This window comes from Crinia signifera, chromosome 4 (assembly GCF_055691185.1).
Source record: "Crinia signifera chromosome 4, ASM5569118v1, whole genome shotgun sequence".
In the NCBI taxonomy this organism is placed as follows: Eukaryota; Metazoa; Chordata; class Amphibia; order Anura; family Myobatrachidae; genus Crinia; species Crinia signifera.
Genome location: NC_139220.1, coordinates 97,673,279 through 97,786,052, shown reverse-complemented (window position 1 = coordinate 97,786,052; position 112,774 = coordinate 97,673,279). Strand labels below are relative to the sequence as shown.

At 42.7% G+C, this 112,774-nt stretch overlaps 1 protein-coding gene and 1 long non-coding RNA gene across 9 annotated transcripts; one reads left to right on the top strand and one right to left on the bottom strand.

Moving 5' to 3' along the window:
- Nucleotides 1–10,126: 10,126 nt before the first annotated feature.
- On the top strand, nucleotides 10,127–66,063 carry FBXO38 (F-box protein 38). 8 transcript variants are annotated; one of them, XM_083182040.1, is made up of 22 exons: nucleotides 10,127–10,147; nucleotides 12,514–12,673; nucleotides 20,006–20,139; nucleotides 21,779–21,942; nucleotides 22,444–22,609; nucleotides 22,693–22,830; nucleotides 27,104–27,241; nucleotides 29,358–29,451; nucleotides 30,838–30,968; nucleotides 32,665–32,835; nucleotides 33,890–34,032; nucleotides 34,212–34,452; nucleotides 38,088–38,204; nucleotides 40,087–40,263; nucleotides 44,525–45,190; nucleotides 45,318–45,415; nucleotides 46,416–46,518; nucleotides 47,989–48,155; nucleotides 50,856–51,001; nucleotides 63,299–63,402; nucleotides 64,511–64,624; nucleotides 64,779–66,063. In XM_083182040.1, exons 2-22 carry the CDS (start codon nucleotides 12,546–12,548, stop codon nucleotides 64,955–64,957), a joined length of 3,519 nt encoding a protein of 1,172 aa, XP_083038166.1. In that variant the 5' UTR covers nucleotides 10,127–10,147; nucleotides 12,514–12,545; the 3' UTR covers nucleotides 64,958–66,063. The 8 variants fall into 8 exon arrangements, with proteins under 8 accessions (XP_083038166.1, XP_083038163.1, XP_083038167.1 ...); XM_083182037.1 differs by lacking the exon at nucleotides 10,127–10,147 and adding an exon at nucleotides 10,158–10,263; XM_083182041.1 differs by lacking the exon at nucleotides 10,127–10,147 and adding an exon at nucleotides 10,205–10,328 and having other exon boundaries at nucleotides 40,087–40,254.
- On the bottom strand, nucleotides 44,501–52,703 carry LOC146074196 (uncharacterized). The gene is made up of 5 exons (XR_014473378.1): nucleotides 52,594–52,703; nucleotides 50,434–50,506; nucleotides 49,385–49,458; nucleotides 49,077–49,267; nucleotides 44,501–45,267 (listed from the first exon to the last, which is right to left on the bottom strand). It is a non-coding gene; the product is annotated as an uncharacterized LOC146074196 (long non-coding RNA).
- Nucleotides 66,064–112,774: the final 46,711 nt, after the last annotated feature.

The following is a 112,774-nucleotide window of genomic DNA, read 5'->3' as shown; positions in this document are numbered from 1 at the left end:
GGGACAGTGACCAGGACTATGAGGCATAGTAAAAGGTGCCCACACACTGGAACGCTTTTTTGGCCGATTTCCGATAAATCGGCCAATATATCGTCTGATGTTTACCGATAATCGGTCAAAAATCTGCCGATATCGGTCCGATGCGCCCTCCCATGCATCTTTTGCTAAATCTTCTGATCTTACATGCTGCACGAAAGATCAGAAGATTTAACAAAAGATCCATAGGAACGCACATGGGATCTTACGAAAAATTTTTGGTAAAGATGTGCCCTTGCCTGAAATCTTTGGTCCAGGACAGACAAAAGATTTGAAGGCTAATTTATGCACACATCTTAGGATCACAGATCTTTCTAGTGTGTGGGCACCCTCCTGATTTCTGCAGGAGACTCCCTGAAATAGCAGCAATCTCCCTCTCTCCCTGATTAGTCTAGCAATCTTATTTCACCTAGCCCACATTAGGTAACGGTTACATTGTTTGGGAAAAAAGGAATGAGAGATAGGACATTTATATTGCATCATCAGTACCATTTCCCAGCATTGGTGATACAACACAGTGATCCCACAACGAAGGCTACATGCATTTATTGCGGAAAAATCCCTAACATGTATCAGTGATATTTTTTAGCAAGTATAGTAGCTGTTAATAACTACTTTGGGGCTCATCTACGTTTGGATAGAAATCATTTTATAAGATTCTCAGATGTAGCAGTGCACACTCATGATTCTCTGGGGTAGCCAACCCTAGTCCTCGAGAGCTACCAACAGTGCATGTTTTGCAGGTCTCCTCACAGAAACACAAGTGAGCTAATTAGCTCCATCTGTGTATCTTTTAAAATGTGTCAGTGATTAATGAGTGCAGCTGTGCAGCAGCTAGGTTGTCTGGAAAATGTGAACTGTTGGTAGCTCTCGAGGGCTAGGGTTGGCTACCACTGTTCTAGGTGCCACGTTTACAATCTCTTTTCACAATCTCTACATATATGGAACTAGACACGCCCTTTGGGTGGAGCATGTCATGCGGGTGGAGCATGTCACACCCCCTCAATGGGACGCTGTGTAAAATTACTACCAACTTTATCAGATTTATTAAGCCTGATAAAGCACCAGCCAATCAGCCCCTGACAAGTTACAGTCTGTTGTTGAAAAATCAGTTAGGGGCTGACTGGCTGGCGAGTTATCACCAGCCACTTTTTCACTTCACCAGGCTTAAGAAATCTGCACCGGGTTGCTCTGATAATTATCTTGCTGCCACTTTAGACTAGTGTTAAGCAAACTTCTATTGCTTAACATCTTTATTTTTAGATACCCTAGAACCCAACATCGAGAAAGATTTCAAAATATTACAAAATGTTACCGATATTTTGACTCCAGTGCAAGAAAATGGTTGGCTTTCATTTGTGATTTTTAAAATGTTTTTTTTTTTTTTTTTCTGTAAAACTTTAAATAAAAACAAGTCACCATTTTAATAATATGGACATTATTATTTATAAAACCTTAAAAATGCATTTGGGCATCTACTAAATAACTGAATTGTCCTCATGGTGTCCAGTTCTGGTAAGCATGTGAAACAGCTTTAGGGGGGTATTCGGTATGGCATTCATATTGTTCAAGAAATTGATTACACCTGCGCTGCTGAGCCTATGAGCTTTTTGCTGAACAAAAGGACAACCGGAGACACTCAATAGTAATGTAACAAATTTTATATAAAAAGAATATAAATAAAGATATATAAATTCATACAGATATATTTAAAAACAGATACAATAAAGCATGCTCAATAGAGAAATGTATAGCAGAAAACACTCTCCACTTGGATCATAAAATAAATGCCTGATAGCAGAATTAAAGCCAGTCTTGTTAATTTAGCAGAGTTCAGCTGATAAATAGCAAGGGGAGAAGGGGGGAAGGTTGCGGGGGACACAAGCCAGTAACGATGGAAGCAGGCAGATAGAATATGCACAGATGACAATAGCGCAGTACCCTTTTTAGCGCGTGTAACGCAGATGGATGGTATTCGGGGAACGCACTAATGTCCAGGACCATATGCTCACCCTCCTTAGAATGGATAGCTGGAGGGGCCGGGGAGCACGATGTTGTAGGTTGCTCGACCCGGTGTCCGTGATGTTACTGTGTCTGCAGCTCTGACGGGGAACCCGATGGTGGCAGGGGCTCTACCCGGAGCGATGGCTTGGTGACGTCCGCCGGAGGGGAGAGACGGAGGCTCCAATCTGCTGCCGGCTGAGATGGAGAGCCGTGGGCAGTAGTGGTTGATGGGAAATGTAGTCGGCTGGCTTGTAGTTTGAGCTCAAGTGAGCAGCGTGAGTCGGCTCCAAGATAGCGTGTGGCTGTGATCACAAACAGTGGGAGGTTTCTGCTGTAAAGCGGAAGTAGGCGTCAACGCGTTTCGTACCCTTGGAAATGGGAACTTTCTCAAGACAAAATCCATACATCCACTGCTATGGTATTTATTGTGTCCATGTAATTGGTACCAATTAGCAAAATATAACAATAAAACAATTATGAGTGTCCGGTGTCAAAATAATATAACATCAATTCAAATACATTCAATATAGGCAATCCCAGATACAATAATATATAGAAATAGATAGATTTATTCAGTTCATTTATAGGAAACAGAGAGATTGTTAACAATTATGATCCAATTAAGTAATCAGGAGTCCTTGGTTCAGAGGATAAGTTGAAGCATTGTAAACCACAGATTTCATTTAGAAGGAAAGAGAGGATAGAGGAAGGAACGGAAGTATTCAAATTTAATTTTATGGCAAAAAGGCAGATTAGTATATATATACATAAATATGAAATTAATATAGATATTAATAGATGAAGAATATATGTACAAATAATAAAAAATAATAGTGATAATAAAAATAATAATAAATATAACTAAAAAATAATAAAATAAATAAATCAAAGTAAATAAAATAATAAAAATATAAATATAAAAGTGAAAATAAAAATAATAATAATAATATACCAATACCTCATTTTTATTATTTGGAAAGGGGGACACGATTCGGCACTTGATTTTGTTAATTTTCTTAATTTAAATAAATTTAATCTCACTTTCACTCACCATTTCAGTTTCACCTCTGTAACCTTCCTGGATATTGCCTTCTCAGTACACAATCAAAAACTTATTTCTAATAATTATGTTAAACCTGTCGGTACTAATAATTACTTACATTTTGAGAGTGGCCATCACAGACCATGGGTCTCGAATATCCCAAAAAATCAATTACTAAGGATTAGAAGGAACTGCACACAGGACAGCGACTTCAAGGTACAATCCGAATCCATGCTTGGTCACTTTAGAAGGAGAGGTTATCCTGAACCCCTCTTACAAGAAGCTGCCCAATTGGCAGAAACAACTAATAGAAACAGCTTACTGAAATCTAAAGACAAAAATAACTTGGTTTTGAACTCCAATTCTAATCCCCCTCTGTTTATTTCTAAATTTAATGATAAGTCAATGGCCATCAAAAAAACTATTTTGAAAAATTCTGAGATTCTTAAATTTGACAAAATCCTTCCAACAGCTTGTAGCAAACCAAGAGTGATCTTCAAAAAAAGTAAGAACATCAAAGATATTATCTGCCCAAGTCTTCTGCCGTCCCTTTCCACCTCCCAACAATCTTGGCTCCCTGAAAAACCTATAGGCAATTATCGCTGTAATAAAAACATCTGCCTCACATGCAAACACATGTGTAACAAAGCAAATATAATAACTTCATTTACAAATAAAAAAACATTTGATATTAAATCGTTTATAAATTGTGACACAGAATACTGTGTATATGTCCTTGAATGTTCATGCCGACTTCAATATGTCGGCAGGACCACCCGGAGCTTGAAAACTAGATTTAGGGAACATCGCACCAATATACTGAGAAGAATTGCAAATCATAGCATTCCTCGCCACTTTTTACACCATCATAATGCTGATCCCAGTGAACTTAAGGTTATGGGGGTCGAACACATTACAAATACTAAAAGAGGTGGTGACCGCTTTAGAAAGCTATGTATAGCAGAATCCTCATGGATTTTCAAACTTGAAACCTTAAACCCATTGGGCCTAAATGAAGCTTTAGATCTTACATGTATTGACTAATCCTTTTTTCCTTATAAATCTGTTTTCTCTCCCCTACATTCTATTTATTTATACCTTATAGTTTTTTATAGTGATTTTTAGCTCCTAACAATTTCAAACCAGTTGGGTCACTGGGTGGGCTGTGGAGATCGGAGTCTACCCGGGACACTTAGTTTTACTATGATGCCCCGGGTTTGCAGACTCTGCTTCCCACACTCCACACCAGTATACCTTGTTGAAAAATAACAGAAAAATAACAGAAAAATAATAATTAAATAACTTTATATTTTTATATGAACTTAAAAGTTTCTATTCAGAATTAATGCTTCCTTTTATAGCTAAAAATTCTCTCATGTCTCTTGAACCCACCCGTCTATATAAATCTATAAATAAATCTGAGTATATATGCCTTGGACAATTAAAATATATATGTAGAAATATGTACGGACTTTGTACATGAAAACTCTAGTATTTCAATATATATATTTTGTGATATATATATATATATATATATATAATTTCAAATGTTATTGATAAGGATCTATCGTCAGTTTGAACTGAACTCTAGCCATTATTATTCGAATCGGAACACTGGTATACTACTGATAGCCCCATGCAAATTAATGTTACCTCTAGAAATTAGAATAAAAATGAGGTATTGGTATATTATTATTATTATTATTTTTATTTTCACTTTTATATTTATATTTTTATTATTTTATTTACTTTGATTTATTTATTTTATTATTTTTTAGTTATATTTATTATTATTTTTATTATCACTATTATTTTTTATTATTTGTACATATATTCTTCATCTATTAATATCTATATTAATTTCATATTTATGTATATATATACTAATCTGCCTTTTTGCCATAAAATTAAATTTGAATACTTCCGTTCCTTCCTCTATCCTCTCTTTCCTTCTAAATGAAATCTGTGGTTTACAATGCTTCAACTTATCCTCTGAACCAAGGACTCCTGATTACTTAATTGGATCATAATTGTTAACAATCTCTCTGTTTCCTATAAATGAACTGAATAAATCTATCTATTTCTATATATTATTGTATCTGGGATTGCCTATATTGAATGTATTTGAATTGATGTTATATTATTTTGACACCGGACACTCATAATTGTTTTATTGTTATATTTTGCTAATTGGTACCAATTACATGGACACAATAAATACCATAGCAGTGGATGTATGGATTTTGTCTTGAGAAAGTTCCCATTTCCAAGGGTACGAAACGCGTTGACGCCTACTTCCGCTTTACAGCAGAAACCTCCCACTGTTTGTGATCACAGCCACACGCTATCTTGGAGCCGACTCACGCTGCTCACTTGAGCTCAAACTACAAGCCAGCCGACTACATTTCCCATCAACCACTACTGCCCACGGCTCTCCATCTCAGCCGGCAGCAGATTGGAGCCTCCGTCTCTCCCCTCCGGCGGACGTCACCAAGCCATCGCTCCGGGTAGAGCCCCTGCCACCATCGGGTTCCCCGTCAGAGCTGCAGACACAGTAACATCACGGACACCGGGTCGAACAACCTACAACATCGTGCTCCCCGGCCCCTCCAGCTATCCATTCTAAGGAGGGTGAGCATATGGTCCTGGACATTAGTGCGTTCCCCGAATACCATCCATCTGCGTTACACGCGCTAAAAAGGGTACTGCGCTATTGTCATCTGTGCATATTCTATCTGCCTGCTTCCATCGTTACTGGCTTGTGTCCCCCGCAACCTTCCCCCCTTCTCCCCTTGCTATTTATCAGCTGAACTCTGCTAAATTAACAAGACTGGCTTTAATTCTGCTATCAGGCATTTATTTTATGATCCAAGTGGAGAGTGTTTTCTGCTATACATTTCTCTATTGAGCATGCTTTATTGTATCTGTTTTTAAATATATCTGTATGAATTTATATATCTTTATTTATATTCTTTTTATATAAAATTTGTTACATTACTATTGAGTGTCTCCGGTTGTCCTTTTGTTCAGCAAAAAGCTCATAGGCTCAGCAGCGCAGGTGTAATCAATTTCTTGTCCTATTAACCCTTAGTGAGATTTAGCACTCTCACTTACACCTTGCAGCAGCCATCCTTATATACGGTTTTGATTATATCATCTTTTTTGGTTAAGCCCTTTTGCTTATCTAAAACAGCGCCAGGATCTGTGAACTTGAGGGGCTCTTCTTGGGTCCCCTTACGCTCACAAAAATCCCATTCATATTGTTCAGTCAGAATGTCCCAACAACCGGAATCCTGGGCCGATTTCACCCAGCTCGACAGCCGGAATCCAATGTTCCAGCTGTTGAGTGTCGGAAAGTGGATCTGATAACGCCTAGTTATATAGAATTACTTTATAACCCTTAAATATAACGGAAAATGCTGAAATACTTGCACGCCAACACAGACTTGTAAAAAAATTTATGATAATGCTTTACTTGCAAGATAGCTTAATTACAGGGATTTGCTGGAAAAACCTCTCCCCACTTTTAACGAAAACAGCTGTGAATTCCACAATCTGTGGCTGTCTCCGACAAAACAGATATGGCTTGTTTTAAAATCATATCTGTTTTGTTGGAATCCACCTTCAATGGTGTCCCCCGGCAGAAATAGTGGATGACCTTGAATACCCACCAAAACGGTAGCCATGTCCCACTCCCCCCCCAGTTTACATTAAGAAGGAGCTGTCAGCACCTGGGATTGCTGTGTTCCCAGCTATGACTGTGGTGGACCAGTGGAGGGCACTGGGAACCAGAATGATGGAGGTTTGATGCATGATGAGGTCATGCACTGGGAGACCATGGAACAGCTGGACCAGAGTGTTGGCAGAGACCAGGAACAGGGGCGTGGAGTCTAACTCGCCAGTGGTTTTCATCAGGGAACCCCCCAAGGGGCTTTGGGCTTAGCTGCGCCCGATGAGCAGGTCGCGGTCCCCTGCCCTGGCACAAGTTGGCTGGTACAGAGGGAACAGGAGTGGATGTACTGGAGTCTTGAAATGGCCTGAGCTGGCAGCCTGGAAGCTGAAGGTAAGTATGGATACTCAAGTAGCTGGGAATGATGATTGGCGACCTTGAAGCTGTTAGTACTTGGAGACGACTTGGAAGTCGGTAGAAGTGTAGAAGGCCAGGAAGCCAAAGATACTTGGAGACGACCTGGGAGTTGGTAGTAGTGTCGACGGCCTGGGAGCCGGTAGCAGTGTCCATGGCCTTGGAGACAGAGATACTTGGAGCTTGTAGTAGTGTCAGCGGCTTGGAGATGTCGGCATCCAGGACAGGAATGGTAAAAGTCTCTGGTGTACACAATAGTTAGTAATCGACGTTGGGTGTCGACAGTCAGGATAAAGATGATAACGATCACTGAAGATTGTAGTAGTGAGCCGTCGAGTCAGACGGAACTGTCGACAGTCAGGACTGGAGATGGTAATAGTCTCTTAGGGTTGTAGCAATGAGTGGACAACTCAGATGCAAATGACATTGTCGACGGTCAGGACTTAAGATGGTAACAGTCTCTGAGGTAAAGTAACAGGTTAGCCTGGGAGCCAATATAGTTCTAGCCTGAGAGCTAGCAAGGTAACAGGTTGGCCTGGGAGTCAATTTATAGTTCTAGCCTGGGTGATAGTAAAGGACATGCTGGGGATAGCTGGGAACTCTCAACCGCAGGGATGTACTAAGCAGGAAAACTGGTAGATGAACCAAGTAACAGCAGCAGGGCACTGAAGGTGGAATTGCTGGGAGCACTGGACAGCCTGAAGCCATGGAACTCTCCATCTCTGGGGCAACCACACAGGAGGCAGAATGAACATTTGTTCAAGGCAAGGAGGCTGGGCTAGAACCCAGGCTTATATCCCCCTTGCCTGTTTCAAATTGGCTGCAAGCCACAGCAGCAATCAGGACCAGGAAGTAGCTGGAATTACCTGGATTCTGACACAGGTAATCAGGTCAAGGTTCAGGGCAGCAGACAGCGTGATTGGCCCATACTGCCAGCTGACCACAGGTGTCATGGTAACACCCATGCAGCATGGACCTGGCCAGGGACGCCACGCAAGGACACGGGGGACACAAGGGACATCATGCCACCTGCCACAGTCAGAGATGACACAGGCAATGGGCCTGCACCGCAGCATGATGGCAAGGGGCGTGGCCACAAAGGGGTCTGTGCACCGTGATTTGGCATCCCAGGTCAAGACAGAGTTTTTAGAAGTACTGTAAATGTCTATTTTTAAAAGGCAAGGAAACAAGGAAGATGTATTTGTTATAGTCTGCTGTCCTTCAGTGGGGAGAAAAAAAATGTATAACATCAAGAACAGAAAAGTTCAGAACAAATATAGGGACTAATTTATAGATATATGCATACTTTAGGTACATCTTTAATGGTATAAGATCCGTTCATGTACCCCCCCCCCTAAGCAGCAGCAGCAGCATTGTTGACATGCTGTGGCCATTTGGGGGCGTGGATGGGTCGGTTCTTGAAAATGGGGGTGTTTTGGCTTTGTTTTAGAGGTGTGCCGAATCCAGTTAAGCTATAACTTCAAATGCAGCTTCACTGGCCCAGGCATCATTAAAAAAAGCAGCCATCATTAGTAACCAAAGTTATTTAGATAAGTGGTCTTCAAGGCACACCAACAGTCCAGGTGTTATGATCAAGCTGACTCAGGTACAAATTAAGTCACCTGTGCCTAAGCCTGGATAGACCTAATACCTGGACTGCTGGTGTGCCTTGAGGACCACTGACTTACTGTAGATGACGAATGTTCAGAGCTGTCTAAAAAAATGAAATAAATAGGCAGTGGGCTGCTTTCTCTTTAAATTGCCTCCTGCTTTTACATATTTTATCACAGCAAAATATACCACACTACCATGTTGCATTAGTTTTGGGACTGCAAGTTCAATAGGCTGGAGGTAGGTTCTGGACTGTACAGGACATCACCCATCCAACATTGTGTCTCTGCTGTGGAGGATAGAGCAACACCACCTGCAGCTGTCAAAATCACTAGCTGCAGGTGTCAGACAGTTCATACATTGCCTTCTATACTCCTGATGCTAGCTTTTTAAAAAATGCCCATACACCTATACGATTTGGGCCCTTTACACCTGCGTCTGACCGATCGGGATGAGAAATTGGGTTTAAAGTGCCCAAAATGTATGTGTCTAGCCTCCGATTCTGATGCAGTGTCCCCTGCGCATCAGATCCGGAGATCGCAAGTGCTGCAAGTAATTTTTATGGACAGTTGGAGACCCAGAAACCCAGTACAAAGCCCTTTTAGACCGGCACTGTACAGGCCAAAAAGGTACAGTCCAAGGGTATACTCAGCACTTATATAGATAGGGGCGAGCAGTGCACATAACATTCTCCCTCACGGGACTATGTAAAAACCGGACCCGGACTAAACTCCGGACCGCCGGACAGGACATCAAAATCTGCAGTTCGGAGCTTGTAGGGTCCGGTCCGGGGGTGTCCTGTCCGGGGGGTGTCTTGTCCGGGGGTCCCTGTTATAGCTATCACCAGGAACATGGTGGAGGGGAGATTACAGCCTACCCGTGTGGTCCGGACCGTCCGGTTTTTGCTACATGCCCGGACCATACAGGGAGGCTTTATTCTACCCCCTCCTCCTCTACTTGGTGACCGGTGTCACAGGCAGCCCCCCGTCAGGACACCCCCCGGACCGGAGGCTACAAGCTCTAAAATGCAGAGTTTGATGTCTGGTCCGGCGGTCTTCTCCTGGTCCGGTTTTCACCCATACCCCTCCCTCACTCCCTGTGCTGTAGAAACAAATAACCATTAGTTATAGAAAACCCATGTAAATATTCTCCCACCTACAGCAAAGTAATTCAAAAGCGAAAAGCACAGGCCCCTGTGGAACACCCGCACACCTACAACACACGTCCTACTCCTCCTCCCGGCAGCGCACACCTGACACTGTCACTGACAGACTGCTGCTGCTGTAGTACCAACGGAGGTGCAGCTTAGCCCAACCAACACCGCCCGCCCCAACCGCTCTCCTTGCCATCCAACCACAGCTCTCCTCCCAGTGAGTTTGACCTGAATTAGCTTCTCTGCTATTGGCTGTCCCCTCGGAGGCCGCGGATTGGCTGTACGCCGTTAGTCAGGAAGTGTTTGCCTGGGATGCCCTGCGCTTCGCTTCCGGTACGTCCGGTGCTACAGCTGCTGACCGGCCCGGGGCCAGCTCGTACCGTACAGGTAGCGCGGAGGTAATGGCAGGTAGACCGTGAGAAAATGCGTCTCCCAGCTATTGGAATAAAGTGTCCAGCGCTGTCCTCACTGACATATAGGTGATAGAGGCATCTGCCTTCATCCTGCTCCAGGAAGCACCCACTCCTATGTGCATCACCGGGTCTTCTTTAGCTCCCTACATCTTGGGCTGCATGTCATATGCTGCACGCCTTATACTAAAGCAGTGTTCATTTTTTTTTCTTTTATGCAGAGCATAAACCATAACCATGTCAGTGTGTATGCATGTAAATGTGTGTATGTGTGTGTGTATATATATATAGCAGCAGTCAATCCTAAGCAGGAAAGAGTTACCAGTCTGACTGCTGACAGACTGGTAACTACTATGATCTGTTGAAATACATCATCTTTATTTTCACCAAAATCGTGAGTGCCGGTTTTTCTTTCCTGCTTAGGATTGTGTGCTGCTGTAACTTATGTCTGGACCCTGCACCACACCATTGTTCAAAATTTCTATTGAGTGCCACCTTGCCTAAACTAATTATGTGTGTGTGTTCTAAATAACAGTTCTAAATAACAGTATGATGATCTCCAGTGGTGTCTGCCAGCACCTGCTGACTAGGGTTACCACCTAGTCCCTTTAATTCCGGACACATGTTAATTACACAGGTTCTGTGGCAGTTTAAAATCAGGTGAAGTGGAGTCTTGAAGTCAGCCAGCCACAGAACCTGTGTAATTAATATGTGTCCGGAATTAAAGGGACTAGGTGGTAACCCTACTGCTGACACAGTTGGAGAAACTCATGTCTACATTTAATCATTTGGTACTTGTTTAGTTTCATGGCGGCAGCATGGCCGTGCATCTGAGTCCCCTTGCGGGGATCGCTGCCCACGCTACGTGCTCGGTGGCTTGACACACTATCTAAAATCAACTCCATGCCAACGTGGATAGTGGGGGTATGAACTAGGGCTGGGGTAGCCAACCCTAGTCCTCGAGAGTTACCAACAGTGCATGTTTTGCAGGTCTCATCACTGAATCACAAGTGAGCTAATTAGCTCCATCTGTGTATCTTTTAAAATGTGTCAGTGATTGAGTGCAGCTGTGCAGCAGCTAGGTTTTGTGGAAAATGTGAACTGTTGGTAGCTCTCGAGGGCTAGGGTTGGCTACCACTGAACTAGGGTGACCAACTCATCACCTGTGTAATTAATACGTGTCCCGGATTAAAGGGGTGAGTTGGTCACCCTAGTATGAACTATCCACATTGCCATGGAGTTTATTTTAGAAAGTTTTGCGAGCACCGAACCCGGAAGTAGCCGGGGCGACCATGCTGCCGCCGTGAAACTAGACAAGCACCAATCATTTTTATTTTAACAACAGTAGGCTTGATTCCTGTTTGTAAGTACGCACGCAACTTCAATGCTGCACTACAGCATACCTCCCAACATGACCCATGCCAGGAGGGATAAACTACTCTGCTCTTGGACTTTCCTCTTAATTTATGATTAATGTAAAATGGGCTAACTTAATAAAAAAGGTGTTTCACCGCAAGGTCATGTTGAAAAGTATGCTACAGGTGGTGCTGAGGTAACAAGTATAGAGAGATTTAGATTTGGGTTGGCTGCATTGTAGTGTTAAAAAAAAAAAAAGGAAGCTGTCTAGTGTTGGCTACATGCAAAAGCAGCTAATATTTACACTGCACAGAAAAAAATTAAATGGATTTGCCACCCCTTGCAGTGCAATATTGCTTGTTTCAGACAAACTTATTAAAATTTTTGGGCTTTTCTTAAAAACGTGAATCCGGCCCATAATACCTAAAGCCTGTTAATACAATACAATACAGTATTCACTAGGGCAGGCCTGGCCAACCTGTGGCTCTCCAGATGTTGTCAAACGACAAATCCCATCATGCCTTGCCACAGTTTTGCTATAAGGGAGTGTTAAAACTGTGGCTAGGGATTTGTAGTTTCACAACATCTGGAGAGCCACAGGTTGGCCTGTCCTGCACTAGGGGAACTGGTGCAGACCATAAACTTCAGAGCAGGCCCATCTTATCTCTTTGTCTGTCTGTTATTACCGATTCTGGTTTTAGTCCTGGTTTGTTCCCATTTATGAAGTGCAACAGGATATGCTGGTGTTTTGTAAGTAAATGTTGTTAATCTGGCATTCAATTTGGCTGTACTGTTTTTTTTTTTTTCACACTTTCAGTTCTAAGAAGATTACCGATTTAGAGTTTCAATATGGGGCCCCGACGGAAATCTGTGAAACCGTGTAGATCGAGTGTTGATGGTGTAGAAAACAGTAAATCCAGCGATCCTAAGGATTATATGAATCAGCTGTCTCATGAAGTACTTTGTCATATATTTAAGTGAGTATGCTTATTGGTATTTCGTTTTAATAATTGGACAAGACACTTTTTAATTTAGTAATGTTTTGCTACTAATGGATTTGTCAGGGGCTATTTTATAAGCCCCGATAGCACTGAACCCCAGTGCTGGCACTCATAAGGGATTGGTTTAATCAGCTAACGACAGGCCAAACCAAATCTGGAGTAAGCGCCCATTTTATCTGCCAAAAATGAAGAGAAAATAAGTGTTTTTTTTTTTTTCAAGCTAATAAAAAAAAAAGGGGGGGGGGGTGTTCTCCATTTGTTTTTAAGCACTCCTATCCGCTCACTATCACAGTTATTGGATAAATGTGTTCCCTAAATATTAATAGAAATAAAATCAGGGAATAATATGACTTAATCAATTAAATGTTCTAAAGTTTTCTGTTATTCTTGGACTTTATTTGCTGGAAGCAACAAAGCCTAAAAGCTGGCCATAGACTTGTATGACTTCTCCCCTTGGAGACGTCACACGCGACCCCCCTCCCCCCCATGGACCTTCCCGGGCGGCAGGATCGCATGCGGTCCTTTTGCATATGATATATTGCCTGCAATCCCAGCCAACCCTACTTGGTTTGGTTGCAATCTGACAGATCTCTCCTGCAGCCAGTTTGATTCGAAGGCTCCAATGTGATGCACACAGGTTGACAGTGTCAAAAGGTCAGCATGACGATGGCTCAATACAATTTTTTATTTTTTTTTGTCAAATCTTGTATGTTTGATTAATAAGTAACCTCCTTTACTAGAAACATCTACCCTTGCAGGCTCACCATGCTTCCGTTATTGTGTGTTGCTCCAATGTTTTCTTGCTTGCCTCACATGGCTAATCCCAGTCGTAGTCCACGTGGATAGTGACTCAATCAAATGTTGGTAAAACACGAAAAAATAAAAAAAAGAATGTCGTCCATTGTCATGTAGGCCTCTTGTCCAGTACCTGTTGAAGTAATGCATGTTGAACATTTATTTCTATATATATATATCTATATCTATATATATATATATATATATATATATATATCTGGAAAAGGGATGGAAGGAAGCGCTATATAGTGCAGAATTACTTTGATACAAAATGAATTTATTTCAAGAGAATAAAACAGAGCTGGTGATACAATGCTCGTACCATTAATTTCCACTCTGTGGGCTAAAAATACCACATGGTTTTTAGATAATAAACCCGGTCTCCCGGTCACCGTCTATCCACGTAGCTGCCTCCTGGCAGGGTTCGCTTTGTCTCGCTCGCGTGCTCAGCGCTCCACGATACAAGCGGTTCCCCTCTTCTTCTCTGCAGCGGGACTACGACTTGGTGTGATAGTTTGGCGTCAGGTAAGACACACCCAGACGCGTTTCGCCTGTGGCTTCGTCAGTGGGCTGTCCTACCTGACGCTACCTCAGTCTTTTTCTACCCTCACAATCAATTACAGCTGTTACATTAACCCCGCTCACTCAGGACACGGCTTAATCACTCTCTGGTGGCTACGGCATAAAATTAAAATGTCTTTTGACTCTAAAAAGTTTTCACACAAAATCACTTACAACATATAGACAAACAATTCAGACGCGGTGAAAATTTTGTTAATGCTACAGAGATGAATTACCTAGCATTTCAATTTTTTAAGTACCAGATTATATATACTTCGCTCCAGGCAACCCCTTATCGGCTGCATATGACTTTCCAGATTAATGTCATCGGTACTTATGTATTATCTGGGCTCCCATGTTAAATGCACCCCATTTTTTCATACCCCTACTATCCAAATACGCATGGAGTTGATTTTATATAGTGTGGCGAGCGCAGCGAGCCACCGTGCCCGAAGCGTGGCGAGCGCAGCGAGCCCCGCGAGGGGACACGGTCTCATAAGAAAAATGGGAGCCCAGATATTACATAAGTACCATGTCATCTCCTTTTTAATATTCATATATTGGGATGGATTAGACAAGGTTGTCAGTATTTTATTAGTGAATTATAATAGCTCATTGGTGATTTCACCGTGTCCTAGGTCAGCGGGACTTTACAATTTATTCATTAGTCATACACACCTGGCAATTTTGGGATTTTGCCCTCAATTTCATAATATCTATCAAAAGATGTCGAAAAATACCAAAAGATACCAAAAAATACACAAAAAAAACCACAAAAAATACACAAAAAATACAGAAATATACCATTAAGCCTGATATCTATAATTGTGTCGTTGACTTATACTTATATGCACAATACAAACTAACAATCCACCTGCACCAGGCAGGGGTGGTTATTATCATAGGCATAATTTTGCAGGTCACAGATAGCACATTATGACAAGGACGTGGAACCTGATAATCAGTTCTTATTGCTCCAACTCCCTATCAAAAATCGATTTAATTTACACAGGCATAATGTTTTCTTATTCTGACAGCTCTCTTATGTATTAGCAATGAAAGGGGTTATCTCGCAGTTTTCATTTAATCCATTCGGAATGATGGTATCTAGAGTCAATATCCAATGGGTTTCTCTTCGCAATAGTTGCTTATCAGGATCACCTCCTCTTTTATCAGGTAAGACTAGCTCAATGCCTTTAAACTTGAGACCACTTGCATCCCCTCCATGGCATTGCAGGAAGTGCCGCGGTACACTATGGTTTGTGACTCTATTTTTGATGTTCCTCGTGTGTTCTAATATTCTTATTTTAAGAACCCGTTTTGTCTTACCGATATATATTTGTCCGCATGGACAGGTGAGAGCATATATAACTCCTTTACAGTTACAATTAATGAAATTTTTTATTAGATGTTTTTTACCATTCTTATCCTCAATGTGCTTGGCAGCCCTCTCCCCCAATGGGCAAACTTTACATCCCCCACAGGGGTAAAAACCAATAAGACCACCCAAAGGGCGTGCCACATTTGTTTTAATCGGCTCCAGGCAACTCCTGGATATTACAGATTTAATATTTTTAGCCCTTCTAAAAATTAGATCGGGTTTTTCGGGTAATTCATTTTTCAATATGGGATCCAGCAAGAGGACATGCCAATTTTTCTTAATTATATTTCTAATATGCTTTTCTGCATTATTGTAACCAGTAATAAAGGGACACATCATTTTTTTATCATTTTTCTTTGTTTTATAAACCAATAGATCAGTTCTTTGGGTCTGTTGGGCCCTGTCTCTTGATGATTCTATCAAAGAGAGTGGGTATCCTCTCTCAAGGAATCTATCTTTATAAACACCGGCTTGTTCTTCAAATTTCTGGAGCTCACTACAGTTTCTCCGAAGTCGGGAAAACTGAGAGAATGGTATATTATTTTTCCATGCAGGCAGGTGACAGCTACTGTATTCCAAGTAGCTATTTGAATCGACCGCTTTAAAATGTGTGCATGTTTCAATCTTATTGTTATTGCTACTTATGCTCAGATCTAAAAACTCTAGTTTACACTCATTGGCCACATATGTAAATTTTAAATTATAGGTATTCACATTTATTTTCGCAACAAACTCCTCAAACTCAGGTATGGTGCCATCCCAGATGACTATCACGTCATCTATATAGCGACGAAAGATGATTATACGTGGGTCGGCATGTGTCGACAGCATTTCCGATTCCCACTGTCCCATGTACAGGTTTGCGAGACTTGGCGCGCAGATGCTACCCATCGCCGTCCCGCAAACCTGTACATACCATTCCTCCAGGAACATAAAATAATTGCATCTCAAAACAAAGTTCAAACATTTACAAATAAATTCTGTTTTTGTTTGTTCAACCGTCTCATCCGCCTCCAACACCCTTCTAATTGCTTCAATTCCATTCATATGGGGTATCGCGGTATATAACGATTGTACATCAATCGAACACCATTTATATCGAATGGTGTTCGATTGATGTACAATCGTTATATACCGCGATACCCCATATGAATGGAATTGAAGCAATTAGAAGGGTGTTGGAGGCGGATGAGACGGTTGAACAAACAAAAACAGAATTTATTTGTAAATGTTTGAACTTTGTTTTGAGATGCAATTATTTTATGTTCCTGGAGGAATGGTATGTACAGGTTTGCGGGACGGCGATGGGTAGCATCTGCGCGCCAAGTCTTGCAAACCTGTACATGGGACAGTGGGAATCGGAAATGCTGTCAACACATGCCGACCCACGTATAATCATCTTTCGTCGCTATATAGATGACGTGATAGTCATCTGGGATGGCACCATACCTGAGTTTGAGGAGTTTGTTGCGAAAATAAATGTGAATACCTATAATTTAAAATTTACATATGTGACCAATGAGTGTAAACTAGAGTTTTTAGATCTGAGCATAAGTAGCAATAACAATAAGATTGAAACATGCACACATTTTAAAGCGGTCGATTCAAATAGCTACTTGGAATACAGTAGCTGTCACCTGCCTGCATGGAAAAATAATATACCATTCTCTCAGTTTTCCCGACTTCGGAGAAACTGTAGTGAGCTCCAGAAATTTGAAGAACAAGCCGGTGTTTATAAAGATAGATTCCTTGAGAGAGGATACCCACTCTCTTTGATAGAATCATCAAAAGACAGGGCCCAACAGACCCAAAGAACTGATCTATTGGTTTATAAAACAAAGAAAAATGATAAAAAAAATGATGTGTCCCTTTATTACTGGTTACAATAATGCAGAAAAGCATATTAGAAATATAATTAAGAAAAATTGGCATGTCCTCTTGCTGGATCCCATATTGAAAAATGAATTACCCGAAAAACCCGATCTAATTTTTAGAAGGGCTAAAAATATTAAATCTGTAATATCCAGGAGTTGCCTGGAGCCGATTAAAACAAATGTGGCACGCCCTTTGGGTGGTCTTATTGGTTTTTACCCCTGTGGGGGATGTAAAGTTTGCCCATTGGGGGAGAGGGCTGCCAAGCACATTGAGGATAAGAATGGTAAAAAACATCTAATAAAAAATTTCATTAATTGTAACTGTAAAGGAGTTATATATGCTCTCACCTGTCCATGCGGACAAATATATATCGGTAAGACAAAACGGGTTCTTAAAATAAGAATATTAGAACACACGAGGAACATCAAAAATAGTCACAAACCATAGTGTACCGCGGCACTTCCTGCAATGCCATGGAGGGGATGCAAGTGGTCTCAAGTTTAAAGGCATTGAGCTAGTCTTACCTGATAAAAGAGGAGGTGATCCTGATAAGCAACTATTGCGAAGAGAAACCCATTGGATATTGACTCTAGATACCATCATTCCGAATGGATTAAATGAAAACTGCGAGATAACCCCTTTCATTGCTAATACATAAGAGAGCTGTCAGAATAAGAAAACATTATGCCTGTGTAAATTAAATCGATTTTTGATAGGGAGTTGGAGCAATAAGAACTGATTATCAGGTTCCACGTCCTTGTCATAATGTGCTATCTGTGACCTGCAAAATTATGCCTATGATAATAACCACCCCTGCCTGGTGCAGGTGGATTGTTAGTTTGTATTGTGCATATAAGTATAAGTCAACGACACAATTATAGATATCAGGCTTAATGGTATATTTGTGTATTTTTTGTGTATTTTTTGTGGTTTTTTTTGTGTATTTTTTGGTATCTTTTGGTATTTTTCGACATCTTTTGATAGATATTATGAAATTGAGGGCAAAATCCCAAAATTGCCAGGTGTGTATGACTAATGAATAAATTGTAAAGTCCCGCTGACCTAGGACACGGTGAAATCACCAATGAGCTATTATAATTCACTAATAAAATACTGACAACCTTGTCTAATCCATCCCAATATATGAATATTAAAAAGGAGATGACATTAATCTGGAAAGTCATATGCAGCCGATAAGGGGTTGCCTGGAGCGAAGTATATATAATCTGGTACTTAAAAAATTGAAATGCTAGGTAATTCATCTCTGTAGCATTAACAAAATTTTCACCGCGTCTGAATTGTTTGTCTATATGTTGTAAGTGATTTTGTGTGAAAACTTTTTAGAGTCAAAAGACATTTTAATTTTATGCCGTAGCCACCAGAGAGTGATTAAGCCGTGTCCTGAGTGAGCGGGGTTAATGTAACAGCTGTAATTGATTGTGAGGGTAGAAAAAGACTGAGGTAGCGTCAGGTAGGACAGCCCACTGACGAAGCCACAGGCGAAACGCGTCTGGGTGTGTCTTACCTGACGCCAAACTATCACACCAAGTCGTAGTCCCGCTGCAGAGAAGAAGAGGGGAACCGCTTGTATCGTGGAGCGCTGAGCACACGAGCGAGACAAAGCGAACCCTGCCAGGAGGCAGCTACGTGGATAGACGGTGACCGGGAGACCGGGTTTATTATCTAAAAACCATGTGGTATTTTTAGCCCACAGAGTGGAAATTAATGGTACGAGCATTGTATCACCAGCTCTGTTTTATTCTCTTGAAATAAATTCATTTTGTATCAAAGTAATTCTGCACTATATAGCGCTTCCTTCCATCCCTTTTCCAGATACAAATTGGTTCTGTTTGGATCCCAGGACCCCATCTCGGTTGGAAGCTGCGGTCAATCACACTAATGACCTAGTGCCTGCTACATAATTGGGACAATCTGGTCTGGAGAACTGATTGTGCATAAAAGTACTGGTTACTTTGGACTTGTTTTAAGGAAACCCAGGCTGACAAGTTAGCGCTCCCCCAAATACCTTTTGCAAAATATATATATATATATATATATATATATATATATATCTCTATCTATCTATCTATCTATCTATATCTATATATATATATATATCTATATATATATATATATATATATATATATATATATATATATATATATATATATATATATATATATATATATATATATACACACCGGCACTCCCCTGTGGCTTTTTAGTATCCTTGCTTAGGTGCCTTCTTTGGATCTGGTTTTAAACGGCCATCCCCCAATATGAGCATGTATAAGGAGGCACTCTGAGTCGTTTCAAAAAGTGAAAAACCTCTAGTGTTTAATAGGTGGGCAACGTTTTGGGGCTGCGCCCCTTTCTCAAGCCTAAACAAGTTGAGGCTTGTTTAGGCTTGAGAAAGGGGCGCAGCCCCGAAACGTTGCTCACCTATTAAACACTAGAGGTTTTTCACTTTTTGAAACGACTGAGTGCCTCCTTATACATACATTCATTCATATATATATATATATATATATATATATATATATATATATATATATATATATATATATATATATATATATATATATATATATATATATATATATTGAAGCTTTATATTCTAGTTTCTGAATGCGTTGCATTTTTTTTTTTTTTAACATGCCTTTAACTTCCTATAACGTATATGTAATTTGTGCAGATACCTGCCGCTGCAGGACATCATGTGCATGGAATGCTTGTCCCGGAAGCTAAAGGAAGCAGTGACTTTGTACCTGCGCGTCGTCAAAATGGTTGATCTTTGTGCTGGGCGTTGGTGGGAGTATATGCCCACGGGTGAGTGCTCCAAAACACTTACATTACTAAGAAAATAATAATAATCTTTGAACGTTGTTGGTTGCACCCGTTTATCACTCACTTTTTCTATACTTGGGTACATTTAATAGAGAAATAACTTTTTTGTGTGTTTTTTGTTTTTGTATTCTCCTGTGTTTTGAGATTTGTATACGTTTTTCATCTTCTGCCATGTCTGAATAACATTTCTCCAATGGATTTAATTTCTGTACTAGTGATTTGAATCCAGGCAAAGTTATAACATGACGAGGGCTGGCTAACACACATGACTACCTAGCTGATTGATGCACTCTTCATCCAGGCAAGGCTGCCATTAAACGTGTCTAAAAGGCTTCTAGAATTTCAGTGTGCATAATTACATGTGCTATGTTTTAAAAATAGGACATGGAGGGGTCTGAAAAAAGGAAAGTACTGTAGTAAGGATCGGAAAAAATAAATTCATTGAAAAAGGATCTATAAGGACTGTTTTTAAATAAACAGACTATGGCACCTTCCTTACTGCTGTCGGGCATTAGGGATGGTGTAATGGTTAGCATTACTGCCTCACAGCACTGAGGTCATGGGTTCGATTCCAACCATGGCCCTAACTGTACGGAATTTGTATATTCTCCCGGTACTTGCGTGGGTTTACACCAGGTACTCCGGTTTCCTCCCACAATCCAAAAATATACTGTTAGGCTAATTGGTTCCCAACAAATTAACCCTAGAGTGTGTGTGCGTGCGTGTGTGTGCGCGTGTACATGTGGTAAGGTGCCCATACACTTACAATTATTGTATACAATATCGCATCTCATCGCATATCGGTTTTGCGATGAGATCAGATGAGATCTAGTACAAAAAGTATGTGCTGCACATACTTTTTGTACTAGATCTTATCTCATCTCATCTTATCGCAAAACCGATATGCGATGAGATGTGATATTGTATACAATAATTGTAACGTGTATGGGCACCTATAGTGAATATAGATTGTAAGCTCCACTGGGGCAGGGACTGATGTGAATGTTGAAATATTCTTTGTAAAGCGCTGCGAAATATGTGTGCGCTATATAAGAAACTGTAAATAAATAAACAAAAAGATTTGAAAAGGAAAGACACAACATTAACATCAAAGGAAAGAAGAAGTTGGTTAAAAATATTAAAAGAAAGAAAAAAAGGAAATGACTGAATGTAAAACAACTTGGCTGCTTACAAATACTAACTTGGCTGATTCATCAAGGCAAAATATGTGTCTGGACTGAGGAAATAAATGTTATGGATGGAGCGATAATAGAGAAATTAAACATACCCATAAAATAGCGATAAAATCAATCAGGTGATAACTTGAATGTGTGACTGGTCACATTATGGATGCGTGGCAGATGGTCTGTGTAACGCATAGTAGCTGGATAGGTGTGTTTGAATCTACAGTGGTATTCAATAATGGAAAGAAAACAATATGTATGGTATAGAACATGTATTTAAAATAGTGTAAGATTCGATTAGCTGCGAGGATAGATTTATTGGGGATTTTTTTCGCTGTATATTTTTAGGTAAAAAATATATATATATTTCTCTTGTACTGTATGTCCTAATGCAAACTTTGTAGCTAATGACTACCTTATTGTCTCTAATTCTGTAGGATTCACTGATTCCAGTTTCCTGAAATTGCTGAAGAAGATGCCAGATATTGAGCAGCTTTATGGCCTGCACCCTAGGTATTTGGAGAGGCGCAGAGTTCGGGGCCATGAGGCCTTCAGCATTCCTGGTGTGTTAGAAGCGTTGCAGTCCTGCCCAAATCTACTGGTGAGTGCCTTTTTAAGGGTGCTGGATGACTGCCCGACAGTCGTGATTCCTACGGTCAGTACTCCGACTTCGGAATTCCGACTGTGTAAATGCCCGACAGTCGGGATCCCGACTCAGACTGGCTATTCTCCCTTGTAGGGGTCCACAAGGGGCTTTGTTGCGCTCACCCCCCTCTTAGAGCATCGGCAGTCGGGATACTGACCGTCGGTATCCCGATTGTTGGATCACCATACCACACCCCGTTTTTAAGCCTATACAAGAGCATTGGAGTAGACATGGTGTCACATTTTTTTTCATGCTATGTCATCTGTCATTGTAGTCCTGTTCTGTTCATAAGTATTCTTTCCAAAGAATATGATGAAGACGTGCAGGTTTTTTGTGACAGTTTTTATTTAGAATGACAATAGTCTATTACAGAGCTTGTTTGTATTGTCGAATGGACTGTATACTGTATATTTGTCGAAGATTTTGGATTTCATCATTCATCTATGTCATCACCAGGGTGTGGAAACCTCACATCTGGAACTTGTAGAAGCTATTTGGACATACATGCCACAGGTTCATATTTTAGGGAAATTTCGTAATCGCAATGGAGCTTTTCCGATACCACCAGAGAATAAGCTAAAAATACCAATTGCTGCCAAAATCCAGACGTTGCATTTAGTGGGTAAGCATTTGACGGTAGCAGAAATGATTGTTACAAATGCTTTTTTAGTTTAATGACTCCTAGTTTCTTCCATCTGTGTAAAGGAGTGAATGTTCCTGAAATCCCCTGCATTCCATTGCTGCGACATCTGTATTTAAAATGGGTGCGCCTTACCAAACCTCAGCCTTTTAAGGACTTCCTGTGCATCAGTCTGCGTACCTTTGTGATGCGAAATTGTGCAGGTAAATATAATATTGTCTGTTCTGGAATAATATGAACAGGCTAGGTCCAGTATAAACCCATCAGTCATAACATTAAACACTGACAGGTAAGGTTAATACCATTGGTTATCTAATTTCATTGGCACCTGTCAAGGGAGGGTATATTAGGCAGCATGTGAAAAGTCAGTTCTCGAAGTTGAAAGTAAGTCTTTATATGCATTGCCCATTTTTCTATCTTTCCAACCATACAACTTGTTGGTTGCTTGGAAAGAAAATCTGATAATGTACATAATGGTAGCAATCAACAATCCACAATTTTTGGCCCTTTATGTCCAAAACCCATCATTCAGATGAGATGGTTAAATCCATTTAATATACTCAATTTTCTGATCAACCATTTTCTGTTTTTAAGCATTTGGGAGCAAATTGTCGATTGTTTGCTGAAATACATTTCCAATAGCTCTACAACTCTGCACTAATTGACTCAGAGGAGGAGGCTGGTGTGGAAACAATCCAGGACATCATTTTATTTTCATTTTATGCGTATATATCTGTATGTGTTAACCCCCTTCCTGTCTGTATACCGATATTCTGAAAATTTTACATAAAGACAAGGGTATTTGACCCTTTAATAGATTTTCTATTCGTTCATCATTTTGTTATTGATACATTGGGCGGTATTCAATGAGGCTGATTCGCAAGGTTTTTATGGCGATTTTGTGCTGTAAGGCGAATTTCTGACTAAAACGGTGAGTCACCCTATTCAATGACCAGAAGGCGAATACATTTCAAGGTTTTTTTCGCCATGATTCACCGAGTAGCAATCGCTATCTTTTTATGGTGAAGTGGAAGGTGAACTTTTAAAATAAAGTGTTTTGATTTTTACAATTGGTGTCAAAAAATCTGGAATTTTATTCTGAGGAGGGGCATGCTATTTTTATTCATGTGCTGTAAGCACATGAATATATATTTAATTTAATTTAAATTTTTTTTTTTACACAGACCAGCCAGCAGGGGGCCGGAGCCGAGCCACTCATTAGATATTCATATATTCACTTCACCCGATCATTACATATTCATGATCGGGTGGAGTGAATATACCCGGTTCCCTGCTGGCACCCCCGGGGGGCAGCCTGTGCTGCCTGGCACCCGGGGAGCCCACCTCCCCCCCACAAACGTTCTGGGGCAGGCAGGGAGACTTCCATCTCCCTGCCTGCCACCGTCCTCAGGCTCCCTGCGGCGTTCGCCGCAGGAGCTCAAATTCGCCAGTCAGGGGCAGCGAGCCCTTGACTCGTTGAATACCGGAGCCGGCGAGGCTCCGGAACGCGGCGACCAGTGGCGAATGTGCAGCGAATCCTAAACAGGATTCGCTGCACATCGCCAAAATCCACATTGAATACCGTCCTATATGAATTACTTCATAATAAAATTCTATGATATATTTACTTCTTGCACAGCTCATTTATTTGACCTATACACAGGGGGATTGAGCAGTTTCCCTTTTTTATTTAATCCAGGACTTAAATTGGATTTTTGGAAATAAAATCTTTTGGTGTTTGGCAAGCATAAGGATCTGAGCAATTTGATAAGTGGTAAATTATGGTGTGAGGTGATTGGATAGAAACTAAAATTGTCAGATCTTTTTGGGTGGGTGATCCCAGTACGCATTGGTTGATAGCTACCAAAAGTGGTCAGAGGAAGAACAACTGGTGAACCAGGACAGGGTTATGGGCACCCAAGACTCATTGAGCACACGAGAAGGCTGATCAGTCTGGTCTGATCTCACAGGAGAGCTACTGTAGCACAAATTGCTGGTTATGATAGAAGAGTGTCAGAACACACAGGGGCAGATTTATTAAGCTCGGTGAAGTGATAGTGTCTGTTTTGTATCACCAGCCAAACATCTCTTAACTGTGAAGTTACAGGCTTGGTTTGAAAAATGACAGGTAAGAGCGGATTGGCCAGTGAAAAAATTTGCCCCTCTGCTTCGAAGCTTCATGCATATGGTGTTTTGTAACCATTGACCACTCAGAGTGACAAGCTAAACCCTTTCTACTGCAAAAAGCGCCTACACTGTACATGAGAGCTTTAGGACTGGACCATGGAGCAATGGAAGAAGGTGATCAGTTACATTTTCTGACATGTTGTGTGGATGCCCGTTTGTGTGCTCGTCGTTTCCCTAGGGAAGAAATCCCGGCAGGAAGCACTATGGGAAGAAAGCATGCTGGGCGATGCAGCATAATGATCTGGGCACTGTTCTGCTGGGCCATGGCATTCATGTGGGTATTATTTTGACTTGTGCCACTTGCCTAAACATTGTTGCAGCTTATTTACACCTCCTTATAGCAAAAGATATCTCTAAAGGGCAATGGCATCTTTCAGCATGATAGTGCACCATATGACGCTGCAAACATTGGGGCTGATTCAGAATTGTTCACATAGGTTCAAATTCGACCCCATCCCCAATGGTGTGGGTCTGCACATGCATGACTATGGGGTTGTGAAAACCTCTGCAGCGAGCGTCTTTGGAAAATGTTTTATTTGCCTTATTGGCACTCAGCGTTTCTTGGACGTGCCCACAAAAAGGGTGGGCCCGTTCATAGAAATGCTGTGCGGGCCTGTCAGAAGGCAGGCGTGGCTCTGCCTGCTTGGGACTGATGGATGATGTCACAGAAAGTCAGCACCGGCCCCAAATTAGTCGGGAAGCATCCATCAGAATAGTAATTATCGGCTTACTTTTCTTACTTGATGGTGAGTAACCATTGAATGATTTCTCCTCTGTGCGTCGTAGCGTCGGGATTCTGGTGGCAGGGTGGGAGTGCGTTCGGAGGAGCGGCTTTGACCTGCTCGCTGGGCAGCGAATATACGCAGCCCAGTGAGGAGGTCTGAATTACCCCCATTGTTCATGAATGCTTTGAGGATCATGACAAAGAGTTCAAGGTGTTGGCCTTCACATTCCCCAGATCTCAGTCCTATGGAGCATCTGTGGCATGTGCTAGAATGACAAGTCCATGTCTTGAAGGCCCCATATAGCAACTTACAGGGTCTGCTGCTAAAGTCTTTGTGCCACAATGCCACGGAACAATTTCAGAGGTCTTGTGGACACCGTGACTCGATTGGTCAGAGCTGTTTTGGCAGCATGAAGGGGACATTCACATTATTAGGCAGTTTTAATGTTATGGCGGATGGGTATATAAACCTAGTTAATTTATACATAACTTGTGAATATTGCTACTGTTAATAAAATGATATAGAAGTGTTTTAGCACTTTCTCATTGCCTGGATGTTCTATTTAGTTTTATAGTGTAAAAGAAGCTGGAAAATGACATACAATATTTTTATGAGTGGTCAGTGTCTTCTTTTTTCTTCCTGCTTCTGTCTCTGGTGACCCTTACAGCACATCTGGCATCTGCATTGCAGGATATCAATGTAGCTTTGCTTCCCAATTTTGAAAGCTTTATGTATGGAACATGTGTTGTTCAATCTTACCAAATCTGTCATATGCCTAGCGTTCATTCTATCACCCGCCAACTTTGAAAACCCATGCAGTTCCTCTTCCCTGCCTGGGGTGTCGCTGTCTGCTGTAGTGCTTCTAGCACAGTGTGGTCTGTATAGCAGCACTGATATGCAAACCAGACCTGTGCTAGGATCACCACAGCAGACAGCGACACCCCAGGAAGGGAAGAGGAACTGCATGGGTTTTCAAAATTGCCGGGTGCTAGAATGAACACTATATGCCGTTATGTTGGTACATTAAAGGCATGCTTTATTTTATGATATTTCTCTTTAGCAGTGGTTTTACTTTTAAACGGAATAAGGAAATTAAAGTAATATTTGTCATAGGAGTGCTTGCTCCTGTGTTAAATGCATTCATTACAGTTTTGGTATATTAAATCTGGTCTCAGTTCTATCTATATTCTATCTATATGTTCAGGGTAATTTAGCTAATTTTATATTGCTTTTATACTGCATTTGTGTCATCTCATTCTAGTAGGCCTTGTTTTCTTTTTCTAAATATTTTTATGCTTTCATTTACCATACCTGAAAGCATTTCCTAAATATTCTTCATTTTTTTTCTTATTGTGTTTTTAAATATTTGATTGTGACGCAAACTTTCAAATATAGAACACTAGTGAATGAATAAGACATTTTTATCTAAACTTTTTGGTTATCTTGTCCATTAGATCTCAACAGTTGAGCAATAGTAGAAATTATTATGATTCGTATTTTTTGTCATCCTTTTCCATATGATTTAACTTTTATTGATTTTTCTTATTTATTCCTTTTGGTGAAGGTCCCACAAATTCCTTAAAGTATGTACCACTGGTGACGGGCTTGGCTTCTGCTCGCAACCTGGAGCATTTAGAGCTTGTTCGAGTTCCTTTTCTAGGAGGACTTATCCAACACGTGGTGGAGGACAGCTGGCGGTCTGGTATGTTTATACTATACCACTTTAATTGGCCAGTCCTTCATGTATTGCCGATTTAGCATTCAATTTAAATTCATTAGTTATCACTAATAGTTTTAAGTTCATAGATTGAATTCATGAAGCAAATACAGTACTATATTTGCCATGTCTTTATTTTTTTCTCCAGTTCTTTTGCACTTTTTTCCTCTGTTAAAAAAAAGCTTAATTACAATAAAGTTCCTAGGCAGTGACTGGGGGTAGTCAGGGACTGCTCGACCAATACTCTGACTACGATGATGCATAGAACGCTTGATATCGGAGGGTGCTGGGCTGCTAGGAGCACATGCTACTTGCTATCAGTCGAGCACTAGACTCAAAGTCTGATTTCAAATAAAATTCACATATACCGAGTAACAAGGATGAGATCATAGAGTATAAATGGTCTAGGGGTTATCCTGCTGATCGTGTGAGATTAACAGTTCTGTCCTATAGAGCAGTCTCCTATCTTGTTCATACGAAATTTGTAAGACTCAGCAGTATAATAGACCATTTATGCTGTATGGTCTCATCCGTGTTACTCGGTATATGTGAATTTTATTTGAAATCAGACATCCAGACCCTTTCCAACCATTTTCCGCTCATCAGACTTGCCCCTGAAGAAGTCGTAAGGCGAAACGCATTGGGTTTGTCTAGTCAGCTGTATCCAATTTGAAACTATCTCGTATTTACTTGTGGTTATGGAAAAAACTGCTGGACATGTTTGAAGAGTAATCTTGTCTTTTTTTTTTTTTATTGTGTAAACCATGAATAAATTGTACTTTTTGCTGAGATACATAATTCTGAACCCAATTAATATGTTGGGTGGCTCCCCACATACCATTGCACCCTTTGATACCTCTTTTACATGTTTTCCTTTACCCCTCACTAACAGGAGGGGTTTTATCTGGGGTGCTGGAGAAACCCCCCCATTTTTTTTCTAGATCAATTTAGTGGCCTATTTCAATAAATGTTTGTAATATATATGGGTACTTGTGTAGTATCACGGCTCCAATCGCATGCCAAATGTTGTGGCATGAGATGGCATGCGATGCGATTTTTCCCGTTTTTGATGCATTTTTTTAAAAAATTGCATGCGATCGCATGCGATTTTGATCACAAATGCATCCAAATGCATTTAAATTGGTAGGAAACATGTGAAAAGCACCCCAAATGCCATTTTTAACACTGTACCAGCCCCACTATCAACGCCAACCCGAAGCGTGGCGAGCGCAGCGAGCCCATGAGGGGCGGCGGTACGCGTCCTACGACCTTTTCATACCCCCACTATCGACGTCGGCGTGGAGTTGAGAATAGAAAGTGTGGCGAGCGCAGTGAGTCACCGAGCCCGAAGCGTGGCGAGCGCACGCGGATACCTTCCCAGGTATACGAGTCACCTCGCGTGCTTCACAGGTGTCCGCGGGGCTCGCTGCGCTCGCCACACTTCGGGCTCGCTGCACTCGCCACGCTTTCTGTTCTCAACTCGACGCCGACGTGGATAGTGGGGGTATGAAAAGGGCGTAGAACGCGTACCGCCGCCCCTCGCCACGCTTCGGGTTGGCGTTGATAGTGGGGGTGGTACAGTGTGTGAAATGGCATTTGGGGTGCATTTAACATGTTTCCTACTAATTTAAATGCATTTGGATACATTTGTGATCAAAATCGCATGCGATGCGATTTTTTACTATACAATGCCCATCGTGGGAGCCGTGATTCTACACCAAGATGGTTGGAACAACATTCCTGCCTAATTCCTTCAGAAACAGTGTGCTAGTGTACCTAGAAGAATTGATTCTGATTTGAAGGCAGAGGGTGGTCACACCATATATTAATTTGATTTAGATTACTCTTCATTCACTTTGCATTTTGTTAATTGATAAAAATAAATGATAGCATTCTTACTTTACGGCATCTTTTGTGCAGTATTGTGTGTGTTTAAAATATACAGTAGTTAAAGGTCCAGGGGGAGTGCCAAGATGTAGGTGTGCTTGCCAAAAAAAGTAGGCTTTGGCCTGCCCTGGTTTAGCCTTTGTCAGGGGTATGCCGTTGGGAGTGGCTTAAAAAATATTTGTATACAGTATTACATGTCTTGATCTTTTTGCAGGAGGATTTCGAAATTTGCACACAATTGTTTTGGGAGCATGCAAGAATGCTCTGGAAGTAGATCTTGGCTACCTCATAATAACAGCTGCTAGAAGGTAAGTTTTCCATGCTTTTGAAGTAAAGTTAGGATAGATTTATTTTCTTCAAACTTGCTGAGGAACTCTAGGTAATAAAGGTACCCGGCGTTGCCTGGGTGTGGTTGTTAATTCAAGCATTACTTGAATTTTAAGCTGTTTTAAGCTTAACCATTCACCATGCCCATAGTGTGACTGGCATACACATGTCTGTGGTGGGCCCATGAACTCTACCCCCCATATGATATGCATCTTTGCCATACCTTGCAGAATTCCTGACCCACGTTGTGGCTGGACCCCAGGGGAGTCGGGATTGCGGGTGATAGTGGCTGTGAACCTAATCAATGTCCTCTTCCCCCTTTATTTTATGCAACTTTGCCATATCTTGCTTCCTTTGGTATAAATTGCTCCAGGCATTGCAGAGTTATGCTTCATATCTTGCTTCCCATCCCCACTTTGTGTAGTGGTTGGACCCCTTTTTGGACCCCCATGGGGGTGCTAGGGGTGTTTTTACCCCCACAGTATATATTCTGATTGTAAGTCATATCTGTACCAGAAAAATTGTGGTAAAAATTGCTGCAGTAATTCCGGAGTTATGCTGAAACACACACACAGGGAAAACAGCATTGAATAGGGCCCCGCAACCATCTCCCCCATCGGGAATGGCTGCGGGAGGATTGAATACCCCCCCCCCCTTAAGCTTGATGTATACATTATATTTTCAACTGCCAATAACCATGTTTTCCTAAAGTTGAATATATTTGTGCCCCCTAATGTTAAAGTATTTCATCACATTATAAACCACAAAAGTAAAATATTTGCAAACTACATTCAGTTAATTCTTTTTTTTTTTTCTTTCAAATTGTTTACCTTTCTGTCAGTTGCAGCCTACAGTGTGTATGTTGGGAACATAAAATTCACAATAAAATACCTGCCGGCACTGTACGTCCCTGTTTATATACTGTACCCAAATGCACAACTTTTATGCTCTGTGAGTTGTTTCCTAGTGTCCCCAGGCTCATTGACAAATGTGAAAATGCAGATACAGGGAGTCTTTCTGCTTGTAAAGAGTGCAGGTATACGCTGGCAGTTACAGAATCATCTATAAATCCACAGTCTCACCATACCAGGAATTTCTCATATTTATGCGCTGACTTTACATATGTAAAGTCAACGCAAAACTAACTTCATTTTGGAGAGATTGCAATAGAGTTTGTAAAAAGTTCAGTATATCAATGAAGCAGATTTGCAAGTTCTTCTTCAACAACTGTATCAGTTGTAGGTTGGCGTTCATGTGCCGTGATATTTACACTTCTTTTTGCTGTTAAGCAATGATAAGCTTTGGTAGATTGTTCTGATTGCATAGCCTAAAAGAGCTTTAGTCATGTTTCCTATACTTAAATCAAGGTTACATGAAGTGCGTATCCAACCTTCCCTGACCAAAGATGGCGTGTTTTCGGCACTGAAGATGGCTGAGCTTGAGTTTCCGCAGTTTGAAACCTTACATCTGGGATATGTGGATGAGTTTTTATTACAGTGTAAGTGAATGTTCTAGTTTTGCTACTTTATTAAGACTTTTGGTGCTTGTCACCTTTTTTGTTCTCTACTATACCAGAAGTTCTCTTACAGCCACAACTTTGTGAATTGTGTACATTGCGGTGCATTTATTTTATGATTGTCTACAGCATTATTTATTATTCATTTCTTTTGAAATACATTTAACTATTCATAATAAAAACCAAAAAGCGTGAAGAAAGTCATTTCACACATTTGCTTGTTAAGAATGCTGTTAAGAATCAGTTTTTGACAAATTAGTCAGTATTTCCTGTTTATGGTAATGTTTCTCTCCTGCGAGATTTGTTTGTTAGATTGCAAACCTAGGTTCTATCAACAATGGAAATAATTTACAGAAATAGATGAGAGGGAGTGATCGGAGTTGTTCGTAAGAATTCTCTGTCCCCAGACAAATCTCTTTAATGGACCCTCCAGCATTATTCTTACCCCCACACACTGTGCCCATGGCTTCCCATTGTACCATTACACCCTCCCCCAAACACACGCAGGCTCCCTCAGAGGTAATAGATACTTCAGTGGCCTTTCCTTCTAAAGCTGGGTAAGCACTGGACAAATTTATAGACAATTTGTCATTCAGAGACGATTCGTAACGATAAATAGACCACATCATCCAGTATGTATGCCCTATCGTGCGCTCCTGTTAGGCGATTGTCCCATCTTTTGCTCTGCCCCACTTGCAATTCAGTCTAGGTATGTTGTTAATGATGTTTAGCACATTAATACATATTTTGAAGTGTGTACACGCTACCTACATTTATTTATTACTGATATATCGTTATTGACCAAACCCTCTATTATTTGGGCTTTTGCAGGATTCTGCAGTGTACATTGTAAGACTGCCCCCCATTCCTAGTGTACATATGTCCCCATTGTAGCATTATTCCACCCTGATTGATTGCTTTTGACAACGTCTCCACATTACGATCTCTGTAAAGCTTGGTACATCTTCCCTTGGATATTGTTTCACTCTATTTTAAGTTGAATGATCTAAAGGCCTATACAAACTAGACAATGTGTTCAGTGAGCGATATTGTTGAACAGTTTCCCTTGAACCCGTGTCCTAGGCAAATGATAAAGTGCATACATACTAAATGTCTAGTAATATGCAGGTTTTGCGAACGACATAGCCAAAATTGAGCGCCATGTACAGATGACAAACCGTACTTAACGAACCACAGGAGTGTGCATCACTCATCGTTTGCTGTGTACACACTAGCCGATATTTTGAACAATATCGCTCAAAAGGGTTCAAAATCGCACCTTAACTCTTTTTGCTAGATCAGTGTTTTTCAACCACTGTGCCCGTGGCACACTAGTGTGCCTTGAGCTGTTCTCAAGTGTGCCCCCAGATCTAGAGATGCCCAAACCAGTTTACAGCCACCACCAGTTTAACTGTTATTTACAGGTATCTTATTTTCATGTAAAGGGCCAATGTATTTTATTTTTGTTACCTGTGGGGACCAGTGTGATTGTTTTTTATATGGAGGCCAATAGATTTCTTTTTTTTTCCGGGAGGGGCCGATGTGTTTTGCCCTGTGGGGATCTCATGGTGTGCCTTGGCAATTTTAAAATCTTATTTAGTGCGAGGTAAAAAGGTTAAAAATCACTGTGTTAGATGTTTGCTGCATACGTTAATGTTTAATGCTTTTTCTTGCTCAGGTAAGATGACAAATGCAGATCTAATGAAATATGGATTGGCAGATGTCGCTGAGAATCCTGGCATTATCACTGATATTGGAATGAAAGCTGTAAATGAGGTCTTTTCCTGCATCAAGTATTTGGTGATCTATAACTGCCCTCACCTTCATAATCCTAAAAATTGGATCACAGGTATTAGTCATGAACTGTTCTCCCACTATTCTAAGCAGAGATTAGGAGCTTGTAGGTCACAATACAATTCTGGATTACTTCACAAGGATATGCACAGTAGGCAGTAGGTAATAACGTTGTTGAAGATGTGCAGTGGAGTTATATAAAATCTGCTACCCTCTAGTCTTAATTTTGATTTAAATTGATGTTTGTTTGATATGGCCTAATCTTGTATTCATAATATGCTTATCATTCATTTCTGAATTAATGGCGGCATAATCGGTGCCGCTGCCCTTACATGTTAGGTTTAGGACTAAGGGCAATTTTTGATGATAAATCAAACATCCATTTTGATTTGGACTGTTTATAATTGTAGTCCCCATAGTCTCAAGTGCTCCTGTTTAATTTCCTCTTTATGTGTAGGCTCATTTTTTTAACTAAAAAAGGTGCGTTAACCCTTTGTGTGCCAATGTTGCTGTGAGAGATGTGCAAAATATCCGCTAAAAATGCCAGTGTCGAAGTCCAGGAATACGAATGACTTAAGTTACTACCGTCAAATGATGTTAAGTCAAATTAAAGTTTTGTTAAATAATGCGCTAAAAAGAAGTCGCTGTGAGCGGCTCCGGCATTTTTAGTGTATATTTTGCGCATCTCTCACAGCAATGTTGGCACACAAAGGGTTAAGCCACGTTAGCTATGGGATTTATTTATTTCAAAAGTGAAAATTCAGATATTATTCAGTTTAGTTTTTAAACTTATCCATAAGTGTTCATTGTTTTGGTTTAATTTTGTCAATTTTTAATTATGTCATTAATTAAACACAGATGTATAAAATGTTAAACCATATGGCATCTGTTACATCAGGTGTCATAACTTTAAAAAGGCTGAGAAGCCTGCATTCAACACCCACTATTTAAGTTCCCTGGTATTATGTGACTTTTCACTTTACGGAGCAATTAGTTAGACAGATAAATAATGTGTTTATATTATTTCATTAAGGGAAATCTAAAGACGTCCTGGAAATTGTATTTCCAATTGTACATTCTCATTTAATACTTTATCTGCTTCCTTAAAGATCACTCTCGTTGGAACCGGTTGGTTGATCTCAGCTTGGTGCGTTGCCATGCCATAAAGCTGGAGTCCTTCAGTCAGTTTGTTGAATTGCTCCCCAGCTTAGAATTTATCTCGCTGGATCAGATGTTTCGGGAACCTCCTAAGGTGAAATCTTGGAAAAGATGCTAAACAAACTTTACCTGTTTGAAGATCAAATAATGTGTATGATTACTGTGATAGGCTTGCCTTGTTGGTGAAAGATTTTCTTACCAATTTCATTTGATCCAGAAGACTTGTATACGAGTTACATCTTTGTAATGATTATTTCTTTTGCTTATTTCAAGGGTTGCGCCCGAGTAGGACTTAGTGCAGGGACAGGGATTGGGGTGTCTTCAGCCCTTGTAAGTAATCAAAACTCCAACAATGAGAATGAAAATAACAACAATCACCAAAACAACAACAATCTCCAGCACAATAATAACCAGCAACCGCACAATATTCCACCTCCACAACAAGAGGAGGGGAACGAGGAGCCAGATCTAAGGCCAGAGAACCATGTAGAGGAGCCACATATTGCAGCTGAAGGTGAGCCTTACAAGAATGCTTATCTATACATAAATCAGAACTGTAGATAATCGATGGCGTAGATGAAAATGTGCATTTTTTTTTTTTTGCTGACTGCTCATCTGGTGGTCGCCAGGCCTGCAAGCAGTCGATGTAGATGTAACTTTTTTCTTCCAGCAGCAAGGTAACGCACAGCAGCTCTATCTTATGCTTTGAGACCAGTGGAAACTATTTTCTTATCGGCATTATCAGTTGCCAAGTTTCAAACTCCATAGATCCTGAAAGTCTAACTTGTCCTGGCTGATTAACTTCTGGTCTTCAGTAAGTTAAACTCTTAAGACTGTCATACGCTACGGTGACTTCAAGGGGAGAAGTTGCAGCCGATCCCCCTTGTGTCCCCTGTGACCTGATCGGGTGGCAGGATTGCATGCGATATATACCAATCGGTCCTTATGCATGAACTGTATCTCATGCAATCCCATTCCCTGCTGCCGGGAGGCTGTCCGAGTTGGAGGTCGAATGTCCAAGCAGGTCAGATCTCTGATTCGATGCACACTGGACCGCGCATCGGATCTAATGTCAAACACATGCGGTTTGGCCACTTTTCACCCGATTTTTAAGGAATAGTGGTAATGAGATTAAGTGTTAAATAGAACATTTTACTTTTCTTAACACATTTATTGCTTTTCTATTCAACACTTATATTTTACTAATAATCTCGCTAACATTATTTCTTTAATATTTTAATTCCATTCATCACTTTTGTATCCCGTTCTGTACACTTTAGTTATTTCACTGGTGTGCTGCTTCGGGGTTCTGGCTTATGCTGATTTTTGGGGTGCTACACCCTACACTTAGATGTAGCAATAAGGACCCCAATACTCAGAAAAACCTTGATGACTGGCTTGGGGGCTTTCCATATATTTGCAAATTTGCATATGGTTTGCATATATTTGCCAACCAAGATCTCTTAATTATATTACCGTGTAGGGCAGTGAATTAGAATAGTTGCTATTGTATATAGGTCAAAAGAATTCACCAGGTATAGGCAACACTCATGGAACTGAGCAGGATTTGCTGGAGGGTAGTGTTTATCTTTCAATAGAACTCTTCACATCACTGACCCATCTGTATATGGTATCTGGACTCAATATAGCTTGACTCTAGGCCGACAGTCATAAGGTCGACCACTACAGGGTCAAAAGGTCAACATGATTTATTTTTTTACAAAATTATGAGCCGGCATGTGCCGACAGGCAGTATTTCATACCCTACTATCCACTATGGCATGGAGGGTGAATATAATAGTGTGCAGAGCACAGTGAGGCACCAAGCCCGAAGAATAGCGAGCCATGCAAGGGGATGGGGTACACTTACACGTGTTCATGCCGACCTATGTCGACATATACACCCCCAAAAAAGGAAAACTCATGTCCACCTTTCCATTTTGACCATGTTGACCTTTTGACCATGTTGACCTTTTGACCATGTTGACCTTTTGACCATGTTGACCTTTTGACCCTTTGGACCCGGTCGACCTTTGGACTGTCGGCCATATGACTCTATACCTAGACATTGTAGATCTAAAATACCATAACCCTATATATAACACATACATGTTATATACAGATGGGATACACCCTTTACAAGGGTTTTATTGTACATTTTATCTAGTTTTTAGAGCTCGCTGGGGAGACTGCAGCCTCCAATGACATTGGAATGAGGACCTCTATTGATCTTAGCCCAGTTTGCCCTTCAGTACTTGCCTTGGGTTATGATGGGGGTTTGGGGGGAGTGACGTAACGTCACACGAGCGCTGATTTCATTATTGGTGATGGATCTCTTCGTCTGAGCCAAGCTGCTGCCCCCTATGGAAAGAGGTTTGTGCGCCTGTAATGAAACACTGTAAGGTTGGACTGGTAACTATAAGGAATCCATTGCCTCAAACATCGAGAGACCTTATAATAAGCCAGAAGCCTCTATTAGGGTTATATTGAAAAATGCAATCTCAATGTTATGTTATATGTTGTTAGTCTTGTATGTCTATTATAGAGGTCCTCAAACTATTTTGCTCTTGAGACCCCATCAGACAATAAAAAGAATGACACGACCCCAGAAAGTAACTGTAAAAGGTCATCACATCACATGCAGTGGCGTAACAATAAATTTAGCTCCCCCCTGCCAAAAGGTTTGTGGCGCCCCCGGCTCCTCTCCAGCGTGTTTCCCCAGTGTGTGACGTGTTGACATCACACACATAACGGAGAAGCTGAAGCAGGAGAGCGGAAGAGAGACCAGCATACACTACTGCTTGCCTTGGCTCCGACGCATCCCAGGCCGCCCTAGCATGCCCATCCGCCCACCCAACCTGTAGCCAATAGCTGGCTCTGTGTTCAGTCAAATGAATCAGTGGGGGGATTTTTCATCTCTGCCATGGCCCCACCCGCGCTGTGGCTGACTTGCCTCCAGTGCTCAGTCAGTGGGCAGCGGCAGGCAGCAGCATGTCAGTGCGTCGTGTGGGTGCCGGCGCCCACACAGACTCCGCTGCTGCTTGCTCCCCCAAGCGGCTGCTGGGGCTGCCTTACAGTACTTACGCCACTGATCACATGTATAGTCAGGAGACAGCACATACATAGCAGCATTGTGGAGGCACAACATGATGTGAGGAGTCCTAAATAACATACAATTCAACAGATGTTTCAGACTCCTTAAATCACTGACTGAGATTAGAAAAGTCATCAGCCTGATGGTCAGCAACATGGAGTCGCGACCCCACAATGAGAACGTTGGACCCACTTTTGGGTCAGGACACAGTTTGAGAACCGCTGGTCTTTTATATTACAGATGGAGCGCCTCTCATTTTTGCTGGCGCTGCGCCAGCGCCAGAATCTGGCGGAGAGGCGCCCCATCTGACTGAGACACGCATGCGTCTCACACGCACGAGTGTCTCAGTTTCCCGTCGGCGGGGGGATGGGAACCCTGTCCGTCTCCGCTTCAGGGAGACGGACAGGGTTAGGGGGGCGGCAAGGCGGCGGGGACCCGGGGGGAGCCCCGTTGTAAGGCGACGCGCGCGCATCCCCTTACGGCGGCTGGCGGATGGCGAATCTTCCACCATCCCCTGCAAAGAAGAGACCCGATCCATCTGTATGTTAGAAGTGCACTTCGAAAAACTGATTGTTCTCATGATCCTATATTGATTATGGGTGTTTTAATAAAAATATTATGATTATATAAAGTTGTGTTTATTATACTGAGCATAGCTGCGCCTCTGTATAACGGGAGCCAGTGAATCTTTCACTGACTCCATCCTTACAGTATTGCATTATGATGGACAGGACAATGAATGTGCAACCTCATTAGTGTCACATATCTGATCATTCTGGGTGGTTAGAAACCTAGGCCTGATTAAAACCTGATTGCTAGGCTGTGTATACTCGACAGGCGGAACATTGAATTCCGTCTGTTGAGAAACTGTCGAGCTGAGCAAAAAACGGGCCAGGAACATTCCGACAGTTGGAATCCAAGATGGAATACCCCCCTTAGTCATATAAACATGGCAAATTTTAAGGCGACCCTCTGTCACCTGCTTTGTTTGGTAGAACTTGAGATTGTTCCTGGCATACATCTGTGATGTGTACTTGTGTTTTCCTTGTATGCAGCTCTGAACGATATGGAGGATGTGTCACAAGATGACATTAGACCAGCTGAACTGGAGAATGAAGTTGCAGCCCCCGATCTGGCCGTTTTACCAATGGATGTGGATGAAGAACGGGCAGGTGTGGTGTTTACAATAAATGGAGTCTTCTTACTAATCTTTGAATGGAGGTTAAGTGAAGGGAGATAAAGTATCAGCCAATCAGGACCTAACTGTCATTTTTCAAGCACATTATGTGACATGGCAGTTAGGAACTGACTGGCAGGTACTTTTTTTCTGTCCACTCCATCCAAGGCTTAGTAAATAGACCCTTATATATGCAAAGATTATTTAGCCTCTTAGAGTATAAAGATGGCCCTGTCCACTTAATTCATAAATTAGGAAAATAACAATTGTCATTTTAATGTGTTGAGCATCTGAAGTCCTTGTAGAGTAAAGCCTTATATGAATGGAGTTATTATTGCTGATGAGCCGTGTACATGGGGCCACTGCTGAACAGCAGCCCCATGAGTCTATAGTTAGTGTTCATACTAGCACCCTGCACCCTTCCAAACCAATGCTGTTCCTCTTACCTGCCTGCGGTGTCGCTCTGCTCTGGTGCTTCTAGTGTGGTCTGTATTTCATCACTGATATGCAGACCAGATCTGTGCTAGGAGCAACACAGCAGAGAGCAACACCCCATGCAGGGAAGAGGAAACTGCGAGGATTTGGAAAGATGCAGGATGCTAAAATTAACATTACTATAACTATTAAGCAGTCATTGGTGACCGGCCTCTCAATACAGACAAAAGGGGGGTTTTGAACCAAAAGGTTCTCTGCAGCACTAATCGATTGCTATCCAATCAGTATTTATTATGAAAATACCAGTTTGATAAATGAATTGGATGATCTTTACAATACGAATATACAATCTTTATTAAAATAAGTAATAAAATAAATTAAGAATGTATTATTGGCCATTTGCAATGAATTAATAAACATTTGATACAAAAAGAAATAGTAGCTTGTGTAATACTGCACAAATTAATATATTGTGTATATAAACAATATGTGGTGGATCTGTTCCTAAAATGCCCTTAAGGATATACAATCCCGTCTTAGTAGTACAAGATGATGGTATATTTATCACTGTTTAGTCCACTCCAGTATGGATGGTATGAGTCATGGCTGATTGAACAGTATTGATTGTAAGTCCCGGGGTGCAGTTGTGTGTCTCCTTACAGACACTGGGGGAGGAGGTGTATTTACTAAAGTGAGGGTTTTGGAAGTTGAGTTGTTGGTATGCGGTCACTAGGTCTACAAGCATTAGGTAGACCACTATAGGTCGTCAGGCTCTAACTATTTTCATGAAGGTGCTAGGTAAATTATAAGTAGAATCTGGTTGCCATTGGCAACATCGTCATTTCTAAAAAGTGCATTTTAGTAAATATACTCCTGGGCATGTAGTACAGCGGAAGGGGGAGGCATGAAGATGAAGTAACCACAGCAATAATCCCACAACTGTAAGTTGCTGGCTGCCCTCATTGTCTTTCGTCATTTAATCATAAAGCGCATCCATCCCCCCTATGAAAGCAAGATTTTGCTTCTGTACTGAACAGGGGGTCATGAGATGATCTGTAAATTGGTAGTTCAGTTCTAAAGTTACATCGCTTACAATTGTTACAAAAATTATATTTTGTTGCATTATATGAAATATAATGGTTACACATAGGGTCCATACACATTGCTCAGTGTGTATGGCCAGCGATGATGTGAAAATGACTGGCCGTTAAAAAAAAAAATCACCCAGTGCATACACACTGAGCTATTTTCACATGGGCCAGCAATTTTCACTGACCGTGAACCACTTTCCACAGTAGAAGACTGTACATATATGTAGGAGAATACATATTTCAAGAAAAATCTATAGAACAGCACATAGTTTAAAGAATATATTCTCTTCAAGTTTGAAATAATACTGAAGTGACGTGTAAGGGAAGTAATGATATTGGTCTATTCTGCAGGACCCAGTGGTTTACAACCTGTTGTAAAAGCTGCACCAATCACAGTCCACGATTCTGATAGCGAAGATGAGGATGAGGTCAGTGGCCCAAGTGTTGGTAGCACATCTGTCAGCTATCCCCATGATGAAGATAAAAGTGACCAGTTGGCAGAATCCCAGGACAACTCAAGTGAGAATGGTAGATTATTATTATTATTATTTTTTTTTATAAATGTTTTTTATTCAAATAAAGCAGAATGATTATACAGCAAATAATAGACAATGATAAATTTAGGCATGAACAGCATATCATTGTACATACATAGTAATCCACTGAGTCCAAAACAATGAGTATCCAATAATTTGTAATAACAATGGTGTTCTATACAATAAGGATGTATATCCCAATAAGCAAGTCATGGACTATAGAGGTGTCGGCGTTTAAAGAGGAGTTTGCATGGTAGATTTTTTTTAATTGGAAATGTTACTTACAAGTTCTGTTTTTCTTCTTCTTTTTCCCTGAAAGTAACAACTTTTTTGTAAGTGCTACAAAACAGGGATACCGTTGATGCTCTGTATCAATTCATTTTGCAATGTTTGGCACTGATGGATGGAGACGGTGCTGCTGCAGACAATAGATGCAATCAATTCTAAATACATTTCAGGTTTTGCATTTATTTCCCACCTGAAAAACTGGCGCATTTGAATCCACTTTATGTGCAGCTCCGAATTGGGCCTCTTTTCATCTGATTCCAACAGATCTGGCTGAGAAATGGAATGAAAAGTGTCCAAATCCCAGGTGTTTGACATTTAATTGGATCTGATGCACACTGCAGTGCACATTGGATCTGAGCGGAGGTCGGACCTGCAGAACATAAGATGAGTCTGTATCTGACCCATCAGCGATACATTGCATGTGCTTTTTTAGCACCCGTGGTGTTTCGCATCCAATCTGGTCTATAGATGTGAGCCATCTAGTCCATAGTAGTCTGCAGAGAGGGGACACTTCAGGCAGGAGTGGTGCTCTCCCTGAACTGAATCCTCCATGGTGTTCTGCAGTGCCAGGCAGTAGATATCAAAACTCCCATTTAAACAAATGGTTGACTGCTAAGAGAGAGCTCCTTCAGCCAATCCGTGTCCTCCCACTCATTTGAATGAGAGTTTTGAAATCTGCCCACCCCCACTAACAACAGTCCCATTTAAACCAATGGGCGACCACTGATTGGCTGAGAGAACTCTGCGGCCACCTATTCATTTGAACTTTCAACTTCCCCGCAGTTCTTTCCCAGCAGCTCCCCTGTGGGGCACTTTTTACATGTGATAAAGCGCAAGTGAATTATCGCATGTAAAATATGCCATGGGCCAGATTCTCTAAGCTTCAAAAGTGATAAAATGGAGAGTGATAAACAGCCAGCCAATCAGCTCCTGTCTGACATTTTTCAAACACAATCTGTGACATGACAGGTAGGAGCTGATTGGCTGGCTGTTTATAACTCTCCATTTTATCACATTTGAAGCTTAGTGCATCTGGCCCCATGTCAGGTGCCAAATCGTATGCGAGCCCTCACTGGGAACTGCCAGGAAAATTAAAAGGAAACCGGTCCAACTTCTCTTTAGGACATGTCAGCCTATGGGGACCTTGACCCTTCCCTGCTGCTTCCTATCCCTTTTCTCTTGCTGCCTAACCTTGTCGACTTTCTGAGTGTATCAGCAATTTAACTGTTGACATTTTGATTATCAACATGGTACATGTCCACACGATCGCTGCATCCCATCCTATATAATAAAAGTTTGCAGTGCTGCAACATTCAGGTGAGTATTTCCTCTACCTCTAAACTGCTGATTCTCACCTCGCCACTAGGTGGCGCTTGACAGTTTAATTCCCCTGTTGCTCCATTCGGGGACACACAGCTGCCAGCGCTGATGTTTTTGTTATGCTTTTTCGTCGTTTTCAATCAGGTAACTAGTATCTTAACATACAGTTAAGTTGCAAGTTCATTAACTCAAGCAAAATATTTAAAATAAAGCCTTTAAGTAAATGATTAATATATTTATATAGAACATAAGGTTTCCACAAAGGTGATGCGAATAAGACACATTAACAGTGGACAAAACAAGCACTTAAGATGATTGCGTCAGTAAACATTCTCACGACTAGAAGGGCTGTTTAACATGAGTGCGGAAACTATGATGGAGGACAAATCTGTAGGTACACACTATACAAGTGGTGATGATGATCAGTTCTCATGCTAAAAATATAGTGTCTCTCAGTCCTCAAGGCACAGTCCTTGTATTAATCATAGACACACAGGTGTCTTAATCATTACTGGTCCGCAGTAATTTTGATTTAGCCTTGCTCAAGCATTTACATCTTTAAAACCTGTACTATTGAGCTGGGTACACACTGAACCATATGCTGATCAGACTGGCATATCGCCTACATCGCTCAGTGTGTATGCGCATGGTCACTTGCGCCAAGGCTAGGTTTGATGTGCTGCACATGTGTACGCTAAATTAGGTTGGTTCTGAGATTGAGGGAAATTGTCAATAAAGTCGGAATGACCCCAATTCTATGTGTCTTTGGCAGTCTTATATTTAAGACTCTCAATAGGGGAAGTTCTGTCTAGCAATATTTGCTGGCAATCTGGGAAAGGGACTGATGTAAATGGGCAAATATTATTATCTGTAAAGCACTGCTGAATTATTTGTGCACTATGGTAAATAAAATAATCTCTAATGTCCAAGCTTCTGTTAAGTCTTTTTTTGAAAGATTCAAATCTTTATATTTATATACAAATGAATTGGCATGCTATTGCTGAAATGTGCCCCTATATATGAAAGATGAGCTCAGCCTGCCACAATGGTTTTTCAACCATTTTCTTAGAGGAGTTTGTTTGATTCTTTGGTACTTGTGGAGTATCACGGCTCCCACGATGGCCATCGTATGCGAAAAAATCGCATCGCTTGCGATCGCATACGATTTTGCACTGAAAAGCATCCAAATGCATTGGAATTACTATTAAACATGTTCAATGGCCCCCAACTGACATTTTTGAGGCTGTACCACCCCCACTATCAACGCGAACCCGAAGCGTGGCGAGCGCAGCGAGCCTGCGTCCTACGACCTTTTCATACCCCCACTATCCACGTCGGTGTAGAGTTGAGAATAGAAAGTGTGGCGAGCCCGAAGCGTGGCGAGCGCAGCGAGGGGACGCGGATACCTTCACAGGTATCCGCGTCCCCTCACAGGCTTCACAGGTGTCCGCGTCCCCTCACGGAGCTCGCTGCGCTCGCCACGCTTCGGGCTCGCTGCGCTCGCCACACTTTCTATTCTCAACTCCACGCCGACGTGGATAGTGTGGGTATGAAAAGGTCGTAGGACGCGTACCGCCGCCCCTCGCGGGCTCGCAGCGCTCGCCACGCTTCGGGTTCGCGTTGATAGTGGGGGTGGTACAGCCTCAAAAATGCCATTTGGCGGCCATTGAACATGTTTAATACTAATTCCAATGCATTTGGATGCTTTTCAGTGCAAAATCGTATGCGATCGCATGCGATGCGATTGCATACGATTTTGACAAAAAAATCGGTAAAAATCGCATCGCATGCCACTATATATGGCATGCGATGGGAGCCGTGATACTCCACAAGTACCGATTCTTTTGCTTTCTGTCAATGTAGCAGGGTTTAAGTGAAGCGCACATTCACTGTAAAAGGTGCCATAATAGTCTACAGGACTGCTTTTTAACTCTTGTCCTGTATACTTCTCAAGTCGACATTATGAGCGATGACATGGTTACTATTGATTATTCGACCGCATACCTAGTGCAGCGCTTCTCACCTTACATCTGATCTGTGGTTTGCACATGTAACTCTACAGTAAAATGATTGTGCAGTGATGTCCCCGAGGTTGTCTCTTTGCCATTCTTTTTGGCCATTCTTTTTGGCCAATGGGTTTCGTTCCCGCTTTCTCTCTTTTGTACTTAAACTATGTTGTCCAGTGCCTGTAGGGGAACGCACACCAGCCCACACAAGAATGTCTATCTTTTCACTAGCTACTTTCTATATTTGTGTTTGCTTTCCTTCCATGGCTACAGGTAAATTACCTAAAAGCAGGGCGTTTGTGGTTGGAGGCGTTTGTAGTGGTCATTCTAGCACCCGATGTCTTTGAAAATCCATGCAGTTCCTCCTTCCTGGCTGGGATGTTGCTGTCTGCTGTGGTGTTTCTATCTCAGGTCTTGTTTGCATATCAGTCCTAGAAGCACTTCAGCAGACAGCGACACCCCAGGCAGGGAAGAGAAACTAAATGGATTTTCAAAGATAGCGGGTGCTAGAATGAACAATAGTTTGTATGCAAGAATTGAGTAATTGCAAGAAAAAATATGCACTGTTTGGAAGACTACAATAATTGACAGTACCAATAAGTTTTTTTATGCATTTTAATCCACTCATATTTTTTCCAGTTATAAGTGGTAAAGGCAAAGCCCCCTTACGTAAGAAGTGTAATGTTGCCACCAAGAGTCCTACGGAGCAGACCGTGCCAAGTGAAGAAAGTAGCTGCGAGAAAGGGTGTCAAGTAACCAGTGAACAGATTAAAGCTGACATGAAAGCGGCCAGTGATCCGTCTGAGAGGAATAAAGGTAAAGATTGCTCCACTGAGGTGAGCGCAGCAAGCGGAGTTATAAATGCCAGTGACGCTGACCCCCAAAGTCTGGACAGTTATCAGTCTTTGAATGAGAGTCATGGTGCTGCTGCTGCTGATGAAGCAGATTTATGTACATGCAGTAGAACAGAGGACTGCGAGCTCAGTGCTGCTTCAGGACAAGAACCTGGAACATTGTGTCCACATTGTTCCAAAAATATGAGTCAGGAACAGGAGTCACAAAGACGAAACAGTGGCGATTCTGAAGGACAGCAGCCCTCCACTAGTTGCTCCCCTCCAGGAAATGGCTGTGAATACACACTCAGGACTCCACAAAGTGGGGTGCATAGGACTAATTCAGGTATAGGGCTGGATTCTAGTGCATCGCCTGCATGCTGCCGGACAGAGCAGGGCATCCAGAATCAACAGAGGCCTCTCACAAGGGCACGAACAAGGCTTTCTCAGGTGTCACTGATGTCAGATGGAGGTGAGTTTCTTACTAGTTATTTAACATTGTGATAGATTGCTTCTGGCAGAGTCTCTGATGTTTCTCTTAGCAAAAGTCTGTAATGCAAAAAACAGCTCATTTATCACAACTTTTTTTCCCACCAAAGAGTCAACACCAAAAAGTAGGAAAGCCGTAAAGAGGAAACGTACTGCAGATAAATCCACAAGTACCAGTGACCCAGTCATTGAGGATGACCATGTGCAGGTACGTTTTACATTCAATTCAGTTAATAATAATAATGATATCTATATAGCACTTTTCTCCCAATAGGACTCAAAGTGCTTTAACATTTTCTTTACAGCTCAAAATACAAAAAAAAAAAAGCTTAACAGTAGATGTCAGTAAAATGCTTGAGTAAATAAGTACGTTTTTAGTCTATTTTTAAAAGATTCTACAGTGGGGGGCTTCTCGCACTGTACGAGAAAGAGAGTTCCACAGAGTTGGAGCAACAAATTTGAAAGCTCAATCACCAGATGTATTCAGGGAAATTCTGGGTACTGTTAGTAGTCCTTCAATGGATAGTAGTAATCGAGTAGGAGAGTAAGGAATCAGCAGCTGCTGCAGGTACCTTGGGCCCTGGTCATTAGGGCCTTGAAAGTGAGTAAGCCAATCTTGAAAACGATTCGCCATTTTGCAGGTAGCCAGTGAAGGGAGTAGAGAATGGGAGTTATGTGGCAGGAGCAGGGCTGGTCAGTTAATAGTCTGACGGCTGCATTTTGTACCAGCTGCAGTACAGACGCCATTGAACTGCACCCAATTTACTCTTTGTGGTAGAATACAGCACACTTAAACACTGGGTATTTTTTCCTAGCACGCATGAGGAACGTTGATATTAAAATTTCTGGCCGGTAAATCGCCCAGTGATATTCACAGGAGGTGAACCATTTTAAATAATAAGATTGTGGAAAGTGGTTCACTCAACTGGTAAAACAGCTCAACAGACGGCGGTGGTCGGCGATGATGCGGGAGCACATCAGTTATTTTGGGTTCTCTAAGCAATTTTGGCATTTGTTCTTTAATTCCATCACTATCTTATTGCTCTTGTACTACAATAGGTCATTGGTAACTGTGTCCACTAGGTGGCTCTGTCCTTTTGTTCTTATGCTATTGCTCTGCTCTGAGGTCTGTAGTATAAAATGCAGTGAGCACAGTACTGTATGTAGCAAATTATAAAGACTCATTTTGCTGCCTTTTCTTTCTGTAGGTGTTGAACCTTAAATCTAAAAACCTTGTGGGCATTACACTGACTAACTGTGGCATCACTGACCTGGTTCTTAAGGATTGCCCCAAAATGATGTTTATCCATGGTGAGTGTATTAATGCATTGGCCTGTAATTTATCCAGATTACCCTGCCGTCTCTAAATTGATATCATGGTTTTTTTTTTACTTTGTGTCCTGGAACGCCACTTCTCCCTGACATCAGTGGCAAATATTCTCCATATCGGAGTTTTCCAAACTCAACCATTACAGTCCAGGTTTTAAGGATATACATGTTTGAGCACAGGTGACTTAATTAGTGCATGGGTCAATCTGATACAACTATCTGGATTTAAGCATGGATATCCTTAAAACATGGACTCTAATGGTAGAATTTGGGAAACTGCTTTTAAATGCAAAATATTGCACAGAAATAATGTCTCCTCTTGATATGTTCAATTTTTAAATTGGCTACAGCAGGGCATTGCATGTAGGGAAGCCAATCCCGGGGCATTTATTCAATCCCGGAATTCGTGATTGAAAAATGGCCAATCCCGGGATTTGCTTTCCTACTATTAAAAACCCGCCTCGGCCGCCCCGCATATTTACTTACAGATGCGTGGTGCGGCCGGGTGGGTGAGCCGGGGTGATGGAGCCCGGGCTGGTCCGCTGGTGGGCAGGTGTGCCCGCAGGTCCACTGCTGGGCAGGCGGGCTGGACCGGGGACAGGACGGAGGCAGACAGCCTGTACGGCCTGCGCAGTGTAACCTCTGATGTCGTCACGCTGCGCATGTGCGGCCTGCACAGCGTGACCTCTGACGTCGTCACGCTGCGCATGTGCGGCCTGCACAGCGTGACCTCTGACGTCGTCACTCCTGCCCGGGACAGGAGAAGCGGGGCAGCTGCTGAGCACCCGCTCAGCAGCTGCCTGGCATTAGACTGCGCATGCGCAGTCTAATCCCGGGATTGGTAACTCCAATCCCGGGATTGAAATCCCGGCGTTTTGGGGGCCAAATCTAATTGCTCGACCCCCAGATGAATTCAGGGAAATTCTGAAAGATGCTCAAAAAGGATTTCTGGGTGTAGATTAAAGGGTTGTCAAGGTCTAGGTAAAAATACAGCAGTTCGGCATTGACAAAAGGACCAACACAAGCAAAAGATCACTCTGAGCAAAAAAATGTTGGTGGCAATGTCAACATCTGAGCACGCAGACCCCAATAGGAGTACAGGTGGAATGTAAAGCATGAAAAAGCACTAGAAAAAAAAATCTGTGAATGTCTTGACCATTGCCATGTCAGTCTTATGCTTGTGTTGACCTAGACAGGGTTGACCTATCATGCGGTACCATCTTTTCCAAATCGCCAGGCCCTAATGTTATTGTGTGTGGGAAAGTGATCGTACAGATGATGCACAAGCTTCATGTAAATGTGCATATGTCCTGTTTGAATTCTCACTTGGGTTAAGTAACTAATAGAAGTACATAAATCATTCCTCATCACTGGTTTCATTTTTTCAGAAATCTTTTGCAGACAATAAACAATTTTTATTTTTTTAATCTGCACATTTGCATTCCTTTACAGCAACACGATGCCGTGTCCTGAAGCACTTAAAAGTAGAAAACGCTCCTATTGTCAACCGCTTTGACTATGCACAGTGTAAGAAGCTTAATATGGAGCAAGTACTGGACCAGATCCTTAGAATGCCGCCTGAGAGAAACCGCATCATCTACTTGCGTCCCATGCAGCAAGTAAGTGTCTTACATTTTAAAAACTGATTTTATAGAGCTTTTCTTGTAAGATAAATAAAAATAAATGTCCTTATATAACTGGTGCTTCAGGCTGATATATAAGGGTTTGCGGTACTTATGTAATATCTGGGCTCCCGTTTTTCTTATGAGACCGCGTCCCCTCGCGGGGCTCGCTACGCTCACCACGCTTCGGGCACGGTGGCTCGCTGCGCTCACCACACTATATAAATTCAACTCCATGCGTAGTTGGATAGTAGGGGTATAAAAAAATGGGGAGCTGGGAGCCCAGATAATACATAAGTACCGGGTTTGCTATTTATTAATTTTGGTCCATTCCTGTGAATATATTTCTTTTTATACAGTGGGTTGCTGCAGTTGATTGGCACTCACTAAGGGTTGCTGCAGATGTATGGGACAGTGTTGCACATGAACATTCCAGCTAACATGCCTACCGTTACCAACTTTAAATCTGTGGAGCCCCCAACTTTAACAGTACAAAATGTTTAGCCAGCGTTCAAAATACTGCACTCCGGGCATCGTTGCTGATGCTTACAGTGGAGATTTATTCACAAACTGATGTACAGTACATTGAGCATTTGGGGATGGTAGCAAGTAGAGGTCCCAAAAAATGCAGGCGAGTTGCAACGGTTTGTGGCCCATCTAAGCAAAACTTGCGCAGAACAAATTTGTTTTAGTCTTTTATATACTTGTTACTACTGCACATTTGGGGTAAAAAAAACAACTATGCTTATATATATATATATATATATATATATATATATATATATATATATATATATATATATATATATATATATATATATATATATATATATATATATATATATATACAAATGTTATCTACCAAATGGAAAAATCATGAAATACAGAACTATAGTTGTGACTAGTGTGTGTACGTACCATATATATCCAGGTTTGCTCAAATACGGCAGGCAGGATGGCAACAGTAGGAATAGAAATTTAGAAGCATTGGTTTGTAACAATGTGGGTCTTTAAATGTGAAACGTTGTTTTTTCAGTAGAGGTGAACCTCTGACAGGTTGCTAAATCTGACCCTTTTTTTGGTCTTCTTTGGTTTTTCAGGTTTGTAAACTGCATGATTTAAAGTAGAAGCATTTAGTAACTGGAAATCAGCAGCCCTCACATGTTTAGTGCTTACTTATATATTTTTTTTTTAATAATTAAGTAGCTTTTATATCTAATTATTACCTGGCTCATCAATCAACACCTCCTCAAGTTGATATCCAGAGTATTTCTCCTCCTTCTTTTGCAGTTTTCTGATACTGTAAAAGAAAAAGGTGAATTATAGATCATAGCGGCATAGCAAGGAATAAATGCTTTCAGAGAACAATATTGCATTACTCAAGCCGCTACAGTGCAAGATATTATATTACAGTACAGCCCCGTGCTGGGCGATGTAGGTTAGCACAGATCTCTGGCATATAAGTGATGTGTGCTGAGCGATCTGTGCGGACCAGGTGACAATACAGGCGAGCTGACTAGATCTATACTGCATGACGTATAAATCTAGTCTGGCGATGAAGGTCACTTGGATTCAGACCTGCTCGCTAGGCCGTGTATAGTCTCTGGCTATCAAGCAGATAAGTGCGGCCCCGTTGAACGCGCCCTAAATCTAGTAATTGCTGGTATCAGGGCCAGTGTTCTCACTGGAGAACACTGGCCCTGACAGATCGCTCATCTCACAGCGCTGACACATCGATGTGTGCTGAACGATCTTGCTTTCTAAGCAATCTAGCATCACTCAGAACGTTTAGCAAATCCCTGTGTGTGTAGATCCCTTTGGAAAGTGAGCTCCTGTGGGGCAGATACTAATGTGAATTGACCCACAGTCTATAACAGTGATGGCTAACCTTGACACTTCAGCTTTTGTTGAACTACACATCCCAGCATGCCCTGCATCATTTTCAGCATGGCCAAATAGTAAAACTGATGCAGGGCATGCTAGGTTCTGTAGTTCAACAACAGCTGGAGTGTCAAGGTTAGCCATCACTGGTCCATACTCTGCTGTGAAAAATCATGGTATTATATAAATAACCAATAGTAATAATATATAGGTGGTGGTAGGTGTCGTCCAATCGGACTGGGAGAGGTCCTATGGGCATAGTTCTAGGATACCTAATTATAGGTATACGCAGAGAGCAGCCAACTGGAATTCTTTTGTTACTATTGGGTAATAATAATATAATATCCAGGTAAATAAACTGTAACAGGATTCTTAGATGATCTTAGTAACTTACTAGATGCACAGGTAGATGATTATTGTTATTGCCACAGCGAGTGAGACGCCGAGACTTGTTATTATAATGTTTTCTGTACAAGATAGAAACACATTGTGGTTAATACATTTATTACATTTACACCAATGCTACAAACAGCAATTTCTTTATTATGACATTTGTAGAAAGAACAGACAGCTGCTCCCCTACCATGGGCAGCATGGGACCTTTTATGGGTGTGGTATAGCTCGTAAACCATGTCTATGTGACCGCAAATATGAGATTTATAAAGTTTTACTTTTGCAGTATGGTCTTTACGGAGTACAGCTGTGGTGAAATAGAAGTTCTCTGTAACTGGTGTGTGAGAGCCAGTAAAGAGGGAGAATCTTTGTTCTTGTTTTGTTATTGTTCATTTATTTAGCATGATCTTTCTTTCCAAATAGGTGGACACACTAACTTTAGAAAGAAAGATATTCAGTGGACCCTACCCGTATCACATGTGCATCATACATGAATTTAGCAACCCGCCTAATGTTAGAAATAAAGTGCGCGTCCGGAGCTGGATGGACACCATAGCAAACGTCAACCAGTGAGTATCGCCATCCATGGCCTGCTGTCATTTTGCTGTGGAAGATTAGGACTGCCAATTGCTTTACAGTGTTGACAGACAATTCTGTGGTTTGATTTCCTCTTCCGCTGCGCCAAGTGGATGAGTGCGTTGGTCCTCTCCTAAAGCGGGAATACAGATGTAGCTGCTCTCATTTATCCCCGATCGCCACAGCTCGCTTCCATTTGCCGCTCCAAATTTGCACTCGTGGCACGGAATCGCCATGCTGTGATATTGACACTCAATGCATTTACATGAGCCGAGGAAGCTAATAAGATGCATGCGCATGGCAACGAGAGCGTGCCAATCGGCATGGAAGTCACGCATGGCCATTGGTGCGGGATAGGTGAGTTTTGGCTTAATCTGTACATGCATTCTCTGCAACCTGTTGCTAGGGGCTGTTCCAGAAGAAAATGTCCGACGGGCATCACATAGGGGAAGGGTAGAGTGTAGTGGTACTAGGTACATTTGCACATGACTAAGGTTCTCAATCTCCCAGAAAAGGGGCATGTTCTCAGTGTTAAGCAGTTGGGTGTGGTATAGCCCACAAACCATGTCTCTGTCGACAGCCAATAGGAAGAGCCCAAAAGGTTGACACGCACAACCAGGTTGACATGAGTTTTTCACATTTGTGTGTGTGTGTCAGTGTCGACACCTGAGCACGTGGACCCCCAATGAATGTAACTCATTCACTTGCCATGCTTTAGGACAGGTGCCTCGTTCCACTACTGATGCTCTTGCCACACTTTCTTTACCAATTGTAATCCACGTTGATGGTAAAGTATGTAAAAGGTCCAAATAATGAAAACAAATTTTGAAAAACTCACGTCAACTATTTGCCATGACGACCTATTACTCGTGTTGACCTTTTGACCATGTGGACCTGGACATTCTGTCAGCCATCTGGATACCCACCATATACATGTATATTGTGTGTACACAGTCCGTGGGATAGAATGCCTTGGCCATCTGTCATGATTTATGAGAGTAACGTGGGCTACTACCTGCTTATGGAAACCAGAACCAGCTCCCTGTACTAAGCGCAAACAGCCAAGTGTATAGGTGACAATTGCCACTAATTCTCAGGAACATTCCTAGGATTTATCTCTGTGTATTCCCATCCCAATTGCTGACTTCTGACCACGGCACACTGGCAATCCTTGTTTTCAGGATGGCAGGTTTGATTCCTTTTATTATTGCTGGTGATAGAATTTAGGCTTTAGGTAGAGTTTAGTCAAATACTACAAGTTGCAAAAGCTGCAATATGTTTTCTTCAATTCATGTGGTGGCGGGGAGGCTGGCTTTTGGGGGACATGTGGACACCAGAGGCCAAATTCTCTAGTACAGTCAGAGAAAACCATAGGGTTGCTCCGATGGCCAATGGTGTGACCTTTTGGGCACTACAGCAGATTAGAGCCACAACTGATGGAGTCTCCATAGACAACCGCCAGTCAGCTGCTACGTATTCATCCACTTCTGAGTCAGGCCCTCGGGGAAAACAACACAAATGATAAAGCAATATGTAACGTAAGTACTAAAGGTAAACTGCTTATTAAAAAAAACTACCCACTTACCTAGTTTCATTTTGTTCTCTCCTCCTTATATGTGTTTTTTCTCCAAGAGCTTCCTATCAAAAGGCTCAGAGTACTGAAGCCTCTTGAGATCCCCCTCAGCCAGAGCTGTGATGTCATAATGACAGCTAGCACCTGGCTGGGACGGTTGAGATCAGTTTGGCTAGCAAGAAAATCATGAAATAATATTATGTGAATTGTGGAAGCGATAGTTCAAATGAATCAATGATCAAATGGGTATTAAATGACATGCATATTGTACAACTTCTTTACTTTATTTAAAAATTTCCTGTCGGATTCCTTAATGAGACATTATCTGTCACACAATATTGGTGAAGTTGCCTAATGATCCCTTGTTACATGCTGGTTATAACAGATTGGGCAAATGGCAGTTCACAACTCCAACGATTATTTTCATTAGACTACACAGTGTCCTTAGAATCAGAATCAGCTTTATTGGACAGGTATACTAGAAAGCAAGTAAACCGTATAAACAATAAACAAGGCATGATGGGACATGTAGTGTCACAACAGCTGGAGGGATGGTTTGGGCATGAATGCTACAGTGGATGATGCTGTCCTCCATCCCACTTTCAATTCATTAAAAATTGACGTGAAATTAGATGCCGTAGTTTGGACATGCCTGCACTATAGGAACCAAAAAGCAGTGTTTTTACTAAAATAAGGAATTAATACTATGACAGCATGACATACAGTAGGTGTGTGTATTGGGTCATCATTACCAAACTGGTATATTAGTAATGTCATCGTGTACTTTCTAATGAAGGTACCAGGAACATACCTGGTGACTTTTCCTTCCATAAATTAAAATGATACGGAGCAAATATGAGGTTTATAAAGGTCTGAGTTTATCAAGTATAAAGTTGAGGCATATTCCCCCCCTTGTGTGCCTGTTGCTCATATAACAGTCTGAAAAATGTGGTCATCTATTATAATATATTTGTCCAAGCATTTTGCGCTGCTGTAGAGGCAGATATGGGGCCTACACACTGTTGTGCTGGGTGCCATTTGAGCCATACAATGCGTGCTATGCAATTTGGAGTACACCAAATTTTGACTACAATACAATAGTAATACATTTAAATAGTGATCTGGTTTACAGCGCTGAGTGATTTAGTCCAAAAATACCTGCATGCACATACTGGAATGGGATCATTCGTCAGACTACATTTAGGTCTACAGTCATTAGGTCGACCCCACTAGGTCGACTGGCAGGAAGGTCGACCTGACTTAAGGTCGACATGGGCCAAGGTCGACATGACTTAAGGTCGAATTTGCATAAAGGTCGACATGAGGAAGGTCGACTGGTCATAAGGTCGACATGGGTTTTTCACTGTTTTTTTATCCGAATGTCGACACAGTCGACATGGACACAGTTGGCAATGAGAATCGGACCCTCGCATCGCTCGTTTCGCTCGCAATGCTTCGGGCACGGTGCCTCGCTGCGCTCGGCACACTATTTTATTCTCCCGCCACGCCCTAGTGGATGGTAGGGCATGAAATACCGCCTGTCGGCACATGTCGGCTCAAAAAACAGTGAAAAACCCATGTCGACCTTATGACCAGTCGACCTTCCTCATGTCGACCTTTATGCAAATTCGACCTTAAGTCATGTCGACCTTGGCCCATGTCGACCTTAAGTCAGGTCGACCTTCCTGCCAGTCGACCTAGTGGGGTCGACCTAATGACTGTAGACCTAAGTTCATTCTAATAGATGACCGCATCCCCACATACTATTGTGCCTTGCGATATTTACTGCACTGAACGTGCATTAGCATCGCAAGTTAAATACACACGGTGCGATTTGAACTAGACACAATGGGCGGTATTCAATGAGGCTGATTCGCCAGGTTTTTGTGGCGATTTTGTGCTGTAAGGCAAATTTCTGACTAAAACGGTGAATCACCCTATTCAATGACCAGATGGTGAATACATTTCAAGGTTTTTTTCACCATGATTCACCGAGTAGCAATCGCTATCTTTTTATGGTGAAGTGGAAGGTGAACTTTTAAAATAAGGTGTTTTGTTTTTTACAATTGGTGTCAAAAAATCTGGAATTTTATTCTGAGGAGGGGCATGCTATTTTTATTCATGTGCTGTAAGCACATGAATATATTTTTAATTTAAAAAAAAATATTATAATTTTTTTTTTTTACACAGACCAGCCAGCAGGGGGCTGGAGCCGAGCCGCTCATTACATATTCATATATTCACTTCACCCGATCATTACATATGCATGATCGGGTGTAGTGAATATACCCGGTCCCTTGCTGGCACCCCCGGGGGGCAGCCTGTGCTGCCTGGCTCCTGGGGAGCCCACCTCCCCCCCACAAACGTTCTGGGGCAGGCAGGGAGACTTCCATCTCCCTGCCTGCCACCATCCTCAGGCTCCCTGCGGCGTCCGCCGCAGGAGCTCAAATTCGCCGGTCAGGGGCAGCGAGCCCCTGACTCATTGAATACCGGAGCCAGCGAGGCTCCGGAACGCAGCGAGCAGTGGCGAATGTGCAGCGAATCCTAAACAGGATTCGCTGCACGTCACCAGTATTCACATTGAATACTGCCCAATGTGAATTAATCTAAAAAGATAATCGATGTGTCTAGGACCAATTAATTACATGCGGATGTGTGCACTGCTGCATTAACAGGGGGGGGACGACTGGAAAATAAATGTTGCTTTATCGATTTTGTTGTTAAAAGCACATTTTCACGAATCTGGAGCACAAAAAAATTATGGATAATTTAATACCTGAAAAAATTTGCGTTAAAATGTGAAAACTGAAATAATTGGGGCTATTGTTATTCCTCTATAAGTTTCTTGAACTTTTTTTTGGCAACTTCTTTTTATCAACTTGATATTTACTAGATACAAACTACTGGAGTGTATTTACCACTTACTAACCACAAACCCAGTGTAATCAGGTATTTTTCTTGGTGTAAAATGGTCTCGGTATGTTTGTCGATTGGTAAAATGTCAATGTTCATTATTTCAGCATGAGAATGTTGACACTGTTGTAACATGCTGACCGGTGTTCCATTTGCTGGGGAGGTACAGTAAGTGACTTAAACATATCTAGACAGATTAAGCACGGATCAGTGTGTATGCCCTATAGCAGTGGTTCTCAAACTCTGTCCTCGGAACCCCACACAGTTCATGTTTTCCAGGTCACCCAGCAGGTGCACAGGTGTGCTCATTACTCACTGACACATTTGAAAAGAGCCACAGGTGGAGTTAATTATTTCACTTGTGATTCTGTGAGGAGACTTGCAAAACATGCACTGTGTGAGATCCTGAGGACCGAGTTTGAGAACCTGTGCCCTATAGTGATGATGCCGCATCGCTATTGCCTGTTCAGATCTTTAGCACATTCATTCAAGATCTAGATCTGCATGTTCTAAAGAAAGCAACAGCTGGTTTGCACAGCTCGCTCAGCACACATGGCTATGTGCGTGTGTGGGCAGTATAGTCAGTGATATGTGCTAAGTGATCTATGCTAACTAGGCTTAACAGGGCTTAAGTCTAATGCTGGCAGCAGTTGCAAGATGTAACATGTGCAGAGAGAATTAGATTTGGGTGGGGTTTTACTACAAAGTGAAATCTGTATTGCAGTGTAAAAATGGTACTTGTTTCCTAGAAGGGCACCCACGATTTTGATCTTAGGCATCGCAAGGAAAAAAATTGCGTCGGTCGCATCTCATGCTGACAAAAATCGCATGCGATGCGACCGACGCGATTACCGCGATTTTACATAGGGAACAATGTTAAATGGCCCACAGACCCCAAATACCCACCCTGAAGTGTGAAATGCGCCCCCCCCCCAATTGTTAACGCCACCCCACGATCAACGTCAACCCGAAGCGTGCCCACGAGGGGCGGCGGTACGCGTCCTCCAACCTTTTCATACCCCCACTATCCATGTCGGCATGGAGTTGAGAATAGAAAGTGTGGCGAGCGCAGCGAGCCCCGCGAGGGGACACGGATTACTTAACATGTATTCCGCGTCTGCTCGCCACGCTTCGGGTTGACGTTGATCGTGGGGTGGCGTTAACAATTGGGGGGGGGCATTTAACATTGTTCACTATGTGAAATCGGGTCAATTGGGACATTTAACATTGTTCCCTATGTGAAATCGGGTCAATTGGGACATTTAACATTGTTCCCTATGTAAAATCGCGGTAATCGCGTCGGTCGCATCGCATGTCATTATAATGGCATGCGATGCCCGCGATGGGCGCCCTTCTAGGAAACAAGTACCGTAAAAATAAAGCAGCCAGTATTTTCCCTGCACAGAAACAAAATAACTCACCCAAATCTAACTCTCTTTCTGCACATGTTCTATATGCCCCACCTGCAGTGCACATGGTTTTGTCCATTTAAGAAGGAATTTGCCTTTGCAAATGAACCACGATTAAGGCCCTGATGTAATATGCCATTGACACAATGTGCAGTGTACTTGTTATGAAATATTTTTAAGTGAAACTGTTGTTTCTCTTTAATCCACTAGATGTCACTGGACCATAGGAAACAGAGCCTCCTTTAAGGCAGTAACACTTTACTGAATATTTTCTGCTGTTCCTATATTACCTTCTTGTCCTGCAGAGGATTCACTTTTTTAGGGTATCCTCAAGACAACAAGGGAACTGTATAAAACTTCTAAACAATGGACATGTTGTCCATAGCAACCCTTTCAGCTCCTACCTATCATTTAATAGAATATTATATGATATAATATATTCTAGTTGGCTCATTGGGCAACTGCTCCATTTCTCCTCCTTTTTGCCAGCATCTTTTTTTTTTTTTCTTTCTTGGATCACTGCGGCGCTGGTCACGTGAGTCAGTCAGCCTCCTTTGGTTGTCTTCCATTTGTATTAGGCTGAGGCAGTACCATGTCAGGAACACCACCCATAACCCCTTTCTGTCATTTTTATTTTGGTTTCCGGGGAGCCCCCTTCACTGCAGACACAAGTAGTGGCCACAGGCCCAGCATTTTCCCTGTGACATTGGACAAGTGTAATACTGCCAGGCAGAGCACTGAGGGAGAAGCAAGGCAAGTGCTGCATGCTTACTTAATGGTTAAAAGGGTTAGCTGTGGTCGCCTAATTCCATTGTAGTTGCTGCTGACATGCTGCACCCTTCACCCTGACTGACTTCATATGTGTACTAAAAATAATCTAAAGCAATCATTGTGCCAGTAGCCCTGTTCCCCTTTGTGCTTCCAGATGCAGGGCGCTACACATCCAGGACAGCTAGTAAGTGAAGTTTGAAAATAGGAGAAACAATAATAGAAACAAAAAGCAGGTGCTGTCCTCACCCTCTTCTGAGCAGCTAAAAGAATTGTTCTGTGATGCGTTACAGCTATATGAATGCTTCTGTTGATATATATTTAACTATTCTGGAAGGGTTATACTCGGCAAAGATGGGATGGGGTGGATGACTAGTGTGGGCCAGTCAGCAGGAAATACACATCCAGTGGTGTGTAGTTTGCAAATACGCCTTGGCCCATTGTGAAATTCACTTCTAATACTATCTGAATGCTGTAGTGAATGAGGATGGTATGGATAAAAACTACTTATGATGATTATGTAGCAGCGGGTTCTTCTTGAGATACAGTTTGTCCTGTGCCTACGACAGTAGGGCAGTGTAATAGTGGTCAGAACATCCCTTAGAAGGTTTGCAGGTGGATGGAATTGAAGAGAAATGGCTTGGACATGTGACTGGTTGTAATAATCCCAGTGCCAGAAGAATTCTGACACTGTCCTATTCTCCCCTAGGAGACGTCGCAGGTGATCGTGATCCCCCCTCCCCCCTTGAGCCACCCAGGAAGGTCCAAGATCACATGCAGTATATCGTCTGTGGTCCTTTTGAATACGAAATATCGCACGCAATCCCTTCCTGGCTTTGCAGCAATCTTTCAGATTGTCTCTGCAGCTGCTTCAACTCGAAGACTTTGGTGCGATCTGCACGGTACCATCCATCATATCGGTCCTGCTGTCAAATACATAGTTTGGCCGTTTTTTTTTTTTTTATTGATCACCACAATCGCATAAAAAGTGATTTATTTGCATGTATATCGCCTAGTGTATGGGCAGTAGGATTTCTGGTTCGGTACCCGTACTTTTAGGATATTTTGCCTTTTGCTCTGGTGACCGCTCCACATGTGGTTACAAATATATAATGGTCATATCTTTAACTTCCTGGGTATCAGAAGTGGAAGGTTAATATTATCCCTTATCCAGGCAGATTCTTGGTCAAAGTAGAGCTTGGTCTCTGGAAATATTCTCCAACTATCTGTTGTGTGAAATTATAAGCATTCAGTCAGACAGCTAAGCTGGGTTGGCGAGATCCCTGGTCCGGCGCTTTCACCACCCGTGGCGACCGTTATATAAAGGGCAACCCAGGTTTAACCCTTCTTATAACCTGGGTAGACACACCAGAAATCCTGCAATTACCCAAGTCCTATCTGATTTTTCATGAGGTTAGTAAAAAGACATTGGCCCTTATTCAGATCTGATCACAGTACAAATTTGTTCTCAAAATGGGCAAAACCATGTGCACTGCAGGTGGGGCAGATGTAACATGTGCAGAGAGAGTTAGATTTGGGTGGGGTGTGTTGAAACTGAAGTCTAAATTGCAGTGTAAAAATAATGCAGCCAGTATTTACCCTGCACAAAATAACTCACACAAATTTAACTCCCTCTATACATGTTACATCTGCCCCACCTGCAGTGCACATGGTTTTGTCCATTTTGACAACAAATTTGTACTGCGATCAGATCGGAATAAGGGCCATTGTTTCCCCCAGCTCACTAAGTGATATTAGTAACCAGTCTTGAACACTACATGATAATAGAAATCAAAGATATTGGTTACATATATTTGTGCAAATGTATGTTCAGCTCCCAAGCCAATGTCAAAACTTCTCTGTATATTGGGGTCCCTAGCGCTATATCTAAGTGCAGGGTGCGGCACCCCAAAAAAAAACTGCATAAGCCAGAAGGCTCAGCAGCACACCAGTGAAGAAACTATATGTGTGTGTGTGTGTGTGTGTGTGTGTGTGTGTGTGTGTGTGTGTGTGTGTGTGGGTGTGTGTAAAGGATAATCAAATGTAATGAAAATATTACAGGGATAGTGTTAGTGGAAAGAAATAATAATAATAATAATAGTAAGTGCTAAGTGTTAATAGAATGTAAAGGTGTGCCACACTACAGACATATATATAGAGTGGTAGATGCTCAATTAGTTTAGTAATACCACTCAGGTGCATGCAAGGGAGGGGTTAATACTGAGTAAATAAAAAATACATGGTTTCCCTCTGCTCAATGAATGGTATTAGTAAACAGTCGTGAACACTACATGATAATAGAATTCAGAGATATTGTAGTGTTTCTTCTAGGAACCAAATGAGGCAGGGCGCTGGAGGGGCAGACCGGGCACGCCGACGTCACTAGAGGGGGCGTGCCTGGTCCGCCGACGTCACTAGAGGGGGCGTGCCTGGTCCGCCGACGTCACTAGAGGGGGCGTGCCCGGTCCACCGACGTCACTACAGGAGGCGTGCCCGGGCCGCCGACGTCACTACAGGAGGCGTGCCCGGGCCGCCGACGTCACTACAGGAGGCGTGCCCGGGCCGCCGCGTCACTACAGGAGGCGTGCCCGGGCCGCCGCGTCACTACAGGAGGCGTGCCCGGGCCGCCGCGTCACTACAGGAGGCGTGCCCGGGCCGCCGCGTCACTACAGGAGGCGTGCCCGGGCCGCCGCGTCACCGAAGGAGGCGCGCCCGGGCCGCCGCGTCACCGAAGGGGGCTTGCCCGGCCATGACTACGTCACTGAGCTGCCGGGACGTAGCCATGGCCGGGCAAGCCCCCTTCAGCGTGCGATGGCCCGGGCATTCCGGCGGGACAGACTGCAGGCTGATTTAGTGGGGCGATGCTAGAGGGGCAGGGTGCATTTTGCCCTTTAAAAATCGGGCAGGGCGCAGCACCCCGCTAAAACAGCCTAGCGGGAACACTATATTGGTTACATATATTTGGCAGAAAAAAGAAGAATTGGAGTTGCGTAGATCGATGCACACCTAGATATGTATTGGTATATTGTTTGAATTTTTATAAAAATGACCCTTGCGTTTTTCTTTTATTTCATGAAACTCGGGATCATATAACCTTTAGACAAGGTGAAATGAAGAGGTTAAAAAGACATACAATCACTGACAACATACATTTGTGTAAGGGGTTAAGTAGGAAATTTAGTGCAAACATAGTTTTAAAATGTAGAGCCCTGTTCTGCCTTATGTAAGATTGGTTGAGACATGTGGGCTCTAAGTGGGTTCTGCACTTCTAATCATATGGCTATCATTTTAGCTTAATTTATTTGCACTTGGCCCAAGCTACTCTCTACAGGGGGAGTAAATTGTTGTTTCAATATTGTGACACTCAGTGGTGATACAATGCTGACAATTTTTAACTAGACAGTCTGTCTTAGTGCTTAAGGTGCGTACCCACGGTACGGTTTATGTTGCATAAGATATCATATACAATTCCTCAGAAAAGTCCTGGTGGTTAAAAAGCATAATATTTGTGCTTAAAATAAGGTACGATGTGCATAAGATATAGCAAACGATCTGACGTCACAGCTATACTACACTATACTATCTTATGCTTTCTAGACAGAATTGGGTTGCATGTTCACCCGATCAGCTCCCTCCCATACGACCTGCGGGAGCGCGCATCGTACGTCGGATAGTGCATACACACGGTAAGATATAGTGCACTATCTAGCATGCTATTCGAAACTGGCTAGATAGTGTGCTAGATTGTGCACTATATCTTACCGTGGGTACGCAGCTTAAGACTCTAAGTCCTATGAACACCTCCCCCTTTACAATCATTTAGGAAGCATACATTTCACAATCATTTTTGTATATTACAATAGAAATAAGGCAGTTGTCAGTGCTCTACAGAGTCCGACACGTGTTTTCCCCTGTCTAAGCAGGCTTTTTCAAGGCAGACCATTAAAAAAACCCTCCCCGCCCCCCCTCCCTCCTTTACATATATTTGGCCAAATGTATGATAAGCCCCCCATATAAGATGCTTTCTATTTTGCACTAGACTATTAATGTCAGTGGATGACCAAATTTCTGTGGAGACCACTGCAAAATGAAGTTACAAAATGTACCTCAATTTTGCAGTGGTCTCCCCAGGAATTTGGTCATCCACTGACATTAAGAAATAGTTGGTTTTGGGCAGTGCAATCTGGATGGACACATCTACTTTTCAAAGCCTTTTACAGACATTGTTCACTTGCTGGCTAGATACATACATAATGGTGTCCAGCAAAGCCCGCTGAGACACAGTGCACATCTACCCTCTCTGCAATATCACGGGTGTGGTATGGGGCTCGGACAGTCAGTATCCAGACATCGGGATCCTGACTGCCAGTGCTTCGACGGGAGGGCGAGCACAAAGAAGCCCCTGCGGGCTTGCTGCGCTCGCCACGCTGTGGGCTTGGTGGCTCGCTACGCTCGTCACAGGTTCTCCCTCTATGGGGGTCGTGGACCCCCACAAGGGACAATAGCCCCTGTGAGTCTGGATCCCCCCTGTCGGAGCACCGGCAGTCGGTATCCTGGCGTCGTAAAACTGACTTTCGGGATCCCCACTGTCAGAGCGTTATCCGACACCCCAATGTCACCACCCTCCAAACTTGATATTAAAGACGGTAAAAGTCTGTAACTGTGCCTTTCCCAGCAACGTAAATTCAATGCAACTCTGATTTTGGCCATCAGACCAATGAAACATGCCACATGGCATGTAAAAAGGATTGCTGGCTTTGTGCATAAGGTGCTGCAGACTGCCGCTCTTTAAGAATACTCACACACTGGTGATGCTTGAGAATTTCTCATACCAGCATCTCCCTCTTGATGCAGGATGTGATTTTTATACAAAAATCTTGCTTTCCTGCTACCTTACTTAATGAGGCTCTACACAAGCCCTGGTCCAGCGTCCTGCAGTGTAATCGTAAAATTATTACAGCATATTTAAGTTTAAAAGGTGCGTTTTTATGCTTAGCTGTCCTGCAGTAATTTGTGTTAGTTCTGTGCCACCAACCATGTACATTTAAAGTTGTGGTGCGATGGCACTAGAGCAACCCCATGTGTTTATTTGTATGTAAGCCACTGAACTTTTCAGTGGCTTAGAGTGAGGTGCCTGTTATCCTGGATCCACCTGTTTATGGCTTAGAAAGTTGAAGCAACAGTTTTCCAAGTCAGACTGAAATTGTGGGGACATCCACTTCCACCCTCATCATTACTTTTCTCCATTTTGCGCCCCATTGCTGATTGAAATAATCCACTATTGGACTGACATTTATACTTTGTTTGGTGAACAGAAGCACCCTTCTTCATCTTGACTCCTTACATAATCAGTCACAGAGCATGAGAGCCGTCCGGTAATTTTTTTCCACGAAAATGATATAAGACGCACATGCAGACTTTGCTGAGTAAAATGATATGCAGCCTTGACTGTATGTGTACGATTGCAGCTGTGTCTGCATATGAAATGCTACATTACAGAGTTTCCACTGATGTGGAGGACACATTTGTACACACTGTACAATCTGAACAGCGGCAGCTTGTCATCTGTTTGCTTTTCACTAATAATGTTTTCTCTTTATTCTCTTTTCTTGTTCTTTTCTCTGTAGAGAGCTCATTAAATATGAATTCTTTCCTGAAGCCACTAGGACAGAAGAAGATGCAAAAAAATATACTAAATATCCTTGGGGTCGTGACATTTACACTCTGGAAGGTAGAATGCTTGTGCATTGTTAACCAATGAATTGACTATTTGCTTTTTATTTTGTAACTCAAAAAATGTCGTTTTTTTTTTTTTTTAAATTATTATTTACAGACGGAGCCCCTCTCATTTATCCTCCGCGCTCGCACGAATGTCCCCATTGGCAAACACTGGCGGAGAGGGACTCCATTAGACTGGGACGTTGCGAGCGTCTCGCACGCGCTTCCCAGTCACTCGGCGGCTGAGTGGCAGAGACCTGCCCATCTCCACTTCAGGGAGACAGGCAGGATTAGGGGGGATGCGGTGGATGACAGTGGGGAGCTCCGTCGGAACAGGTGGCACGAGCATCTCGTGCGCGTGCATCCCTTCACAACTAGATCCATCTGTAATTAAGCTGCCAATAGACACCACAGTGACAATTGATCTCTATTAGAACATGCCCACCCTCAGCTTTTTATGTCCCTGTTTTTTGTTGCTAAGATGCTCTTTCTTACTTGCTACCACGTCAATAGCCCATGTCTAGCTTATTGTTTTGCACATTACTTATTATTGCTGACTAATTAACAGCACCGTGGTAAATGTGATTTTAAGTATCCATATGTATGCAGTCCTATTCCAACAACAGTCATCAAGATAAACTGGGAATGATCTGTCTTCCATTCCTGGTACTAAATGGCATGACCTAATAGTCTGTGATCCTTTTACTCTTTGTGGCCAGCTGGATCCGGATGATAGATCAACATGCACAATGTCGATATCGATAAAATGTTGACATGGCAATGGTCTACACAAAAAAATGTCGACATGCCTTTTCCCCGCAATTTCTTTGAATATTTTAACTTTTTAATACTTGTGGACTTCGATTGTGAATAGGAAAGTGTTCTGTGGATTGAAGCATGGCGAACGAGGCAATGCACTGATTGTTGGCCCTGGTGTCGGCCTTTGCATGTGTCAACCTTTTCCATGACAATCTTTTGTCAATGTCGACCTTGTATACATTCACCTTTTGTCAATGTTGACCTCTTGACTGTCGACCGTATGAATTATACCAGTGACCTGCATTCAACTTATAAGTTTTGCCTTCAAATGTTAACTATTGGTGCATTCATTGTTCTCCCAGGGGTTGTGGATGGTGCGCCGTACTCCATGATCACAGACTTTCCATGGCTGCGCTCACTCAGAACTGCTGAACCAAATAGCTATGCAAGATATGACTTTGAAGATGATGAGAAAAGTAAGTTAATACATACATTTTTAAAATAGCTAAGACTAAGCTACAATAGTTGTGGAGATACTTCTGTATCCCTCCAAATATGATTGTTGTGACTGCTATTGATATGCACTAGAGACCATATTATTAAACACAACATACTCTGTTTTTTTATCAGCTACAATATATGCGCCAAGGAGAAAAGGCCAGCTCTCAGCTGACATCTGCATGGAGACCATTGGTGAGGAGATCTCAGAACTGCGGCAGATGAAAAAGGGAGTGTTTCAGCGAGTTGTAGCCATATTTATCCATTATTGTGATGTTAATGGAGAACCTGTGGAAGATGACTACATATAGGAAGAAAATGACCACAATCATTGCGTGCATTTTATCTCCTCTAGCTGCTCGGGCTGGAGGCACAGCGAGAAAGGGCATGATCTATTAATTATTAACAACGTTTGATATTGGATGCCTTTGTCGCAGACTACTCACCCGGTTAGAGGTCAGGCGGTCATCGTTTGGAAGACCCGCAAAGACGAGAGTACTCAAAGGCAGCTCAACAACCTCTGGTCTTTCATTTTCCCACTGACATTACGTCTTCCTCTAAGCTTGGTTACGATGTTAGTGATGTTTTCAAAAAGACAGTGATGCAGTTTACAACACATCTGAAATTTGGTTTGCTTCCATAGTTTAAAAATGATAGTACCCATAGTCTCCATACATTGGCAATTCCCTTATCCACCTATCTACCTACATTTTCATAATGAAATTTCTATTGTATGAAATCTATATTCTATAGCATTCTAGCTATGACCTAACAAGACAGAGATTCTTCATTACAGTCTAGCCGGCAATAATAAATAGGCTTTCAGTAGATAATCACGGTAAAATAGAGCTCTTCGGGCAATGCCAAGTTAGCCGATATATTGACTAAGATCAGGAAGACAGTGTAAGTATCTTGGTGGCTTAGCTGAGTAGATTCAGTGAGCCACGTGGTGAGTAACTGAGGCCTTAAAGATAATGTCCAGTTTGTAAATATTATTGGTCTTATGTAATACACATACTAGTGGCCATTTTGTTTAAGTCACCTGCTGTGACCCCAGCAAAGGAGGATGTGCATAAAAAAGTCACTATTTGGGGGGGCTGCAGGGGCAGCATGCCAGGTATGCAGTATTGGTAGCCCCATGGGTCATAGGTTTATTTGTTAAATGCAAAACAGAATATTTAATTTTTTTTTTTTTTTTAGTTATAAACAATTCTTTGCACTGAACTGAAGTAGCCATCTGCAAGGCAAATCAGATTTAAAGGGGGACTGAAAAAGTTTGTATTTTTTTGTATTTTTTTCTAATTGCAGAGCAGATTGTAAATTGTGTGGCAGGTGCTTTCTCTGGATTTTTAACGTTACCTTCTACATGCTCCCTGTAATAAGAAAGCATTGAGTAAAATCTCATTGAACTGTTAAATGTGGTGTTGTGTTTTGATCCTTCATCTTTTATAAAAAAAAATCTTTAGTCTAAGGGGGTTTTAGGATTGATTTTCTGAGGCTAGTTGTACACAAAAGCACACACACACACACAGTGTATATCGCCATGTGTCAGATAAGACTGGTAACATTTCCCATATTAATGGGTATTGTGTGCTATTAAACAACTTATTTGTGTAGCCTTTTAATGATCTTAAATGTTGCAAATTAAATGAACACATCATTAAGTATATTGAATTAGCAACTTGTCGCTGAAAATATATAACCAATACATTACAACAAAACTTGTTGTAAAATGACATTAAAACAAAACAAGCTAATTCTTCAGAATAAAATAAAAATATAATTACCCTGGATGTTCATATTAATAAGCTTAAAAGATACATTAGACTATATAGTCATTATGGACAAATGCATTTCAGGACTGCTAAACAGTTCATGGTTTTCCAAACCACCTGTGAATCTTTTACAACTTTTTAATAAATACACCTGTGCCCCAACTAGTGAATCAGGATAATGTGAAGGGTTAGGGGTGACTAATAACTGAGTTTGGTTACCATTGATGTACATAGATCAGTGGGTCTTCAAGGCAAACTAACAGTCCAGGTTTTAAGGATAGCCATGCTCAATCACAAGTGACTTAGTACCTCATTCATTTTGATTACACCATTTGTGCTATGTCATGGAAAGCCTTTAAGGCCTGAACTGTTAGGGTACTGTCAGGACTGAGAGATTTTGTGTACTCGGATGTGACTGCAGTGGACTATTGGTGGATTTTGGATGGTCACCTGGAGGAGTCAGTAGATATGTACTCACATTCCTATAACGGTACTTCAGATTATGAATGAAAACTATAGAAGCGAAGCAACTGGAGTTGGCTAAAACCAGCAAGACTTGAGCGGGGCTGGAACCAGAGGGACTTGAGCTAGGCTGGGACCAGCTGCAGTGTAGAAAATTAATATGCTAGCTTGTAGGCACAATGAGGTATTCTGCAAAAGGAGTCCAGTACAGGATCCAGTGAATGAAGCTTGGTGAGTGGTGTTGCTCAAGGCAATTACAGCTTTCCTGAGCAGAGATTTTATCCCCTTGCCCTGCCCTAATTAGAGAATTGGGTCTGGAGATAACTGCAATGCCAGAGATGGGTGGGTACAGATTCAGCACAAAGTACCTGGAATGGTGGGAACTCTGTATGGTACACTCGATGCATTACATGACTGCTCACAGGAGAGCTTGCATTACCTCTGCAGACAGATACACAAGTAGTTAGAAGCTAGTCTGTAATCACTGCAGCAATTTAGAGTTTCCACAGGTGCACAATCAGTAAAGCAAAAGTCTCACAATGAAGATATGGCAGCTTGAAACATGCAGTCTGTATGGAGCAAAGAAACTCTGAAAAGACTGTGGAACAAAAGGTAAGATACAAAGCAGGGTATCCGTATATATACATCAATTAGCCAGGTTCGTGACCGGTACCTTGAGGACAGAATTTGGGAACCCCTGGCATAGGGTAACCGGGTCACCTTTGGATATTATATCTGTGGTGTGCTACTTGGAACAGTAATTGTTGTATTGGGATGGCTATGTTCACAATACCAAGGTCGGCATCCCAATTACCGACAGGAGACGTGCTGCAATTCCAACATCACTAAGAATACCGGCACCAGGATGCCAAAAGTAAGTATGCTGGGGCAGGTTAGGGTTAAGCACTGGAAGGGGGCCTTATGTTTTAGAACTAGGGGGGACTTAGGGTTAGCCTGTAGGGTGATGGGAATCTTAGAGTTAGGCTGCAGGGGAAGGGTAAGTATACTTATGTGATCACTGTCAGGAGTTCCTCTAACAGGATGCGGGTGAAGATATTCTGGAGGCCAGCATCCCAACTGCTGGTCATCTGTCTGTATCCCATTGTATGCAGATAACTAAACTGATATTTTATGCAAATACACCTAAATCCGTTATTGCTCAAGGTCTTCTGAAGTTGTTGCATATTTGCTCAAATCATCTTGCTGAAATTTAAATATTAATCTAAACCTTTATTATAAACAACAAAGGTGTTAAAGGAATCTCCACTAAAGAAATTCCAGTTTTACTATGGATAAAATAAAAAGGATATTAATGACCTGAGGCATGTGTTATGTATGATAGCAAGGCAGAGAAGCAAATTAAACACCACCTGTAGATAATCATTGATTTGCACAGGTCCATAAATATTGGGACATTGACACAATTCTCATATTTTGGGCTCTATACACCAACATAATGTATTTGAAATGAACCAAAAAAAGATGTGCTTTAACTGCTTTATTTTGAGGGTATTTACATCCAAATCAGGTGAATGGTGTAATAATTACAATGGTTTCTATATGTGCCTCCTACATCTAAGGGACCAAAAGTAATGGAACAAACAAAACCGTCCTAAATCAAACTTTACTTTTTAATAGTTTGTTGCAAATCCTATGCAGCCAATTACAGGCTGAAGTTTGTAATGCATAGACAACACCAGACGCTGGGTTTCATCCCTGGTTAGATTAGATTCAACTTTATTGTCATCATCCTAAACATTAGGGCAACAAAATTCAAGTTTTGCGTAGGAAAATCGCATCGCATGGGCCATTGTAAGGGCCTTGCGATCCGATTTTCCTATGTAATGTATTCAGCGCTCGTTTATTTATATTGTATAGGGTGTACAATGCCATTAGGTATACAATAATGACATACAATGAGGTTTTAGGCAACCCCCACCACCACCCCGAAGCGCGGCGCCGGAAAGCGTTCTCCGACCTTTTCATACCCCTACTATCCGCGTCGGCGTGGAGTTGATTTTATATAGTGTGGTGAGCGCAGTGAGCCACTGAAGCGTGGCGAGCGGACGCGGAATACATGTAAAGTAATCCGCGTCCCCTAGCGGGGCTCGCTGCGCTCACCACACTATATCCACGCCGACGTGGATAGTAGGGGTATGAAAAGGTCGGAGGACGCGTTCTGCCACCCCTCGCGGGGCTCACTGCGCTCGCCATGCTACGGGGTGGAGTGGATAGTGGGGGGGGTGCCTAAAACCTCATTGTATGTCATGCAATGATATAATTGTATAGGTGGGAGGTGCGATGCGATGCAATACTATCTCCTGGGGCTAAGTGAATAAATTACATCGGAAAATCGGATCGCATCGCACGGCCGTTAAAATGGCCCATGCAATGTGATTTTCCTATGATGCCGTACATAAGAAACTTGGGCGCTGTGATAATACACAAGTACCTCTGATATCTTTAAAGACACATTATGATTATTGTTGTACCCCTGGATGTTTTTAACCAAAAGATGTTTGTCCAACCTTATTTGAAACATTTTTTGTGTCTACCGACACCACCTCTCCAGGAAGAGAGTTCCATAGTTTGGCTGTTTCCTTCTTAGGGAACAAAAATAAAGGTGTTGATGAGCCTTCTTTACAAGACACTTAATATTTATGGGCTCTCAGAAATATGGGAACATTTTAAGACTAGGAATTTGAAACTAGCGACACGATCAACATTTGTCCCATCTGATCTGTACCGGCATCACCTGATTAAGGGCCTTATTCTAGTTCACTCTTTCTGACAAAATCCTTCTTCGCTGGACAAAACCATGTGCACTGCAGGTGGGGCAGATGTTACTTGTGCAGAGAGAATTAGATTTGGGTGGGGTTTTACTTCAAAGTGAGATCTATATTGCAGTGTAAAAATAAAGCAGCCAGTATTTACCCTGCACAGAAACAAAATAACTCACCCAAATCTAATTCTCTCTGCACATTTTACATCTGCCCCCCCTGCAGTGCACATGGTTTTGTCCATCTAAGAAGGATTTTGTCAGAGTGAAATAGAATAAGGCCCTAAGTTTCCTTTTCTGGAAATCCACAACAATCTCCTTCGTCTTGCTAGCATTAAGAAAGAGATTGTTGGCACGGCACCACTCAGCCAAGTATTGTATCTCCTCCCTATATGCAGTATCATCTGCAAACTTAATAATATTAGAATTGTCAACTGGTTTTCAATCAAATGTAAAAATAGAATAAAGAACAGGCTAAACACACATCCCTTCGGTACCCCTGTATTCAATGTAACCAAGCCAGAACTGTCAGTTCCTGCTTTAACTACTTGTGGCCTGTTACTTAAAAAGTCACTATGTTATTTTTATCCAGATATTGCCCAAAAAACTTCATAATTTATCCTGCTGCTTTTGTCAGCAATCACATTATCATTTTCAATAAATACAAGGAAACCAGGTCCGTTGGCAGCCATATACATGCCCACGCCATGACACTACCACCACCATGCTTCACTTATGAGGTGGTATGTCTTGGATCATGAGCAGTTCCTTTCCCTCTCCATACTCTTCTCTACCCATCACTCTGGTACAAGTTGATCTTTGTCTCATCAGTCCATATGATGTTTTTCCAGAACTGTAAAGGCTTTTTTAGATGTTGTTTGGCAAACTCTAATCTGGTCTGCCTGGTTTTGAGGCTCACCAAAGGTTTACATCTTGTGGTGAACCCTCTATATTTACTCTTGTCAAGTAGTCTCTTCATTGTTGACTACCTCCTGGAGAGTGTTCTTGATAAGGCCAACTGTTGTGAAGGGGTTTTTCTTCACCAGGGAATTCATTCTTCTGACATCCACCACAGTTGTTTTTCATAGTCTTCCAGGTCTTTTGGTGTTGCTGAGCTCTGCGGTGCATTCTTTCTATTTTAGAATGTTCGAATCAGTTGATTTGGCCACACCTAATGTTTTTGCTGTCTCTCTGATGGGTTTCTTTTGATTTTTCAGTCTAATGATGGCTTGCTTCACTGATCGTGACAGCTCTTTGGATCTCATATTGAGAGTTGACAGCAACATATTCCAAATGCAAATGTCCCACCTGGAACTCCATACTTTTTACCTGCTTAATTGATGATTAAATAATGAGGGAATAGCCCAAAACTGTCCATGAAATAGCTTTTGAGTCGATTGTCCCATTACTTTTGGTCCCTAAAAAAGTTGGGGCACATATAGAAACCGTTCTAATTCCTACACCATTCACCTGATTTGGATGTAAGTACCCTTTAACCTGGTTTCAATTCCATTGTGATGGAGTATAGAGCCCAAAATATAATAAGAATTATTGTCCATGTCCTATTTTTATGGACCTGACTGTAGGGTAACATAGGAATCATACAAAAGGGCAGATGTACTAAGCCTTGAAGCGCGATGATGTAGAGAGGTAAAGTACTGGCCAATCAGCTCTTAACTACCATTCTACATGCTATGTATGAAAAATAATACAAGCTGATTGATTTGCCCTATCTTTACTGAATAACTCTCCAAGGCTTATGTGCAATGCATTCTTGCGACTGGGGATGCTGCTGAAGAGGATTCCGATGGCTGCCGTGGACGCCAGGGGACACTGTGGACATCAGGGCACCTCCAGGGGACCAGGTAAATATGAAAAGAAAAAAATATTCTGAAATCTGCAAATATCCTTTATTCAAAATGCTTGTGGTCCTGAGCATTTCCGATAAGGGATACTCCACCTCAGACAAAATTCTACATTAGCGTTCTTGAATACACTGAACTATAATTCTGCTGAAAGGGTTTTTATAGTGCTTATATTAGAATTTTGAGTATCAAAGTTGCTTTTAATATGCAATGAATCTCAAATAAAAGATGCATAAGGCTTTTCATTCTTGCCAAAAGGCTCATTTAATCTAGTTGATCATTTTAGGGCTAAACCTAGTAGCATCTTGGCTTGGGAAACTGCTGAGATTTCAGTGTGTCAGCAGTCACATATAAATCTGTAATCTTTTGTAAGGTAAAATCAGATTGGGTTTTTGTCTTACAAAACATTCACACTTTAAATTTGACTCTATTTGCCCCCAAATCTTTACAGTTTCAGAATCCTGCACCCTATTACGCTTGACTGCCAATTATAAACTTCTCTGTTCTTCTCTAGAGATGTCCATAAATTATGATCCGCTGCTGCACAGTGGCCTACTTCTGCAGAACCCCCAGCCTCCTCCCTGTCACTAGTTTCAATATGTGAGTAGTCTTATCGGTACTTGTGTAGTTTCATGGCGCCGTGCGTCTGTCCCCTTGGGGGGCTCGCTTCGGTCGCCCACGCTGCGGGCTCGGTGGCTCGCTACGCTCGCCATGCTATTTAAAATCAACTCCATGCCAACATGGATAGTGGAGGTATGAACTATCCATGTTGGCATGGAGTTAAGTGACTTTATTTTACATAGTTTGTGGCGAGCGTAGAACCCGGAAGTAGTGCTGGCGCCGTGAAACTACACAAGTACCGTCTTATCTGCTGCAGAACATGTATCTGTTTCTGCAGCAGGGGACACCTCTGTCTGCCTCTCCTGGTGGTATACGGTCACAAGGTCGACATTCATTAGGTTGACCACTGAAGGTTGTCATGGGGAAGTATGACATGGGTTTTTCACTTTTTTTGTGCGGTTTAGGGCAGTAGTTCCCAATTTTTTGGGAATCACGGCACCCTAAAGTATCAGAATATTTTTTCTATTGCACCGCCATGCCAAAAGTTTTATTGAGAAATTTTTAAATAAAATATTCAATTAAGTAAATTGTGTTTATATGTGATCCTTAGGGTCATTTATGTGGTGATGGACATGATTTACTATTTTTTGTTTACATATGTTCTGATTGAAAGCCACCAGCACTGGTTTTATATATAACATTGACCATAAATAATTTGTTTTGGTCCTAACCACCAACTCAAGGCACCCCTGCAAGTGTCCAGAGGCACCCCAGGGTGCCACAGCGCACAGTTTGGGTAAAACAACACTAGAACGTGGATGGAGAGCAGAATCGTGTGCCCAAAGTATTTCAAGCGCAGTGCACCAATACGGTGTCCATGTTGACAGTGACGACATTCGGGACAAAAAAAGTGAAAACCCATGTCGACATTTTGAATGGGGACCTTCCCCATGTATACCTAACTCTTGTGTCAGCCTAATGACCATGTCGACCTTTTGAGTGTGTTGTCCTTCAGTGGCCAAGCTAATGCATGTGGACCTTCCTTTGGTCAAACTCATGATCCACACCCCTCCTGGGTTGGTATATCCATTATTTCCCAGAGTCTCTCACCATCTATGTTCAGAATATTCTTAACCAATATTTCTATTATACACAGGGCTATTTTTCAGTAGGCTCCAGCAGGAACTGAGGCCCTTATTCTAGTTCACTCTTTCTGACAAGATATTTCTTAGATGGACAAAACCATGTGCACTGCAGGTGAGGAAGGTGTAAAACCCCACCCAAATCTAATTATCTCTGCACAAGTAACACCTGCCTCACCTGCAGTGCACATGGTTTTATCCATCTAAGAAATATTTTGTCAGAAAGAGTGAACTAGAATAAGGGCCTCAGTTCCTGCTGGAGCCTGCAGGAAAAATAGCCCTGATTATACCTGATTAGATGTTATTTGTCAACTTGATTGTGTAACTTACTTCCAATAGCAAACAGAATCCTAAGTATTAATACTTTTATAGATGATTCAGTCATATCAGTGTCTGGCTGTCATAAGCTGGGTACACACTGGGCGATATGCTGTCTGGTCAGATGGATGGGACCAGCATATTGCTCATTGTGTATGCACACTCCTGTGGCTGCTTTTGACAACGCATCAAGCATCACTTACCGCTGTATTATTTCATCCTAAAATAATCTGTTGAATCATTTCATACAGTACAATATCATATACACTGCTCAGAAAAATAAAGGGAACACTTAAACAACACAAAGTAACTCCAAGTCAATCACACTTCTGTGAAATCAAACTGTCCATATAGGAAGCAACACTGATTGACAATCCATTTCACATGCTGTTGTGCAAATGGAATAGACAACAGGTGGAAATTAAAGGCAATTAGCGAGACACCCCTAATAAAGGAGTTGTTCTGCAGGTGGTGACCACAGACCACTTCTCCGCTCCTATGCTTTCTGGCTGATGTTTTGGTCACTTGAAAGCTGGCGGTGCTTTCACTCTAGCATACCTCCCAACATGACCCTCTCCAGGAGGGACACATTTCTCTGCTCCTGCACTTTCCTCTTAATGTATGATTGTCATCACCTGTGTTGAAGCACCTTTGTTATCAATTAACCTGTTCAACACAGATGAAGGTAATCATACATTAAGAGGAAAGTCCAGGAGCAGAGACTTGTGTCCCTCCTGGAGAGAGTCATGTTGGGAGGTATGCTCTAGTGGTAGCATGAGACGGAGTCTACAACCTACACAAGTGGCTCAGGTAGTGCAGCTCACCCAGGATGGCACATCAATGTGAGCTATGGTAAGAAGGTTTGCTGTGTCTGTCAGCGTAGTGTCCAGAGCATGGAGGCAGTACCAGGAGACAGGCCAGTATATCAGGATATGTGGAGGAGGCCGGAGGAGGGCAACAACCCAGCAGCAGGACCGCTACCTCCGCCTTTGTGCAAGGAGGACCAGGAAGAGTACTGCCAGAGCCCTGCAAATGACCTCCAACAGGCCACAAATGTGCGTGTGTCTACTCAAACAGTCGGAAACCGACTCAATGAGGGTGGTATGAGGGCCCAACACCGTGCAGGACGTTTGGCATTTGCCAGAGAACACCAAGATTGGCAAATTCGCCACTGGCGCCCTGTGCTCTTCACAGATGAAAACAGGTTCACTTACATCTGGAGACGCCAAGGAGAAAGTTCTGCTGCCTGCAACATCCTCCAGCATGACCAGTTTGGCAGTGGGTCAGTAATGGTGTGGGGTGGCACACAGTAATGGTGTTCAATTGCAGGTCCACTTGAGACTTATGGGGTAAAACTTAACATACAGTAGTGTTCTCACATAGGTAAGATTTATTTTCAGTATATCTACATAAACCCTACTATTTGTTAGATGCCTTTTTCAATGGACTTTCTTTTGACTTTGAAGTGGAGTTCTAAAGATTTATTTTCTAAGCATAAGCAAACATCGGTAGCAATGACTGATTTCAAACCAAAAAGTATGTTTAATTCCACCTGGTTTGAATTCACCTATAGAAACATTTATTAAACTTGTTAAATCAGATACTCTATTATTCATAGAGAAACAAAATAACTTTTCTTCAAATTTAACTAGTGCAGTTAATTCTTAACCCCTTCCTGACAGAGCTAGTTTTTGCGTTCCTGACAGAGCCATTTTTTTCAAATCTGACATGTCTCACTTAAGTGGGGATAACTTTTTTTTGCTTTTACTTATCCCAGTGATTTTGAGATTGTTTTTTCGTGACACATTGTACTTCAAATTAGTGGTAAATTTGGGTCGATACAGTCTGTGTTTTTTTGTGAAAAATACCAAAATGTCGTGAAAAAATGGAAAATTTAGCGATTTGCAAAATGTTACATTTTCTGCTTGTGAGACAAATAATCTTACCACTCAAAATAGTTAATAACTAACATAGACCATATGTCTACTTTATGTTTCCATCATTATTTCAACTTCCTTTTAATTTTTTTGGACACTAGGAGGCTTACAATATCAATAGCAAATTCTCAAATTTTCAAGAAAATTTCAAACACTGATTTTTTTAGGGACCAGTTCAGTTCTGATGTGACTTTGAGGGACTTGTATGTGAGACACCCCCATAAATGATGCCATTTCAAAAACTGCACCCCTCACAGTATTCAAAACAGCATTTTGGAAGTTTGTTAACCCTTTAGGTGTTTCACAGGAATTAAAACAAAGTGTAGGTGAAATTTCAAAATTTCATTTTTTTTGCAGATTTGCAATTTTAATACATTTTTCTAAGGAACACAGTACATTTTACTAGAGAAATGTGACTAAAAATTGATTCCCCCAAATCTTTTGTTTTCATAAATATCCTATATGTGGCCCTAGTGTGCACGTTGACCAAACCACAGGCTTCATAATAGAAGGAGCACCTACTTGATTTTGGAGCCTCCTTTTTATGAGATTATTTTTTAGGCACCATGTAGGTTTCTAGGCACCATAAGATGCTAAAATTTAGGAACCCCCCCACAAGTGACCCCATTTTGCAAACTACACCCCTCAGGGAATTCATCTAGGGGTATAGTGTACATTTCAAACCCCCAGGGGTTTCACCAATTGTGGTCCAACTGGGCAGTGAAAATGAAAAATTAAATTTTTTACACAAAAATGCAGTTCTGGCTCAAAATTTTTCATTTTCACAAGGAATGAAGGAGACAAAGCCCCCCAAAATCTGTGCCCCAATTTCTACCGAGTACGGCAATGCCTCACATGTGACCAAAAAATACCAGTTGGGTGCATGGCAGGACTCAGAAGGGAAGGAGTGATTTTTGGATTTTGCAGCTCAGATTCTGGTGGAATTTTGGTGGGTGCTATGTCGCATTAGCAAGACCCCCCAAGCACCAATACAGTGGAACCCCCCCACAAGTGACCCCATTTTGCAAACTACACCCCTCAGGGAATTCATCTAGGGGTATAGTGTACATTTTAAACCCCCAGGGGTTTCACCAATTTTGATACAAGTGGGCAGTGAAAATGAAAAATTACATTTTTTTACAGAAAAATGCAGTTCTGGCTCAAAATTTTTCATTTTCAGAAGGTATGAAGGAGAAAAAGCACCCCAAAATCTGTGCCCCAATTTCTCCCGAGTACGGCAATGCCTCACATGTGACCAAAAAGTACCAGTTGGGTGCATGGCAGGACTCAGAAGGGAAGGAGTGATTTTTGGATTTTGCAGCACAGATTTTGGTGGAATGAATGGTGGGTGCTATGTTGCACCAATACAGTGGAACCCCCCCACAAGTCACCCCATTTTGCAAACTACACCCCTCAGGGAATTCATCTAGGGGTATAGTGTACATTTCAAACCCCCAGGGGTTTCACCAATTTTGATACAAGTGGGCAGTGAACATGAAAAATTACATTTTTTTACACAAAAATGCAGTTCTGGCTCAAAATTTTTCATTTTCAGAAGGTATGAAGGAGAAAAAGCACCCCAAAATCTGTGCCCCAATTTCTCCCGAGTACGGCAATGCCTCACATGTGACCAAAAAGTACCAGTTGGGTGCATGGCAGGACTCAGAAGGGAAGGAGTGATTTTTGGATTTTGCAGCACAGATTTTGGTGGAATGAATGGTGGGTGCTATGTTGCACCAATACAGTGGAACCCCCCCACAAGTCACCCCATTTTGCAAACTACACCCCTCAGGGAATTCATCTAGGGGTATAGTGTACATTTCAAACCCCCAGGGGTTTCACCAATTTTGATACAAGTGGGCAGTGAACATGAAAAATTACATTTTTTTACACAAAAATGCAGTTCTGGCTCAATATTTTTCATTTTCACAAGGAATGAAGGAGAAAAAGCACCCCAAAATCTGTGCCCCAATTTCTCCCGAGTACGGCAATGCCTCACATGTGACCAAAAAATACCAGTTGGGTGCATGACAGGACTCAGAAGGGAAGGAGTGATTTTTGGATTTTGCAGCTCAGATTCTGGTGGAATTTTGGTGGGTGCTATGTCGCATTAGCAAGACCCCCCAAGCACCAATACAGTGGAACCCCCCCACAAGTGACCCCATTTTGCAAACTACACCCCTCAGGGAATTCATCTAGGGGTATAGTGTACATTTCAAACCCCCAGGGGTTTCACCAATTTTGATACAAGTGGGCAGTGAACATGAAAAATTACATTTTTTTACACAAAAATGCAGTTCTGGCTCAAAATTTTTCATTTTCACAAGGAATGAAGGAGAAAAAGCACCCCAAAATCTGTGCCCCAATTTCTCCCGAGTACGGCAATGCCTCACATGTGACCAAAAAATACCAGTTGGGTGCATGGCAGGACTCAGAAGGGAAGGAGTGATTTTTGGATTTTGCAGCTCAGATTCTGGTGGAATTTTGGTGGGTGCTATGTCGCATTAGCAAGACCCCCCAAGCACCAAGACAGTGGAACCCCCCCACAAGTGACCCCATTTTGCAAACTACACCCCTCAGGGAATTCATCTAGGGGTATAGTGTACATTTCAAACCCCCAGGGGTTTCACCAATTTTGATACAAGTGGGCAGTGAAAATGAAAAATTACATTTTTTTACACAAAAATGCAGTTCTGGCTCAAAATTTTTCATTTTCAGAAGGTATGAAGGAGAAAAAGCACCCCAAAATCTGTGCCCCAATTTCTCCCGAGTACGGCAATGCCTCACATGTGACCAAAAAGTACCAGTTGGGTGCATGGCAGGACTCAGAAGGGAAGGAGTGATTTTTGGATTTTGCAGCACAGATTTTGGTGGAATGAATGGTGGGTGCTATGTTGCACCAATACAGTGGAACCCCCCCACAAGTGACCCCATTTTGCAAACTACACCCCTCAGGGAATTCATCTAGGGGTATAGTGTACATTTCAAACCCCCAGGGGTTTCACCAATTTTGATACAAGTGGGCAGTGAACATGAAAAAATTACATTTTTTTACACAAAAATGCAGTTCTGGCTCAATATTTTTCATTTTCACAAGGAATGAAGGAGAAAAAGCACCCCAAAATCTGTGCCCCAATTTCTCCCGAGTACGGCAATGCCTCACATGTGACCAAAAAATACCAGTTGGGTGCATGGCAGGACTCAGAAGGGAAGGAGTGATTTTTGGATTTTGCAGCTCAGATTCTGGTGGTATTTTGGTGGGTGCTATGTCGCATTAGCAAGACCCCCCAAGCACCAATACAGTGGAACCCCCCCACAAGTGACCCCATTTTGCAAACGACACCCCTCAGGGAATTCATCTAGGGGTATAGTGTACATTTCAAACCCCCAGGGGTTTCACCAATTTTGATACAAGTGGGCAGTGAACATGAAAAATTACATTTTTTTACACAAAAATGCAGTTCTGGCTCAAAATTTTTCATTTTCAGAAGGTATGAAGGAGACAAAGCACCCCAAAATCTGTGCCCCAATTTCTCCCGAGTACGGCAATGCCTCATGTGTGACCAAAAAGTGGCAGGACTCAGAAGGGAAGGAGTGATATTTGGATTTTGCAGCACAAATTCTGGTGGAATGATGGTGGGTGCTATGTCGCATTAGCAAGACCCCCAAAGCACCAATACAGTGGAACCCCCCCACAAGTGACCCCATTTTGCAAACTACACCCCTCAGGGAATTCATCTAGGGGTATAGTGTACATTTCAAACCCCCAGGGGTTTCACCAATTTGGATACAAGTGGGCAGTGAACATGAAAAATTAAATTTTTTTACACAAAAATGCAGTTCTGGCTCAAAATTTTTAATTTTCACAAGGTATGAAGGAGACAAAGCACCCCAAAATATGTGCCCAAATTTCTCCCAAGTACGGCAATGCCTCACATGTGACCAAAAAGTACCAGTTGGGTGCATGGCAGGACTCAGAAGGGAAGGAGTGATTTTTGGATTTTGCAGCACAGATTTTGGTGGAATGAATGGTGGGTGCTATGTTGCACCAATACAGTGGAACCCCCCCACAAGTCACCCCATTTTGCAAACTATACCCCTCAGGGAATTCATCTAGGGGTATAGTGTACATTTCAAACCCCCAGGGGTTTCACCAATTTTGATACAAGTGGGCAGTGAACATGAAAAATTACATTTTTTTACACAAAAATGCAGTTCTGGCTCAAAATTTTTCATTTTCACAAGGAATGAAGGAGAAAAAGCACCCCAAAATCTGTGCCCCAATTTCTCCCAAGTACGGCAATGCCTCACATGTGACCAAAAAATACCAGTTGGGTGCATGGCAGGACTCAGAAGGGAAGGAGTGATTTTTGGATTTTGCGGCTCAGATTCTGGTGGAATGAATGGTGGGTGCTATGTGGCATTAGCAAGACCCCCGAAGCACGGTGAAATTATGAACCTAATATTCCATAGATGTGTGGTATATTTTAAAACACTCCTTTATACATAGGCCGGGTTTGTCGGGGCAAGTGTCACACTGGAAAATAGTTTGCTTTCTTATTCCCTTTTTATAGCAAACTTTGCACCTTTTTTGTGTCCTGCCCTTTTTTCCAGTGGAGGGGATTTCATCAGGAAAATGCTGCCCTGGTACAATACGGGGACCAGTACTAGAAGTACTGGGGCCCTCTGCCTGCTGGTTCCCAAATATTAGGCCCTTTATGACTTCCTCTTGAAAGTGCATAAATGTCCCCCTCTGGCCGGTAGAACGGAATAGCACGTAAGCGTTATACAGTGCCATCTGGATGATATACACGGCCACCTTCTTGTACCAGATTTTTGTTTTCCGCAGGGCACTGTACGGCTTCAGTACCTGATCTGAAAGATCAACTCCGCCCATGTACCTATTGTAATCCAGGATACAATTAGGTTTGGAGGTGTGGGTACTGGTACCTCGTACAGGGATGGAGGTGGTACTGTCTCCGTGAATTGTTGTCAGTATAAGGACATCCCTCTTGTCCTTATATTTGACCAACAACATATTTTCGTTGCATATTCCCCTGCTTTCACCCCTTCTCATTACTTGGGCAATGTGCGTTTTTGGGAGGCCTCTTTGGTTCTTGCGCACAGTACCGCAAGCTGCTGTACCTCTTGAACCAAGGGCCTTAAACAGGGGGATGCTGGTGTAAAAGTTATCCACATAGAGGTGATAACCTTTATCCAGGAAGGGGTGCACTAAATCCCAGACAATTTTCCCACTAACACCTACGAGGGAGGGGGGGCATTCTGGCGGTTCAATTCTTGAATCCTTCCCTTCATAAACCCTAAACCTGTGGGTGTACCCTGAGGTGCTTTCACACAGTTTATACATTTTTATGCCATACCTTGCCCTCTTACTGGGAAGGTACTGGCGGAATTTAACCCTTCCTTTAAAATGTATAAGGGACTCGTCGATACAAATAAATTTTTCAGGGATGTACACCTCTTCAAATTTGGCACTGAAATGATCAATGACCGGCCTGACTTTGAATAGCCGGTCAAAGGTGGGATCATCTCTGGGTGGGCACTGTGCATTATCGGTGTAATGTATAAATTTAAGAATTGTCTCAAATCGAGTCCGGGTCATGGCCATACGGTAAAATGGAGTACTGTACAGAACATCTGTACTCCAATATTGCCTAATTTCTGGCTTTTTTACTATGCCCATATGAAACACCAGACCCCAAAACGTCATCATCTCTACTGCATCTACAGGGGTCCACCTAGCAAATGATGACGTGGGGTTTTGAGCAATAAACTGCTGGGCATATAAATTAGTTTGGTCCACCATTAAATTTATAAAATCATCAGAGAAAAATAATTTGAAAAAGTCAATTTCTCTGAGACCTGTGGAATCAAATTGGATTCCTGGCATGGCCAAAAACTCAGGAACCTGGGGCTCAAAATTGTCTGGTGGTGGGGTCCATACGAGATCAATTATTGGGGGGGGGGTCTCAGCTGCTCTACGGGGGCGTCTTTGAGGGGGTCCCTCATCACCAGAGGAGGAAGAGGAGCTTAAGGCGAATCCTTCAAATTCCCCGCTTGCATCACTGGCTGTGTCAGAGTCAGAAGCAAGCATGGCATATGCCTCCTCCACTGAATACATTCTCCTGGATGACTGGGAGGACATTTGGGAGGACATTTGGGAGGACATTTGGGATGCCATTTTTATTTTTGTGTTACTGGTAGTGAAATGTTTCAACACGTGTATAGTGTAGGGGGGGGTACAAACTTTATTTCAATCCGGGGGGTATGTAGTGTGTAGTGTGTATGTGGTGCAGAAAAAAAAAAATACTTTATACCAATAAAAAAAAAAAAAATGAAGGGGTTAAAAATAAAAAATTTAAGGGGTTAAAAAAAAAAAAAAAGGTCCTGCGCCAAAAATTGAGCACAGATGTTGGTCAGTAACGTCTGTCACTGAACAGCGCTCAAAGGCAACAGGAATTTGATCAAAAAAAAAAAAAAATAGATCAACCCTGTGCCGAAAAAGATGATCAGTGATGTACGTCACTGATCAGCGCACAGCGGCCACAGGACACCCACAAAATCACAGTGTGTGTAAAAAAAAAATTAAAAAAAGACCCCACAGCACACACACAAAAAAAAAAGGTGATCAGTGATGCGACACTGATTACCAGTGAGGTGCAGCAGGTGCACAACCTTTGGTGCAACTGACAGGTATATATAAAAAAAAAAAAACCTCTGTACCCCCAAAAAAGTTGCTGATCACCTCAGATATAGTGATCAGCACAAAAGGCGGGGGCAGCAGACACAAAATTTAGCACTCTCTATCACTCTCTGTCACTATCTCTCTCTATCTCTCTATCTCTCACTATCTATCACTCTATGACACTGCAGCAGCAGCACTGACAGGTATATCTATATATAAAAAAAAACCTGCGCCCCCAAAAAGTTGCTGATCAGTTAATTTATACTGATCAGCACAAAAGGAGGGGGCAGCAGTCAGTTATATAAAAAATATATAGCACAATCTGTCACTATCTCTCTCTATCTCTCTCTCTCTATCTCTCTCTATCTCTCTATAACTATCACACTGCAGCAGCACAAAATATAGCACTCTGTCACTAGGCCTCTCTATCTATCTCTCTCTCTCTATCTCTCTCTCTATCTATAACTATATCACACTGCAGCAGCACAAAATATAGCACTCTCTGACACTATCTCTCTCTCTATCTCTCTCTATCTCTCTCTATCTCTCTCTATCTCTCTCTATCTCTCTCTATCTCTCTCTATCTCTCTATCTATCTCTCTATCTAGCTAGTACACTGCAGCAGCACAATTTCACAGGAAGGCACAAGTAGCAACAGGATCCAGGAAGCAGTGATGAAGCAGCGATCAGGTAAGTATGGAGCAAGTATGGAGCAAGGTTCTGGTCAGTATGGCGGCAGGGGGGTACGGTGACCGCACTGCACGCTATTCCAGACCGGAATGGCGTCTGCAGTGCAGTCACCGTTAGTTTAAATCCCCCTCCTTGGCTGTGATTGGTCCGTCGGTCCGACGGACCAATCACGGCCTTTGGGGGCGGGCGGGGTGAGGTGGGGTGACACCAGTGTCACCCTTACACCCCGCGGTGATTGGTGCTGTACTTTACAGCACCAATCACCTCTGATCCCGTGTCACCGGCGAACGTTATTCGCCGGTGACACAGGAAAACGCTGTGAATGGCTGTTCACACTGAACAGCCAATCACAGCGATCGCCGACGGGGGGGCGGCATCGCAGCCCCCCCTGGGCATGCACGGACATGTCTGCTGTCAGGGACAGCAGACATGTTGAAACTGTCACCGCGTCTATAGACGCGGTGACAGTTTAAATCCATGACGTACATTTACGCCATGTGTCGGGAAGTGCTTCCCGACCATGACGTAAATGTACGTCAAATGTCGGGAAGGGGTTAAAGGGGTGATTTTTAGCTAATTATCCACCCCTCTGATAACTTGGATTTGATTGTCATTTTAAACCAAAATTACTTTGTTTATGATCAAATAAAAAGGCAACTTGCAGATGTTGATTGCTACGAAATGCTTACATATGACTCCAGGTATGTCTTCCGAAAAGATTGATGCAATCATTGATTTGGGCCTTACCAATGGGTGAATTCATGAACCAACTTCTCAGTCCCAGACAGAAATGCATCCCAGGGTAGATTTGATTTATGTGTTGCCTTATGTAAGATGAATAAGACCAAGTTTACTATTACAATCCTATTTTCCTTCTACAGCATTAGTTTATCTTTCCTTGAATTGGAATCCATTATGTTGAGCCATGTTTTTGAAGAATGAAGTGGTTAAAAAGAATTAAATCTGGTCTTCCCACAGGCCCAGCGTAGATGAGCAATTTAGATTTGCTGAAAGCCCAACACACCTGAACTTGAGGGTTCTGATTCCAACCAAATCACGGCTTGGGTCATCCTTCCAAGTTTGAACTTTTGATGTAAAAACCAAATCTTGCAATGCTTTGGATTGCATTTGTGATTTTAGGTGCTTCATACAGGAAATCATAGGAAATGAATGGTATTTAATAAAGGATGATGAGGATGATTTTGAGCGAAAACCAAATCCTGGTTCTGGCCGAGGATCTGCGCATATCTCTAATATAAAGTAAGAGCAAACTTTTTGTTGACTTATTTTGCTCAACTACAGTACATACCAGTATTTGTAAAATACTATGGCTGTTTAAATCTTATACTGCAGTAGCTATATACTAGCAAAATACCATGATACATGAATTATATGCATTTATTTGAATTTTTACGAATTTTAAATGATTTTTTTATGTTTACATATACCTTTACATTTCAATAAAATCCCGCCCAAAAAATGTTACTGACAAAAGGAGCCACGTCTTTTTTTATTTTATTAGGACTACTATAGAATACACCTATTTTTCTATAATTTATTCTAATCTATAATTTTATTATAATATAAAACCACTATGGCCCTTATTCAGATCTGATCGCAGTAGAAATTTGCACTGCAGGTGGGAAGGTGTAGATTTGTGTGAGTTATTTTGTTTCTGTGCGGGGTAAATACTGGCTGCATTATTTTTACACTGCAATTTAGATTTCAGTTTCAACACACCTCAACCAAATGTAACTCTCTCTGCACATATTACATCTGCCCCACCTGCAGTGTACATGGTTTTGCCCATTTTCAAAACAAATTTGTACTGCAATCAGATCTGAATAAGGCCCTATATGTGAACTATTGTCCCACACGGATGTGCAGGAACATCCATGTTCTAAATGCTCTTTATTTGCTTCTTTCCCACATCATGATCAGGCCCAATGTGCAGACACGTAAGACAAAGGGCTCTTAAAAATACCTCTACCCAGGCTGACACATTGGCCAGTATTCAATGCTGCGGGCAGGGTCAGTATTCAACTGACCCCCTGCATACAACGATACCCCCTCGCTCAGTTTTTGGAGTGAGAGGGAATTTGACGTATGCAGCCACTAAAACAGCGAGACTCACAGCCGTGAGTTTGCAGCGAGGATTCCCCAGGAACATTTAATAGAGTGAGCTGCCAGTGCAGGGGTTAAACAGCGAGGATCGCTTGTTTTCTGCGATCCCCGCCGTTTAACCTCCTCAGCGGCCACATTAAATACCAGCCATTAAGTATATTTGCTGTTGTGAAAAGGGCAAATGACTGTAGCTGATTACAATTTTATTTTCCATAGTGTTTCATTTTATATATGAAAGAGCATTTTGTATTGTTAACAGAGAATCCACAGTGCTGTAAATGATTGGTGTGCACTTTGCTCTGTGAGAGATGTCCTTTGGGACTTTTACAGAATATAGTGTATGCCATCAATTTAAAATGCTACTTAGTAAGTTGTGACCAGTATGTTATATGTGCTGCCAAATTAGATCTATTTATGCCAGCTTGTCTGTCACAGTAAATTGAATTTCTCCCCATTGTCAGTGGCACCTGCAGTCTATGTAGTGTGTGACCTAGAGGCTGTCAGACTAGAGACTGTCAGTCTATATACTAAACTAACTGATGAGCTCACTATAGAAATGATTATAATGATACAGTATGTTACAAGTGAGCATGTTAAGTAAATAAGGGCCACTCTACTGGTGCTGTAATCACTTTGATGTTGGCATTGTAATGGGATTTCTCCTATGTGAGATACAGTCAAAAATCCCAGCAGTCAGATTCTTTATTGTTTTTTAATATATATATTTTTAAGTATTTTGTGCAATTCATACATTTATATACAAAAAAAAAAAAATAAGACCACATAATCCAAGTTAAAATACAAACAAAACAAATTATAATAAGTAAAACCGCGACTAAGAGCGGTTTCAAGGTATCTAGTGCAAAGTATGGATATTACCAGTGAGGTTATGTTTTCAGTCTCTATAGTTTATATCATGGGGAGAGACATAAATAGTCTTTAGGTGAGTAAACATTGTGTGTTCTTAGTGTGACATCTATTAAAATTATTTTACCTCCTCATTTCATGCATCAAGTTTTTATTAAAAAGGTTCTGTTCCCAGTTGGAGGATCTCCATGTTGTACCACGAGGTTGTTCTTACAACTTGTCTTAGCGAATTCTTTTATTGCCGGGGTTAATAATTTTACATGTGGTAACCATAGAGAAAAATTTATCTTTGTTTCTTTATTTAGTGACATTTCTAGCCAGTTCAATTGAAACAAGTGTGATATGCAGGGTTATTGTAGTTTTATATTCAAAGTATTAGATGAGATCCATTGGGATAATATTGTTTTAGGTGCTGCGGCGAATATTTTTGCCAACAGTATTTTCTGTCCCTTAGATAAACCTATGTCTTTTGTCTGGGGTGGTATATGCCATAGAGCCCATTTCGCTGTTTTTGAGATTTGTATGTCGTATCTAGTCATTATAAATCTATTGATTTCCTGCCAGAATATGTTAACCTCTTGACATACAATGCATTAGGTCAGCCTCAGGTGCCTTACACTTAAAACATGCTGAGTCAGGCGCTATTCCCATCTGCCACCTACATTTAGGGGTATAATATGCTCGATGTAATAATTTATACTGCATCTCTGTGTACGTAGTAGATATCAAGATTTTATTTAATCGTACAAAGGGCGATAACAGCTTTTGTGGTGATGTACCAGGAAGATCCACTGACCATTTTATGAATCCTGTGTTTACTCCTTCTAAATCTATTTGTTTTTTTAAGATATGGGTATATTACTGAGGTTTTATTTGATCTATCATATGTCCGTCTTATCATAATCTCTAAACTTCCTTCCTTATCTAGAGTTGTCATTTGTGGCATAGCTTCTCAGTTGAAAATATACAAACATAGGTATTGAAATATCCATATACTTTTCACATAATGTTTGATAAGACATTACACCTGTACCTTTTACATCCATGATATGATACAGCACAGACTTAATCCCGCCCTGTTATAACCTCTAACCAGCTTAGCATCCTGTAATATCGGTGTATCCATGTATTATAGAGTAGAGGTTGAAATAGTGTGGACATTCCCAGTCTAGAGCGTGCTAGTCGCCAGGCTATACAAGTCGACATCAGTAACAGGTTATCAGACACTTTTGGCAGGTATTTTGATGGTCTTATATGTAACAAACCTGTTAGAGGTATATCAGGGCAGAATGCTTGTTCTAATTCTAAATTTACATACTTTTCGGTCGAGTATATCCAATCTATTGCATATCTGATGTTTGCTGCTAGTGTATAGCTCTTAATTCGGTACTTGTGTAGTTTGGCGGCGCCCATCGCATACGATGGTATGCGATGCGACGCGATATCACGCGATATTGTACAATGCCATACCATTTTAAAATTGTATGACATTGTATATGGCATACAATGCCATACAATGCGATGCGATGCGATTAAACATTGTATAAGCACCCTAATGGGAGCTTACAATGTTAAATGTACCCCCCCGCCACCCCCCCCCCCCACTATAAACGTAAACTCGAAGCGTGGCGAGCGCAGCGAGCCCACGAGGGGCGGCGGTACGCGTCCTCCGACCTTTTCATACCCCCACTATCCACGTCGGCGTGTAGTTGAGAATAGAAAGTGTGGCGAGCTGCACTCGCCACCGAGCCCGAAGTGTGGCGAGGGGACGTGGATCCCATTGAAGGCCGCGAGGGGAGTCCGATACCTGTGAAGGTATCCGCATCCCCTCGCGGGGCTCGCTGCGCTCGCCACGCTTCGGGCTCCGTGGCTCGCTGCGCTCGCCACACTTCCTATTCTCAACTCCATGCCGACGTAGATAGTGGGGGTATGAAAAGGTCGGAGGACGTGTACCGCCGTCCCTCGCGGGCTCGCTGCGCTCGCCACGCTTCGGGTTCACGTTTATAGTGTGGGGGTGCATTTAACATTGTAAGCACCCATTAGGGTGCTTATACAATCTTTCATCGCATAGGGGGCAAAAATCGCGTTGCATCGGGTACATGGCATGCGATGCGATTAAAACATCGCGCAATGGAGATCGGGGGCACCGCCAAAATACACAAGTACCCTTAATTCATGGGAAGTTTATTCCACCTAATGATACTTGTTGAGTTAACTTAAACATTGAGATTCAAGGCTTTTTCCCTTCCCATATAAATTTACTAATAGATTTATTTAACATCTGTATATCAGAAACTTTCATCAACACAGGTAACATTTGTATGATATAAAGCAGGCGAGGAAAGGAAATCGTTTTTATCAAGTGGCACCTTCCTATATAAGATAGCGGTAAACAGCGACATGATCGAAGATCCGCTGGTATTTTTGCTATAATGGGGGGATAATTTACATTGTATAGGTCAGCTGGCTTCACAGTTATAATAAGGCCGAGATATGTAAAATATTGATATGCCCATAAAAAGGGAAATCATATGACCATCCTGTTTTTGCCCCTTGATGTAACGCTAGTGTTTTAGTTTTTAATTTATTAACCATAAACCCTGAAATATCTTCAAATTTAGACAACAGTCTTAATAAACTGGGAAATGCTCTTGGAGGATTGGCAAAGTACAAAAGCAGATCGTCAGCATAAACTGACACTTTCGATTCCGTAGATCCGATTTGTATACCTTGCCAATCAGGTTGTGAGTAAAATAGTCTGGTAAGTGGGTCAATTACCAAATTAAATAATAAGGGGGATAATGGACACCCCTGCCGGGTGCCTCATGCCAGATTAAAACAAGGAGTATTTAGACCATTTATTGTCAGAAAGGCCATTGGTGAGGCGTTTAAGTTCAGAAAAAAAGGTAATAAAACGAACCCCCATTCTCTGAGTGTGAAATACTCTCAATAAATGTGACCAAGATACCCTGTCAAAGGCCTTATCAGCGTCACAGCAGTCAGATTCTTAACATTCAGAAGACAGAGTCGGATCCCAATGAAAAGAATCCCAACAACACATCCAGCCATTAAGCATTTGGGTTAGGGTCAAAATAGGATCAAGTGATAGTTAGGTAAGTAGGCCCCATAGCAAACATGTGTAAGGATCACTGGAGCAGATGTATTAAACATGTTGAAGAGATAAAGTGGAGATAAAAGAGCTATTTTGAAAAATGACTGTTAGGAGTTGATTGGCTGGTGAGTTATCACCTTCTCCTTTATCTCTTCACCAGGCTTAACACATCTGCCCCAATATGTACAAATGAATGGTGATAAATTTATATAGCACATATAACTTTCACAGGGAAGCTAGGCCCCCATCAGCTTTGGGCCCCATGAATTTAGGGTAAACCCAAGAGGAGGGTTGATATGGTGTTTTTAATGTGTTTGTGTGAACAAGAATCAGAAGAAGAGAGTTGGTGTAAAACTTCCCCGTCTGGGGGACCCCAAATAGGTGTACCTCAAAACACCAAGTAAACTCATACCCAATTCTTATTCCATTTTATTCATTTGGTAGCAAACTCTTCTTCTGCTTCCTGTTCACACACAAACACATTAAAAACACCATATCAACCCCCCTCTTGGGTTCCCCCTAAATTCAAGAACACATTGCACACAAAGGCAGCGCTAAAGCCCACCCACAATCGCAGGGCTAAAGCCCACAACCCATCGCACACAAAGGCAGCGCTGATGATAACTTCTTATTATAGGACATAACAAGGGACTGGGAAACCCTTAAGGCTAAAGCAGCGCCTGCTAAACATACGAACATTAGCATGATCGCAGAATATTATCCTCCTTTTTTGCAAATCTCAAATTCCCAAAAATATACTGCAGCACACTACGCATTACAACATCCACACATAGGCCTTCTCACATTATGAGAAAACCACATAGATAGGGACAAAAACACATTTACCACATTTGATCAAACATCCGCAGCATTAGGAAAAGGTCAGGACTTCTTTCAATACATAACCAAGCTAGAGAAACTCCTGAAAAAAGAAACACAGGACACGTTTGCTTTGCAATGGTACATTGATCAAAACACAATACCAAAAGGACTCAACATTAAAAAGAATCCAACACACAGCGCAGACAACAAAGAATTTATGAACAAATGGAACCAAACTCTTAAAGTGTTCCATGAATCTGATACAAATCATTATAGAACAACACGAAAAGGACTTGAACACCCTAGACACTGATATCACTGACCTACACCTTTCCCTTGAACCTTTTAAGTAAGAACAAGGCTATAAGGAAATATAGACACTCGCGAAACAAAGACTACAGAAAAGAGAAGACGCCATCACAGAGACAAAAATTCCTCGGAGACAGGTGGGGCATCAAAATACCGAACACTAACAAAACAAACAATAGACAGCACCACCAACATAACAGACCCTCATAAAAAAAACGTGCCACAAAAAAGAAAAACAAATCAGATCACTATCAAAAGACCGGTAAAGAACCACACACACCCCAAGACTAACCAACCATTAACGTATCAACAGTTCATGACATACAAACACGATCAAGATTCCACAATAGAGATAGACATTAGCGTGATCAGTTCGGATCAAGAAAACTCATCATTCTCGACATACGAGATAGAGGACACAGAATACACAGACACAGCAAGACAGTCATTGGAAGCAGGTCAAGTCACATTCAGGAACACAAGACCAGACAAACAAACCCACAGAGTTCGAGACAAACAAACAACAAGGCGAACATTGGGACATAGATTTTTTAGACCTGGAGGCAGGCCTAAAAACCTGCCAAGCACACCCCACACCCACCCCAAACAAACGCAAAGCCAGAGACGAAGTAGAGGTTGCAGGGGAGGCAAAAAAAGTAAAAAAACAACAGGTTTAGTTACGATTAAAGAACAAGGGATATACAACTTGAGCAACACAACATTAACAGAAACACACAAGAGTGTACTACAAAAAGCTCAACAAATGTGAGACCTATTTGGACATACGATCATTTACACCAGGGGTGTCCAACCTTTCTCCTTCCCTGGGCCACATCAGAAGATGAAAATTTGGTTTGGGCCGCACATAAAATAAAATAACAGTAACGATACCTGATCATCCCAAAAAAACATAGAAAACATAGTTAACAGATTGAATTTACTTGGAAATGAAGTTAGTGAGATGTTTGACATTGTTTCTCACATTCTGACACAGAGAATAAGCCGAAATTCACATTCTGACACAGAGAATAAGCCGAAATTCACATTCTGACACAGAGAATAAGCCAAAATTCACAATGTGACAAAGGGAATGAGTACAAATTCACATTCTGACACAGAGAATAAGCCGAAATTCACTTTCTGACACAGAGAATAAGCCGAAATTCACTTTCTGACACAGAGAATAAGCCGAAATTCACTTTCTGACACAGAGAATAAGCTGAAATTCACATTTTGACACAGAAAATAAGCTGAAATCCACATTCTGACACAGGGTGCCAGATGAGACATATGCCCCCACAGTGCCATATAACACATATGCCCCCACAGTGCCATATAACACATATGCCCCCACAGTGCCATATAACATATATGCCCCCACAGTGCCATATAACATATATGCCCCCACAGTGCCATATAACACATATGCCCCCACAGTATCATATAACACATATGCCCCCACAGTGCCATATAACACATATGCCCCCACAGTGCCATATAACACAAATGCCCCCACAGTGCCATATAACACAAATGCCCCCACAGTGCCATATAACATATATGCCCCCACAGTGCCATATAACACAAATGCCCCCACAGTGCCATATAACACATATGCCCCCACAGTGCCATATAACACATATGCCCCCACAGTGCCATATAACACATATGCCCCCACAGTGCCATATAACACATATGCCCCCACAGTGCCATATAACACATATGCCCCCACAGTGCCATATAACACAAATGCCCCCACAGTGCCATATAACACATATGCCCCCACAGTGCCATATAACACATATGCCCCCACAGTGCCATATAACACATATGCCCCCACAGTGCCATATAACACATATGCCCCCACAGTGCCATATAACACATATGCCCCCACAGTGCCATATAACACAAATGCCCCCACAGTGCCAGATAACACATATGCCCCCACAGTGCCATATAACACATATGCCCCCACAGTGCCATATAACACATATGCCCCCACAGTGCCATATAACACATATGCCCCCACAGTGCCATATAACACATATGCCCCCACAGTGCCATATAACACAAATGCCCCCACAGTGCCATATAACACATATGCCCCACAGTGCCATATAACACATATGCCCCCACAGTGCCATATAACACAAATGCCCCCACAGTGCCATATAACATATATGCCCCCACAGTGCCATATAACACAAATGCCCCCACAGTGCCATATAACACATATGCCCCCACAGTGCCATATAACACAAATGCCCCCACAGTGCCATATAACACAAATGCCCCCACAGTGCCATATAACACATATGCCCCCACAGTGCCATATAGCACATATGCCCCCACAGTGCCATATAGCACATATGCCCCCACAGTGCCATATAGCACATATGCCCCCACAGTGCCATATAGCGCATATGCCCCCACAGTGCCATATAGCGCATATGCCCCCACAGTGCCATATAGCGCATATGCCCCCACAGTGCCATATAGCACATATGCCCCCACAGTGCCATGTAACACATATACCCCCACAGTGCCATATAACACATATGCCCCCACAGTGCCATATAACACATATGCCCCCACAGTGCCATATAACACATATGCCCCCACAGTGCCATATAACACAAATGCCCCCACAGTGCCATACAACACAAATGCCCCCACAGTGCCATATAACACAAATGCCCCAACAGACCTGTATTAAGTTGCACCGTCCGCCCCTCCACCTTCATCACTGCAGTAGGACAAAGTGCTGTCCGCCCCAAGACACCAGCAACACACAGCGCTGTGCCGCCAGACATGCGTCCTTCCCTCCCTATGGCTGCCGACTGCATGCAGAATAGAGTTCCCGCCTCCACCGACACCTGACATAGTGTAAGCGCCGTACTCCAGTGCGCGGGTGCGTGGTGACGTCACCCGTGCACTCGCGCACCTCCGCAAAGGACTGCTGGGACCGGACTTCAGGAATCAGAAGAAAAAATGAATGATCATGCCCACAAAATTGCACTGGGCCGCATTACAAGCCAGCCTGGGCCGCATGCGGCCCGCGGGCCGCGGGTTGGACAAGCCTGATTTACACGAAAACTCACTTTGAAAAAATCCTTTGCCCAGAACCCAATCAAATCAACAGAAACTCAACAAGACCAATACAGACACACAACACTCCGCCCAAATCTACTTTCAACCCACAACAGGACATACCATAAAGACTTTGCTGATACATGACTTAGAACATCTGGACACCAGGACAAACAAACGCAACAACCTTAACAAAAAAGAGTGGGAAGCATTACAAGAACTCAAGGACATTAAAGATCTGATAATCAAGCCAGCAGATAAAGGGGGTGGGATAGTACTACTCAGCAAAGAAGCACACATCACAGAAGCACACAGGGTACTAGAAGATCAAAACACATATGTCAAACTCAAATCAGACCCAACCAACAGATACAAGCAAGAATTACAAACACTTCTCAATGAAGGCCTATACCTTGGAATCATCACAAAACAAGAATATGACTTCCTACATCCACAACACCCAGTAGTTCCCGTGTTCTACAAAATTCATAAAAACCAGACCCAACCATCGGGCAGTTATTTTGTGGAGAGTTCCCGCACCAGCTTTAATAGAAAGTTATTGGACTGTCCTTAGTCCAATAGCTTTATTAGTGTGGGATTAGTGCCCTTAGTTTTAGGTTCCTGGAGGTGCTACCCTTGACTTTTTAGTAAGATCCACAACTACACAAGAAAAGAAAACTATAGTAGGGTGCATATCAAAGCCCTAATCGCAGTTATAAATATTATATAAAATTTAACTTTTAATGAGTTTTTACAAATAAAAAGGTGAAAGTTTTTAAAAGATAGAACAACATATGTGAAGAAGACAAAAAGATTAGAAAAGTGTTTAAAATTGTGTCGGACCACTGTCTAATAAATTTTGTTTGCAGGGTTATGTTGTCCCTGTGTGTTTTCATATATTGCTGTCAAAAAAATGAGTTGATACTGTGCACCACTATTCTCTGTGTGTCTCCAATATTTTGTAAGTTAGTATAATTTTTATTCTGGCACAGAGATAGTGTGTGTCACTTTATTTTTATTATGTTGCCAATGTGTCTTTTGGGAGTTAGTGAATGTATCGTTTCTGTGGGGTTGTATATTTTCACACTCTCATACACACCATGCAATTTTCAATATGTTTTTCTCTGTTTTTTAATGTAGAGCTTTGCAGTGTGCAGTTTAATGTCTTTGTATTGGACTTCCACAGAAATAAATGTAACAGTTTATACAAGTCCCCCAGGGGAATTAACGGCTTTTCTTTCTTTATTTATTTATTCATTCATGCCTTGAGAAAGCCTCTTTAGGTGAAACGGCCGTCGGCTCTTAGGGCCGCTGTCACTGAATTAAATGTGTATATATTGTCTGTAAAAGAGCCAATTTGTAAGGGAGAAATATTTGTAGAATATCAGTATATATCAGTGTATTACAGGTCCCCACTGTTACCTCTTAGTCTGCACAGGACGGGCGACGGGAGAGTGTGAGCAGCGCTATAGCACTGCTGCATAGCCGACTCACGGACTCTCCGTGACACTGCCCGCCTCCGCAGCAGAGCGGAGATAACAGTAAACTACGGTACCTGCGACTAAGTTAACGGCCCTAATCGCAGTTATAAAGTACCTATAGTAATTTAGAATGTATGCTACAAAGCCAGTAAGCTGAAACTAGCATAATATGGAGGAACAGCAAAAAATAAGTAAATAAAAGCCGCCAATACATCCAGGGGGGACTTGTATAAACTGTCACAGCTATTCTTTGGGGAAAATCAACACAAATACATAAAACAGCATACTGCTGGGTTCTATGCTAGACTTGATTAGCGGTATCTGCAAGAAACCAGGAAATTGTCCAATCAATTAAAAATTGTATGGTGTGTATGCAACTGTTAAAATTGTATAACAATCCACAAAGAATTTAAGGTGACTGAGACAGTGGACGGCAACAAATAAATAAATAAAGAAAAGCCGTTAATTCCCGTGGGGGACATGTATAAACTGTTACATTTATTTCTGTGGAAGTCCAATACAAAGACATTAAACTGCACACTGCAAAGCTCTACACTAAAAAACAGAGAAAAACGTATTGAAAATTGCATGGTGTGTATGCGAGTGTGAAAATATACAACCTCACAGAAACGATACATTCATTAACTCCCAAAAGACACATTGGCAACATAATAAAAATAAAGTCACACACACTATCTCTGTGCCAGAATAAAAATTATACTAACTTACAAAATATTGGAGACACACAGAGAATAGTGGTGCACAGTATCAACTCATTTTTTTTTACAGTAATATATGAAAACACACAGGGACAACATAACCCTGCAAACAAAAGATTTATTAGACAGTGGTCCGACACAATTTTAAACACTTTTCTAATCTTTTTGTCTTCTTCACATATGTCGTTCTATCTTTTAAAAACTTTCGCCTTTTTATTTGTAAAAACTCATTAAAAGTTACATTTTATATAATATTGAATAGGATGCCTAGTGCACCCTACTATACATTTTCTTTTCTTGTGTAGTTGTGACAACCATCGGGCAGCCCTATTATCTCAGGCATCAATTCTTTAACCTCAAACCTATCACAGCACATAGACCACTTTCTAAAACCCCTAGTAAGTCAACAAACATCACACCTGAAAGACACAACAAAAACTGAGACGCGCGTGAGACGCACGCACGTGTCAGTCAGATGGAGCGCCGGGCTGCTGGTGTATCGCCAACGGAGACAGTCTGGCGATTCGCCAGCAAGAGGGAGCCCGGCTCCATCTGTATATACAGTCATTGAACACTCGCAAGGTATAGAAAATGCAGCACATTTCCTAGCGACAGACACCACAATACCACCCGCACAACAAGAATTCATAACTAAGGTCATAGTATTCTACCTGACACATAACTACACATGGTTTAATAATGATTACTACCTACAACACACAGGGACCACCATGGGGACCAGATTCTATTCATGAGCAAATAGGAGGAGGAATCCATCTGGTATGGACATGAATTTAGGGCAAATCTGGTCCTGTAGCGAAGATATATAGATGATATACTTTTCATCTGGCAAGGCACTGAAAAAACAATATCCACATTCATCATTCACCTCAACTGCAACAACAGGAATTTAATCTTTACAACAGTATATAGCAAAACAAGAGTAGAATTTTTGGACTTAGACATACACATAACAGGACACACAATAGAGACAAAAACCTTCTACAAAACAGTCGACATGAACAGCTATATCCTATCTGAGAGTGGACACCATCACAACTGGCTAAAAAGTATCCCACTAGGACAATTTACCAGACTGAGACGCAACTGTTCTAAGCTAGACACATACAGAACCCAAAGTGAGAAACTCAAAACACAGCTGAAAGTAAAGAACTACGACACACAAATGGTAGAACAAGCATACAAAACAGCAGAACGAAGAGATAGAAATGAACTTCTACAAATGAAAGACAAAAGCAATAGTATGAGTAACAGAAAAAATGACATATACTTCATCACAGAATTCAGTAAAGTAGCTGGTCAAATAAAATCAATTATTAACAAAAACTTGAAGATTTTGTCAAAAGATGAGACACTAGCAGGCATATTGCCAACACATTTCAAAGTGGTCTACAGAAAAGTTCCTGACATAAAACAAAGTCTGGTGAGGAACCACATCCCACCACAAACAATGAGACAAAGTAAACTTGATAGTCAATCCAGAACACAAGGATTCCAGCAATGTGGAACATACATAGGCTGCAGGACGTGCAACAAGGTAAAAGAGAAAGTAACTAAAACATTTACATCCACAGTAACCAAAACACAGTTACCAAACAGACCTTTAGCATGAAAGATGAACTAACATGTCACACAAAAGGTATAATATATCTACTAACATGTCTGTGCGGACTACACAATCAGGAGCTCCTATTCTCCCTTTTCTACAACAGAGTCTCCTTGTAAAATTCTCATCATTACAATGACACACTTTATCTCTTTCCATTATTATATACATCTAGTTTCACTACGTAACCCTTATTCCTACATCCACCACATAGAAAGGAAACGCAATGGTCAATATTGAGATTACACTGTACTACGTAGTCCACGCAGCAAACTCACATACTGTACTTTAATTACTTAATGTGAACAATGCCAAATTAATCCCATATTTATACATTGAATAACCCCCTGACAAAGTCTTGTCAGTCAATATGACAAAAACATAGACAGGACTCTTAGACAAGAGAGCGTGACATCACAGACATGAGAACCAATAGGAGTCCAAGAGACCAACCAATCAACAAGAGGCGGAAAGTACAAGTAATGTCCTTGAAAAAAAGCTTATTGAAGCCGAAACGCGTAGGGGATAAGCCACAAACATTCATCCGAACAAATCCCGCACCAACAGGGAGAAGGTCCACAGCACCCGCAGCTGAACACGGAGCTCCGTAGCAAGCTTCCGGCAACCGGGTGACCTAATCACCAAGCGCACGCCGGGAAGTTGAACGCCGCAGCACAGAGGCTCCGGCGGTGTGACATTGCAGCTCCCCTGGAAACGAGCACTGGATAACAACGACAGAATCACAGACTATGAGCCCACCAAGGCATGAGTGTACTTACTAGATTGCACCACACCAGTGACACTGGCCCATTAATGCCCCGCATGCTGGGACTTGTGGTTCTCCAAGTCCCAGCATGTGGGGGAGGTCTGCTGGCACTTGTAGTTCTCCTGCATAAAGCAATGTTACCGATGTGAGATTTAACCCTTTCAGGCCAGCATCCACTGGGCACGGACGCCGATGACATCCCCGGGCTTCAGCCCTGGACGGGTGAAGCCAGGGGGACCCCTTTATTGAGGGGGTACTCACTCCTCCAGGTACCCCGTCCAAGGCTGACAAGCCACGGTGCTCATGTTTCGGCCGGGGGACCTTATGTAAAAAGTGTCCCCCGGCTGTGGCATGACACCGCAGGCTGTTGGAGCCTGGTGCTGGTTTCAAAATACGGGGGACCCCCAGATTTTTTGTCCCCCATATTTTTGGAACCAGGACCGGTCCAAGAGTCCGGGGCTGGTTTCAGAAATATGGGGGACCCCTATGCTTTTTGTCCCCCAGTATTTTTGGAACCAGGTCCGGCTCAATGAGCCCGGGGCTGGTTATGCTCAAAATTCGCACATTATCGCACTTAATCGCACTTTTCTTTCCGGAACACGCAGCTCATTAAATATGCGAATCCGCTGCAAAAATTTGATTTGAAAAAAGTGCGATAATGGGCGATTTTGAAAGTGTGAAAAAAACGCATCCTATTAAATGTCACCCTAAATTTTACACCAACTCTCTTCTTCTGATTCTTGTTCACACACAAACACATTAAAAACACTATATCAACCCCCCTCTTGGGTTCCCCCTAAATTCAAGAACACATCGCACACAAAGGCAGCGCTAAAGCCCACCCAAGAAGTAACGTATAGGACATAAGAAGGGACGCCTGATAAACATACGAACAGAAGAGTGAGCGCAGTATATTATCCTCCTTTTTTTTATATATGTGCTGCATCAGGATTCTGCTGTCAATCTTTTGACTGTCGGATCCCAACTGTTGGAATTTCGTACCCAACCACTTTTGGTTAATCTGTCACTGCATGTATTTAATACTCAAATTGTTTGTCTTAAATCATCAAACTGATTTTTGAGTACGTTTTTGAGTTTGGTAATAAGATACAAATAATATGCTTTTTGAGTTATTGCTGTATCTCTTGTTTCATGTAGTAGTACGTTTATTTATAAGGCGCCGCAAAGTGTCCGCAGCGCCGTACATAGCAAACAAAAAACAAATGACAGGGTAACATACAGGGTGTGTTGAAAAATACAGTATAAATAGGGGTATAGCTGGTAGAAATAAAATCAGCATCAGTTCATAAGTAGGTGTCAAAATTGTCGAGGAGACTGAAGATGAAGTAGAGGAAGGGAAGAACAGGACAGGAGGACAGGTGAGGTAAAGAGGTAGGGTGAGTACGTGAGGCAGGAGGACCCTACTCATAAGAGTTAACATACTAAAAATAGGTGGGTGGACGAACGAAAAACAACAGGATAAGTAGGAACGGAGGGGAACGGAGGCAGGATAGGAGGATCAAAAGAGGTTAGGAGGAGAGATAGGCTAGTCGAAAAAAGTGGGTTTTGAGGGAGCGCTTGAAGGAGGTAAGGGAATCAGAAAGCCTGATGGGTGGCGGGAGGTTGTTCCAGTGCAGGGGGGCAGCGCGAGAGAAGTCTTGGACACGGGAGTGGGAGGAGGTTTCATAAAAAAGTTCCAGGTAGTTTTTGCTATCATACTCCAGATCCGGTAGCTAAGCAGTTAGTGAATTTAATCTTATAATATACAGTAGTACTGAACAAAAAAGGAAGAAAAATAATTCCTACAAGAGGCACTCAGGATTGGCTAATAATAGCTTTGATAGCATCGATTCAAACACATTTATATTTTGTATAGTGTCCCAAGAAAAAATATTTAAAATTTAACTTTTATTGTTATCAGAGTTAATAAGGTTCGCTGCTTTTTAACTCTGATTGATTTTTCAATTGGAATATATGTATTATGTGATTGAGCACTTCAGTTTGTTAATTACCAAAACACCAACACTTAATCTATAACTACATTACACTTTTAGATATACTGTAGGATGATTCTTTTCCTTAATATTAATTTCTCTGTAATCAATGATACATTTATTTAATCTCATTATGTTTAATCAATTGAATCTAATACTGTAAGTATCTGCAAATCTCCGGTGGCCATTGCAAACCGTGAATCAAAAACATTCCCAAAAACCAAATAGAGAGAGCTGTGAGACATTGTAATAGAGATGAGGATTTGTTTTAATTCAGGAGGAGAATCATTTAAATAATTTTAAAAGAAGATGTCACCCAGATACATTACATGAAGAAGCTAAACAATATGCAAATTGCATTCTTATATCAGACACACACTGCTCACATGAATAATAAAACTTATACATTACAGGTAAAAACAGGAATTGCAATAATGCGATTTATTCAGTGACTGACTGGATTCTGCTAATGCTGTCTCTCTATCACAGACTAGGAGCGATTATTTCCCAGTTGTGGACAGATATTGAGAATAAAGTATGACCGACCCCATCACAATACTAGCAAATATTGGCTTGCTGGCATCTTTAACGCTCCTTGGTGTAGATTAAGAATCTGTTGATTTGCATGGATTCCTCCTTGGAGGGTGGTGAACTAGGATGAGGAGAGGGATGATACATGAGATTCTTGCTCCCATTGCTCTCCGTGGACAAGTCAATCATGTTGCATTAGATCGGTCAGTTTTGCTGGTTGGTCCTGTGACAGTAATCATGTGAGTCTATCTTGTCAGAAAGTCCATACTAGAAAGCATCTGACAGTGCCTCTTCATTCCACTGCAGCTTCGATGCCAGGATCTGGAACTGAACAATATACTGTTCAACAGATTTGCTAGAAAAAGAGAACCAGTAGGTGCCTTCTGTATATCAAAATACAATTTATTACAAAAACATTAATTAATATATGACAAACATGAAATAATGGATACAAAGTATTGAATAAATTGCATGCATGCACTATTAATTTAAAAAGGCCATATCAATGCGTTTTAGCATGAAGGTAAGAAGTGTAACAGATAGTTACCGGGTCCTAGATTGGACAAATTGGGCGGAGGTGGCAGTCACACGATGGGGAGTGATCCCAAAGTACAGTCTGTGATATTCAAAATTTTGTAATCCTCCCGGGGAAGGTGGATGATGGAAAGGTGGAATATTCCCTCACAGATGCAGGTGACAGTTTAAAGACGGTGCCTTGGTCAATTTACCAGAGGATTGACACTGTCTCACAAGTCTACAGTGTGTATTGCGGAATGGATGGACACACTTGGCCAAAGTGCCTTGCCTTGGTGCACAGACTACAGCTACTGCAGCGGCCAGCGAGCCAACTGCAGGCTGAAGTGCACTATCTCCGGCAGGCGCGGCTCCGTGTAGACTTGTACTGCTGTTTGGAAGCAGGCTGGCTGATCACGGTCCTCCGTGTATCCGCGGCGGCAGAGGGGACACTCTGTGCTGCTTGTAAGTGTCCGTGAAATGGACCAGAGTGTGTATGGGGGATTTTGCCAGGGGTATATGCTCCCAATCTGCCCTTTGTATCCTCAGTCTGCCGGGATTAGGGAAACTCCTCTCAAAGACGCATTTCGCCGCGCTCAGGTGGCTTTGTCAATTCAGGATTTGCTGCCTTGGCGTAATCTGATAATATCTATATTGGCTGAAGCAGATCTTCCAGTATTATCAAAGATTTGACTAAATATTGTAATAGAAACATAGAATTTGATGGTCGATAAGAACCATTCGGCCCATCTAGTCTGCCTTTTTAAACCTTATTGTTACCTTTAAACCCTATTTGAAACTTATTTATTTGTAATAAAGTCCTTATGCCTATACCATGCAAGTTTAAATTGCTCTTCTGTCTTAGCCACTACCACTTCTGATGGGAGACTATTCAGTGGTGGGATTCAAATAAATTAATAACAGGCACTATGTCCTAATGCCCATGGCACAAAGCTGCATGCCACAATGCCAATTACACATAAGGCCACACACTGTAATGCACATTACACATTGTTTTACACACCGTGATGCCCGTTACACATTATGCCGCACACCATGATGCCAATTACATACTGTGTTGGAAACATAAGTGCCACTTACCTACATGCTGATTGCTAGGGGTTTTTTGCCTGTTGCCAGGGGCTTCATGCTCGATGCCAAGGGGGCTTCATGCTCCTTGCCAAGGGGGAATGTATGCCGGTTACCAAGGGGGAGTGAATTGCTCGTTGTCAAGGGGGAGTGAAATGCTGCTGCACTGTGTAATTAACACCGCCACCAGCCGCACACAATGTAAAGCTGTGCCAACAGGAGCTCGCAGCCTGGCAGCCAATAAGGAGCCACCACTGTCACTCCTTATTGGCTGATGGACTGCAAGCTCCTATTGGCTCAGACATTGAAGGCCAGATATAGGGAATTGACTACTAGTTACAAAATTCACAAGTTGAGCAATTTTTGAAGGACTGTGCATGCGCAAGGGGAATTACTGTCTGAAAATGAGTATGGATTGTAAACAGAGTCCTCTTGCAGTTTGACAGACATGAAGCTGGCATTTAGGGGTGTTAACCCCCTGTTTTCTGGGTAGTGTATGAATTTGCAAGTGGATACGATTGATAATCCATTCACAATTCTCAATTTTGCTTTTGGTTTTTCTTTCTGTCTGGGCAGCAGTTTACTCTTTACAGTCCACTGGTTCCTTCTCATTAGCTAAAACAGACTTGCAGAAAGAGTGGCATTATACAATGATGGAATTGGACTGATTAAGAAGAGACCACTAGCAGTGGAGGCACCGGCCTGACAGTCCAGATTAAAATAGGAGTCACCAGGATTGAACGGAATACTGGAGACTCCGGGATTAAACCGGAATACTAGTAAAGAGTGCTGAAAAATAAAACCTGCACTTGGAGTCTCAAAGCAGAGTACAGTAAATACAGGATCTCATGGATAGCGCACTGCTAGGTTGAAGACAACATTGCACTGACATCAGCTGCCAGTGGGGCAGATGTATTAAGCCTGGAGAAGAGATAAAGTGGGAGGAGATAACGCACCAGCCAATCAAATACCAACTGTCATATTTCAAACACAGCTGATTGGCTGGTGCGTTATCTCCTTCCACTTTATCTCTAGTTTATCTCTTCTCCAGGCTTAATACATATGCCCTAGTATGAGAAACCCAGGATGAGTCAGGGTCGGTGTTGCTTCTTGAAATAATGTGATATGTACAGTACATCCGTTAATTATATATATATATGGTTGCTGCGAGCTGGCACTCCAATTGAGAGAAGCGATGGTGCCTTTAACCGATAGGATAGCTTACAAATGGGTCCCAGAGGATAACCAAAGAAACTTGCGGGTCTTTACAATGCAGTGGTTTAATGTACAACGTTTCGGGGGTCCACAGCCCCCGTCGTCAGGTAACAGTACAAACATTTAAAACCATCCACCTCACCTTAAATCTAAGTGTGCAGCCAGTCAGCCGGGTCCTCGGCGTCCTCACAGCTTCCGGGTGGAAGTCGTTATCTGACGCACTTCCGGTCCGGCGTCCGCGTTGCCGGGATACTGCAAGCCAGTGACGTGGTGCATGCTCCCATGGCATCGCGTTACCAGGCAACAGAGGTCCTGGAGTTATGCCGCGACTTAGGCCTGACAGTGGCTGGAATAAAAACAGAAAAAAAATGCTGTTACACAGCTGCGTTGAAAGTGCAGCACTTAGAGACATTTTCAGCTACTAACATGAAACTAGACTAGGAAAAAAACCCATATGGTAATGCGCAAAAAGTACATGAGATAATGCGGTAATAGCCACCTATGGAGAGGAGGAAGAAAGATATTGTTAAACATAGGACAAGATAAATATTATAATAAAGCGTTCCAGGTTATGCGCTCATTGAGGCCATTCGGGGAGACAGTCCCCAGACGAAAGATCCATTTGGCCTCCAGTTTAAGGAGGATCTTCTGTCGATCACCCCCTCTTGGTAAAGGGGGGACATGATCAACGATCATGTATCGGAGGGTGTTAGGAACAGGGAGATCTCGCCTGCCCTACCTCCGTTGTACTCAGATGGAGTTGACGTGTGTGTGCGGGGTGCTAGGCTTCACCAATAATAGCCGCGTTCGTGGGAGCCCGTTAGTTAGGCTCCCACCTCGATGCCACCTGGTCTTATGTTAAGGACAACACACACGCCAAGGCCAGTGATGAACAAGGGGAAACCTATCTACTAACAAAGAGGCGAGGACCACCCTGCCCTGCGGAGAGGGGTGCCAGTGGATAGCACTCTAAACAGGAACCCGCTGTGCAAATGCTTAACAGGTGTAACCATACACAGTATGCTGACACACTAAGAACTGCTGACGGGTGTAACAATACACGATATGCTGACACACTAAGAACTGCTGACAGGTGTAACAATACACTATACGCTGACACAATAAGCAAATGATTAGTAAGGAGACAAAGAGGGGGAATCTCCCAACTTATCTGGAACCGAGGGATATCAATTTAGCTGGAGCTGAGATGCTGCGGACAAGGCAGGGAACCAGCCGAAGGAAGCACCACGCTGGAGAAGGAATCCCACAAAGACCAACAGGAGCTGCAGGGACCGGGAGACGGATAAAGGACACTCGGACACCGGGAGGACAGGAGACTGGATGGAGGACACAGCTGGGAATAAATGACAGGATGCAGGATGACTGGGAACAGGAACCAGGAATAACGGAAGACTGGGAACCAGGAACACTTGAGACCCTGAGGTACAAGCTATAACCAGCCTGGGACTGAACAACCAGAGGGTTTATATAGAGAGCACAATGAGGTGCTGATTACACATAGCCTAAAGGTGTGCACTGCAGGCTAGGAGCCTAATCAAGACACCTGAGTCCAGAACACACAGTACTGAAAGTAACCTGCAATGGCCCAGGCTGACCACTGGATGCCACTAGCGAGTACACACACACACAGGCTGAGATAAACCCAGGGAGAACATGAACTACACACAGAAAATGTGAATAGTACATAACACCGATCCGTTGGAGGCGGATCATAACAGAATCCCCCCCTAAAAAAGGTGGACTCCGGACACCCCAGCTTGATCAAGGGGAACCAAGAACAAAAACAGACTCAATGTCTCCGACAAGACTTCTTCTTCTTCTTCTTCTTCTTCTTCTTCTTCTTCTTCTTCCCAGGTTGCCTGGGAGTAAACACAGTAATACCAAAAATATTGTCTGAACTAACGGTACCCTCAACTAAAGGCATTTCATCGATTTCAGAGTTGTAATCAGAGTTGGAGTCCGCATCTAAGGGAAGGATTATGGTTTCAATCTTGGTAACATTTGGCACTGGAGAAGAAGTAGTATCGCATGACTGAACATAGGCAGGACTCTTGACAGATTGAGTAGACACTGGACAAGACACTGGACAACCATCGATCTCTGAATCGGAATTCAAGACAGAATCAAGCCTGGATTCCACTGCTGTAAAAGCTAAGATTCCAGGGGCATTCCTGTTAAAACGAGCACACCCAGCGACCATAGCTATGGGCTGGGACTTTTGTACTGACTTTCCTATGCATGATGGAGTCTCTGCAGAGAAGATGGTCAGTCCAGAGGCAGGTGAACCACTTTTATTGGGACCAAATTTTTTCAATACAGCATCACTGAATGCTGGGAGATTCTTAAGAATGGGATCCTCAGATTCAATAAATTTGGACGCCCATTTGAAAGGTTCACCTCTGAAGCAATAAATTAAATAGAGCACCACATTATCTGAAGTGATACCTAAAAATGGTCTGGACTCCAAAATAGTGATAAAATAGTTAGTGAGCGCAACAAATTGGGTTAGGTCCCCATCAAAAACTATAGATGTAGAGATATCGTTCAAAGCATCAACAGTAACTTCATTATCAGCTAACTGACTGGACTGTATAGCTGGAATTATGGCCCTTGAGGCTGAGACTTTAGGGACCCCCTTAGAGGTTATGACCTCTTCCAAGTCTGATGGTCTTTCTGGTTGGGCAGCACTATGATGAGTCTCTGGCTGATCATCACTGTGACGCACTTCTAAGTGGGCAGCACTATAGTGAAACTCTGGCTGGGCAACAACAAAAAGACCAACAGATGGTCCCTCCATGTTACCGACATGGCTGGAACTCTGTTCAGAGACAGGACAATCAGAATCCCTCTTAGGGACTAGATGGACAGCGTCCCCATCTGGGGCGACACCGGCTTGAACCCCCTCTGGGGAGACACAGGCTTGAACCCCCTCTGGGACGACACAGGCTTGAACCCCCTCTGGGACGACACAGGCTTGAACCCCCTCTGGGGCGACACAGGCTTGAACCCCCTCTGGGACGACACAGGCTTGAACCCCCTCTGGGGCGACACAGGCTTGAACCCCCTCTGGGGCGACACAGGCTTGAACCCCCTCTGGGGCGACACAGGCTTGAACCCCCTCTGGGGCGACACAGGCTTGAACCCCCTCTGGGGCGACACAGGCTTGAACCCCCTCTGGGGCGACACAGGCTTGAACCCCCTCTGGGGCGACACAGGCTTGAACCCCCTCTGGGGCGACACAGGCTTGAACCCCCTCTGGGGCGACACAGGCTTGAACCCCCTCTGGGGCGACACAGGCTTGAACCCCCTCTGGGGCGACACAGGCTTGAACCCCCTCTGGGGCGACACAGGCTTGAACCCCCTCTGGGGCGACACAGGCTTGAACCCCCTCTGGGGCGACACCAACTTGAACCCCTTCTGGGGCGACACCAACTTGAACCCCTTCTGGGGCGACACCAACTTGAACCCCTTCTGGGGCTGCGGCCTCCGGGCCCCCACTCGGGGCTGCGGCCTCCGGGCCCCCACTCGGGGCTGCGGCCTCCGGGCCCCCACTCGGGGCTGCGGCCTCCGGGCCCCCACTCGGGGCTGCGGCCTCCGGGCCCCCGGCATCTGACCGACTCGGCGGGCCCCCGGCATCTGACCGGCTCGGCGGGCCCCCGGCATCAGACCGGCTCGGCGGGCCCCCGGCATCAGACCGGCTCGGCGGGCCCCCGGCATCAGACCGGCTCGGCGGGCCCCCGGCATCAGACCGGCTCGGCGGGCCCCCGGCATCTGAGTCAACCACCTGGGTTTTCCCTTCAAGGGTTTGCAACTCTGACCCCCTGGTCATTAAAACATCAGCACTGGGACCAGTAGAAAAAGGCAGAGTGCTTTTACTGGGAGACTCGGCAGAGAGCTCCTCTGCCACAGTGGAGACAGGCTTAGATCTGACAACCTGCTCAGACCTGGCCAGAGGAGATACCCTGTCGGCACCACCGGAATTACGCAAGCCACACGTCTGCAAGAAGTGGCCAGAATCTCCACAGTATAAGCATAGATTAAGGTTTCTACGCCGCTGATGCTCCTCTAACGGAAGCTTCGGCCGTAGATAACTTCTATGTTTTACCTGACCCTCTGGGTCTGAGGACTTTCTGCCTAATACTTCCCTAGGCAGGGCCTCATTAGGGGCTGAACGAACCCCAGTGACCTCTGGGAGGATCAGAAAAATATCAGTTATGAGTCTTTGCAGCTGCAGAAGAGACTGCTGCAAATCTCCCACTGTCCAGGTTTTACGGCATTGAATGCCAAATTTAGAGCCGCTAATGATTCTTGCATGGCCTGCATGATATGGCCATGCAAGTTTATACACCAGCAAGAAAAAACTGATACAAGAATAAACTGACACGGGCAAAAAACTGACACGGGCAAAAAACTGACACGGGCAAAAAACTGACACGGGCAAAAAACTGACACGGGCAAAAAACTGACACGGCTGGAAATCTCTGGACTGAGAGGGCAGAACCCAGCTCCAGAGTGCTGTATGGCCGGTTATAATGTTAGGAACAGGGAGATCTCGCCTGCCCTACCTCCGTTGTACTCAGATGGAGTTGACGTGTGTGTGCGGGGTGCTAGGCTTCACCAATAATAGCCGCGTTCGTGGGAGCCCGTTAGTCAGGCTCCCACCTCGATGCCACCTGGTCTTATGTTAAGGACAACACACACGCCAAGGCCAGTGATGAACAAGGGGAAACCTATCTACAAACAAAGAGGCGAGGACCACCCTGCCCTGCGGAGAGGGGTGCCAGTGGATAGCACTCTAAACAGGAACCCGCTGTGCAAATGCTTAACAGGTGTAACCATACACAGTATGCTGACACACTAAGAACTGCTGACGGGTGTAACAATACACGATATGCTGACACACTAAGAACTGCTGACAGGTGTAACAATACACTATACGCTGACACAATAAGCAAATGATTAGTAAGGAGACAAAGAGGGGGAATCTCCCAACTTATCTGGAACCGAGGGATATCAATTTAGCTGGAGCTGAGATGCTGCGGACAAGGCAGGGAACCAGCCGAAGGAAGCACCACGCTGGAGAAGGAATCCCACAAAGACCAACAGGAGCTGCAGGGACCGGGAGACGGATAAAGGACACTCGGACACCGGGAGGACAGGAGACTGGATGGAGGACACAGCTGGGAATAAATGACAGGATGCAGGATGACTGGGAACAGGAACCAGGAATAACGGAAGACTGGGAACCAGGAACACTTGAGACCCTGAGGTACAAGCTATAACCGGCCTGGGACTGAACAACCAGAGGGTTTATATAGAGAGCACAATGAGGTGCTGATTACACATAGCCTAAAGGTGTGCACTGCAGGCTAGGAGCCTAATCAAGACACCTGAGTCCAGAACACACAGTACTGAAAGTAACCTGCAATGGCCCAGGCTGACCACTGGATGCCACTAGCGAGTACACACACACACAGGCTGAGATAAACCCAGGGAGAACATGAACTACACACAGAAAATGTGAATAGTACATAACACCGATCCGTTGGAGGCGGATCATAACAGAGGGAGGATAGAGAGTGGCCACATTTCTTGAAGTGGGATGCAACGGGTTGATCATTAGGCTTGTCGGCCAAGGCCGCTTTGATGGCAGACCTATGCATCGCCGCTCTTTCCTTGAACTGCCTGGTCGGCATGCCGACATAGTACAGTCCACAGGGGCAAATTATAATGTATACAATGTACTTGGTACTGCAGGTGAGAGGATGTTTAATCTGGAATTATCTACAGCAAGAGGGGTATGCCATGGGATTTGCCGTGGCACCCTCTTATGCCAACGTGTTCATGGTGGCTCAAGAAAAATTGTTCTTCTCCAACAATGAATACAGTAAATATATCATCCTACTCTGCCGTTACATCGATGACTTGTTCATGATGTGGTCGGGTACCCCAAATCAGTTCACTAGTCTAATGCAAACCATCAACCAAGTACCGGGGCGATCAAATTGACTTTCAACTGGAGTAGGGAAAGCATTAATTTTCTAGACATCACTGTCTCTTTAAACAATGGGGCCATATCAACCAACATCTACTACAAGAGTACTGACAGGAACACGTTGCTACTAGCGAGCAGCCACCATCCGCCTCCCCTTAAGAAGGGTCTGGCTTATTCCCCAATGCTAAGAGCAGCACGCATCTGCAGCAACCGCACTGATCTCCCAGAACAGCTGGACATCATCATTTCTAAATTCCAGGATCGGGGATATCCCATAAAGGACTTGCTGAATTCCAAACACAAAGTCCTTAGATTGGACAGGAACTCCCTCCTTAAACCTACTACCCGACAACAGCAGAATGTGTTCCCCTGGACCACCACGTACGACGCTAATAGTCCCGTACTTCCGGTAGCCAATCGAGCTTTATGGCCTATCATCGCCACCGACAAAGATCTTAAATGTTTCTCATCCTCCAGGTCCATGGTATGCTACCGTAGGGGTCGCAATCTTAGGGACAAATTGGTCCATTCCGACATCACTGGATTTGAGACCAGTCTACAGCCCAACACCAGAGTTAAAGCTCCGGGATGCTACAGATGCATAAAATGTGTCACATGCCAATTCCTGATAACTGGCAGCTCATTCAAACATCCTCATACGCAGAAGGAATTCCAGATTAAGCATGCTCTCACCTGCAGTACCAAGTACATTGTATACATTATAATTTGCCCCTGTGGACTGTACTACGTTGGCAAGTCGACCAGGCAGTTCAAGGAAAGAGCGGCGATGCATAGGTCTGCCATCAAAGCGGCCTTGGCCGACAAGCCTAATGATCAACCCGTTGCATCCCACTTCAAGAAATGTGGCCACTCTCTATCCTCCCTCCGATACATGATCGTTGATCATGTCCCCCCTTTACCAAGAGGGGGTGATCGACAGAAGATCCTCCTTAAACTGGAGGCCAAATGGATCTTTCGCCTGGGGACTGTCTAGCCTAATGGCCTCAATGAGCGCATAACCTGGAACGCTTTATTATAATATTTATCTTGTCCTATGTTTAACAATATCTTTCTTCCTCCTCTCCATAGGTGGCTATTACCGCATTATCTCATGTACTTTTTGCGCATTACCATATGTTTTTTTTTCCTAGTCTAGTTTCATGTTAGTAGCTGAAAATGTCTCTAAGGGCCTTATTTTAGTTCACTCTTTCTGACAAAATCCTTCTTAGATGGGCAAAACCATGTGCACTGCAGGTGGGGCAGATGTAACTTGTGCAGATATAATTAGATTTGGGTGGGGTTTTACTTCAAAGTGAGATCTATATTGCAGTGTAAAAATAAAGCAGCCAGTATTTTCCCTTCACAGAAACAAAATAACTCACCCAAATCTAATTATCTCTGCACATTTTACATCTGCCCCCCTGCAGTGCACATGGTTTTGTCCATCTAAGAAGGATTTTGTCAGAAAGAGTGAACCAAAATAAGGCCCTAAGTGCTGCACTTTCAACGCAGCTGTGTAACAGCATTTTTTTCTGTCTTTATTCCAGCCACTGTCAGGCCGAAGTCGCGGCATAACTCCAGGACCTCTGTTGCCTGGTAACGCGATGCCATGGGAGCATGCACCACGTCACTGGCTTGCAGTATCCCGGCAACGCGGACGCCGGACCGGAAGTGCGTCAGATGACGACTTCCACTCGGAAGCTGTGAGGACGCCAAGGACCCGGCTGACTGGCTGCACACTTAGATTTAAGGTGAGGTGGATGGTTTTAAATGTTTGTACTGTTACCTGACGATGGGGGCTGTGGACCCCCGAAACGTTGTACATTAAACCCCTGCATTGTAAAGACCCGCGAGTGCCGTTTCTTTGGTTATCCTCTGGGACCCATTTGTAAGCTCTATATATATATATATATATATATATATATATATATATACTAGGTGATTCATCGCGCCCTACGGGCGCTCTTCACACCATCGTAAGGGGCTGCGCCCCCTTAATTTGTGAACATTTGCATATGAGAAAGATGGTTAGAATTGTATGAAAGATGGCCTGTATTGCAACTTGAGTTATAGGTGAAATGTGTTAAATAGAGAGCATATGATTTGGAAGGGGGTGTGTATTGTTTTGTTTAATTAAAAAGCGGTTACAGAGTAAGATGTACATTGATAGTGTGGATGGTACAGTGACATTTGTGGGTGTGTGGGGGGGCTGTGTGTTCATGTTGTTTAGGTGTGTGTGTGTGTGCAATAGTATAGTAGGTTGTTTCTGAGTCAGCGGCTCCCCACTGGCGGAGGTCCCGACACAGGAAAACAGGAGGCTGGGTAGTGATAGGGGGGTGTGGGCATAAGGGGGACTAAAGAGGAGGGTGGGAGATACTGTGCAGCTTCTGCCAGTGGGTGAGGGTCCAGCGTGGCAGTACAGGATGGTGGCCCTTAGTCAGTGTCTCCTCCTACTGGGTGGGAGTTCGGGTGCATGAGAGCAGGAGGCTGGGCTATGAGGCATGATAGGGGCATGTGGGAAAAACAGCATCAGCGACTCCCCAGTGGTGGAAGTTACGGTTCAGGAGAGCAGGAAGCTGGGTAGTGATAGGGGTGTGTGAGTATACGGGGGACTAAAGAGGGGCTTAGGGGTGCCGTGAATTGCGGGAGTGGCACGGGGGGTGCTGTGAATCAAGGGAGGGGGGGCGCAGGTGTCGGGGAATCGCGGGAGAGGGCGGGGGTCCGCAAAGCGTGGGAGGGGGCGTGAACTGTGCGAGGGGGGGTTGCGAATCGTGGGAGGGGGGGTGCGCGGGGGGTCCGTGAATTGCGGGAGGGGGAGGCACGGGGTGCGATGAATCACCTAGTTGGTTATATATTCTTGTAGAAGGATGGTAGGATGTTGCTGTCATTCAGAATGCATTTACATAAACAGTAATAGTAGCAGTAAAAGGTCTGACTTAAAACACCTACAGTAAAACAGAACAGGTGTTATATATTATACAAAGAATTGGTTGATGATGTGTAGGTTGACGTGCACATAGTTCATAGTTGTCACTGGGAAAAAATTGCTACAAGAAAAAATCAACACAGAAAGTTCAACACATGTAAATGTTGACATAAGTGTGGCACTTCATCGGTGTCCATGTCGACACATGAGAATGAATATGAAAACATTCCAAAAAAGAAAAATAAATCTTCAAAAACTCATGTCAACCTTTTTCATTGTCGACCATAGCCGTGCCAGTGTTTTGCATGTGCCATTTAATCCTGGGGTAGCCGTGAATCTCGCGCGGGGGTGGGGGGAGGGAGGGGGTGAGGGGTGTCCGCGAATCACGGGAGGAGGGGTCGTGGGTGGATGCCGTGAATTGCAGGAGGGGGGGGGGTGTGGGTGCCACGAATTGTGGGAGGGGGGGGCGCAGGGGGTTGCAGTGAATCCCGGGAGGGTGGGTCGCGGGGGCGGGTGGTTGCCGCAATGACAGGAGGGGGGGGTCAGGGGTGGGGAATCGCGGTATGGGTGGTCATGGGGGGCACCGTGAACCGCGGGAGGGGGGACCCGGCGCAAATCGTGGGAGGGGGGTCGCGGGGTGCCGCGAATCGCAGGAGGGGGGGTGTCATGTTGTGGGGCCGCGAATCGCAGGA

Excerpts from the sequence above, each read along its gene's own strand:
- FBXO38 (XM_083182040.1), top strand. The coding sequence starts at position 12,546 with ATGGGGCCCCGACGGAAATCTGTGAAACCGTGTAGATCGAGTGTTGAT. Across the intron at positions 34,033-34,211 it reads TGTTTCGGGAACCTCCTAAG|GGTTGCGCCCGAGTAGGACT; the intron begins GTGAAATCTTGG and ends GCTTATTTCAAG. Across the intron at positions 64,625-64,778 it reads CTTTGAAGATGATGAGAAAA|CTACAATATATGCGCCAAGG; the intron begins GTAAGTTAATAC and ends TTTTTTTATCAG.